The sequence below is a fragment of the Ictidomys tridecemlineatus genome, chromosome 6 (assembly GCF_052094955.1).
Source record: "Ictidomys tridecemlineatus isolate mIctTri1 chromosome 6, mIctTri1.hap1, whole genome shotgun sequence".
NCBI classification, from domain to species: Eukaryota; Metazoa; Chordata; class Mammalia; order Rodentia; family Sciuridae; genus Ictidomys; species Ictidomys tridecemlineatus.
Window position 1 is genome coordinate 65726866 of NC_135482.1, and position 139658 is coordinate 65866523.

At 43.0% G+C, this 139658-nt stretch overlaps 6 protein-coding genes and 1 non-coding gene across 24 annotated transcripts in view; 5 read left to right on the plus strand and 2 right to left on the minus strand.

The window, feature by feature from the left end:
* Window positions 1–217: 217 nt before the first annotated feature.
* Ddx23 (DEAD-box helicase 23) lies at window positions 218–15888 on the plus strand. 2 transcript variants are annotated; one of them, XM_005324892.4, is made up of 17 exons: window positions 218–373; window positions 4585–4793; window positions 5241–5351; window positions 7667–7760; window positions 7866–7931; window positions 9009–9147; window positions 9404–9537; window positions 9697–9809; window positions 10055–10198; window positions 10292–10517; window positions 10831–10976; window positions 11583–11760; window positions 12508–12750; window positions 13174–13325; window positions 13540–13648; window positions 14367–14541; window positions 14979–15888. In XM_005324892.4, the coding sequence occupies exons 2-17, from the start codon at window positions 4585–4587 to the stop codon at window positions 15200–15202; spliced, it is 2463 nt and encodes an 820-aa protein (XP_005324949.1). In that variant the 5' UTR covers window positions 218–373; the 3' UTR covers window positions 15203–15888. The 2 variants fall into 2 exon arrangements, with proteins under 2 accessions (XP_005324949.1, XP_077870890.1); XM_078014764.1 differs by lacking the exon at window positions 218–373 and adding an exon at window positions 3030–3052.
* Window positions 15889–16694: 806 nt separating this feature from the next.
* Window positions 16695–29912, minus strand: Cacnb3 (calcium voltage-gated channel auxiliary subunit beta 3). 3 transcript variants are annotated; one of them, XM_078014765.1, is made up of 14 exons: window positions 28639–28827; window positions 25700–26856; window positions 21844–21966; window positions 21461–21583; window positions 20929–21044; window positions 20613–20677; window positions 20381–20400; window positions 20131–20211; window positions 19920–19978; window positions 19635–19744; window positions 19217–19368; window positions 18985–19080; window positions 18716–18865; window positions 16695–18045 (listed from the first exon to the last, which is right to left on the minus strand). In XM_078014765.1, the coding sequence occupies exons 2-14, from the start codon at window positions 25742–25744 to the stop codon at window positions 17731–17733; spliced, it is 1455 nt and encodes a 484-aa protein (XP_077870891.1). In that variant the 5' UTR covers window positions 25745–26856; window positions 28639–28827; the 3' UTR covers window positions 16695–17730. The 3 variants fall into 3 exon arrangements, with proteins under 3 accessions (XP_077870891.1, XP_021581803.1, XP_005324945.1); XM_021726128.3 differs by lacking the exons at window positions 25700–26856; window positions 28639–28827 and adding an exon at window positions 29785–29912; XM_005324888.5 differs by lacking the exon at window positions 25700–26856.
* A 17896-nt stretch (window positions 29913–47808) lies between these two features.
* Adcy6 (adenylate cyclase 6) lies at window positions 47809–93166 on the plus strand. Of its 7 annotated transcripts, none has more exons than XR_013422936.1 (23): window positions 53708–54569; window positions 58744–58893; window positions 59271–59392; window positions 59487–59598; window positions 59768–59895; window positions 60353–60511; window positions 60588–60729; window positions 60844–60972; window positions 61232–61257; window positions 61491–61638; window positions 61878–61975; window positions 62121–62208; window positions 62366–62482; window positions 62733–62891; window positions 63204–63382; window positions 64263–64298; window positions 64382–64511; window positions 64833–65096; window positions 66032–66236; window positions 67372–67496; window positions 80594–80767; window positions 81032–81172; window positions 81378–93166. XR_013422936.1 is itself a non-coding variant. In XM_040280725.2 (22 exons), exons 2-22 carry the CDS (start codon window positions 53712–53714, stop codon window positions 67829–67831), a joined length of 3501 nt encoding a protein of 1166 aa, XP_040136659.1. In that variant the 5' UTR covers window positions 47809–47831; window position 53711; the 3' UTR covers window positions 67832–70177. The 7 variants fall into 7 exon arrangements, 4 of the variants coding, with proteins under 4 accessions (XP_040136659.1, XP_077870892.1, XP_077870893.1 ...); XR_005731852.2 differs by having other exon boundaries at window positions 90535–93166; XM_040280725.2 differs by lacking the exons at window positions 80594–80767; window positions 81032–81172; window positions 81378–93166 and adding exons at window positions 47809–47831; window positions 67706–70177 and having other exon boundaries at window positions 53711–54569.
* On the minus strand, window positions 67110–90480 carry Spmip11 (sperm microtubule inner protein 11). Its single transcript, XM_040280729.2, has 4 exons — window positions 90347–90480; window positions 74014–74136; window positions 71382–71526; window positions 67110–70758 (listed from the first exon to the last, which is right to left on the minus strand). The coding sequence occupies exons 1-4, from the start codon at window positions 90423–90425 to the stop codon at window positions 70710–70712; spliced, it is 396 nt and encodes a 131-aa protein (XP_040136663.1). The 5' UTR covers window positions 90426–90480; the 3' UTR covers window positions 67110–70709.
* Window positions 93167–94985: 1819 nt separating the features above from the next.
* On the plus strand, window positions 94986–115690 carry Ccnt1 (cyclin T1). 3 transcript variants are annotated; one of them, XM_005324884.5, is made up of 9 exons: window positions 94986–95146; window positions 96928–97009; window positions 103481–103609; window positions 106757–106817; window positions 108206–108268; window positions 110219–110264; window positions 111992–112155; window positions 112320–112390; window positions 113816–115690. In XM_005324884.5, the coding sequence occupies exons 1-9, from the start codon at window positions 94986–94988 to the stop codon at window positions 115217–115219; spliced, it is 2181 nt and encodes a 726-aa protein (XP_005324941.1). In that variant the 3' UTR covers window positions 115220–115690. The 3 variants fall into 3 exon arrangements, 2 of the variants coding, with proteins under 2 accessions (XP_005324941.1, XP_077870894.1); XM_078014768.1 differs by lacking the exon at window positions 94986–95146 and adding an exon at window positions 95156–95372; XR_013422937.1 differs by lacking the exon at window positions 111992–112155 and having other exon boundaries at window positions 113816–113954.
* Window positions 115691–124425: 8735 nt separating this feature from the next.
* Window positions 124426–139658, plus strand: part of Kansl2 (KAT8 regulatory NSL complex subunit 2) — a 20716-nt gene continuing 5483 nt past the window's right edge. Inside the window, exons 1-8 of one of the 7 annotated variants that reach the window (XM_078014772.1) lie at window positions 124426–124876; window positions 125453–125711; window positions 126923–127101; window positions 127451–127565; window positions 130904–131071; window positions 131396–131558; window positions 132632–132728; window positions 136867–137120. In XM_078014772.1, the coding sequence (XP_077870898.1) occupies window positions 124747–124876; window positions 125453–125711; window positions 126923–127101; window positions 127451–127565; window positions 130904–131071; window positions 131396–131558; window positions 132632–132728; window positions 136867–137120 (1365 nt within the window). In that variant the 5' untranslated portion in view covers window positions 124426–124746. Of the gene's footprint in view, window positions 124877–125079; window positions 125211–125452; window positions 125712–125768; window positions 126052–126922; window positions 127102–127450; window positions 127566–130903; window positions 131072–131395; window positions 131559–132631; window positions 132729–136866; window positions 137121–139658 lie in introns of those variants that run through there. The other 6 variants (XM_078014773.1, XM_078014770.1, XM_078014769.1 and 3 more) reach the window with 6 other exon arrangements.
* On the plus strand, window positions 132823–132959 carry LOC120888774 (small nucleolar RNA SNORA2/SNORA34 family). The gene has a single exon (XR_005732461.1). It is a non-coding gene; the product is annotated as a small nucleolar RNA SNORA2/SNORA34 family (small nucleolar RNA).

Consider the following 139658-nt stretch of genomic DNA (forward strand, 5'->3'; position numbering starts at 1 on the left):
GCATTAACTAAGGAAGCTCTAAATTACTTCGCTATAAGCCACCAATCAGGATAATCATTAACTGTAGAAGACCAGTGCATTCGGAAAAGACTGTGCGGCGGGCTACACGCCCAGAGAAATCTCTTCTTCCCGTAGACTCAAAGCTTTGACGGACCACATTGCCCAGCAGACCTCGCAGCCCGGCCGGCGCGCGCACCGTGCATTCTGGGATTAGTAGTTCCCGACCTCACTGCCTGCCTGAGCCGAGCAGACCCGGGGACTCGCCTTCCCAGCTTGTCGCGTGCCCGGGGTGCTCCACGGCGACCAGGAAATGGGAAAGATGGCGACGGCTCAGCGACGTTGAGGCCGCGTTAGGCGGTTCAGACACAGGGTGGTGAGTCCTGGGCGGTGGAGGCGGTCCCCACGATCTTGCAGAGAGGGCAAGAGTGGGGTCCACTACTGTAGCTCCTGCTTCCGGGACGAGGCGGGAAAGAATGCTTTAGCGAAAGGGCACGAGCCCGGGAAGCTCTGGCGGGCAGGAGTGTAGGGGCGCGGGCCCCAGGGGTAGTGTTGGTTGCTGAGGGCTCATTCCCACGTCTCTGGACGATGTTATGGACCTAGACCTTTGCCCATGGGTACAGCGCCTGTGATACCTGTTCTTGTTTCAAATAGCCTGTGCTCCTGCCAAACTGTAACTCGTTTACTCCCCAAACCAGTCCATATCTTCCCGCCTCTGCACCGGCTGAATTATTTCTTTTGAGGGGAATTGCTTCTTTTCCGCGCCCTCAATTATACATCCTCAGATTCTGCCTATACGTAAAAGCCAAAAGCCACCTACTCTGTGGGGTCTTCTAAATCCCTTTTTACAAATGAAAGGAAAAACTGCTTCTTTTGAACTCCTGTAATACTTCATCTGAGCCTTCATCTTGGTATATGTCTCATGCCCTCTGTTGTTCTAAAAGCTTCCTGTGGACAGAATTTCATTTGTAACTCACAGCGCCTTGCACTGACCCTTGCTTATGGTACACGCTAGATAAATACTTAGATGAATGAAAAAAAAATCTGCCTTTTGCTTTACAAGAACAGAGGAACTCAAAAGTGTGGAGATTTAAGAGGAAGGCTGCTGGGAAGCATAGCCAGAGGTGGCCTGGTTATCTGTAATAAAAGTTGTCTATATTTATTCTCCCTTTTCACTCGCTTCCAAATTCACTAGTCATGCTTATGCTCCCTCCTTGTCTTGAAACAGCTTTTGTCAAGGTCGCCAATAATTTCCATTTTTTCAAATGTAATGGTTGCATCTTTACTCCTCTTGAATGGTACCTGACACAGTTGACCACAACCTCCTTTGGTTTCTGTATTGCTACAGTTTCCTTTTTTTTTTTTTTTTCTTACTGGCTGCTGCTTCTTTCCTGTGTGTGTGTGTGTGTGTGTGTGTGTGTGTGTGTGTACACCTATGCGCATGTAATTTTTAAAAAATGTTTTCCATCTGTGGTTGGTGGAATCCATGGATGTAGAACCTCGGAGGGATATAGAGGGCTGACTGTACTGTAATAGCATTCTCAATGGTTTTATATGTAAAAGTTACCAAAAGTAATTCCCAGTGTAAAATTGGATCTCATCACATCCTGTTTAAAGCCATTCTAAGGTTTCCATTGCAGTTAACTTGAAATTCAAGTTTCTTTACCCTGTCCTAACTCATTTTCATGATTTACTCCTGCCTCCCTCACTGGACTCATCTCCAGTCACCCCCCCCCCCACACACACACCTCCTCAGTCCCATCAGTCACACAAATCTTTTTAAACCTGCCCCAGTGTTTAGTACTTGCTGTCTCTTCTATCTAAAAAGTTCTTTTCCCTGATCTTTGCATGGCTCTTTCTCTTCCATCATTCAGGTTTTAGCTTAAATGTCAATCAACTAAAGTTATTTTTCCCATTTGGTGCAGTGGCACACACCTGTAATCCCAGCTACTCAGGAGGCTGAGGCAGGAGGATGGCAAGTTCTAGATCAGTTTGGGGCAGCTTAACTAGACACTGTCTCAAAATAAAAAAAGACTGGGAATGTAATTCTCTTACAGAATACCTCTGGGTTCAATTTACAGTATCCAGAAAGGTGGAGGTGGGGGGGGGCTCCCCATCATATCACCCTGTATTATTGTTTTCATTAGCTCTTACTACTATTTGAAATTCTCTCTACTAGAATTTAACTTTTGTGAAGTCACAGGTTTTGTGTTGTTTACTACTCTATCTGGCACCTACTAAGAACTCAATGAATATTTGTTGAAAGAATGAATAAGGTCCAGGATACTTTCTTTTGTATTTTCTTAAGAGTTATAAGAGGAAGAAATATAAGTATTTCTATGTGATGTGTGTGATGTGCAGATATAGAACAGTATTTTTAAAGATAAAATGGGTTGCCTGCACTTTTTGAAAGTACTACTTGTTCATTTTTGTTTTCTTATTCTTACACATTTTCCTTTTTTCAGACTATGTGGCAAGGAATGGCATAGGAAAGGAGGATTGTGCACTAAAGCTTAGGGAATTGATATTCTAGCTGGACCATTTGGACGATAAGTTCTGAGAAATGTATCCCAAGTCTTAGGGATGATGATTGTATTGATGATGATGGGGTAGAAGCAGATTCAGACTCGATGTCATTTTAGCTCCTGAATGAATTGGATTTTGTAGTCAAAGAAACAGTATAGCACGGTGTTCAGTGTCCCCCAGATAGGAGGGTAACAGATCAAATTCCTGCTCAAACCTTTCATGAGACTGGATAATGTAGATAATCAAGGCTGTGAGAATCTGAGGAGAGGATGTCAGTTGGAACTTCTAGTTTTGGGTACTTTTTTTTTGTGTGGTGCTGGGGATCAAACCCAGGTCCTTGTGCACGTGAGGCAAGCTCTCTACCAACTGAGCTATGACCCCCCCCAACCCTAGTTTTTGGTACTTTTTTTTTTTTTTAAAGAGAGAGAGAATTTTTTAAATTAATATTTATTTTTTAGTTTTCGGCGGACACAACATCTTTATTTGTATGTGGTGCTAAGGACCAAACCCAGCGACACGTGCATGCCAGGCGAGTGCGCTACCACTTGAGTCTCATCCCCAGCCCCAAGTTTTTGGTACTTTTTAATGTTTAATTTTGAATTATGAATTGTAGATTCATGGGAAGTTGAGGAAAAATGTGTATGTAGGTCCTGTATACCCTATACCAAATCTCTCTAGTTAAAAGTGGTAGTACATTTCTTTAAATCTTTATACAAGTCTGATCATTCCTGCCCGACCCCTATATTTAAGTGGTACTAGGAATTGAGCCCAGGGCCACTAGCACTGAGCTAAACCCAAACCCTTTTTCTTTTTTATTTTTATTTTATTTTTTCTTAAAGAGAGAGAGAAAATTTTTTAATATTTATTTTTTTAGTTTTTGGCGGACATAACATCTTTGTTTGTATGTGATGCTGAGGATCGAACCTGGGCCACACGCATGCCAGGCGAGTGCGCTACCGCTTGAGCCACATCCCCAGCCCTTTCTTTTTTATTTTGAGACAGGATCTTAGTATGTTTCTTAGTCTGGCTTCAAACTTGTGATCCTTATGCTTCAGCCTCCTGAGTTGCTGGGATTAGAAGTATGTACTACTATATCCAGCTTTGTTTCTTCTTTATTTATTTATTTTGATACCAGGGATTGAACCAGGGGGCTTAACCACTGAGCCACATCCCCAGCATAGTTTCCCCACCCTCTTTTGCTATAGGATCTCGCTACATTGCTTAGGGACTTGCTAAATTGCTGATGCTGGCCTCAAACTTATGATCCTCCTGCCTCAGCCTCCCAAGTTGCTGGGATTACAGACATGCACCACCATGCCCAGCTGTTCTCCTTTTAGGTTTTGTTTGTGCTGTTTATAATCTAAATCTCAAAGTTGAACTTTTCTCTTTTGAGCTCAAGACAGTTTATCTCCCTTAGATATATATATTGACTAATCCTGGCAGGCTAGCATACATAATATCCTCCTAAGATAAGCAATATGGGATATTTCTAGAAGTTGTGGTACACTATTTATTCATCAACACATCTTTTTTTTTTTTTTTGAGAAAAAGGAAAAAGGTTTATTGCTTTGCTAGCAAAGGAGAAACACAGGGGATTCCTGTCCCAAAGGCTGTGAATCTCATCAACACATCTTTTAATACTCTTAAAGTCTATTGAAATATGGTATACTTATTGTACATATTTAGAAGTGAATGTATAAAAAGGAATCCCAGCTACTTGGGAAGTGAGGTGGGAAGATCTCAAGTTCAAGGCCAGCCTGACAACTTACCAAGACCCTTTCTCAAAATAAAAAATAAAAAGGACTGAGGATGTAGCTCAGCCCCCTTAGGTTCAATCCCCAGTACGCCTCAAAAACTAAAATAAAAATCCCAGAGTACAGTTTAGTGTGTAAGAATGGGCCTCTGGAGCCAAACTGTTTCTGTGTCCTTAGGCAAGTTAGTTTATATACCTGAACTTCAGTTTCTTCATCTCTAAAGTAGGCAGACTATTATATCTACCTCAGGGTTGTTTTGAGATTTGAGTGAATTATGTGTAATAACCCCTACTCTTGCCTACAACAGATGGCAGGAGAACTGGCTGATAAAAAGGACCGAGATGCATCACCTTCCAAGGAGGAAAGGAAGCGATCACGGACTCCTGACAGAGAGCGGGATAGAGACCGGGACCGGAAGTCCTCCCCATCTAAAGATAGGAAGCGACATCGTTCAAGGGATAGACGTCGAGGAGGCAGCCGCTCCCGATCTCGTTCCCGTTCTAAGTCTACAGAGAGGTGAAAGTGACTTTGCATGTCTGTTACATGAGAAGGGAGGATACATTTCAAACTTCTTTCTTGGTTCCTTCAGTGCCTCTAGTATTAGACATCTGCTTTTTCTACATTAGTGTACTGCTATCCCAGTTGGACCTGCAAGTGATTTCAATTTTGTTCAGCTCTCAGAGGTTGAAAGGGAGCTTGTAAGATGAAAGTCCACATGATCAAGGAAGATAGTTAACATGTTTGCATAGTTGTCCATGGTCTGTCATTGTCATCATTTTTACTTAGCATTGCAACTCTTATCTTCAAATTGCGTTGTTATTGCCCTGGGAAATATATTCCACAATTTGTAACAATCACTTCGGAGAGGAAGGTGCAGTTCTTGGTATAGAACCTTATCAGGGCTATAGTGAAGTAAGATATTCTGGAAATATCAAGTGATTTCTTAACTTTGCTGTATTCCAGAGAACGACGGCACAAAGAACGAGAACGAGATAAGGACCGAGATCGGAATAAAAAGGACCGCGATCGAGACAAGGATGGGCACAGACGAGACAAGGACCGTAAACGATCCAGGTACCTGAGGGAATGAGAGTGGGTTTTAGGGGGTGTGCTCATCTCTTCCTTTCTGCATCTCAGTTATCTCAGCTTCATAGGAAAATTAATTTCTCTTAGCAGATCTTGTTGGTAGTTATTGCAGAACTGTCTTTCTAAAAAGTATGTGTTTTCTTTTGAAAGTATAATGGTTAGTAAAGTCACATTTTGAGGCTCAACTTGAGCTTGGAATTTTGAAATTAGTTTGAAAAGGTTTTAGCCTACAAAACACTCCTGTAGCTCCATTATATCATTCAATTTCCTATCCAGGATATACAACTCATATTTGTTAAAATAGCTTAATGTCACTGGGCATGGTGGCACACTCCTATAATCCCAGTAAGTTGGGAACTTGAGGAGAATTGCAAGTTTGAGAACAGCCTCAGCAATTTAACAAAGCCCTCAGGAACTTAGCAAGACTCTGTCTCAAAATAAAAAATAAGGGCTGCTGGGCTGGGGTTATAGCTCAGTGGTAGAGCACTTGCCCAGCATGTGTGAGGCACTGGTTTGATTCTTAGCACCACATATAAATAAATAAAAATAAAGGCTCATCAAGAACTAAAAAAAAAGGAGGGGGTGCTGGGGATGTGGCTCAGGGATTAAGGGCCTTTCAGTTAAATCTCCAGTGGTCCCCCTCCCTGCCCCATAGCCTAATGTTATGGGGCATGGTGGCACACACCCCTAATCCCAGCTACTTGGGAGACTGAGGCACAAAGATCATAAATTTGAGGCCACTCTGGGCGTTTTAGTTAGCGTTTTGCTGCTGTAACCAAAAGATCTGACAAGAACAGTTACAGGAGGAAAAGTTTATTTGGGAGCACACAGTTTCAGAGGTCTCAGTTGATAGATGGCTGATTCTATTTCTTGGAGCTTTGACTGCAGCAGAATATGGCAGAAGTGTGTGGTAGAGGAAAGCAGCTGGGAACTTGGCTCCAGGAAGCAGAGAGAGAGCTCTGCTCAATAAGGACAAAATATATACCCCAAAGGCAGATTCCCAGGGACCCATCTCTTCCAGCCATATCCTCTCTGCCTACAGTTACCACCGGTTAGTCCCTACCAGGGGATTAGATTAAGAATTAACCTAGGGCAAGGGATGTGGCTCAAGAGGTAGCACGCTCGCCTGTCATGAGCGGGGCACTGGGTTTGATCCTCAACATCACTTAAAAATAAAAAAATAGGGGCTCCGGATGTGGCTCAAACGGTAGCATGCTCGCCTGGCATGCATGCGGCCTGGGTTCGATCCTTAGCACCACATACAAATAAAGATGTTGTGTCTGCTGAAAACTAAAAAATAAATATTAAAAAAAAATTCTCTCTCTAAAAAAAATAAAAAATAAAAAAACAAAGATATTTTGTCCACCTAAAACTAAAAAATAAATATTTTTTTAAAAAGAATTAACCTAATTAGGTTAGGTTAGGAATTTCATGACCCAGTCATTTCACCTCTAAACTTTATTGCATTGTCTTATACATGAACTCTTGGATATCAAACCCATAAAACTGGACAACTTCGCAAGACCCTGTCTCAAAATAATAAAAAGGATTATGGATGTAACTCAGTGATAAAGCACCCCTGAGTTCAATCCCTAGTACCTAAATGAATAGAATAGAATAGCTTAATGTCCCAGTGTTTTGATCTCTTTCCTTTGGAAACTTTCTGTGTAAAGTTCTTATCAGACCCTGGATAAGGCAAAGGACAGAATACTTAAAACAGAAACTCAGTGGGATTGTTTGAGATCTCTTGTAGATTAAGCATGTAGCAGGCGTGGGGAAAGGCTTGCTGGCGTAGATAGTAGGGAAAGATGCTGAGTGTTGGATATAAATGGTAGTATTTTCTTGGCTTGTAGGGGTTGCCAGGTAGGCTCAATTCATTGTGTATTATGAAATTAAGAGTGTTTTCTTTTCTTCTTTTTCCCTAAGTGCAACTGCTTTATTTTGTGGTGCTGGGGATTGAACCCAAGACCTTGTGTATGGTTTACCACTGAGCTATACCCCCAGAGCTGGAGAAAACATTTTTGACATTAATAGAGAAGGCCCACTTCCCAGAAGATATTGGTTTCAGAAAAGGAGATTCAGGTAGAATAGGGCTAAGAAAATGCCATAATTAGATTTCAGAGTAGGCAGAGGGGGACCTTGCCTGCCAAGAGAGCCTTAGGACATGATGGATAACCATGGGCTAGGCCATCTTGTTGAGTTATGAGGAAACTTCCTTCCTCCTCTTGGGGCTCAGTCTATACCTCATCCAGGAACTAGAGTAAGACAGTGATATAGACCTTTCTTGTTCTTTTTCCTTAAAGTTTATCGCCTGGCCGAGGAAAAGATTTTAAATCTCGGAAGGACAGAGACTCTAAAAAGGATGAAGATGATGAGCATGGTGATAAGAAGCCTAAGGTAAAAAAGAAATAATTTTTTCGTCTTCCTGCGAAGTGTAGCCCTGCTTTGTTGGTCCAATAGAAGAGAGCTTCTATGGAATGAAGTACTGTGTTTTGTCTTCAGGCCCAGCCACTATCTCTGGAGGAACTTTTAGCCAAGAAAAAGGCTGAGGAAGAAGCTGAGGCTAAGGTAAAAACTTTGGGGTCTCTATTAGCATACTCTGGGTGACATAACAAAATACCATAGTCTGGATAGCTTTAATAATAGACATTATTTTGAACTGGGTTAAAGCTGTGTTGGGGACCGGGGTTGTGGCTCAGTGGTAGAGCACTTGCCGAACATATGTGAGGCACTGGGTTTGATCCTAGCACCACATAAAAATAAGCAAAATAAAGATATTGTGTCCGTCTACAACTAAAATAATATTTAAAAAAAACAAAACAAAACAAAACAAAAAAAAACTGGGTTAGGTGGTTCATACCAGTAATCCCAGCCACTTAGGAGACCAAGGAAGGAAGATCACAAGTTTGGGCCTGCCTGGGCAACTTAGTGAGATACTGTCTCAAAAAATAAAAGAGCTGGAGATGTAACTCATTGGTACAGCAGTTGAGTAACATATGTGAGAACTTGGGTTTAGTCTCCAGAACTGAAAACAAGAAGACTATGATGATAAGAAGAAACCTCAAATTTCACAATTTCAAATAAAAAGATTTTAAAAAGAAGTCCAAGGTCAGGATATCAGTAGAGTTATTTCTTCTGAAGCCCCTCTTCTGGCTGTGGATTTTTTTTTTTTTCTGTATTCACATGGTCATCTCTTTGTGCACATGTGCCCCTGGTGTCTCTGTGTGTTCAAATTTCTTCTTTTTATAAGGTCCCCAGTCCTATTGGATTAGGTGGCCTAATCCTACCTTGGTGGTCTCATTTTAATTTGATTTCTTCTTTAAAGGTCCCGTCTCTAAATACAGCCAAATCCTGAGGTACTGCGGATTAGGAATTTAACATGTGAATTTGAGAATGTACATAGTTCAGCCCATAACAGGATCCTAGGCTTATTTGTTTTCCTTAATAGGCTTAATGCCTTTGCAAATATTTTGGGGGGATTCCATGCAGTCTTCCTAGCAGTAATGTGATTGTTCCCTGCTCCCAGATCACAGTTCCCTCTTTATTTTATTTTTTTGTGGTGCTGGGGACTGAAACCAGGAGCTTACATGCTATAGCCAAGTGTACTCTACCACGGAGCCATATCCCCCACTCTTTGTTTTGTAGCCTAAGTTCCTCTCCAAAGCAGAGCGGGAAGCTGAAGCTCTAAAGCGACGGCAGCAGGAAGTGGAAGAGCGGCAGAAAATGCTTGAAGAAGAAAGGAAGAAAAGGAAACAGTTCCAAGACTTGGGCAGGAAGATGTTGGGTTTGTTTTTCTACCCTGTGTGGAAAGGGTGGGATAGGATTATGGTGTCACTTAGAAAGAGAGAAACCTGTTTGCTCCAGAATTTGGAAGAGGGAAGGATGGTGGAAATTTATGAGAAAAATATCTTTTTTATTAGATCTCCCTTGTATCAAGTCTATTTCTTTTTCTTCATTTGGTATTGTCTGGATTCCCTCCATTCCCTTTCCTTTTTACTTCCACTGAATTCTTCTGCAACTTTTCTTTCTTTGGTCTCCAGAAGACCCTCAGGAAAGGGAACGCCGGGAACGAAGGGAGAGAATGGAGCGGGAGACCAATGGAAATGAGGATGAGGAAGGTCGTCAGAAGATCCGGGAAGAGAAGGATAAGAGCAAGGAACTGCATGCTATTAAGGTGCAGGCCTTGGCTTCATCTACACACACACACACACACACACACACACACACACACACACACACGCACGCACACACGAAGAACAGTTATTTGGCCATTCTGGCCTCTGTATGTGAGAGTTGAGCCTTGAAATTGACTGGTTTTGTGTTGTCCGGGCAGGAACGTTACCTGGGTGGCATCAAAAAGCGGCGTCGAACAAGGCATCTCAACGATCGCAAGTTTGTCTTTGAGTGGGATGCATCTGAGGACACATCCATCGATTACAACCCCCTGTGAGTAGCTTTGGCCTGAGTCCCTTGTCTTCGACACTAGGCAGCCCTAGAGAGAGAGAAAGCTAATGGTGACAGAGGTAGATAAAAAGTAAGATAAAACTGGGATGGGAAAATTGGTAATACTCAACCTGCTCTGGGAGAGGAAAGATGCTGATCAGGGAGAACTGATGCATATTGATAGTCTGTCTTTACCCTCTGCTGCTACAATAGCTCCTCCTTTTTTTTTCTTCCTGTCTCAATTCTAGATACAAAGAACGGCACCAGGTGCAGTTGTTGGGGCGAGGCTTCATTGCAGGCATTGACTTAAAGCAGCAGAAACGAGAGCAGTCACGCTTCTATGGAGACCTAATGGAGAAGAGGCGAACACTGGAAGAAAAGGAGCAGGAGGAGTGAGTAGTTGAGGTGGTTGGACAGAGCCCAGGTTTTCTCCAGAAAGGAGGTAGAAGTTACTGATTCCATTTAATCCTTGCATTCTGCTTCAGAGCAAGACTCCGAAAACTTCGAAAGAAAGAAGCCAAACAGCGCTGGGATGATCGTCATTGGTCCCAGAAGAAGTTAGATGAGATGACAGACAGGGACTGGCGGATCTTCCGTGAGGACTATAGCATTACCACCAAAGGTGGCAAAATCCCTAATCCCATTCGATCCTGGAAAGACTCTTCTCTGCCCCCACACATCTTGGAGGTCATTGATAAATGTGGCTATAAGGTAAGAAGGGACAATTGACCCAGGAGACCAGCCATGTTCCTACATTCTAGGGATACAATCTTAATTTGGGATTAGAGAATTTTGTTCCTTGATTATTTGGTATCTTCTCTGCCCTTGGACACCAAAATGACCCTATCTGTCACTTTCTGGTGGAAGTATTGGCCATTTAGGGATTGTGATTTTTTTTGTGCCCCCTTTCCTGTGAATTGTATTTTGTGTCCACCCAAATACATTGTGCTGGCACATTGCCTGCTGTGTTAGCAGTAGCTTGGGTAGTACCTGCACCCATTATTCTTTCTTTGGGTCACTGCAGGAACCAACACCTATCCAGCGCCAGGCAATTCCAATTGGGTTACAAAATCGTGACATCATTGGTGTGGCTGAGACTGGCAGTGGTAAAACTGCAGCCTTCCTCATCCCATTGCTGGTCTGGATCACCACACTTCCCAAAATTGACAGGTAGGTTCAGCTGGCTTCAGTTGGAGTGAGTTTGGATTGGTATGAGAAGTGAAAATTGTTATGTTTGTTGAGGTTTTTGTGGGGTTTTTTTTTGTTGTTGTTGTTGTTGTTTTATTGTGTTTTTGCAGTGCTGGGGATTGAACCCAGGGCCTTGCATGTGCTAGGCAAGTGCTCTAGTACTGAGCTCCAGTCCCTGGTATTGTCTTTCTAAGTCTATAATCAGAAGCTGCCTTCTTTATTTTGGGTTGGATATGAGTGAATAATTGGATCATGATATCAAAGAAGTATATGCTTGTTGCTGGCAAGGATCAATCCTTAGAGAAATTTGTTATTCTGGAGTCTTTAATTTTTTTTTAATCTCTTTTTTTTTTTTTTTTTTTTTTTTAATGTCAAACCCAGTGCCTCTCATGTGCTGGGCAAGCATTCTACCACTGAGCCACCACCCCAGCCCTGGAGTCTTTAATTTTTAAGTGGGATCCCTACATTCTTTTCCCACAAGCCTCCCTATTCCCATAGTTAGCCTTAAAAGTGATTTTGTCTTGCTCCTATTTGTGGTTGAATAAGAACCAAAGCTCATGAAGCTGTGGGACACCCCATTTACCACAGGATCGAAGAGTCAGACCAGGGCCCTTATGCCATCATCCTGGCTCCTACTCGTGAGTTGGCTCAGCAGATTGAGGAAGAGACCATCAAATTTGGGAAGCCGCTAGGCATCCGCACTGTAGCTGTCATTGGTGGTATCTCCAGAGAAGACCAGGGCTTCAGGCTGCGCATGGGTTGTGAGGTTTGTTTCCCTTGCCAGCAGCCACCTGCTGTTTGGGAAGGCTCTCTCTCTCGGGCATTTGTTTCTAGTTTCTGGAATAGATGTGCAGTAAAATGAAAAAAGGGACTCATTTATGTATATGTACTATTTATTCAGATCTTATGCACCATGGGTCATACTGCACATAATGCATAAATATTAGCTTATTAATTCTCACAACAAACATGGAAACAGGGAGTGGGATCACCATTTTATAAATGAAGCTGAGACTTGGGTTAATAAATTGCCTGAAGTCCCACATAGCTGGCTAGCAGCAGACAAAGCTGAGGTTCATATCCAAAGCCTGTGCTCTTACTACTTTGCCAGCCCACATCATTGACTTTGCATGTTACCTTCCTGTCAGGAAAGAGGATGTGAGCCTTTTAGAAATCTGTAGGAATTGAGTTGTGCAGACTTCTCAGTGGCATCTCTTCATGCAGCCACTTTCAAATGTTAATCTCTCTCCTATATAGAAAGTTCCTTCTGATTTTTGCCTTCTCTGTCTAATCTCTGTCTTACTTTAGAGACCCCATTTATTTATTCCTGAGGTAGCAACAAATAATTTCATATAAGTTCTTAGGAATTTTTATACTGCCAAACTCATCTAGAGTTTGGGTTCCAAGTTCCTTAGCACTGGAGGTCTGTTACTCAACTGGGTGGATAGTTCACATCAGAGAAAAAAAGGGGTTTGCCTTCTGGGGCCATATATAATTACAGAATACTCCCTAGATCGTGATCGCTACCCCGGGACGTCTGATTGATGTACTGGAGAACCGTTACCTAGTCTTGAGCCGCTGTACCTATGTGGTTCTGGATGAGGCAGATAGGATGATTGACATGGGCTTTGAGCCAGATGTCCAGAAGATCCTGGAGCACATGCCTGTCAGCAACCAGAAACCAGACACAGATGAGGCTGAGGATCCTGAGAAGATGTTGGCCAACTTTGAGTCAGGAAAACACAAGTACCGCCAAGTAAGACTGCTTCCCTGGGTTGGGAAAAGTTGGGCAAGTTCCTACACCTGCTTGTAGACTCTTTTTGCCTTATATAGGCTTAGAATACGTGTTTCTGGAATGATGAGGTGTGCCTAGGTACAATCCTCTGACAGTCTTTAAGGGTGGCTTTTTAGCTTAGTCCTGAAAAAATTATTTCAAAAAATCATGCTACTACCCAGGACAACAGGTAGCAAATGCTCTAGCCCTTCTTGTCATTGTAGGATGTAAAGTGCCTGAATGAACAGGTATTGGGGAAAAATAGAAAGCAAAGGACACTGTTCCTAAGGTGATAGCTATCAAACTTACAGTAGAACACATTTTAGATTCTTTTTAGCTTGTGGTGATAGTGGGATATGTGATTATATCTACCTGGGCCCAGGGCTGAGCCTCCTGTTTTCGTAGACAGTCATGTTCACTGCCACCATGCCCCCAGCGGTGGAGCGTCTGGCCAGGAGCTATCTTCGGCGACCTGCTGTGGTATACATTGGCTCCGCAGGCAAGCCCCATGAGCGTGTGGAACAGAAGGTCTTCCTCATGTCAGAGTCAGAAAAGAGGTATGGGGACAGCTGAGCTGGGGAAACTGGTGGAGAGGAAGTGCTTTGACAACTTCTTCCAGTGCAGTCCCGGCTGGGCAATTGTTCTGCCATGTTGAAGAGTTTGTTTTCTTTTTTAGAATGCCATTGGCTTTTAAGATCCTGAAATTGTTCACAGGTCAGGGTTGGGCGTTTCACTTAGAGTGGGAAATATGCATCTCATTTTTCTCCCCAGGAAAAAGCTGCTGGCAATATTGGAACAAGGCTTTGATCCACCCATCATCATTTTTGTCAATCAAAAGAAGGGTTGTGATGTGTTGGCCAAGTCCCTGGAGAAAATGGGGGTATGTTTGGCAAGGGAGAGCAGCAGTCTCTGTGGCTGCTTTTTGACACTGGGGTGGGGGCAGTCCCTTAGGCACCTACTTTGAGTTCTCATCCTTTAACCTTTCTAACATTCAGCCAATCAGGGCCAAAATGAAAAGAATGTTTGAGGAGAACTAAGGCAGTTGCTAGGACTTCCTGTCCATTCCAGCTGTACCAGCCAAAAGCTGCTGTGGGTCTTCATCCAAGTAGGGTGTGGGCAGAAAGAGGTTTTTGAGATACATCTTAACAGGGTCCGAGGGTGTGGAATAGAGTTGGGTTCATGCTGTTTGAATATGTTTGGGAGTGGAGATAATAGGGTCAGGAGGCAAATATTGATAATCAGTGCCCTTGACAAGGAGAGTGTATCCTTGACCTTCAGTTCTTCATCTTCCTTAAATTTCCTGATCCCTGCTTTCCACCCTAATCTCTCCTAATTCTCTGAGAACTTCTCACCTGATTCCAACCAACCAGATGCTTTGCCTTTGACCTTACTCTGTCTGCCTCTGCCACGCTCTTTTCCCTCCCATCCCTTTTTTCACTTCACCTGTTCTTTCCTCTCTTTCAATTGTATTCTTTCTCTTGCCTCCTTCCCTTTTCCTACCTGCTGTTCACCCCAACCCTTCCCCTCCATCCCCATTCTCTTTATTTTTGTGTCTTCCCATATTCCCATTATTGTCTAACCTACCATTCTTCCAACAGTACAATGCTTGTACACTGCATGGTGGAAAAGGTCAGGAGCAGCGAGAATTTGCGCTGTCCAACCTCAAGGCTGGGGCCAAGGATATTTTGGTGGCTACAGATGTGGCTGGTCGTGGTATCGACATCCAGGATGTGTCTATGGTTGTCAACTATGATATGGCCAAAAACATTGAAGGTAAGTGTACAGGAAAGCAGCTTCATTTCAGTGTAAGGTGAGACTATATGTCCTTCCACTTAGGGTCAATGCTGTTCTGAGAAGCTCCCAGCTTCCAGTCTGGGTACACCAGTCCTGATGAGAAAAGCTCTTGCCCATCAACTCGTCTGGGTTGGTTATCCTAGTACATGGAATAACACTTCTGTCTTCAGGGTTATAGAAAAGAATGGGGCTAGGTGACACTTGGTATAGTAGGATGATCACAGTCAGCAGTGGCAGTGGGGAGACAGCAGTGGAAGGCTCTGTGGGAGCATCAGATATGGGCAGGGTAAGGTGGATTCTCTGCCCATAAAGGTTCATGGGGGATAGGAGTGGGTGCCTTTAGGAATAGATGCTTCAGACAGTGCCCACCAGGGCATCTGGCCTGGTCCCAGGGTGATATTCCTCCTGCTCCCCAGATTATATCCACCGCATTGGCCGTACGGGACGAGCAGGCAAGAGTGGTGTGGCTATCACCTTCCTCACCAAAGAGGACTCAGCTGTGTTCTATGAGCTGAAGCAAGCCATCCTGGAGAGCCCAGTGTCTTCCTGTCCCCCAGAGCTAGCCAACCACCCAGATGCTCAGCACAAGCCAGGCACCATCCTCACCAAGAAGCGCCGAGAAGAGACCATCTTTGCTTGACTCAGCACTCCTCCAGTGGGTTTAAGGACATGCTGTGAAGCCGCGTGATGCCTATTCTTTAAGACCCTCACATTCCTCTTTCCAGGTTCTCAGTCTTGGGTTATGGGAGCTTGGAAACAATTAGACTCCCTGGCTTAGACCGTAAGGTCGGAGGCCTGAGTGAGACTGCAAAACCATAGGAGGATGCTGTGGGAGGCAAGGAAAGCACAGATGTTAGGCCCAGCTTTGCCCCTTTGGGGGGTTTTCACATTGTACTGGGCCATGAACTCTTCCCAGTTTATAGGGCAACCTGCTGGCACTACCCCCAAGACTGAACACATCTGGCTGCCTGCGTAGGATCTTCTTCGGCAAGGACTTGACAGTGTAACCATGTGCATTGCAGTGATGCTGTTGCCCTAGATAACCCAGGGGATCTGGCACCATGAGGATTGTGGACTGTGGACTCTGTCATTTTGACAGCTGTTTTCCCATTTGGCATATAAAACAAGAGCCTTTAGAACTGTGCACAGCCCTGTGCCAAGGGGTGCTGTGCACTCTAGGCGTCCCTCCCCCGGGGAATTTTTTTAGTAGATGTGGGGACAGGGTGAGCTGGCTGTGTTCAACTTTAAGTCACTGAGTGAAATTTCTGTTTTCTATTCTCTGAGAAGATGAGTTTGTATGTTCTGAGAATAAATAATGAATATCAAGGCTGTGTCTAGTTCTAGCCAAACTCATCTCCCTAGGTTCCCTGATAATATAGGACAGGAAGAACAACATTGGGCACAGTGGGTTGTTTGTGAAAATGAAAGTCACATCCAGCGAGAAGCCTAGGGTCTCAGCTTATACTGTTTCTAAGTTGTAGATAGCACTTGAGGGGAGACCAAAAAGCCAACACAGCAGGATCATGATGCATCTCCCCTCTCCTGCTTGAACCTCATGTAACTTGTGGCCCTAGCTTGGACACCACCTAGGGAGCTTTACATAAGGATCAAAAAGGAAAGCAACTGTGAAATTGGGCGGGTAAGGCAGTCTGAACCACTCTTAGACCCTGTCACTGTGCGCCTGACACCTTGTCTTTGCTTGTGGATTCCAGTTACTGGATATACCACTGATGGGAGGGAAGAATGAAGGAGGAGTGGTGCTGTTCCCACCCACACCCCTCTTATGCAAATGTTCTACCTCTCAGAGCTGGCAAGTGCATAGAATTCAAGGTATAGTTGCTAATAGGGCTTTTCTGACCTGAGGCAAAGACAGTGGGAACTGTAACTAGTTTTTTCCTCAACTCTATACAAGTCCCTTCTATGCTGCCAAATGTCTATAGACAGCTTGGATATGAGAGGGTGGGGGGTGCCTAGGAGCCCAAGGTCTCCTGAAGCTCCACCCTTTCCCTCTTCCCATCAATGGGTCATTGGAGAGAGAAGGGAAGACAAAATACCTTCTGGTAGATTTGGGGCAGGCACAAGATGAGGAACTTGGCCACCTGAGCCCACAGATATAGAACACACACCTGAGGGACTGTGCATGATGTTTTATTTATGACAGTGAAATGGGACAGGGTCTTGTGGAGCATGCTCTGTAGGTCACACACTAGAGCCATAAGGCAAGGGTAACCAGGTAGCCAGGGCCTCTGGGGGCTGTCCACTGTGTCCTATGTCTCCTCATCTAACCCTAACCTAACAAGCAGCAGCTATGAGTCAGGGAATATTTTGGAGCCCCCATCTTCCAGGAGGCATGAAGGGTGAGAACAGAAATGTCAGGATGCAAGGGCAGAAGGATGAGAAAGGCAAGGAGGCCCCTAAGCTGTTCCTCCCCGAAACTTCCAATCCAGGTTGGCTCCTGCTGCCTTTTGGCTTGACCATGCTCCATGTCCCTGGTCCTGTCAGATGCTAAGCTTCCTGGAGGTGTGAGGAGGGGCTTTTTCTCTAAGAGCTTTGGTGGTGAGGTCTCTCCAGCCCTGCCTCACCTGCCTGCTACCCTGGTCTTGGATGTGGATGCCCCACTCCAACTGATGGGTGGAAGTACCATCCTGTTGGGCTTTGATTGTCTTGTTCCTGATGTATGGCAGTGAGGTGAATGGAGACCCTTGGACCCAAAGCACAACTCCTCAGTCCTGTGACTATTAAGACTGTTGTTTGCTTGGGAATTTTGTTTCTTCTTGTGCCATGTTGCCCACAGCCCCCACCCTCTTGTCACTATGAGGGAGCATCCCTTCCCTGAGTCTGGTGGGAAGGTCCCTGCTAAGGGGATCCTGGCCTGAGGGCACTGCCCAGTGGGGCAGTTTCTTGTGCAGGAGGCAAGGAAGGTGCCAAGGGTGCAGAACACACAGCTAGTACCTGGAATGGGAGCCTAGGGGGTCACTGTGCCCAGGAGGTGAGGGGTTCCCCTGCGTCTTCCAGAACCTTGGGACCACAGGCAGCCCTGGGACTGGGCAGGGGGTTGTGGGAGCTGAGCCTAGTGGCAGCCTAATGCCAGTCTAACTCCAACCTGCCTGGAGTGGGCATCCCAGCCAGCTGTGCCTGTGCCTGCCAGGGTAGGCCAGCAGGAGGCCATCAGTAGCTATCCTTGGGCCAAGGCCGGTTGCGCTGCCAGTTCCGGTCATTGTGGTTGTGCTCCGAGTCCTGGGCTAGGAGCCGGTCTTGGGGGTCATGCCCATTAGCACTGGGGAGCCCCGAGGTGTGTTGGCGGTGAGGCTGATACAGGTCCTGGTAGGCATCTGAATAGTCCTCCTCCAGGTGGCGTGAGCTGCGTTGTGAAGATCCTGTCCAGGCCTGGCGGGAGCTCTCGCTGGCCTCATCTGAGGGCATCAAGCTGTCCCGCTCCAGAGGTGAGTGCTCCTCGCCTCTCTCCCCCAGCAGCTGCTGGTTCTGAGGGCCACACAATAGCTCTAAGTGAAGCAGCATGGGATCTGGCCTCTGCCTCCCTCCCACCTCTGGCAGAGTGGAAGATTCTTCCCCTCAACTCAATTTCCAGGTATAGGAGGAATTGGTGTGAGGAAGAAGCATGCTGGATTATCTTTCCTGGTCAGATAAAGAATATTGGAGCTTTTGACGTCTGCAAAATTCAGGCTCTGCCTCCAAAACTGACTGGGAGGAGGGTTTGGAGATGTTTCTTTCTTTCTTTCCTTCCTTTTTTTTTTGCTACTGGGGACTAAACCCAGAACCCAGAGCAGGGCTTTACCACTGAGCCACATCCCCAGCCCTCTGTGTTTCTATTTTGAGACAGGTTCTCGCTAAGTTGCTTAGGGCCTCGCTAAGTTGCTGAGGCTGGCCTCAAACTTGCAATCCTCCTGCCTCAGCCTCCTGAAGATAATGTTTCTCTTGACTCCCTAGAAAACAAATCTTTGATTACCCATCTTATCGATTTACTCTCAACCAGGAAATTCCTTGGTCCATGTGCACTAGCTTTGTACAAAGTGGAAGCAGAGCTGAGAGCTCAACAATCCATTGGCCTTCTGAATGATAGGGCAAGGAAAATCCTCTGGGCAGAAAGTGTATGTGGTTTGGCTGGCAATGGTAACCAATTGTAAATGGTTACCTGAAGTCCAGGGATGGCACTGGGAGGGCCCAGAAGTCCAGGGCCAGGGGCTGGGTGGTGGGTGGCCCTCCAGTAAACCTCTAGGTACTCAGCCAGGTGCTCACAGGCATCCTCCAGCTGGTTTTCATCCAGAATCACATCAAATGACTCCTGGGGAAGGAGGGTAAAGGGAGAATATTGGCTTCCTCTTGGCAGCAGTCCCTGCCCATCTCTACCACACCTGCTGCCCTGGAAGAGTGGGTATAGGAACCGCTGACCCAGGCACTCACCGGTGGGCACTGAACTAGTTTATCATATGCCATCATCTGTACTGTCAGATGCTTCATTTGTGATTTCCCACGGGAGCGAATGAGCCGCTGGAGTACCTGCAGGGGGAGAGGGTGGAACACTTACTAGTGGTGTTCAGGGGCAATCTCATACCCTAGGAAAGGGCCTAAGCAGAGGTGTGCTGCATGCTAGGGGGCAGTTCTGTGGGCCTCCCCCATGCCCCTGTTGACTTACCTTGGGTGAGGATACTTTGACAAAGACGATGATGGGGGCCAATGAGGTCTTAGCCAGCTGTGCTGGGTGATTGATGGTGTCGGCATCCAATACTACTAGCTGCAGGGATTTGGCCAGCTCAAATATACGCTCGATCTCACTCTGTACTTCAGCTAAGGAAAGGAGCACAGTGCTCTGTAAATAGCACCCACTATTTACTCCCAGGACTTTGAGGGCTCCCAAATGGCAATCTAGAAGGAACTGGAGGCCTGGATAGGCAGAAGACCAGGGAATTGAGTGAGGGGATGGGTTCTTGATTATCTTGGGGCAGGCAGAGGAGATGGGCAGAAAAACAAGGAATTGGGCAAGAAAAAAGGGAGAAGGTAGGTTCTCACTAGCTCTGGAGTGGGTAGAGAAGCAGGAGATGGGGACTCCTCACCAATGCTGGAACGGGCGGAGGAGCGCTCTATGATGGTCCTCTTGCCAGGATTGTTAAGCACAGATCTCTTTGCCAGTGAGAGGTCTGCTGTGACTCGGGTAATGGAGATCCTGGGGTAGGGGTGGGAAACCACAGCTGGCTTCAAACCTCAAACCATAAAAAGCCTCAGCCTCTCCTTACCCAGCTTTCTAGCTTTCCCTTTAGAGGAGACTTGCTCTAGGCATGGGGAAGTAGTCAATGATCTTCTCTCTGGTTCTCGGGTCAGGCCAGGCCAGGGCAGCTTACCTGCCATCAAATCTATGTTTGAGGAAGTCGAAGAGAGCCTTCTGCATCATGTCTGTAACCTGGGGGGAGGGCACAGTACTGATGCAAGCCCTCTTGGAGAGAGCAGTGTCCCCATACAAGATCCCAGAGTTTTCTCCTTCCCACTGGCCCTGGGGCTTGCATATGGCAGTCTTGCCAGGGGTGACTCTTTGGGGTTGGGATTTCCTCTCACCTCATAACCTTTCAGAGAGGGTCCCACCAGCACCACAGGCCGCATGGAGGGCACCACATCATATGGGGGAACATGTTCTGCCTGCAGAATGAACAAAATTATGGCCCTGGCACCAGCCTTATGCCTGAGTGGTGGGGATAGTCAGAAGTTCTGGGTTCCCTCCCCTCTGTTCTGCCCCTCCAACAATGACTGCCCAGAAAAGTGTCCCTGTAGCCATGAGCCCCCCACCCAACTCCCTTTCTTGACTCACCTGCTTTTGCTTCTGCTTGGCTTTTTGGAAAAGGAAATAAAAGATTAAAGTTGGTGAAGGGAAGAGGCCCTGAAAGCATGGTATTCCCTTCCCCATGAGAGACACTGGGCTTCTCCCAGTTCTTTTGATCCCTCCACCAGCCCCTTCCCACACAGTTCACTGGGAGAATCCCCTTTTCCCCTGTGTCTTAGTTACCCATCTACCCAAGGTGGGTGGGTTAAGGGGAGACTACCTAGAGATGGAGGAGGGGAACGTCGGTTGCCAATGTCACTCAGGCTAGAAGGGTTCCCGGATCTCCTGAGAAGAAAAAAAGGAAAGAGAATATAAATGTGTATGTACTATGTTATCCAATAGTTGTATAAATGCCCACCCACTTATGAAAATGGAGTACCTGTGCTAAGTATGCATCTGTGGGTGTATGTGTAGATCTGTGTGGTGTAAATAATGTACAGCTGGGTCTTTGTGTACATACGTAGTGCATTTGACATGTACTGTGGGCCAAGTGCACGTTTGGGGTGTGTGTTTATTGAGTTACAGTCTGCTCTCACCTGGCCTTCTGCTCCTGTTTGAGTCGGATGCTCTCCAGGTGCTGGGGGCTGGGGATGAAGGCGATGTCCCCACCCTCTTTCACTAGCCGCCCGATCCACCAGTCATTGCTGTACTTCTGGGGTGGAGCAAGAGGGGCAGTGAGAGGAGCCAGCCCAGGCCTCGGGCTGAGCTGGTCTGAGGAAAAGCAATGCCAAGGGCAGTGACAGGAGAAGGTGTTAGAAGGAAAAGCAGTCAGGGTCAAGCCACAGGATTTCAGAGTACAGCATCACAGTGGTCCCAGGGGACCCCAGAGGCAACTAATCTAACTGCTCACTTTACAGATATAGAAACTGAGGATCAAGCCAGGTCTCAGAATGGTGGAGACCTAGGGATCAGGTCTAGGGTGTAAAGGGTGTACAGGTGTATATAAAGGTAAGAATGGAAGAGTTTGGAGACTTCTTATTTACAGACTAAGAATTAAAGTAACAGGCATTGGGGGAGAAGCAAGAAAAGTAGATGCTAGAGGCTTTTTGGGGAAGGGGAGCTGATTACCTCTTTAATGTGCAGAAAATCTTTGGCCTCAAAGTTGACTCCAGAGCCTTGGACTGGGCACTCCTCATCCAGTACACCACAGTAGCTGACATTGGTCCTCACAGCAAATGCCACAGGTTTGTGCTGAAGAATTCAGCGGTTAGTACAAGGCACCCCTTCCAGTTTTGGCACACCATCAGGGGAAGGTGAGAGCTCCAGTAGAGGAGTTTGGTGTCAGCCTGAGCCTTTGCCCATTGCGTGTGCACACACACGTACACACACACACACACACACACACACACACACACACACACACACACACTCATGCTCAAGTTTATCCTTCCTGACTCCGCAGGACCCAGTGTAGGTTTCCCTCAGTCTGGCCTCCTACCCAAAAGGTATACCTTGGCCCTCTCGAGCTGCTGCTGAGCCTGGCTCTCCACTTCGCGCCGGGCACTCTCCCGGTCCTCTTCCAGGGAGACGTCTGAGTCCAGAGATGGGCGGCTGGTATAGGAGTCAGCTGAACCCTGGGATGGGAGAAAGGCTGTGACCCCTGGGCTCAGGTGTGAAGGATACCAGAAAGGCATCCTCTTAAATCTACACTGGTGCCTCTGTTACAGCTTCTCCATCTCCCAGGGGGTAATTGGAATCTCATGCTGCTTCTATCCACTGAGAAGGAACACAGTGCCTCTGAACCTACAGGGAAGCTGGTCTGATCCATATATGCAAAGATCAGGGCCCCTTCCTTCCCAGCCTATTAATACTGCAGCTTTGTATCACTTCTCCCTCCTTTTTTCTCTTCTCTACCAAGTCCTCTGAGACAGAGAAGGGAGATGATATGTACTGAAGATGATATGCTAGAGATAATTCTCAATCCAGGAGACCAGCCCCCCCACTTGTTCACACCAGCCTAAAATGCAGCCTGGACATCATCTCTTAAGATGTTTGAGAAGAGTACAGCCAGGAACAGTCAAGAGATGCTGGTTGCCACTTCACAGGCCTGAGTGTCTGGATGTAGCCATTTGCCCTCTTAGGGTCCACCTTCCCTACTCCAACATGGTTCTGAAGGCTCCCAAATGGTAAGCCCTTGCTCTTCTCTAGTGTGAAGACTGAGCTGTCAACTCCTGGAAGCTACCTCCCCTTTACTGTCCCTACCACCCACTTTCTTTCATTTCACACCTGCAGGGCATATGGCTAGGTGTGAGCAGCAAATCAGACAGACTAAGAGGGCAATACAAAGCTATCTCCTCGGGCACAGCAAAGGCTGGGCCACACCTACCTATATTTCCCCACCCCTTTCCTGGGCCCAGGTGGATATCAGGCCCTGGAGGAAGACTACACTGGTGCCAAGCAACCCAGCTGAGGTACAGGACCCTGGGGATGTGGGAGAGTGTCTTTGGTAATATGAAAAGAGAGTCTCAAAGATCTTCCCATAGAAAGGATCTTTGAGCAAAGAGGGTGCATTTGAAGGGTTACAGAGTCCACCTTCAAGGCCATAAGGGAGTTGTCCAAACAAATAAGAAGACCCAGAGTTAGAGTCAAGTGGTTGGAAATTAGAATATCTGAGTTTCCCCTGCAAGTCTAAGGAAAATGAAATCTTGTTTTCTACCTCAGTTTTCCTCTTTAAGGGAAAAAGTCTGAAGGGATACTTTGCTCAATTCTGAGATGCCAGTGGCAGAGAGAAGGAAGGAGCTTGGATAAAGGGTTCTTGTAGGAGTGTGTGGGAGAAGAGGTTTTAGGATCCCAGGCTGAGGAATATTCATTCTGTTAAGCCTATGGGGCATGGTCACCTACAGAAGGCAGTAAAGGCTAGATAGACTCTGAGTGGAAGAGGCAACATCAAGCACCTGCCCGTTAGTCATGCCTTCTTCCTCATCACTGCCTTGGGCAAGAGGGTTGGTCAGCTTGGTATCAGTCAGGGCCCTACAGCCTAAGCTAGAGATAACATCTATAGTAGACCCAAGGCATGGACACAGTTCAGGGGGAAAGCCTTTCAATTGAAAGGAGCAGAGTTTTCTTGCTGTTCCCTATCTCTACTGAAAACAAAATAAGGCTGGCTTAGCAGCTGGATAATGAGAGGCTGAGCCCCAGGAAAAAACCTTTGTATAGAGTGAGAGTCCTCCTTCCCAGGAGCCTTAGAACACAAGTGCTAACTTTGTGAGACATTGCGGGCTGAGTGAGTGGACAGAAGCCAAAAGGACAGGAGGCAGGAGGCAAGGCAGGATGACCATTCACTTGGCATATGTCAGAGAAAGACCTCCTAGATGCCCAGCATGGTGCTGAGAGAGGAGTTCCATCTTTATTCCCTGCTGCCCAGGCTCTCAGCCTTATTTAGGGATCTTACTATCCCTGTCTGGGGCATCTGAGTTAGTTGGCCTCTCACACTAGGAAGGGAATGTCAGAATCTCTCCCTAAATATTTAATAAGTTGTGCTCAGAATGGAACCCCTCTCCATGATTCCAAAGTCCTAAGGGCTTGCTCATCTTTCACGCTCTGATATCACTTTGGGAAAGTCAGGGCTGTCCTAAAAAGCATATGTTGGGGTCTTACTTTCCCCACTCCCTGATATGCCAAAACAGCCAGAGGCTCAGTACTTGGGAGCTGCCAGAGTTGGCACAGTGCCCTGGTGGTGCCCCCCTTGCCTGGTGAGTGTGTGGGCAGGCTGCAGCTCCTCTCTTGCCTGGCACGGGGGAAGGAGAGGAGGGAGATGAGCCTGTGGATTTATTTAGAGCCTGATCTCCCTCCTACTGCTTCAGAGGGGGCCTCAGGGAGAGCAAGGAGCCAGGCAAGGAGAAAGAAGGTGGGGGAGGATGATCCAGGAACCAGAGGGGAACAGCAATGGGTCAGCAGGCTCCTCTCCAATACCATCCACACGTCAGTCTTTTTCTTGCAATAGCCCTCGCCTTCTCACCAGGGATGGGAAGAACCTCCTAGGGCCCTGCAGCCCCATTGAGAGGTTTGTTCTCAAGCTCACCTTGGCCCCCTGGGGTACACCAGCTGTCCCTTCAACTGTCAGAAAGAGGTGTCCACCAGAACCTTGAAAATCATCTGCTCTAGCTGCAATGTAATTAGCCCCAGAGGACCCATGGAAAATTCGGCCCAGAAGGAGCTCAGTCCCAGAAAAGGACTGACAGCTGCCTGGTCTGAGCCCCAACATCATCTATACTGAACCTGGTGGTGAGCGATGGGAGAAGACTTGACTCAATGGTGCTTTCAGACCTGGGAATGCTCAACCCTTCATCCTATCAGAGGCCCCCTCCGGAGCCAGCTGTCTTTTACTAAGAAGGTCTTCTTGTGGGATATTTGAGGGAAGGCTGGCAGCTCCAAGGGACTGAGGCTGCTCCCCAATCTTATCTTTCCAGGCATACTCCCTGCTCTCTGAGCTCCTGCTCCGGGAATCACTGCCTAATGAGCTGATTTGTCTCAGTGGGTCAGGAGATAAAAGCAAAGAGAAGAATTAAATATTTATTGGTTGCCTGGTTCTCTGAGCAAAGAGCTTCCTCTCCATCCCCAGGCCCTCAGCTCCTCTGGCCTCACCTCCAGGCCCTCCATGCTGAGCAGGAGCTCAGGACACCCGCTGCTCTGAGGAAGCCTCAGGAGGGGGCTGAGTAATGGATGGGGCTCAGTCAGCTGGGCCACCCATGTGCTAGTTGTCCAGGTTTCAGCCTAGGAGAGAAACTGGGCTAGAGAAAGGGTGACTAGAAAAGGCAATTTGCAGAGATGGAGACCAGAGAGGAATGATGATGCTCCTCAAGTTTTAGGATTCCTCTGACTGAAGAAGCTGGTACCCGACTCTCTGATGTTCTCCCTAGCCCCCCAATTTGTCCTTTACCTTGAGGCACTGGTCTGGAGTGTCCCCCTGCCCAGGAGCACCAATTTCTCTCCAACAGCAGTGTTCAGACCCCATTAAGCCAGAATTTTAAACTCCAGACATTGCGTGTTCCCTCTCTAAAGCCTCAGTGTCTATAGCCTGGACCCCTTTCTCCCTCTTCCCCTTCTGCCCTGGGCTTTGGGGCCACCTGCTCAAATCTCCCCCAACTCCAGTGCCCCCTCCATACATTCCTACACCCCTTAGTCTAGGCCTGGGGCACTGGAAGCCCCTGGCCTGAAAACCCATCTCTCCACTTTCCTAGAACGCCCCCCTACGCGCCCTGCCCCGCCACTGAGGCGTTTTTCAAAGTCCTGAACTGGGGGAAGGGTTGAAGGGAAAGGAGGTGTCACCCCAACTGCCCCACCCCCACCCTCCCCGTGGGCACTCACCGCCTCCGAGTCCTCAAACCCGGGCACGTAGGAGTCGTCATACATGGGGGAGTCCGGGTGGGGGAAGCGAGCGGCGCCGGGGGCGGGAGCGGCCCGGAGGCTGGGGCGAGGACAGCGGGCCGCGCCCGAGACGCCACGGAGCCCCGCAGCCCTGCGGGCGGCGGCGGAGAGCGAGAGAGCGCGAAGGAGGGAGCGAGCCGCGAAGACCAGCTGCTCGGAGCTCAAATCACCGCTCCCCCTCCCCACCCCCCAAACCCAGCCGGTCCCACCCCAAGCGCGGCTGAGGAATCTGGCGCCGGCTCCTACAACAATAGTGCCCGCCCACCTGACCCCCTCCCGGGAAGGCGGAGGCGGCGGGGGCGCCGCGGCCTGGGAGCGGTGGGGGGACTGGGCCCGGGAGGCGGCGGGCGCGAGTTGGGGAAGGTGGGTCCCCCAGCACCTCTGGGGCAGGGGCAGCGGGGAGGAAGGGAGGAGAGGCTGCGGGCGGGGCGGATCCGGGCGGGAGGAGGCGGGGCGAGGAGAGATGCGGAGACAGAGACGCTCAGCAACCCAGGAACTACTCCGCGGGGAAACAAAGGGCTGCCGCGGGGGGAGGGGAGGGGGCGCGAGGCAGGGAGGAGGCGCGACCTGGGCCAAGACCGCAGAGACCACGGTGACGGGAAGGCAAGAGAGGACAAAAAGCAGTAATCGAGGCAGAGGAAGGAAAATGCGAAGACTGAGGGTCACTGGAGAAGCCGGGGAGGTGGAACGGGGGGTGGGGAGGAGCGACGGGCAGCAGACAGGGAGGGTCCCAGGTGAGAAGGCGGTGTGTCTGGAGTGTTATCGCTCCCTCTGAGACTCCAAATGCAAACCCCGTAGTAATACTGGGGAGGAATGGGTTTGGCGACCCCAGGCCGATGCCTTCAAAGCAGCCCCTGTCTCAACAGGTGCTTGGCCCGGTCTGTACTAGGCTGCAGCAAAAGGCGGCGTCGCCCAACCCTTGAGAAGGGGGGAATTTCCCAAGCCGGGTAGGCCCGTTACACCTGTTGCGCGGGCAGATTTCATCCTAGCCGGGCCAGGATGGAGGTTCCCTTCCTAAATTCCTTGCCAAGGATTGTGCCAGGCATTGCCAAGGCATCTGTGGGAACTGGAGCAGGAAGGGGCTGTTTTAGGTGAACCTAAAGAGAAAGGGGAAGAAACCAGAGGATGGCGGTAGGTGGGTGAGAAAAAAGGTGGGATCGTGGCACACTAGGGTTGGGAGGACAAAATTGCAAATCTCCTGCTTTGCAAAAGGTCCGAGATAGGGTGGGCACTATCCTAGTTCTAGCCACAGTTCTACTCTGCATCACTCAGTCTCCTTCAAAGGAGTACTGCGATTTGAGATAGAGCAGCAGCCCTTGTCTTCAAGAAAATTTTCCCCAAATCTACCCACTTAAGTTTCCTCCTTTTTGCATTCCCTGCGCATAATTATTCATTTGAATTCTCACCACCTACCTGAGCACCCCAAGAGGAGGATGTGATAGACCTGAATTACCTTTGGAGCATACACTTTGGTCTATGCTCTTGTCCCTAAACTCAGTCCTTTCCATTCCCAGTTTCTCATACCCAGGAGGGTGAGTTCAGGAATTTGCTCATCCCTTTTACCATTGGAGGCTAAAGGGAAATCAGAAAGCCAAAACTGTAATGGGTTTGATAAGATTCATAGCAGAAGGCACAGTGCATAGGAGAGAGAAGATCACACAAATCAACTAACTTGCCACCTGTATCACTTCTTCCTATTCCCTTGGCAAGAAAAAGTGAAGGGGACTCATCTTCAGACTGTCAAATTTGTCTGCCCACACCTTTGAGTGGGCCACTTCAGCCCTTCTTTCTCCTGGGGTTGGCAGATAACTGTTGCAGTCCCTGTGACTGAGAATGCTGGTCACAACTGAGGGAGACAGTCAGATTTCACAATTCCCTCTCATTCCTGCAGGTGTAGGGGTGATATATTGGTTTTTCTGTACTGGAAGGTCCCAGATACTGTCTTTTCACTTTTGTGTCCTCTCCCAGTTCCTCACTGTTCCTTGTATCCTCCTTTTTTCCCCCTCTCCATTCAGAGGGTAGAGAGGTGTGAAAGAGTGCCCTCCTGGGAGATGGTCCTAATGGTTCTCTCTCATCCCTGAATCTACTCTCCTGGTCTCTTCTTTTTGGACTCTCCCTATGCACATGAGGTTCTGGGACTATCTGTAACAGAAGATCTGCCATTAGCAGCACTCCTTCCTCACACACCTTGTTGCCTTCATCCCCAGCTGGGACAATGGTGTGTAAGTCTGCTCCTGAGGCATGAGTTGCCATGCCCACTACTCCCAGGAGATCGGTTCAAGTTCTTCATATCTGGGCTCATCCCCTGGGTCCCTTTGGTGCTTCAGAGCCTCCCTTCCACCTCCCCATACTCCTTTCATTTCTCACCTCACCCAAACCTGCCTACTCCAGTTCTCATACCATACTAATCATGGATGCAGGACCTAAGAGGCAAAGCTGAAATAACCAGGTTTAGGAGAGTCTCTAGAATGCATTATAGCTTCTCTAAGCTGCGCATATCCCAATCCCCAGGCATCGAGTAGAGAAACTGAGGCAGGAGCTAGGACTTCTGGACTAAATGGAGATCGGTAGCATTCTAGCTGCTAGGCTGCCCCCAGGGAACTTAGAATGGGCACCAGGGGGAACTTGGGAGAGCCTTCCTATTAATCCAGCCTATTTTCTGGCTCCCCAATCAGTCCTCCCTCCCAATCCAGTCCCAATACTAAGGAGGTCTGGCTGCCCCTTCCTCTTTTACCCAGTGGCCCTTTTATCCTTGGCCTTACCTCTGGTTTCCCCTCCCTCATCATGCTGCAGTCTCCCCCAAATGTGGGCCCTCTCCTAAGCTTGAAGCAGAGCTCTCCTCCCACCCACTGGGAAAGAGGGGGGGTGCCCGTAGTTACCTCGTTCAGCAGGAAGGTTGCACTGGAGTCAGAAAAAGACATAGACCGGGCTATTGGCTTCTCCCCCTCCCCCGGGCCAGGGGCTCCGAGGCGGGAGCAGGACCCAGCCGCTGTTCTGCACACTGGCTCCCGCCTGCACGCTTGGCCTCGCCCCACGCCTGCCCGACTCAGCCGCCTGCTCCCTTCCCTCGCTCCTGGTTCCTCCCCTTTTCCTCCTCCCTCCCTTCCCCCTCCCTTCCTCGCCGCCTCCCTTTGCCTTTCAGTCCTGCCTCTTTCCACTTCCGTCTCTCTCCACGATCCCTGTTCTCTGTTCATCTGGGTGCCTCCCTTTGTCCTTCCGACCCAATCGCTCGCTCTCCCTTCCCATCTTCCCTTCCCCCTCCGCGTCTTCCTATACCTCCTCCCGGGAAAGGGTAGGGACCCTGGAGCTCCCACCGCCGCAGGAGAGAAGGGCGGGAATAGTTCAAAGTCTGCCCTGGCACCTGATCTTTAGGAGAGGGTTCTGCCGCCCTGACCTTGCTTCCCGCGTTCTGCGCTTACACTCCTGTACCCCAGGAAGAAAGGCACCGCGATCCCAGCGGCAGCCGCGACCCCGACTTCAGCCGAGGGAAGGACCAAAAAGGAAGAATGCTAGCGTTCGGCTTGCTTGCCGAAGCTTCAGGGCGCCCCCTCAGGGCTCCAGAGAAGCCAAGTCCATCTACCCCTCCCAGGGGCCAGACCCTGGGGCTTCTGCGGGATTTATTTGGAGACAGTCCAGCCGCGACGCTCCCCGCTCCCGGGGGAATCTCTACCGTCTTCCCTCTTTCCTGAGTCCTGCACCCCGCAAAGGGCGAGGCGAAGCGAGGTGGCTCCTTCCCCATTGGTTGCAGTGCCTCCTGGGCTCGCTGGCCAGGTGTCTGCGCACGTCCTCCAGGTGGCTGCACCCACCGGGGGTCCTGTCTCTTGCCAGCAGGAGGCGCTGCCCTGACCTGGCGCAGCCCCTAAAGAGATCCCGCCGAAGCCTAGAATCCCACTCCCTCTCTCCGGGAACTACAATCCCACCTCCAGATCCCCAGGAAGGGATCCGGGAATAGGGTATACTCTGTACCCATTCCCATGGGTCTCCTTTGAGGCACCCGCGGTCCCCGGACTCTGGACCATTCCTACCTCCATCCTGGTCTAAAGGGGCGTCCGGTTAAGCCGGGCAGCGTCCCAGTCGGGACTGGGCAGCAGGAGCAGAGTCTCGGGACAGCTTCTCGGGTCAGTACCCCTTCCCGCCCCTCCGGCGGGCACGTCAAATAGGACAAGCCCAAGTTCTGGCGGGGGAGGGAGGAGCGGGGGTGTAATCCCAGTCGTCTCTCTCCCTGCACCCTTCTCAGCGGACCATCCTCTCATTGGTTCTTCCAAACCCCAAACATCCAGGCTGGACCCTTCTCCATACCCAAGACAGCGTCTGGGAGTGGGGGCGACAGACCCTCTCACGGTAGCAGGCCTGAGACTGAAAGACCTGGGTCTCCAACTTCACCTCAGCACTACTAGAACCCTCCCTTTTCCAGCTCCCCTTTAAACCCACTTCCTCTGGGGTGATCAGGACCCACGTCCCTCAACCCTCTTATTCCCTGAGGATCTCAGGAGACTTGCTCTCCCCGTCTGCTCAGCTGCCCCTCCACTTGTCCCCATTCCAGAAGGAGCTACATTGTAGGAGAGTCCATTCTCAGAGCTCTCACCACCCTCAGCTCTTCCTTGGGCTGGATTTAACCTGGAAAGTGTTTTGTGAGGACACTGACTCCCCCTCTGTCTGTGGTCTAGTTAGAGGATCCACCGATCCCCTAGGGACTGCCAACCCCCCCACCCAAGTTACTCAGCTTCAACCTTTCAGAGGAGATAAATTGTGTGTGTGTGTGTGTGTGTGTGTGTGTGTGTGTGTGTGTGTTCACAATGTGTGTGGAGGTTTTTGTTTTGTTTTTGTTTGGGGGCTCTAATAAAGGGAGCAAAAGCTTTGCCTTTCATTCGGCAATAAGACCTAGAGGGAGAGAGGCTCCCGCTCCTTACCCCGCCCCCTGCTGCTGACCACGGCTAATGGACTAGCTCCTCTGGGCCTTGGGGCAGCTTGAGTTTCCATAGGAGAAGCAATTGTCCCTGGCTCCCTCTTCCCCTTCCTTCCCTCTACTCCCTCTGCCTGAACCCATGGTTAGAAACCATCTCCCCTCTTTAAAATAGAAATATCAATTACTTCTCCTTGAGCCTATCAGAGGGAATCTGAGGTGCACGGGATCAGTTCACATATCCATCTGCTACAGAAAAGGTCGGAGCTTCAGAGCAACAACCAGGAGACCAGTCTCTAGATTCCCCAAGCTGCCCTTTTCCAAGCCCCTTTGTATGAGATGACTGGTAGGATCATTCCCTCTCTGAGACCTGTCCAGGACACACACCCCCTCTTCTTCCCTAAGGGAGGTCCCTCAGGTTTCCCTTCTCTGGCTCTGACCTCACAGTATCTGGGGAAGGCATCCTAAGAGGGGCTTCTAGCATGGAAAAAGTTAGGGGTCCCTTGCCCTAACTTGCCCATTCAGGTCCTGGACTTTAGCATACAAGCTGGAGGACTTTCCAGGCAGCCCATCCCTTCTCCCTGGATCCAACTCACCTTGTCCCCTGACCTCCCAGATTTCCAGGTTGTCAGGACTCAGGATATTTGGCAGGGCCCCTGCTGACCTTTCTGGCTAATTTCTGCACAAATGAAGCTCTGCACTAGGAGTTTGCCCTATGGCTATAGAGCTGAATTTCAACCTCTGTTTGCCTCCTCAGCATGGCATAATCTACACACCAGTGCTTAGTGGCCCTGGTATTTGAAAATCTGTGCAAGACAGGATAGAGATCACTACAGCTATTCCTTTATGTCTATTCTACCAGACCAAAAAAGATGTCTAGCCCTTCTCTTCTGGGAAAATTTGGCAGTAGTTTCCACAGGGAATCCCCGTGGCCAAATCCAGATATTACTCTGGGGAAGTTCCTCAGACATCAAACCTCAGTCTCTCCTGCTGCAAGCAGTCTTCTTTTTCTGGCCTCCTGCCTCTGGGTCCATGGTGTTATTTGATGCGAGGCACTTTCAGCCTCCATCCCCTGATGCAGCATTTGCTATAAATATATCTGAAGAGTTTCTTGCTGACAGTGCCCAGAAAGATTACACCCTCCTTCCTGCAAGCAGGCCTCGAGGGACTGGGGAGTCAGCTATGGCTTCAAGACCTAACACTTACCTACTCTGGGACAGACAGTGTGACTGCTCTGTGGATTTGGGAGTTCTGCCTTTTGAAGGGGAAGGTGAGAAAGCTGAGATGCTTGACTCTCATCCTCCTGCTGTCCAGAGTCTGGCTCATCCTGGCACACAGTAGGTGCTTGATATATGTTTGTTTTAGTCTTAGACCTCAGTTTCCCCTCTGGCTCCATTGCATGTATTATGTGATTCCAGGTCCACAGAATAGGTTGGAGTGGGAACCAGGCTGGGGAAGGAGCAGAACTCTAGGGCTGCCTCAGCATGGGGCATGGAAGGCAGGATCCCTAGGATGGTGGGGAAGGAGGCTGGCTGCACTTTAGCACCATTTCTCCTCCCTGGAGGCAAAGAACCACTCTTGCCAAACTCCCAACACTTTAGGATTCTGAATCATCTGCTCAAGGGGTGGATTCACTCCTGCAGGCGTATAAGCTTAGTAAATATCAGGCTAGCCAGGGAAGTTGGGGTGAAAAAACAATGAGGGCAGCAGTGTTTGATTCAGATAACGGAACTTTTAGAGGAGAGGTTCTTCAAGTGGGAGCAGCTGAAACATGCCAAAAACTTGGGATAAAGCGGACTTGCATCCTTTACAAGGATAGCCTGGAAAAGGCTCAGAAGCATGGGGTGTGAGGCTGAGCCCGGCATGTACAGCTGGCCTGGCCGGAGTGGGTTGAGGCTCTGTGATGATCCCCCCTCTCTGCCTCTCTGGTTCACTGCGGTGTGTGAGTTTCCTTATGTCCACGGGATGGCTCCTCTTATCCAGACCAGAGCCCCTCCCTAACAAAGAGCAGGGGAGGAGGTACCAGCATGGGTGTGGAGGTTAGGTATATTCTACTTGCTCTACCAGCCCTCTGCCCCACTTCTGACTCCCCCAATGTAAGGCTCTGAGCTGTGGTAGCCACCTCTGGCTCAGAATGAGGGCATAGTGCCTACAGCCTCCCCAGGAATGAATTATTGAAGAGGGCATAGTGCCAGCTGCTCATAGCTGTTGCCCCTTGGGCACAACATTGCCTCTTGCTCTGCTTCTCACGGCTTCAAGGGTGATGATAAGTCCTGGGGTCCTGAGAAGGGAACATTAGGGAGAGGCAGAAACTGGATAGGGATGAGGAAGCAGGACCTTAGGGTGGAGGCAAGTAGGCTGATAAAGTGTGGCTCCCCCTCATGAATGAGGAGGGTACTCTTAGAACAGAGGGAGCTGGCAGCCATCTGGAACCAGGTTGGAAATTAGAACAGAAGGACCCTTGACCCTTGTGACTGCCTAGATTTGGAAGTTTGTATTCTTGTAAAGCCTCTGGGGTACTAGAGGCAGAAGGAGTCTGGGTTCTTCCTTGAACAACCTGAGGTCAGCCCCAGTATGGTCTGTTAGCTAACCAAGAATGCTCTGTGCAGAGCTCTCATGCCTCTGCCCCAAATGAGATCCTGCATGTGTGTTGTGAGTAGAAGGCAGTTAAGTGTCAGGGACCTACACAGGCCACCTGGAACTATGGAAAGAAGGCAGGATTTGGAGTCTGAAGACAAGAATGCAAGTTCTAATCCTACCATTTACTAGTTGTGGGCAAGCCATTTATTATCTCAGAAACCACTGATGTACCAGTGAATGACTGATATGGTTCAGTGGCAGACTGCTTGCCTTAGTATGCACAAGGCCCTGGGTTCTGTCCCAGCACCACAACAAACAAACAAATACATGAAGCAAACAAGCTATCTTTATTTATTTTTAAACTTATGTATTTATTTGGTACTGGAGATTGAATTCAGGGGCACTTTACCACTGATCTATATCTGCAGAACTTTCTATTTATTTATTTATTTATTTATTTATTTTAAATTTTTATTTATTTTTTTTAGTTTTCAGCAAATACAACATCTTTGTTTGTTTGTGGTGCTGAGGATCGAACCCGGGCCACACACATGCCAGGCAAGAGCACTACTGCTTGAGCCACATTCCCAGCCCCAGAACTTTTTATTTATTTTAAAAATTTGAGACAGGGTCTCCTACATTGCTAAGACTGGCCTTGAACTTCAATTCCCTTCCTCAGCCTCCTGAGCCTCTGGGAACACAGTTGTGTACCACTGTGCTCAGCTAAAGCTATCTTTGAAAAAAATGAAATAAAAAGGGGAAAGAACAATGTTCATTTATCACAAGATTCTGGGAGTATTCAACAGGAACAGTGTGTTTCAAAAAATGTAAATTGCTATATCAAAGTTATTGGGAGTAGGAGTATCAAAAGGGAAGCAGCTGGACATGGTGGTCCACACCTATAATCTCAGCAACTAAAGAGGCTGAGGTAGGAGGATCACAAGTTTGAGGTCAGCCTCAGCAATTTAGCAAGGCTTAGTGAGACCTTGTCTCAGAATAGAACAAAAAGGGCTGGAATGTGGCTGAGTGGTTAAGTGCCCTGGGTTCAATCCTCAGAACCAAAAATAAAAATAAAAAATAAAGGCAAGGAAGTAGCACATAGTGGAAAGAACCTGCACAGGTCAGTGACTGGGGTTTTAGCTCCTGACCTGTGACTAACCCACAGAAGGAACTTTAAAGGTTCCTTCCACTTCTGAGATTAAATGACTTGCCAAAGGCCACAATTAGTCAACGGTTGGATCTGGGGTTGAATCTGGATTCAGACCCAGATCTTCAGATTCTACCTCCTGGGTTCTTTCCATTACAGTGCAAGGGCCGGATAGTCTGGTCCACTGGGACCTTCCACATGCTCTGGACTCAAGACTTGGGACTTCCCCTGAAAAGTCCCCCAGAGCCAGATGCCACAGTGAGTAGCACTTCATTCCTTTGTATTATGCGTGGCCACACCTCTCTCTCCTTCAGGAATAATGCAGTAAGTACATTTCTTGACTTTCCCCTGAGGCAACATGAATAATATTAAGGATTTGGAATGCAGTTTTTAAAATAACCTTTTATTATTACAGACTCAGGCCTTATGTATTATAAAAAAATTAGAAAAATACAGATAAGCAATAAAACAAATCAAAACATCATATTCCCATCCCCAAGAAATGACTACTATTAATAATTTTAGTGTAGATCATCTGGATCTTTTTTATTTTTCTTTTATTTAGTGATGGAACCCAGGGCCTCCTACATATTAGGCAAACATTCTACCTCTGAGCTACATCCCCAGACTCCTGGATTTTTTTTTTTTTTTTTTAAGAAAAATGTACTGGAAGCTGGGTGTGGTGGTGCATGCCTGTAATCCCAGTGGCTTGGCTTGGGAGGCTGAGGCAGGAAAATCACAAGTTCAAAGCCAGCCTCAGTAACTTAGCAAGGCCCTGAATAAAAAGAAAAAAAAATGAATAGGAACCGGGCCTACAGCTTAGTGGCAGAACACTTACCCAGTATGTGCAAAGTCTTGGGTTTGAGTCTCCGCACTGCAGGAAAAGAAAAGAAGAAGAAGAAGAAGAAGAAATGTTCAAAGTGAGATATAACTCTGTTGTTTAAAGTGTGTAAATATTAAATGTCAACTTGGGTTTTTTTTTTTGTATTTTTATCTATATATCTACATCTAGATGAAGACCTTATCTTCAACCCAGATATTTTCCTCAGACCCCTTCCCAGTTAGCCTGCAGCGTCCTATCAGATGCTTATCATCTTAGATTAGATCTGCCTTTCTTGAACTTCATATAAAAGAATGCTATAGTGTGTATTGTGCTGTTTTGAATCTGTCTTCATCCCCAGTATTGTATGTCTGAGGTTCATCCTTGTCTTTTTCACTGCTGTGTTCTCTTATTAGAATATACCGGGCTGGGGATGTGGCTCAAGCGGTAGCACGCTCGCCTGGCATGCGTGCGGCCCGGGTTCGATCCTCAGCACCACATACCACCAAAGATGTTGTGTCTGCCGAGAACTAAAAAATAAAGATTAAAAATTAAAAATAAAAAAAAAAAAAAAAAAAATAGAATATACCATAATTTAGTTACCCATTCTTCTATTGGGGAATATTTAAGGTGATTCCAATTTGATCTATGATGAATAAAATTGCTCTGAACATTCTTGAAAATATTTTTTAGTATACATATGAACTGATTTCTGTCTTGAATATATATCTAGAAATGAAACTGTGGGGTTATAGAAAAATCTCCTTTCACGAACACATGAATGTTTTGTTTTTCTAAAAAAATTTTTAATTGTTTCTGTTTTTCTAAAAAAATTTAATTGTTCTGTTGTCAATCTTTATTTATATGTGGTGCTGAGAATCCAACCCAGTGCCTCACACATATTAAGCAAGCGCTCTATCACTGAACTACAACCCCAGCCTTGTTTTCTGTTTTTACAAAATGAGATCATAATAAACATGCTGTTTTGAACTTGCTTTTGTTTTTTTTTAGTCAATGATCTTCACCTTTCCATTTCATTCATTTTTATTTTCTAGTCAATATTCGAATCCTCCCAGTTAGCCTCCTAATGTCTTTTATGGCTGGCTGATAAATCCCAATCAGTATCCAACTGAGGACCACACAGTGAACACTCATTATATCCAATAGTTGTGAGGCCTCACTCACTTAGGTCCTTGTAGGCTGTTGGCTGGATTCATCAGTTCCTTGCCATCTGGATCTCTTTGATAAGGTGATTCACAGCATGGCAGCTTATTTCTCAGAGGAGTGGAGGTAGGAATAAAAGTCTCTTTATAACCTAATTTTGAAAGTGATATCTCATCACTTTTGCTGCATTTTATTCTTAAGGGTTCAGGCCACACTCAGAGTGTTGAATAGAAGTTACACCAGGGCCTGAATGCTAGTTGGCAGGGGTCACTGGGGGTGTGTACCAATACATTATGTATACTCTTCCATATTTTTTCACTTGAGAAGAGAGAGAGAGCAATTTAAGAGGCATTTTAATGTACATATTATTTCAACTTCAAAGCAACAAATGTGAAGACAAATACCCTCACCTCCATTTTATACACAAGAAAACAGCCTTAGAACTTTCTTTTTCACCCTACCTAGAAGTAAATGCCTTTAGTTACCCTTTATCACACGTGAATTTTCTGCAGCACACTTTATAAAATATAGACTTTATCTTTTAGAATAGTTTTAAATTCCTAGCAAAATTGAGCAGAAAGTTAAGAACTCCCATTTATGCTCTGCCCCCACACATGCCCAGTCTCTCCCAATATCAGTATCCAATACCAGCATGGTAAATTTGTTAAAATCAATCTATAGCAACACATCATTATCACTCAAAATCTAAAGTTTACGCTAGGGTTCACTCTTGGTGTTGAATACTCTGTGAGTTTGGACAAATGTATAATGACATCTATCTACCAGTACAGTATAATTTCACCTTGCTAAATATCCTCTGTATTTCACCTCTTCACTCCTTCTTTTCCCTCAGCTCCTGGAGACGACTGATCTTTTTACTGTCTCCATAGTTTTGCTTTTTCCAGAATATCATATAATCGGAATCATAGAATGTAGCCAGATTCACAACACACTTTTCATGCTTTATACTTTTCTTACTCATTTGTGTATGTCTCTATTGTCTGCCTCCCTGGACTACAGTGCAAGTTGCATGAGAGCAGAAACCAGGTCAGTCTTTGCTTTCCACTGTATCCCTAGCACCTACAATTGTGCTTGCAGCCTAGCTGGCATTAGTGAATATTTGTTAAAAGGAAATATGTGTGTGTGTGTGTGTGTGTGTGTGTGTGTGTATTTATTTATTTATTTTATACTGGAGATTGAACCCAGGGACTCTTAACCTCTGAGCCATATCCCCAGCCCTTTTTAATATTTTATTTAGAGTAAGGGTCTTGATGAGTTGCTTAGGGTCTCACCAAGTTACTGAGCTGGCTTTGAACTCACCATCCTCCTGCCTCAGTCTTCCAAACCACTGAGATTACAGGCATGCATCTGGCAGGAAGAATAAGTTTTGAGGATTGTCCATGTCACATTCTAACTAGTTGAAATCCCAGTGCCCTTGACTGCAGAGCCCAGAGTGGTTTGTTCATTATACCACACTGGAAAGGATATAGGGTATGTGTCGGGAGGAGGGGGTAACCCAGAAAAGGGAAAGAGCAGGAGGAGGATGGGGGGGGAGTTAAATAGATTTTCTGTAAAACACACTTGCCCAAGGATTCTACTCTGGAAGGCTCCCTCCCCTTTAGACCTATGCCCCAAAAGACATAATCTTCTTGACTTGATTTTTTTCAACATAGCTGAGAGATTCCCAAGAAATATGTAAACAAAAAAGCTTTACTAATATTAAGGAAGAACAGAAAGAAAATAAACAATGAAAATACATGAACTATAAAACAGTCCAGAGTATTTAACCTTCAGCACCAAAAGAAACAAACCAACAAAATAAAACCTAGGTCTGGGGGTGTGGCTTAGTGGTAGAACACTTTAATTGCACGTGTGAGGCCCTGGGTTTGATCCTTAGCACCACATAAAAATAAATAAATAAAATAAAGTTATTGTGTCCATCTACAATTAAAAATAATTAAAACAACAGTAACAACAAATCCAGCTCAGGGTAGACTGAATTACAAATTTTCCATCCATACTTCCGCTAGCTTCATTTGCGGACTCCCAGACTGGGGCCCTTTGCACATCTTGCCTCCCACATAACTGCTACCAATTCTAAAGGGCTTTTTTATAAAACAGTTTTCCAGTTACCTTGTGTAGTTTCCTGGTTTTCCTGCCTTAGGAGCTAGGGCTCCTAGCCTGCTTGTCTGGGGTGGGTGTGGGGTTACATTATGACTTTCAGATGTTCTAAGCACTAAAAAGATTATGATGACCTTATTCAGTGAAAATAAATTCAACTGCAAAATTAAAAAAAAAATTTAATAAGGTCAAGCTGGGGTTGTAGCTCAGTAGTAGAATGCTTGCCTAGCACCTGTGAGACACTGGGTTCAATCCTTAGCACCACATAAAAATAAATAAATAAAACAGAGTATTATGTCCATCTTCAACTTAAAAAAAAAAAAAACACTAAGAAGGTGAACAAAATTGTTAAAATTTCCAAGACAGCGGGCTGGGCATGTTGCTCAGGGGTAAAGCAGTTGCCTGGCATATGTGAGGCCCTAGGTTTGATCCTTAGCACCTGCATATAAGTAAACAAATTAATTAAATAAAGGTCCATTGACAACTAAAAAAAAATTTTTTTAAATTTTCCAAGATAGGAGTGGGTTTGTCACTCAGTGATAGAGTGCTTGCCTAGCATGTGTGAGGCACTGGGTCCAATTCTCAGCATCGCATATAAATAAAATAAGGGTCAACTGACAACAAAAATGTTCCATGGTGTGATGGTGCATGCCTATAATCCCAGTGGCTCAGGAGGCTGAAGCAGGAGGATTGGGAGTTCAATGCCAGCCTAGTGAGGTTGTAAGCAACTCAGTGAGACCCTGACTCTAATGATTGTTTTTTTTTTTTTTAAAGATAGAGAGGGGGGGGAGAGAGAGAGAGAGAGAGAGAGAGAGAGAGAGAGAGAGAATTTTAATGTTTATTTTTCAGTTTTCGGCGGACATAACATCTCTATTTGTATGTGGTGCTGAGGCTCGAACCTGGACCACACGCATGCCAGGAGAGCGCGCTACCTCTTGAGCCACATCCCCAGCCTGACCCTGTCTCTAAATAAAATATAAGAAAGAGTTAGGGGTGTGGCTCAGTGGTTAAGTGCCCCTGGTTCAATCTCTGGTACAAAAAAAAAAAAATTCCATGACAAATTTGATGTTTTGGGGGAAATGTCAAATATCAAATTATTTCTGAATAAATATTACTCAGTAGGCCTGCCTTGCTGTACCCGGCATTCATGATGCTGATTGGGTAGAGTAGGTATTCATGGTCATACCCTCCACCCTTCCTCTGTGGGAAATTGGAAATTTAGGGGAACCACAGTACACTGTTATTTTCCTCTTTTGGAGTACTTTCCTGCTGGTATCAAAACTTAGAAGGTTTGGCATTTCCTTAACTTTCTATCTTAAAAAAATTTAAACTTACAGAAAACTGGCAAGAATAATACAGGGATTGCATATCTACCTTTCACCTAGATTCATTAGCTATTATTGTTCCTGCATTTGCTTTTTCTCTTTGGTTTTGCTAAGCCATCTGAGTTGCAGATATCAACTTCATTCCTAAACACTTCATCATACATTCCCCAGACAGGGTAATTTCTATATAACCAAGACAGTTACCATACTTGGGAAACAATACACTAATATCTAACCGAAAGTTCCCCAATTGCCCCATTAATGTCCCTATTTTTGTTTGTCTTAAATCTGGGATCTCAGCAGGGTGAGGTAATGGACACCTATAATTCCAGCCTCTCCAGAGGCTGAGGCAGGAGGATCACAAATTCCAGGGAAGTCTGGGCAAGTTAGTGAGGCACCGTCTCAAAATAAAAATACAATAAGGGCTGTGGATATAGTGCAGTGGGAGAACGCTGCTGGGTTCATTCTCCAGTCAACCCCACAAAAAATTCCAGACTGGGGGTGTGGCTCAGTGGTAGAGTACTTGTCTACTTGCCTAGCCTACACAAGGCTCTGGGCTTCAACCTCAGTAAAAAAAAAAAAAAGAGAGAGAGAGAGAGAGAGAGAGAGAGAGAGAGAGAGAGAGAGAGAGAGAGAGAAAAGGAAAATAATTCCATAATTCCATGTAATTCACAGTACATCTTTAAGTTTCCTTATTTGTCAAATGCATTTTGAATTAAGATATTTTCAATTTATGGTGGGTTTATCAGGACACAATCCCACTGTAAACTGAGGAGCACCTATATGTGTGTGTGTGTGTGTGTGTGTGTGTGTGTGTGTGTGTATAGATAGATAGATAGATAGATAGATAGATAGACAATTTTTAAAAATTTCCTCATTTGTGGCCAGGCACAGTGGCACATGTCTATAATCCCTGTGACTCAGGAAGCTAGGGCAGGAGGATCCAAAGTTGGAGGCCAGCCTCAGCAACCTAGCAAGGTCCTAAACAACTTAGTAAGACCCTGTCTCAAAATAAAAAATAAAAAGGGCTGGGGATGTACTTCAGCAGTGGTGGAGCACTCCTGGGTTCAATCCCTGGTAACTAACTAACACACACACACACACACACACACACACACACACACACACACAGAAATTTTCTCATTTGTAAAAGGGGTTAATTTTGATGGGTATGGGTTTGGGTTTGGGAGGGACTTAAAAAGTCAAGAGGAAAGTGGGATTTTGAACAAGGCCCAAAGGATGACTAATGGCCACCTCACTGTGGCAAGCCAACCAAGATGGCCACAAATGATCCTCATCTCCTGGTATTCATTCCCTCTTTAATTCCCTTCTGTTGAGTATTAATTGGCCCACTGACTTGCTTCTGATCCACAGAACACAGCAAAAGTGATTGAATGGCCCTTTGATGAAGGTGAATGAGATCAGAGCTTCTGTTTTATTAGCAGACACTCTTCTTGATGGCTTTGAGGAAGCAAGCTGCCACACTGGAGAGCCCCAGGTGGCAAGGAGCTGAGGCGTCAGTCCAACAGCCTGCCAGTAACAGAATCCTGTCAACAATCACATGAGCTTGGAACTGGATCCTTCCCCATTATAGCCACCTATGAAACTGAAGCACCAGCTAACCCCCTGCTTAGTTAAAGAAAAAATTTATTCAGTTGTGGATGAACACACAGTATACTTATGTATTTTTATGTGGTGCTGAGGATTGAACCCAGTGCCTCACACATGCAAGGCAAGCACTTTACCACTGAGTACAGCCTCAGTCCTGCTTGTAGTTTTATGTGATTATGAAACAGAGCATTATACCTGCCATGCTCAGACTCCACCGAAATAATAAACGTGTGTTGTTTTAAGCTACTAAAAAACAGCCTTGCATATGGAAGTCATTGTCATCCCCCGACCTTTTAAAATTCTGAGACAGGTTCTCACTAAGTTGTCTTGCCAATTTGTGGAGGTGGACTCAACTTGTGATCCTCCTGCCTCAGTCTCCTGAGTTTTGAGATTATAGGCGTGTGCCACTGAGCCCAATATCATCCCTTTTTACTGAAGAAACTAGGGCTCAGATAGGCTTGATCAATTGTCCAATGTACCAGTCATCTTCTTGGTTGCAAAAATAGAAACAGCCTGTAACTAATGTGAGCAGAAAAGACAATTTTTTTGGAAGGATAGTGAATGATTTGCTCATAGAAATGATGGAAAGGCCAAGGTACTCAGGCTTAAAAACCAGGCAGGAACAAAGGGAAATTGGATAGTGGGAAGGAAGAGTCTAGTTCTAGCTCCTGTCCCTGCTGCTGAGACCAGAATTAATACTAAACTGTCCTATCTTCTTCACATCATTAGCCTTAGGCTCAAAGCTGGCAGTTGGGAGTGTCCCATCATCTGAGTGTGGGTCAGCTCTGCACCTGTTGATGACTGGGGTCAGCTGACAGTAGGTGCTCAAAAATGGTTTATTCGATTCATAAACCAAAGGTTCATCTAACATTGTGTACAGAATAGATGAAGGGTTAGCTCCTGCCTTGAAGACTCAAACACTGATGTAGCCCTTTTTTCCAATGCAATGACATTCTCAGCCCTTCCCAGGCTTTCTGGAATTTCTCATACAGCCCCTGAGCCTTATAGTAGATGGAGGTAGTGAAATGCTGGGAGATGAACTAGGGGTGGTAGTGTCATAAATGTGCCATCAGAGGGCGCATGAGACTCAGAAATTTACCAAAAAGACATGGAGGAAATTGGTGTGGCAGAATAGGGTGGGGGAAAAAGGCTGAGGAAGTGTGGCTTGAGTGGGGCTCAGGCAAGCTAGGCTCTGGGCACCCAGAGAACGTGGCATGGGCCTCAAGAGGTTTCTCTGGTCCTCGAGGCCCTGGTTGCACCTTTTCCCCACTCCAGGAGCTTTGGGTTCCCCTGGTCTTTGCATTGAGATCTTGAGAGGACTTTGAACTCTTCTCTTTATGACATCAATTCTCTAACTGTAAACACTGCCCCACACCAACAATCCCAGTTCAGCACTGGGGAACTGCGTAGGGGTGGGAGTGGGGCAATGGGAGTGCCTCTGGCCTTGCAAATGGGGTAGGATCAAGGTGGTCAATAGTATTCTCACCTGAGAACTTCCTTGGCAGTAAGGCAGAAGGAGGCTAAATGTGGCTTCCCTTTTGGACTGGAATTTCCAGTGTTTAGCACAGTAGGTGCTCAAGAAATGTTTGTTCCCTGTCAAAAATTATTTGATGTGAATAAATCATGCAGAGGGAACGAAAGCAGGTCACCTGGGCACTCCAACTCCACAATATTTCTTGAGCGCTTCCACTCCTTAACTTCCCACCATTATAGTCCTTTCCCAAGCCACTGTTCTTTTCACCTGGACCACTATAATAGCTTCCTAAGTGGTTTCTCTTGCATCCCTTGATCCTGCCATTTATTCTCCACCCAGCAGCCAGCATGATCTTTTAAAACCATAAATCAGATCATGCCACTTTCGAGCTTAACACCTTCCAAAGGCTTCTCATTACACTTTGAATGAGATCCAGACTCCTTACCCTGGCCTATGAGTCTCTGCACCAGCCAGGGCATGCCTCCCTCTCTGACCTCATCTTCGACCGTTTTCAGCCTCACTAACTTTCTGTTTCTTGAGCACAGGGAGCTTGTTATTGCTGCAGGGCTTTTGCATTAGTTGTTCCCTCAGCCTGGAATGCTCTTTACCCAGATTCTTTGCATGGCTGCCTCCATGTCATTCAGGTCTCCATGTAAATGTCGTTTCCTCAGCTCTCTTGACAACCCAACCTAGGTTTCTCCCCCAGTCACTTCCAATCTATCCCTGGTTCATTGGTCACCATAGCACTGATTATCATTAACTGTCTTCTGATCTATTCATTTGTTTCTAGAAGACAAACTCCAGGAAAACAGGGTCTGCTGAGTTTAATTCCTGTATCCCCAGCATCTATTAATAAAACTGTGCCTAAGTCATAGAACACACTCAAGTGTTTGCCGAATGCACGAATATGGTGGGGACCTAAGGTGATGGGGAAGGGATGTTATCCCTCTGGAGTTGACATGGGAGTAGGTTGTGGGACTAGGATTGGCCAAGTAGTATACCAATTCTGGACCCTAGAGGAAGTTAAGAGTCTCTGAGTGGTTCTAGTAGTGACAGAAATTGTGTTAGGGGTGATGAAATGGACAGGGTATATTTGCTGGTTTAAATGAATATGGGTTGATTTTACATTTTTTTTTCCTTTGTGGTACCAGGATACAGGGACACTTAATCACCGAGCTACATCCCCCTATCCCTTTTTATATCTTGAGACAAGGTCTCACTAAGTTACCCAGGGTGACCTTACACTTGTGTTCCTTCGGCCTCTGCCTCTCATGTAGCTGGGTTTATAGGTATTATCACCACATCTGGCTTATATATTTCTCTTTTTGCAGTGCTGGGGATCGAACCCAGGGCCTAGCACATGTTAAGCAAGCACTTTACCTCTGAGCTATATACAGCCTCAGCCCTTACAAATCTTTTTTACTTTCTTTTCTTTTTTTTTTTAAAGAGAGAGTGAGAGAGGAGAGAGAGAGAGAGAGAGAGAGAGAGAGAGAGAGAGAGAGAGAGAGAGAGAGAATTTTTAATATTTATTTTTTAGTTCTCGGCGGGGACACAACATCTTTGTTGGTATGTGGTGCTGAGGATCGAACCCTGGCCACACGCATGCCAGGCGAGCGCGCTACCGCTTGAGCCACATCCCCAGCCCTCTTTTTTACTTTCTGAAAATAAAATGTGCAGAAATCTGATCTTTGAAGCAGAAAAGTTAGGGAATGGTTTTTTGCATTGTCAAAATTTAGCTGTTATTCAAACAACCCATGGAATGCTCAGGGGACTAAAGCCTATTCATGTTACATTACAGGGTGTTTTCAGTACTGCGTATTTATAGAGTGCTGTCCAGATACACTTACAGCTTTATGGAACTTGCATTTACATATAATACATGCTCCAAGTAGGAATTTCCTCTTCCTGAAAATGAGAGGTTGAGAATACATCCCTCTATGACTGTGGTCTGTATTATAAAAAACCAAAATGGCCATTGAGACCAAGCTAGTCTTGGAGAAATAAAGACAGTTTCAGCTGACTGCCTCTATTTTTCTTTCTCTTTGTCAAGGTTAAAACTTTTCAATGAATCCCTGATTTATTGTTTATTCTTTACCCTGGGAAAAGGAGGTCCTTTCTGAATATTTTACTTACTGCAACGATTTTCAAACTCAGCTCAGCAGAGTTGGGGTTTCACATGCTGGGTAAAGGGGACTGCCATGGGAAATTGAATAATAACCAACTTATTTCAGTTCAAAGAAAAAAACGGATATAATTTTCTCCATTTTAGGTCTCCATATTATTTTTTAAAACTTGTGGTGCCTGCTATTCTAGACTTTATTAGATCTGTCATAGCACAAAATTATGTACTGAATTATTGTAATACATTAATATTTCATCATATTCTGTTAAGGCTATTGTTTTTTTGAAGGGCTCAGGGTAAGGCTGAAAAGCCGCCTTAGAGATTCTATGTTTCCTATCCAGCTATTCCCCTACAAACCTTTCTAACAACCTGAATGCGTTTCAGAGACACAGGATTTGGGTGAAACATGTTCAGAATTGGCAATCCCTCTATCATGGAAGAGGACAGACAGCAAAAGACCCAGACCCTAACTTGCTGGTCTGAGGACTCTCTGGCACTTTGTAGTTGCTAATGGCAGTAGTTTTCATACTTTCTGGGTCACAGAAGCTAGAGATCAAGGGCCCACTGCCCCTAAAAGTATTCCCCATAGCCAAATGGGGACAAAGCCAGTAGAAGAATGTCTTTGCTTCCAAGGAAACAAAGGGAAGGATTGGCACAATTCATGTCTGTGATATACACAGACATAATTATGGTAAAGCAGAATAAAAAGAGCAGTGAATTTGGGCCAGTGGATATAAGTTATGGTTCAACTCAAGTCACCAACTGTCTGTGTGACTGAGTAAGTCATCTCACATCTCAAAGGGTTGATTTTTTTTTTTTTTGTAATCACTATAACAGAGTGGTTACAAATCTTTTGCCAAATTGCAAGGGATCATAATCTGAATCTATTACCATCTTATCTTGAAGAAATTGTTGAACCTCTCTATGTATTATTTGTATCATCTTCAAGCTGGAGAAGGTAATAGCATCAGAAGTGTTTTGAAGAGTAAATTGGTTATTTCTTAATTATTATTTATTTATTTTATGAATTTTGAGGCAGGGTCTTGCTAAGTTTGCCCAAACTGGCTTTGAATTTGGGATCTTCCTACCATAGCCTCCTGAATTGCTGGGTTATAGGCTTGGGCCACTGCATCTGGCTTACATGAGTTATTTAATGTTAAGGGTCTAGAAGAATACTCAGCACATAGTCAATGTTATACAAATGTTTGTTATTATAATTACTAACTACTAAAAGTATAGCAGCTGAATTAGATCATCTTTAAGACTCCTTACTGCTTAAATACCCTACAGATTGAACTCAGGGGCACTTCTGAGTTACATCCTCTTTTTTAAAAAAATTAAGACAGGGTTTCACTGGAATTTGTGACCCTCCTGCCTTAGCCTCCTGAGTAGCTGTCTTCCCCTGTCTTCCTTATTTCAACTGGCTAGTTTACAAATTTAAACATTCAATAATTAAGCATTTCCCACATGCCTAGCACTAGCTTGTGTTTCCTATCTATGGATTAAAGGACTAGAATCATTTTAAAGGTTCCAACAATCTATAGTCCTAGAAACAGATTTGATGGTTGGGATACAGGAAAGGTGCTGATAGTGGCCCTGCCCTCCAGGAACTGAAAATGGAACGCAGGGGTCCAGACTAACCTACCTGCTGTCCACTAGGGTAGAAGCATCCTTAATCTACCCAGAGAAGGACACAGAACAATATTTTTTCCAGCTTCTTTGATTGGTGTGCAATTTTTTTCATTCCAAAATAAAGGACAAAATCTTCCATTCCAAAATACAAAATTTCATTTTATACCCCCCCTTTTTTTTGACAGTACTGGGAATGGAGCCCAGGGTCTAACACATGGTAGGCAAAACACTGTATCTTTGCACTGTACCTCCAGTTCCTCCCCTATATTTCTTTACCTTAATTGTTTCTTGTATTTCCCTCTGTAGCCCATAAACACATTACAAGAAGTAAATGGTAGATATTTGATTCAAGTTGGAGAGGATTTTTTTTTTTTTTTTTTTGGTACTGGGGATTGAATTCAGGGGCACTCCACTACAGAGCCTCATCCCCAGACCATTTTTGTATTTTATTTAGAGACAGGGTCTCACTGAATTTCTTAGTGCCTCCCTATTGCTGAGGCTGGCTTTGAACTCTGGATTCTCCAGCCTCAGCTTCCACAGCCACTGGGATTACAGGCTCATGGAACTGTGCCGGCTGAGAGGAAATTTAAAAAAAAGAAAAAATTTAAGTTGTTGATAGACCTTTATTTTATTTATTTATATGCGGTGCTCAGAATCGAACCCAGTGCTTCACTCATGCCAGGCAAATGTGCTGCCGCTGAGCCCCAGCCCCAGCCCAGGAAATTTTGATAGTGGGAAGAACACTGCCTATTTGAAGGGAGAAATCAGGCAAAGAGTCCCCAAAGGTCAAATTAGAGGCCAGGCTTGCACAACTGCCAATCATATATGGTAGAATAAACTACCACTTTCTTATTTTCATTTCCCATTTTCAAATTATAACCAACATTTTGCTATCTGATCTTGAAACCCTGTGAGAAAGGGTAGATGGTTTTATCCCATTTTATAGTTGAGGCTCCAACAGAGTAAGTATTATTTATCCAAGGTATATCCTTTGCAGTGATAAATGGCTAATAAGTGATGGAAACTTCCTAACTCTTCCCCTGTCTTCCTTATTTCAAGCTCTCTTCTGGGCTTAGGAATCCTGGTGAGGATTTGGAGTGGACAAATTAGGTATAAGGAGGGCTGAGTCTGAGGAAGCAGCAGCTTGGGGTATCAGCCCGGAAGAGGACTGGGGTAAGCAGCGGGATATTGGGTGGGGAAGGGGCTGGCGGGGCTAAAATGGAAGGAGGAGCTACAGGTCTGGCTGAGGGAACTGGGGGCCCCCTGGGCTGGGACGCCGGCGGGGTAGGGGCTCGTAGGGAAGCCTGGCAGGCTGCCTTCTTCCCAGCTCTGGAGGAATGGTACTGCCTCTTAAGTCAGCCTCACCCACAGCCTTGGAATTAACCCTCCTCTATTTTCTGGTTCCACCATCGTTCTAACCCTCAAAGAGTTAAAGGAGCTTTCACATAATTTTTGCATCTCCCAGGTAACTTGGGCAGCTGCTGCAAACGGGAAATAAATAAAAGCCCCAAACAATTTCTCGGCTCTTGTACCTAGCAATGCACACCCCGCCCCCCACCCCAGCGGAGAAGCACAAACCTTTGGGTAAAAGGTGCCCGGGGAGGGACTCTCTGCAAGTTGGCAGGTGCGAGAAGGTGTGGGGAAAGGGCCACTCAGGGAGCGTAAGGCCAGAGGGCGACGTCTAAAATGCCTCTTCCCACACCCCCCTGCTGTGCCCTGGGCGCAGCAGGTTCCCGACGGGGACGATGCCCCCCTAGGGCTGCCGGGGAGAGGAAAGAAGTGGTGTGTCGGCAAGCAGGCCGCACACACCTGGCGCCTTGTGGAATGAAATTTTAATTAATTATTAAACTGAGTTCCGGCGGGAGGGAGCGAGGCCGCCACAGGGAGGGCGGGCACGGCGGGGTGGGGGCTGGGGCAGAGTGGAAAGGAGGGGTGAGGAGTGGGCTCTGGGCTCCCGCTCCACCCCTGGGGACCCCAACAGGAAGGAAGGCGACCCTCGTTGGGCGGGTGTGGCATTTTCGCAGAGTGAGGGAGGGTTTGTGGCGCGCGGACCCCTGGGCCGAGGGTGGGCTGGAATGCCGGAGGATGCTGCTCCGGGGTGAAGGGATGGGGGAGCAGTGCTTAGCTCCCTCCCCTCCCGGGTCTTGATCCCAGAACAGTAGCCGCTTGTTTTCCCAAGACTGGGGGAGGAAGAGGCCGGAGGAGAGGAAGGGGCGCGCGAAGGGAGGGGTCCCATTCTTCGGTCTTCCCCCATTTTGACGACCCGGTTCCTCGGAAGGGGAATGGGCAACTCTGCCCCCCGCTCCTGGGGAGGGGGAGGGGGTGCCCAGACAAAAGGAGCTTGTGCCTTTAAGGCGGGGAGTCCGGGAGCCGGCGGGGAGGGGACTTCTGGATCCGGGGTAGAGGGCGGCTGCGCTGGACAACAAGGGAGGGGGCGAGGGCCGCTCGGACGGCTGGACGGCGGGCGGGACGGCCGGGACGCGCGGACACGGAGCAGGACCGCGGGACGGCCGGCCGGCCGGCCGGAGCCCGCAGGGGCGGCGGGGCGGGGGCCCCGGGGAGGCGCCGACCCGAGCCGGCAGGTGAGCCCGCGGGAGCGGAGCTGGGGAAGTGGCCGCGCCGGCGCTCGGGCTGCGGGGCTGGGGCAGAGGCACCCCGGCGCGGCTCCCGACGAGTTTTTTTTTTTTTTTTTTTTTGGTGGGTGCAGCGACTCCGGAGATGGGTAGTCTGGACTATTTGGGGTGGGGGGACCCGAGGCCATGGGGCTGGTAAAGAGAAGTGCTGGAGATGGGGGATGAAGGAGTCCTCGGTCCCGGCCCGAGGGTCCCCACCCTCTCTCCCCGCCACACGCTTCCCTTCCTCCACTCGCTGGAGTTTCCAGGCTTGTCCTAAAGTGGGGGAGAAGCGTGTCCTGGGGGAGGGGCTGGCCTGTGGGGTTTGGCAGCAGAGCCGAGGGGTGAGTCTCTAAGTTTAGGGTAGAGTGTGATTGTGTTTAGGGGAGAGGGAGGCTCTCTGTGGTAGGCTCCCACCCTGCCCTCACCCCAAGCCCTTGGAATGAAAGGGGTGGTGTCATTCTCCTCTTTCTCCCAAGGCCTGCTGCAGGGAAGGTAAACTGTATTCAGAGCAAACTTAGAGGTGTGGGGGCGACCTAAAAGCCAGAGGTGGAATTAGGTGGTGAGAGACCCTTTCCTAAGACCTTCCTCTTCCTTGCCAGAGTCCCACTGTGAGCTGGAAGACCCTGGTGGGTTGTATGGTTGGGGCTGGATGTAGGAACCCTTTGCAGTCCTTAGGGAGAGCTGGAAAGGGAGGAAAAGGCAGTGCTGAACCTACAGATACAGGCCTTGGGGAGGCTTCTCTACATCTGGAAAGGCCTGGAATTGAGGCCCACGTCTCAGCATGGTGGGTGGTGCTGGCACTGTTGGGCCCCGCCTGGGTGCTTTTTTTGCCATGAACTTTCTGAAATTGTTTTAAAACCCCTGGAGCCTTCTTTTGCCAAGGAGGGCAGGGGCAGATGGCCCCTGGGGATGGGACGGATGAGAGGTGGCCAGGAAGAGGATTGAGCCAAGCAGTGGGCAGAGCCATCCTTGGGGCTGGGCCTTGGCTTTCTTCAGACTCTGGTCTCATGGAAGCATCAGGATTTGGGAGGGACTTGAGGTCTGGGAGGCACTGGGCCTGGGACTGAGGGCTGAGTGGGACATAGCTCCACTTGTAGGTGCTAGTGATGCCAGGAGCAGCAGATCTGTGGGAGAAAAGGGTCCAAGACTCAGAAAGGAGGTCAGAGATGCAAGGGTCAAGCTCTGATTGCTGGTAAGGGAGGTGGTCTGTGTTCCAGGTATTCATAGTGATGGGTTCTTGGACAGGGAGGGTTGAGGGACCGTATAGAGAAGTTTTGTGGCTTGGAACAGTGACCTCCTGTATTTCCTGCCATACTAAGCTTGGCATTGGGTGCCAGGAGTGCTGGGAGTCCAGCAAGTTCTCCAGGATGGGCAGTGCCTGCAGTGGAGCCCAGGGTAGGATTGTTGCAGTTGGTTGGACAGTTACAGATCTCTGAAGCTATTCCCTTGTGGGGTCACACAGTGTTCTTGGAAGGGTGATATGTTCCCCTGGACAGTGTCTGCCCCTTCCTCTGTGGGTATGAGCCAGATGCTAAAATGTGCTTCCAGGGGGCTGGGAACATGGCCAGAAACAGGTCCTTTGGGAACAGAGGTCTGGGTCAGTGGTGGTTGGAGATAAGAACAGGGCAGGGGACTGGTGAATGGAAAGAGGCTGAAACAAAATGTCGTGGGGGTGGGGTGGGAAACCTGCTCAGCCTGGGTTCTATCCCCAGCAGCTCTGGGGACTGACAACTAAGGACACAGGGACTGATAGAACCAAGCATCTGACTGGCTGAAAGGATATACTCATGACTTTAGTCTTTCCATCTCTTGGACATTGGCAGAGGTTTGGGTTCAAAGTGTTGTGGGGTGGGGAGAAGAACTAATATTTACCAAGTGTGAACTATATGACAGGTATTATTAGGTTCTTTCCCCAGGACCATTATTATTCCCATTTTATAGTTGAAGAAACTGATGCAGGGAGGTTAAGTAACTTGTCCCAGGTGGAGTAGCTAGCAAATAATCACACTAAGGTTTGAAACCTGGTCTCACACCAAAGGTGCTTCTAATGAAATATTGTCAAACGCCAGGCTTCCTTTGGTGACCTTTTCCAAATGCCACCTGGCAAAAAAGTCTTGTAGTCTCGATCTGTCCTTCCAGATGACACTGTTGGTGATTCGAGTTTGAAGGGCATGCTGCTGTATGGAATATAGGAGAAGGGATGCCGACAGAACTTGGCTGAGGAGATGGAGGTTTTGGGGTGTGCAGAGAAGTCCCAGCCTGCCTTCTGCTTTTTGGGCAATTGGGTGTCCGGAGTGCTGCTCATCTGGCATGAGTGTCTGGTTCTGTGGCCACCTGGGGCAAGCACTGGGTACGCTTCCTTCCAGTTCCCTAGTGAGTACAAATGTCAGTGCTGCTTGCTCAGCAGGCTTAAGTACAAGGGGCCCCTCAGGGTGCCCTGTGGACATGGAGTTATGTGGCCCTGGTGGGAATATGGGCATCCACAGGTGACAGTTCTTTCATGTTCATCTACTCCTGACCTGGGCTCAGTCAGGAGACATGTTAGAGCTATTGTCATGGAGTCTTCCCACCCCAGTCCAAAGCTCGTCCCTCCGGGAAACCTGGGATCTCTGTAGCTTGGGCCAGACATAAAACTGGCATGGACTTCGGCTTTTATTTTTTCCTGTTGAATTTGTCTTATGCCCCAGGTGGCCACTTCACAGTGTTTTAATGGAAATCAAGTGGAATTAAGCATTTGAAAAGGCAGAGAAAGTTTATGGGGGGTATAATTCATCCATCCACTTAATATTTATTTACATCCTACTAAGTGTGGAGGATACCCTGAGCAAAACAGGCCCAAATTCTTGCCTTCATGAAGTTGACATTCCAGTTAGGAGAGACAATGAACAAATAAGAAAAATACATAGAATGGCAGTTGCTGATAAGAGCTGAGGAGTAAGAGAAAGTATAAAGCTGGGAAGAGAGATAGGGAGCCCCAGGAAAGGGAGTTGCTATTATAATATGGTGGTTAGAGAGGGCCTCACTGATAAGGGGGACATTTGAGCTCTGACCTAGAGGAGCTCTTGTTCCAGGTGGGGGGGGACACGAGTTCCAGCAAAGAAGCTAAAGTGACTAGATGGAGTGAGGAAGACAGAGTCAGGACTATCATTATTAGCTGCTTCATTTCCAAGCCCTTCAGCTTGTTTGCTTTCTATCTTTTCAATATGTATTTATTGAGTCCCTACTATAAGATGGTCCACTACATGGCTCTGGTGATAAAAGTGATGAATAAAATTGAGATAATCTCTGCCCTCACAAAGCTTGTAGGTAGAGGGGCATGCAGAGAAGTCCCAGTCTGCCTTCTGCTTTGTGGGCATTACACAAGGAATTATTTAATTATAATTGCAATAATTATTATGGAGGAAATGTACAGAGGTAAGGGACCAAACTTAGTTTGGGTGGAAGAGCTGGGAATTCTTCCCTGAGGAAGTTTTACTTAAGCTGTGACCTGACTGGAAAGTTGAATTTAGCTTGATGAAATGTGCCGTGGGTATCTGAATGATGAGGAAGGATGTGGAAAGAGATTCCCTTTAGTACAGAGGTCACTGATGGGCAGCTCGCAGGCAGAACTCATTCCAGAGACATGATTTATTTGGCTTGCAGTGTTGAAAATGTGGATTAGTGGGGCTGGGGATGTGGCTCAAGCGGTAGCGCGCTCGCCTGGCATGCGTGTGGCCCGGGTTCGATCCTCAGCACCACATACCAACAAAGATGTTGTGTCTGCCGAGAATTGAAAAATAAATATTAAAATTCTCTCTCTCTCTCTCTCTCTCTCTCTCTCTCTCTCTCTCTCTCTCTCTCTCCTCCCTCCCTCCCTCCCTCCCTCCCTCCCTCCCTCCCCTCTCTCACTCTCTCTTAAAAAAAAAAAGAAAATGTGGATTAGTTGCCAGTGTTAAAAAATCAACAGATGTTGCATTTAAATATAGTTTTTGTTGAAAAGTCAGAAGCTTTGGCCCCACTGGGACACCAGTGGCAGTAATCTAGTGGTGCCAGGTGGTGATTGCCTTCCATGCTCAGGGTATGGACTATTCCTTGCAGTTCTCCTGAACTATGGGTTGCTTCACCCCTTGACATGTGCTCTTGTGTTTGTGACCACCAGGAAATCAGTGCCTTTAGGGGAGAGGTGAATTGTTAAGCATGCTGGCTTTGGCTTAGAATCTTGGTTTTCGCACTTTTGTGGCTGCTGGATCTTGGGGAAGTTTCTTCATCTCCTGGTGTCATGGTTTCTCACCTGTTGAATGGGGATGCCACTGCCTACTTCAAAGTAATTTTATGAGAATGATGTATATGAAGTGCTTAGCTGGGCTGTGGGAAGTGGTCAGGTGATGCACTATTACAAGTGGCAGAAGCCCCCCTGATGGTGTTGTTAAGACCATCTTATGCCTTTCTTTCCAGCAGCATGTCATGGTTTAGTGGTCTCCTGGTCCCCAAAGTGGATGAACGGAAAACAGCCTGGGGTGAACGCAATGGGCAGAAGCGCCCACGCCGTGGGACTCGGTCCAGTGGCTTCTGTACACCCCACTATATGAGCTGCCTCCAGGATGCAGAGCCACCCAGCCCCACCCCTGCAGCTCCTGCTCGGTGCCCCTGGCAGGATGAGGCCTTCATCCGGAGGGCAGGCCCAGGCAAAGGCGTGGAGCTGGGGTTGCGGGCAGTGGCCCTGGGCTTTGAGGACACTGAGGTGACAGCAGCAGTTGGAACAGCTGAGGTGGCACCTGATGTGGCACCCAGGAGCAGGAGATCCTGCTGGCGCCGTCTGGTGCAGGTGTTCCAGTCAAAGCAGTTCCGCTCAGCTAAGCTGGAGCGCCTGTACCAGCGCTACTTCTTCCAGATGAACCAGAGTAGCCTGACGCTGCTGATGGCGGTGCTTGTGCTGCTCATGGTGGTGCTGCTCATTTTCCACGCAGCACCCACACGCCCTCAGCCTGCCTACGTGGCCCTGCTGGCCTGTGCTGCCACCCTCTTTGTGGTACTCATGGTGGTATGTAACCGACACAGTTTCCGCCAGGACTCCATGTGGGTGGTGAGTTACGTGGTGCTGGGCATCCTGGCGGCTGTGCAGGTCGGGGGTGCCCTGGCAGCCAACCCGCACAGCCCCTCGGCAGGCCTCTGGTGCCCCGTGTTTTTCGTCTACATCACCTACACACTCCTACCCATCCGCATGCGGGCTGCTGTGCTCAGTGGACTGGGCCTCTCCACGCTGCATTTGATCTTGGCCTGGCAACTCAACCGTGGTGACACCTTCCTCTGGAAGCAGGTGGGTGTGGAGAGCACTTGGATAGGAATGGCAAGGAGACTTGGTAATGAAGGGTAGGGAAGTCATGGGTGGATCCCGAGTGTGGGGATTTCTAGCTGGGAGGCCAGGTTTGAGGAATGCCACTCCAGTTGGAATCTGTGGCAGGGGATACTGCTGAGAGGAGTATGGATTCCAGAACCCAGGCCTATAGTCTGTCACTATAGATCACAGTCTCCAGCTCTTTGGCCTGAGCCTGCTGAAATAATGTAGCCTGTAGAGAGACACAATGTGGGGCTTGAGGTGGGGATGTGATGTTTAGACCCTGGGCTACGGTGGAACTGAGAAGGTTGTGCAGGTTGTATCCTCTGTCCCCAAGTTGACCCTTGAGACTCAGGCCCTGGTACCATCCCTAAAGAGCAGTTCTAGGTGATGATCTGAAGGGAAGAACAGGTTTTGGATAGAATTGGTAAAGAAGGAGTCACCTCTCTCCTAGACTAAGGCTGTTTCTGAGACAACAGGGAAGGTAGAGAGCTTGGGTTTCTCCTGGGCTGGGGGTGATTTGAATGGAATTATACTAGAGAAGAGAGGAACACCAGAGTCTAATGTCCACACATCTTGGTCCACAATCTTGCTCTGAGGTTCTCTGTATGGGCTGGATACTGTCTTGGGGTGCTGAGTGTGGGTAAGTGGGGCTCAGTATCACCACATGGAAGTGAGAATAAGGGTGTGGTTGCAGGTAGACTGGTTGTCCAGTGTGTTGCATTCTGCTCTGTGGGATCTTAGACAACTAACTTGCCTCTCCAGGCTTCGTTTCCCAGTCTGTAAAACCAGGGTAAAAATAGCTTATATCTCATGGTATTGCTGTGAGGACTTTACCCTTCTCTGAGTGGAGTAGGATCTGACAGGTCAGGGTTCCCACTTGTGGCAGTGAGCTGTGGGGAGTGCTATAAGGATTTTTGGGAAGCTCCTTTCAGAGAGACATGTTAGTGGGTTCTCATGTTATCCCCTGCTGTGGTGCAAAGGCCAGGCTGCTGTTGGTACACTCCCCTAGTCAGCACTCTGTATGGGCAATCATTGGCACCAATCTTGAGTGCTGTCCTCTACTTCTCTCAGTGTGTGAGGGACTAGCCCCTGCCTTGCCCAGGGCTTGTGGTCTGTGGCCCACCCTGGTCTCACCATGGAGAGGAAGTTGCCTGGGGCTCCCAGGGTGAGGAGCTAGGTGCTCTGGCATGATGCCCTTCCCCGCCCAGCCTGTGCTCCAGAACACAACGTACCTTTTTAAAAGTAACTTTATAGCCCGTTTGTTTGTGGAACACGTGCCCACAGGGCACTATTGGACCTCTTAAAGGGCTAGGTCCTTCTACCCTTGCTGGTCCCCCAGCTTTTCTTTCAGTCTATTAAGGTGGGCTTTGGGGCTGGACTGCCATCTTGGAGGAGAGGGACCTTAGAGGTGGTGCCTTCCTTCCCCGTTCCTCTCTGAATGGCCAGAGGTGGGTGGGTCTCTTCTCTGCTCTCTGCTGGCATGATGCCCAGAGCCAGGCCTGGTGCTTGATTGGGGAGGTTCAGCTTCAGGAAGGTCAGAACTGCCAGCGTCCCACTTCTGTAAGGGTACCTGGCCTAATCCTGTGGGTCTTGGCGAATACATTTTTGGAGTGATGAAGAAAGTTGTGCTGCCCTTATGCCTGTCTGTAAGGCCAGGGCTGCTCATATAGCCTCCTATGAGCTGAGAACAATTCCCTGTGCCCATTTGGGCTGTGTGTTTTTGGAGGGGGTGGGGTTTTGTGACCTCCTTTGAGCTTCCTTTGGTCAGCCCCTTCCCAGATCCAGCCCCAGTCATGTTAGTGAGAAGGACCTTCCTCCCCAGCCCACTCATTCAGACACACTGAGCAGTATCACCTGGTGACTCCAGCCCAGGCTGGCATCTCCTCCAGTGTCCTGGCATCCATTTTTTCTCACAGTCGGACAGGGATGTGTATGAACAGTTATTTCAGTCTCATCCCCCTTCCCCTTCCCTCCACCGTGACTCACATTTTCCTTTTGGGCTCCTGGGGCCAGGAAGGGAAGTTGCCTGATTTGCCCCCCTTTTCCTTCTCCCTCACTGGGGGCTATTCTTAGAAGCCCCATGGGGAGAGAGTGTGCCCCCTCTTCACCCCTGCTGCTGGGAGGGGGACCTCGGTCTATTTGGCCTGGGGCCTTGTGCACTGGACTGGGAGGAAAGCTGAGAGGCCAGTCTTGGGGGGGTCATAGCTGAAAATGACTAGGAGTTAGCCAAAACTACTTCTCAAATTTACATAGAAGAAACTGAGGTCCCCTAAATTAAATGACCTTTTGAAGTCTGTAGGACTAGTTCTGGTTCAGATCAGTTGGTAAGCTTTCCCTCCCTTCTCCTGGACCAGAGCCCTGCCCCATCCAGCTCTGGGGTGGAGCTGTAAGTGCCAGGTTAACCCCCTAGTTTCCAAAAGCACTGAGGCCAGCTTTTCTTGGATTTGCTCTCCAGCCAGCCAGGGATAATGATGAGGGCTGACCATGCCTAAGGTGGGGGCCTTGGTGTGGGACCTGGCAGGGCCCAGCAGGACCTAGTGTGTTGGGCGGGGAGTTATACCTTGAGGGTAGCCAGACATGGAGGTACCTCATCCCCAGTTATAGAGGGTTCTTTGTATAGTGGAATTGATGACTCCCAAGCCTGGGTTCTGAGCTTTGGCCTTGAGATTGAGTGGAACAAGGAGAACTCTTGGAAACCTGGAATGCACTAGGTTGGAACACAGGCTTTGGAGACTAACTGTCCTGGGCTCAAGTCCCATACCAGCCACACCAACTGTGTGATCTTGGGCAGGTTACCAAACTTCTCTGTACTCTGAGATCCTCACCTTTAAAATGGGATGCTGTTACTGTGGTGGTGTACCCCTGTAATCCCAGCAACTCGGTAGGCTGAGTCAGGAATATTACAAGTTCAAGGCAAATCTCAGCAATTTAATGAGACATTCACAACCTAGGCAGACCCTGTCTCAAAATTTAAAATAATTAAGTAAGTAAGTAAGTAAATAAATAAATAAATAGGAATGTAGCTTAGTGGTAAAGTGTCCTGGGATTCAATCCCCAGTACCCAAAACAAATAAATAAAATGGGATATTGTCAATTCATAGAGTTGTAAGAAATGCATAAATTAATGTATACGAAGTGTCCATAGAATCCTGGCATGTTGCAGATGGCCAACAAACCAGCTATGGTGTTGGTAATAATAATAATAATAATTAATAATAATAATAATGGTAATAATGGTCATTGTTATTCAGTCTGCAGGGCAGGGAGAGACTTTAGAAAATTTTTTTTATTAACAAAGGGATCTTTATGCTGTATTGAACTTTATAATAGACTACATTACCAAAATAATATACCAGACTAAATTATTTTCTACACAAGATCAAAATTCAAAATCAGTTAGGCATTAAACAATAGTTGTGTTATTATTTTAATGGCAAGAGAAACTACACAGCCTCTTTTAAACAAATTTATCATTAAGTGGGAGCCAGAGTTCTAGAGATCTTCTTATTCTTCCCTGTTTGAGTTATAGATGAGTAAACAGAGGCCCAGAGACAGGTGACTTGTCCTGGGCCACTCAGAGGAGGATGGAGAGAGCTCAGGCCTCCTGGGTGCTATTCTTTTTTTTTTTTTTTTTTTAGTTGTAGATGGATAGAATGCCTTTATTTTATTTGTTTATTTTTATGTGGTATTAAGGATTGAACCCAGTGCCTCACACATGCTACTAGGCAAGCTCTGTCACTGAGCTACAGCCCCAGCCCTCGTGGGTGCTATTCTTCTGTAAGGAGAATCACATGTAGGGGGAGCAGCCTTTGTCTTTCTTTTGGGTGTTTGTGAAGCAGGGGATCATAGGGAGCTGAGGTGGGCACCATGACCTACCTGGTCCTAGTTGGTGCTCCTGTTCCCAGATGCTATGATAATATTACTTTTCTAGTCATGGAGTGACCCAGGCAGAGGGCCAGGATGTGAAGTCCTTGAGGAATGGGAGAGATATGTTTGAGGGATGGGGACAGAGAGGGTGCAGAACTATGGTTTCTCTCTCAAAGGGATACATTTAGAGAAAGCCTAGCAAGTTGTGTGTGTGTGTGTGTGTGTGTGTGTGTGTGTGTGTGTTGGTGTGGGTGCTCACCCATCTGCCTCTGCCACCATCCTGCAGCTTGGTGCTAATGTGGTGCTGTTCCTCTGCACCAACGTCATTGGCATCTGCACACACTACCCAGCTGAGGTGTCTCAGCGCCAGGCCTTTCAGGAGACCCGCGGTTATATCCAGGCTCGTCTGCACCTGCAGCATGAGAATCGGCAGCAGGTGGGAGCTGTTTCCCCTGACCAGTGTTCCCCTCCTAATTCCCCAATAGCTTACAGATTGGATCTGCTGCTTGTTCAAGTCTGTGGAACTCTGTGAATAGTTCCTCCTGGACAGAGGAACTATAATAGTTCCTCCATCACAGAGGCTCTGTGACACTGGGATTCTGTCTTGTCCAGGGGTGGGAGTAGATAGGAGTGCATTTGGGAGATTGAGTGAGGGTTGATTAGAGAGGGCTGGGATGGAAGACTGCTGAGGACTCTGGTGGACAGTGTTGGGTCACAGTCCAGAAGGGAAGTTCAGGTCCCCAGAGATAATGTGGAAGGATTAGGAAGAATTGTAAAGAGGATAGCAGTGCCCTGTTGGAACCACTGGTCTAGGAGCGGCTGCTGCTCTCGGTGTTGCCCCAGCATGTTGCCATGGAGATGAAAGAAGACATCAACACAAAAAAAGAAGACATGATGTTCCACAAGATCTACATCCAAAAGCATGACAATGTCAGGTAGGGCAGGGATAGGAGGATACCAGGAGGGGTGGGAGGTTCTGGGAGACTTTGAGGGCTGCATGGCCCACCTATCCTTTGCTGTTGTCCACAGCATCCTGTTTGCGGACATTGAGGGCTTCACCAGCCTGGCCTCTCAGTGCACTGCTCAGGAGCTGGTCATGACCTTGAATGAGCTCTTTGCCCGGTTTGACAAGCTGGCCGCGGTGAGGGTGCTGGGGCTTGGGGTGGTGCCAGTTGTGGTGAAAGCCCAGCTTTACCTGTGGCAGTTAGGGGTGTGGGTGGCAGATAGGGTACAGTGAGGGCGGTGAGCCCCGGTAGGCTGAGTGGGTAGGAGAGTAAAGGTGACCCTTTCCTTTACCTCTTCCCCTTCAGGAAAATCATTGCCTCAGGATCAAAATCTTAGGGGATTGTTACTACTGTGTGTCAGGGCTGCCGGAGGCCCGAGCAGATCATGCCCATTGCTGTGTGGAGATGGGGGTGGACATGATCGAGGCCATCTCGTAAGCAGTGCTCCCTTCCCAGGATTCCTGGAATTGTGGGTGTCCCATACTATTCCTACTCTTTAATGTGTCTTCAGGAATTTTCCTCAGCCTTGGCTCTTTCTCCAGCCTGTGTGAAGACCCATGTGGCACCTCTAGACTCCAACCAGCCTGGAGGGTGCAGGGAGCTGGGTGGTGGGGAATGGGGCTGCAGAAAATGCCAGCTGAGCAGGCTGAGGGTGAGAGATGTGATTCTTCCTCTGCCAGCTCAGTTTCACAAAATGCTACAGGCCCTGCTAACACAGCTCTCAAACCTTTGTCCTTGAGCCCCGTGCAGCCTTCTGCCAATGTCCAGCCAAGGCTATGCTTCTGTCCCCTGCAACTGTGTAATCTGTACTTGTCCCCTGGGCTGCCTGTGTTATGGACTGGGGGAGGGGAAGACTGTACCAAGAGCTGATCCCAAGCTGCATCTTCCCAGATTGGTGCGTGAGGTGACAGGCGTGAATGTGAACATGCGTGTGGGCATCCACAGTGGGCGTGTACACTGTGGTGTCCTTGGCCTGAGGAAATGGCAGTTTGATGTGTGGTCCAACGATGTAACCCTGGCCAACCACATGGAGGCAGGGGGCCGGGCTGGGTGAGTAGAAGAGCCAGGTGGTAGGGGATGGGAAGGAGGTGGGAGATTCAGGGACTCACCTCCTGGTCCCATACAGACGCATCCACATCACTCGGGCCACGCTGCAGTACCTGAATGGGGACTATGAGGTGGAGCCAGGCCATGGTGGTGAGCGCAACGCATACCTCAAGGAGCAGCGTATTGAGACTTTCCTCATCCTGGGTGCCAGCCAGAAAAGGGTCAGGGCCAAGGCAGGGCTGGGGGGGAAGGGCAAGCAGGGACAAATAGAGATGAGTCGGCAAAGACCTTCTTGGGGACCTTCTTCTAAACCTATATCCGCACTGCCCTCACAGAAAGAGGAGAAGGCCATGCTGGCCAAGCTGCAGCGGACACGGGCCAACTCCATGGAAGGGCTAATGCCACGCTGGGTGCCTGATCGTGCTTTCTCCCGGACCAAGGACTCCAAAGCTTTTCGCCAGATGGTGAGGGACCCTCGAGACCAGGACATGGGGCCTCACTTTTTTTGTTTCCTTCAACACTGCAACCCCCTCCTTCCTACAGCTGCCAACTTCATGTGTGCTTTCTAGTATTGGGGTCAGGAGAATGGTTCATCTCTGGGGTCCCATGTACCCGAAAGCATATGTGGGGACACCCTCTACTCAGTGTTGGGAATGGGAGAAGGGACTGCAGAGGTGAGGGTGGTGGCCCCTCCCCTCATTCATACTCTGTTCCCTTCTCCAGGGCATTGATGATTCCAGCAAAGACAAGTAAGTCAGGTTGTTGAGGAGGGGGGATGAGGAGGGAGAAGGTACTTACACCTGGACTGGAGCTGCAGGACCTGAGATCCCTTCTTTCCTGGGCTTTTGATATGTGTGTGGGAGCAGGAGCCACATACGTGGCTCACATGCACTGGCTTGGTTGCTGCCTATGCCCTCCTCCTCTCACTATTTATCACATGCTATTGCTCATGCACTTGGTGAAGCATGTCCCCTGCCCTCAGCCGGGGTGCCCAAGATGCCCTGAACCCTGAGGATGAGGTGGATGAGTTCCTGGGTCGTGCCATCGATGCCCGCAGCATTGATCAGCTGCGTAAGGACCATGTGCGCCGGTTCCTGCTCACCTTCCAAAGAGAGGATCTTGAGAAGAAGGTTTGGGGGATACAAAAGGATGAGGGCTGGGGGAAGGGCAGATTCAGGCAGGAAAGGTTGAACACAGGTGAGGGATCAGGATAGGGTTTTGAGGAATGGGGAGGGAGCACAGTAGGGTGGAGATTCATATCAATTGGTCAAACTGTTTCTCCTCCCCTTGAGGAGTACCCTGCCTTTGCTGTCCCTGCCTGCCCCAGGGCAGCAGCACCCAGTGCTCAGCTCAGCCCCCTCTCCCTCAGTACTCACGGAAGGTGGATCCCCGCTTCGGAGCCTATGTCGCCTGTGCCTTGCTGGTCTTCTGCTTCATCTGCTTCATCCAGCTCCTCATCTTCCCACAGTGAGAGCCTTGCCCCTCATTACCCTCCCTGGAATAGTCATAAACACCCATACAAGCCCCCAGTTCCTGGAGCCTGCATCCCTGCTTGTTCTGGGGTTGGGACAAAGTGTCCACATCTTCCTGAGCAACATTTTCCCTGCCTCAGCTCCACCCTGATGCTTGGGATCTATGCCAGTATCTTCCTGCTGTTGCTGGTTACTGTGCTGATCTGTGCTGTATACTCCTGTGGTTCCGTATGTAGGGGGACTTCCTCAGGGATCTTGGGTGGTAGGGAGGGGGACCCATGGGGAGAGAGAGGAAAGGTCATTCCTCTCCTTCTGTGTCCCATCCATGGGTGGCCTTCCTTCTTGGCTGATGTGGCTTCTAACTTTTGGTCTTTTGCTACTACAGCTGTTCCCCAAGGCCCTGCAGCGTTTGTCCCGTAGCATTGTCCGTTCACGGGCACATAGCACCACAGTCGGCATCTTTTCAGTCCTCCTTGTGTTCATTTCTGCTATTGCTAACATGGTAAGAGTCCAGTGGGAGTTCTTCCACCTCTGCGTTGTGCCGAGCACTACTCTGGCACTGGGAATGCTTCTTGCCCTCAGGGAGCCTGCTGTCATGGATGAGGGGAATGGTTAATGCCAATTCTCCTTCTTCATTTCCTCCACCTCTTGTCATCCCCTGAGAGCTTTGGCCCTTGGAATATAAGGCACCTGGGCATGGCCTTTGTAACCCTTCCCCTCCTGGTACCCTGATATGTACCTGACTTTTGCAGTTCACCTGTGACCACACCCCCATACGGACTTGTGCAGCCCAGATGCTGAATTTAACACCTGCTGACATCACTGCCTGTCATCTACAACAGCTCAATTACTCTCTTGGCCTGGATGCTCCCCTGTGTGAGGGCACCGCACCCACCTGCAGCTTCCCTGAGGTGTCCAAGCAGTGTTCAGGCAGAGGGGGGTATCCTGGCACACTTTTTGGTCCTCCTGTGCCAGGCTGATGATTGGCACTGGGCACCCAGGAACTCACCAGACTCCCCAAGTGTGGCTTAGAACCCACACTTCTAAGTAATCAGGGGCCCTAGTGTGGTGTAGGCCAGGCATGGAGGGTGAGGGATATTGGGGTTTGAGGGTTGTGGAAGGGGAGGATAGGTCAGGCAGGGGAGTGCAGGGCTCTTCCTGCCCTGGGTGCCAGTACCTCTGCTGTCACCCAACGCTTCCTCTGCCATCGCCCCCTCCCCCAGTACTTCGTTGGGAACATGCTCCTGAGTCTTTTGGCCAGCTCTGTCTTCCTGCACATAAGCAGCATCGGCAAGTTGGCCATGATCTTTGTCTTGGGGCTCATCTATTTGATGCTGCTTCTGCTGGGTCCCCCAGCCACCATCTTCGACAACTATGACCTACTGCTTGGTGTCCATGGCTTGTAAGTTTATTCTCAGCCCCCTTAATACTCCAGAAGTCTTCCTGACTCTTCTGGGTCACTGAGTCTCTCTCTTGTGCCCAGGCCCTTATACCCTTGGAATGCTATTATGTACCCGTGGGAGAAAGGGAGGAAATGGAGGAACTCCTGGCATGTGACCCCAAGTAGTTATCCCAGGGAAACACCCCAGTTCTCAAAAAATCCCTGTCTCTAACAAAAATTCCCTCTGACATTTGCCTGGTGCTTTCCTACCCAATGTCTTAACACCTGTGAGTCACGAGCTGCTTGGTGGCAGAGCCTGGGCTTAGAACCCACATTTCTAACTCCTGCTTAAGGACACCACACTGACTTTTCTTATGCAAAATCCTACCCCTTGTGATATGTAGCCATAGCTTGTTGAGGTAGAGAGCCTCTGGAGACTGCTGGGTTTGAATCCCTGCTCTACCATTTATTAGCTATGTCACCTTGGACAGGTGAGTTAACTTCTCTGAACCTCAGTTTTCTCACCTGTAAAATGGCAATGCCACCTATATCATAGGGTAATTATAAAGATAATAGTAATTAACATTTATGAAGGTTTACTGTATGCCAGGTATGGGCTAAGCCTTCCATATGCATTATTTAGATCTGATTCTTGTTTTGCTTATGAGGAAACTGAACTTAGTTTTAAGTAATTTGTCCTATATTAGTAAGTAGAGGAGCCACTAGGAGTAGAAGTTTTCTTAAGGCCTCTGCTCTTAATGAGTTAATATATAGAAAAGCTCTGGCCCAATGCCTGACTGGTCGCATAGTAAGTAATGCAGTCTCTGTCCCTTCTCCACGGCCTGCCAAGCAACCCAGAAAGCACTGAAGATGCTTCCTGTCTTTTGTATTTTCATGCCAGGGTTCCATCCAATGAGACCTTTGATGGGCTGGACTGGTAAGTGAGGGCTCCAGGGAAGCAAAGGGTGGGGCCATCAGCTGCCTCCTGCGGATACCAAGCATGTCTCTGCTTATCCTTAGCCCAGCTGCAGGGAGGGTGGCACTCAAATACATGACCCCTGTGATCCTATTGGTGTTTGCACTGGCGCTGTATCTGCATGCCCAGCAGGTGGAGTCAACTGCCCGCCTGGACTTCCTCTGGAAACTGCAGGTGACTTGGATGGGCCTTTGGCAGAGGTGGAGGAACTTGGGGCCAGAGCCTGGGCAAAGCCAAAAATGCATTTCTTGCTAGCTGGCTAAGGCTCAGGCTGCCCTAAGCCCAACTAGTCCCATGCCTTCTCTGTGCTCATGCCCTTCCCTCTGTCTCCTATACTTGCCCCCTTCACCTCTTTGCCTGATCTTTAGGCCTCATCTATCTATCAGTGTCTTTCTTCCTCTACATGATTCCCTCTGATGCTCAACTCCAGGCCTTGGCCACTATACCCACCCCTTGTGAATGTTGGGTAATGGGCGATGGATGTGGTATCCACAGGCAACAGGGGAGAAGGAGGAGATGGAGGAGCTCCAAGCATACAACCGGCGGTTGCTGCATAACATTCTACCCAAGGATGTGGCTGCCCACTTCCTGGCCCGTGAGCGCCGGAATGATGAACTCTACTATCAGTCGTGTGAGTGTGTGGCTGTTATGTTTGCCTCCATTGCCAACTTCTCCGAGTTCTATGTGGAGCTGGAGGCAAATAATGAGGGTGTCGAGTGCCTGCGGCTGCTCAACGAGATCATCGCTGACTTTGATGAGGTATTTGTCCAGTTGACCAGTGCTGGCAGAGAGTAGAGGAACTTGGGGACCAGAGGAGTGATGTGAACTTTGGATGAGAAGGCCACAATTAGAGGGGGTGGGTGGTAATGGAGGAGAAAGGGAGATTTAATGGGAACCAGTGATGTCATGGATAGGGGTAAGAGTAGGTACAGTGGAGGTGAGGAAAAGAACCCATGAAGGTCAGAGGTGGCAAGCGGGGTCAGCCCCAGTGGGGACAGGACATCCTTATTGGGGAACAAAGGAGGTCATAATGATTAGTAAGGGATAGGAAAGGTACTAGAGGTGGATGTCATGAAAAGGAAAGCAGTAGTCTGACCTCATGGGACCAAGCAAATAAGACCATTCCCTGAATAGAGAAAATGGAAGCAAAATATGAGGAAGTGTTCTGAACATTCAGGTCAGGAATGGGAAGTCCCTTCCTCATTTTGGGACTCAGTTCCCCCCAGAGATGAGCGTTGGAGTAGTTAATGCTCAATGACCTCTGTGTTCTCTGAGTGGGTCATCACAGCATCACAGTTGATCGTCCCAAGTGCTATTCTCAAGGCCTTGCCTAGGTCCCTAGACTGCCTGTTTTCCTGGCTGCTCAGTTCTGTAGTGAGAGCAGCATCTGGAAGGGAGCTCATCCATTAAAAAGTGGTGATGGTGGGGCTGGGGATGTGGCTCAAGAGGTAGCTTGCTCGCCTGGCATGCGTGTGGCCCGGGTTCGATCCTCAGCACCACATACAAACAAAGATGTCGTGTCTGCCGAGAACTGAAAAATAAATATTAAAAAGAAAAAGTGGTAATGGTGGTGTGTGTGTGGGGGGGTACTTTCAAGATAGAAATGAGGGAAAGCAGCCAAGGTATGGAGAGGAATGAGCCTTGGAGCAGAGCTGGGTTTTGCCTTGACAACTAGATTCCCCTGTATTGTCCAGATCATCAGCGAGGAACGGTTCAAGCAACTGGAAAAGATCAAGACAATTGGTAGCACCTACATGGCTGCCTCTGGGCTGAATGCCAGCACCTATGATCAGGTGGGACGATCCCACATCACTGCCCTTGCAGACTATGCAATGCGGCTCATGGAGCAGATGAAGCACATCAATGAGCACTCCTTCAACAATTTCCAGATGAAGATTGGTGAGAAGGCCTGGTTCCTTGGCAGGTGTTTCCAGGACTGTTTCTGGGTGAAGTTGAGGGTACAGGCTGGGGGTCACAGATCATCAGGGCTCCTGTGGGGTTTTTTCCCCTTCTACCTTCTATATCTATATTGATATTAAGAACAGAGACCAGCCAGGTGTGGTGGGTACACCCATATTCTCAGCAACTTGAGAGGTGGAGGTAGGAGGATCTTAAATTTGAGACCAGCCTGGGAAACTTAGGGAGACTCTGTCTTAAAATTAAAAAAAAAAAAAAAGAGACTGAGCATGTAGCTCAGTGGTAAAGCACACCTCAGCTCAATCCTCAGTATCACAAGGGAGAAAAAAAGAAGAGAGGTAATTTATTATGGTACTTCTATGTTCTAGACTCTGTCCTAGATATTTTGAGTACATTTTAATCCTCACATTACTATTCCCTTTCTAAAGATAAGAGAGACTCTCAGACATCAATAACTAGTAGGTGGCTAAACTGGGATTTGAAACCAGGCTTACCTAATCTAAACTCCAATGCCTGTGTCCTTATCTGTGGCCAGTTCAATAGAGGTACTTCCTCTTGAATGAGCTGATAGAAGACTGTGGTTAATAGGATGGGTTCTGGACTCATGGCTGTTCCATTTATGGTTTGTTCTGGCTGCTTCATCTACTGGTTATTTAATAAGTCACCCCAAAAATCTTGTCTGTAAAATGGAGATAAAATACCTACCTTTGAGGGGCTGGGACTGTGGCTCAAAAAGGCGCAATTGCCTGGCATGTGTGAGGCACTGGGTTTGATTCTCAGCACCGCATATAAACAAAAATAAAGATCTATCAACAACTAAAAAAATTTTTAAAAAATACCTACCTTTGAAAGGTGTTGAGAGGATGCAACAATGTAAAATGTTTATTTCAGTAGTTGGCATGAGCAAGCATTCAGAAGATTAGATACTGTTACTACCCTGTTGCTTGGACCCAGCCCATAGCCCATGTGCCCAGACTTTCCACTCTACCACCAGGAGATTTGTTCCTTTTCCATTTTTCCTCTGAGCCCTTCTCAAGGTACCAAGAGATGAGACGACTCCTTGGACTGACTATGGAGCATTCACTAGTCTCAATCCCTTGCTGTTTTCCCCACTCAGGGCTGAACATGGGCCCAGTTGTGGCAGGTGTCATTGGGGCTCGGAAACCACAGTATGACATCTGGGGGAACACAGTGAATGTCTCTAGTCGTATGGACAGCACAGGGGTCCCTGACCGAATACAGGTGAGAGGGTTGTGAGCCAAGGCTGGGAGGGGTATGGGTCCAGAGGGCTTGCACAGGTCTCTGCAGGACAGGGGCAGGGTGGCAGTCTTCTGTGGCTGGTGGGATGGAGGTTGGGGGAGGGGAGCTAACCTGACTGGGGAAAACCTGAGCTTCTGCAAATGCAGCAAGAAGGATTTCAGGCTAAGCGGGCTCCCCTCCCACTCCCCTAGGTGACCACGGACCTGTACCAGGTTCTAGCTGCCAAGGGCTACCAACTGGAGTGTCGAGGGGTGGTCAAGGTGAAGGGCAAGGGGGAGATGACCACCTACTTCCTCAATGGGGGCCCCAGCAGTTAGCAGGACCCAGCTACAGATTCCACTGAAGGGACCAAGGTGGGCATTGAGTGGATTCTGTGCTTGCTGGGTGGAGTTGTGGCAGGGGGCACTGAGCCTCCAAACCTTGCTGAAGGCAGAAGGGAACACACCCAACATGCTGTACTTGGACCGTGCTCATCTGCCCTCAGACTGGTGATCAAGGGGATACCAAGAGGATTATGCAAGTGATTTTCTTATTCAGTTGATGTTGGGCTGTTGCCTTTCCTTTCTTCCAACTTGTGGGAGCAGGGGAAGGGGCAGCGATGGCAGGGGAGCTCTTCTGCCTGAGAGATTAAAGTGGCAACTTGCCTTGCCTGCCCCTTTCTCTATTTGGGTAACAGGCTCAGGGATGGGTCCTTCCTTACCCTCCTTCCCCTGGGAATATTTTGTACAAAGACTGGAGCCAGGCATGAGGAGTGCCTATTCCATGCTTGCCTTTGCTATGCCTGCATCCCCAGCACTGGTCCTGGGTACCCCAGCCCTGGCCAGGTCTCCCTCTTAAGCATAGAGCAGGAGGGAGATACCCTGGGGATCCAGCTCTGTCTACATTTCAGGGGAATGTTTCCATTTGCCAAATCCTAGTCCCATGATCTGTCCCCAAAGGGGAACAAAGGGACCTCTGACAGCTCAGATTTAGCCCCAGTTCCTGCACACTCCAGGGAAAGGGGTGTTTGGCCTCATTGGTACTGTGAAAATGCCCAGCCAGAGAGCAAGCCTGTGTATGGGGATGTTAAATCAGGAGCTGGACATTCACCTGCAGGTGCCAAAGAGTGCAGGCGGCCAGGGAGGGGGGTGGTGCCAGACTGATCTAAGGCCCTGAAGTGGCCAGGATCAGGTTCCTTGGCCCCAGCGCTCGCTTGCTCTCTGCTGGCAAGGGGGCAGGGAGCATCTCTACCCCTTCTATTGCCAAATAAAAAAGGGTCAGGGCACAGAGGAAGATGACCCTGATCCCAAACCTGGTCTCCCAGGTCTCTGACACTGGGGAGAGCCTGTGTGTTTGTATAACTGTGTGTGCATGTTGCTCTTTGTGTGTATGTATTTTCCAGGTCTGTGTGTGTCCTTGTACTTTTGCTCCTCAGCTCTCCACCCAGGGTTGCCTCTCTCCCATAGGCCTCTGTCTTCAGAGAATAAGGCAGGGTTTCCTATTTCAAGGGATGTAGAGAGATGCCCAGGTTGCACAGGTATGGGATGGGGTGTGGTAGCAAAATGAGGGTGGCCTGGGAAGGGGAATCCTTTTTGTGCCAAATCCCTAAGTGCCGTTTGGGGGCCATATGTGCAGTATGACTGTCTCCCTGCCTAGGGCAGGAACCCAAGCACTTGCTTGAGCCCCAGTGCTCCATGCACTTAAACTGTTTGGGGTTTGTTGAGTAGAGACTCAGGAATTTCCTGGGTTCCTCAGCCTGTGTCCTGGGATGTGGTATGCTTTGGGACTTGGGTAGCATGGGATCCCTCTGAGAACCCAGATACTGGTACTAAGGAACGGGACAGGGGAACCTTAAACTTGGCTTTTCCAAGTCATTAGCCTGAGTCTAGTGTGTTCCTGGCTCCCAATCCCCATGAAGCCTGCAAGGGCTGGTGGAAGAATTAGGAGGCTAGACTCACATTTCCTTCCTGTCTTTTCCTTCCTTTTACCCCTTTGCCTGCAACCTCTTCAACTTTGGCCTGAATTAGTTGGTGCCTTGGTTTTTCTCTCTGTACCTATTTGAGCCAGAGGCATTAGCCTGAATTTTGCTTGAAGATCACTTTTGTCTTGGAAGTCAGAGGAGAATGGGGTTTGGGGGTGGAAGAGGAAGGTAGTGTTCTAGATCTTCCTCATATTCCTTCAGCACCAGCTCCTTGCAGAGATCTGGTTTCTGGCTCGGTACTGCTTACCTTGGGGAATCTATCTCCATGCATCAACCAAATGGGCCACCAGGCACATCATTAGCCAAGGCAGAGGGAGGGAAAAGACTAGCTGTTCCAGACAGAAAATTGACTCCTCTTTGATATCTCTGAATAGGAAGAGACTACTTGGTGCCAGGGAGTAGGAGTGAGGGTGTAAGCCAGAGTGGGAAGACCTCAGCCTTGAATGACTTGTCTCTGCTTCTTGCCAGGTGGGAGGGGCCTGTCCATATCCTTGCTCCCTGTACCACAGTGCCAGCCATGCCCTTCCCCTGGTTACCATTGCCTCTTTCCTCACCAGGTGGTGGAGGAGTCAGGGGATGGGAAGCCATGGACTTTGGTTTTATAATGTAACCACTGTGGGAGTGGGGGAGGGTGATTGTACTATGTATTTCAGTGAAATATTTAATATATTTAAATATCAATAAAATCAAACTCTTTGTAAAATTCCCTGTTCTCTGCAGCTGTTCTGGGCCCTGGGTTGGATCAGAAGTGGCAAAGCCTGGTTGTTGGAGGCAACCTTTTGGTCTGTGGTCTGAGGGCTTTCTGTGGCTTTCTCCCTGCCAAGGTGAAGCTACAGAGTCTTCAGAGAGTATGACTACTCTAGGCCCTTCATCAACATGAGGACCAGCTGTGTCTTCCAAGATTTGTTACTTTGACTCCTGCTATGCCTTAGGTCTGGACCCCTGTGGTTGTCTTTCCAGTGCCTTGACTCCTTCACAACCCTCATACCATGATCTAGTCTCTTCAGGAATCTCTCACACACCTCCTTTCACAATAATTAGGGCTTTGGAATGACTTCCCTATTCAAACCCTAGTGCACACAAAGGACTTCTAGTCCAATCTGTTTACTCTGCTTTCTTGATTCCCCTCTTCCCATTAGTCAAAGTCATCAGAACTGGGATACTTCTCCCTCTTTCCCACTCCTTGTACTTCTTTCACAATCCATCTTGTTTGTCCTTATACAATCATTTCCTCCTCAATATAGACTGAAGTTTCTGTCGTTAAGAATGGAGTGATCCATAAACCTGGAAAGGAGAGAAATCATCTGAGATTCAGCCATGCTAGGCTGGAGGCTTGGGGAAAATCCTTACAAATAGTCCCAAGACCACCTCAGAATGTGCAGGGGTAGTGATGAAAAAGTAGGGGAGCAACAAAGGTAGTGGAAACATCCTCGGGCTCCCACAGGAATGGCACAGACATGTCTTGTGCTCCTCAGAAATCATATATACAATGTGAAAACACAAACCTGGCTAGGCACTGTGGCTCATTCCTGTAATCCCAACGATTTGGGAGGCTGAGGTGGAGGATTACAAATTCAAGACCAGCCTCAGCAATTTAGGGAGACCCTTAATAACTTAGTGAGTTCCTGTCTCAAATTTTAAAAACAATAAAAAGGGCTGGGGATGTAGTTCAGTGGTAAAGTGCTCCTGGGTGCAATCCCCAGTACAAAACAAAAAAGAAGAAGAAAGAAATCCTTAACTCCATTGAATACCACTACTGCCCAGGTTCTGTGACCAGTCTTTCCTAATAAGACCCAAACCTCTCCTAATTCTCCAATGTTGAGCAGAGATAAAACAGCCTAATGATTTCAGTAAGAGGAGGGAATACTTCCCTTGGTTTTCCCACCCTGACCCCTCCCTAACCTAACCTGGTCATTGGGCTTTTAATGAGACAGTGGCGTGGGCTCCAGATCCATGGCATGGTTTTCTCTGGACGTACTCCTGGATCATGAGACCGCCAGAAGCTGAAGTTCTGAGCATCAGTCAGAGGGACTCTGAAGACCTGATTGGGGACTGAATGGATTGGGTGGTGGGGAGGGCAGGTTACTGAATTCCTTCAAGTTTACCACTTATTTTTCTCCCTCCCCAAAAGCCCAGCCAAGCAACTGGGCCTGACCAGATGCTCAGAGGTCCTGGGAATGTGGTTACCACACCCTGCTTTACTTCCGGATTCCAGCATCTTACACCTTTCATGGTCAGATGAATTAGTCTTGGTTCTTCCTGTTGCTAGTAAGCCATCTCCAAGAAAGCTTCCCCAAGAGCTAAGATGGTGGAAGAACAAGTGGTCAACCCACTTGGGAAGTGTATCAGATGGTGTCCACTGATTTCATTATTTTCTTTTTTTCTGGGCTTAATCATCCTTACTTCTTTCCCTCCTCTCTGAAATAATGCCTTCTTTTTCCTCACTCCAGGTAATTCTCTGAAACTTAACAATGATACCACCTCACTTTTAGATACAGATATCAAGTGCTATCATGTTCTAGAGGTATTAGGTGTTTTTAAAAACTTACCTAGATACTTTTAAAAATACATATATTTTCACCAGGCATGGTGGTGCATGCTTGTAATCCCAGAGATTTGGGAGGCAGAGGCAGGAAGGTCACAAGTTCAAGGCTGGCTTCAGCAATTTAGTGAGGTCCTAAGCAATTTAGTGAGACCTTGTCTCAAAATAAAAAATAAAGGGGCTGGGAATGTGGCTTAGTTGTTAAAAAAAAAAAAAAGTATTCTCACTGTTTGGATAAATCTAATTCTACTTGTGTACAAAATTTAGGTATTTTTTTACTTAGATTTATGGCCTAATATTTTGGTTTGCTCTGTGGTTTTTATAATCATGATTTTTAAAAAATCTAATAATTCACTGAGTAAATATATTTACTTGTTTTCCTATTAATTAATAATAAGCTAAAAGTATTTAGCTTTATAAATTAAACTTTAATTTTGAGATAGGTAGATTCAATAATAATACCTGGAGATCCCCTCAATGGTATTATGTTGCAAAACTATAGTACACTACTAGAACCAAGATGTTAATATATTAATACAGAACTGTTCCATTGCTGTTGATCCTGTGCTGCCATTTTGTAACATTATTAACCTGCTTCCTTGTTCATTTTGAGAGAGAGAGAAAGAGAACGCCTGCTTTACTGGTCTACCAGTCTTATAGAATTGATATGAAGATCACACCAGAGCTGAAATAATTTAGGAAGGTACTTTGTATATTATCACACAGTACCCCATGTTGAGTAGTAGGGCAAAGCACCAGCTTTAAATTTAACTAAACTGAGCTTAAATTCCAGATATATTGTGTGATTTTGGACAAGTTAACTTCTCTGTTCTTCATTTCTATAAGTTTGTAAATTTATGAATGCTATATAAATGGCATACCAATTGTAACCTTTTGGGATTGCCTTTTTTGTTTTGTGGTGCTGGGGACTGAACCCAGGGCCTTGTGCATGTGAGGCAAGCACTCTACCAACTGAGCTATATCCCCAGTCCTGGATTGCCTTTATTTTTTGTTTGTTTGTTTTTAGTTGAAGATGGGCACAATACTTTCGTTTTATTTATTTATGTGGTGCTGAGGATTGAACCCAATGACCCATACATGTGAGATGAGCGCTCCATCACTGAGCCACAACCCCAGTCCTGGATTGCCTTTCTTTACAGAGCATAATTTTCTCAAAAGATTTCTACAATGTATCAGATGCATCAAAAATTTGTCCTATATGCTTTTTCACAACAGTGCTAGAGTTTTTATTTTTTAATTTAATTAATTTATTTTGGGGGGGGGTTACTGGGGATTGGAGTACTGGGGACTGAACTTGGGTACTTGACCACTGAGCCACATCCCCAGCCCTATTTTGTATTTTTATTTACAGACAGGGTCTCACTGAGTTGCTTAGCACCTCACTTTTGCTGAGGCTGAATTTGAACTCGCGATCCTCCTGCCTCAGCCTCCAGAGCTGCTAGGATTACAGGTGTGTGCCACCATATACAGCTTTATTCCCATTTTTAGATGGTTCAGAGAAGTTAACTTGCCCAAAATTACACAATTTGTCTCGACTTTAAGCTCAGTTTAGTTAAATTTAAAGCTTGGTGCTTTGCCCTACTACTCACCATGGGGTACTGTGTGATAATATACAAAGTACCTTCCTAAATTATTTCAGCTCTGGCGTGATCTTCATATCAATTCTGTAAGACTGGTAGACCAGTAAAGCAGGCGTTCTCTTTATCTCTCCTCAAAATGAACAAGGAAGCAGGTTAATAAAGTGTAAGTGACCCATAGAAAGTCAGATGTCTAAAATGAGGCAGAAATAGGATTTAAACCTGTATATTGTGCTTTCACGTCTGATTCAATTTATATTTCATCAGGCTCATCTACCATTCCAGTCTACTTTCCCCAACCTCTTCTCAGTCTCTCTCCCTGGCTCTTTCTCTCTTCCTGCTGTATAATCATGCCTCAATGATATAATCCTAGCATGGTGCCCACTCCAAGATACTTACATGTTTTTAGCAACACCTTCTGTACAGCTTCATTGTATCTCATGTGACTATTCTGGTGCAGGAAATAATTCCCATCTTCTGAGATAATGGGGGGAAGCCTAGTGGACACTGATTCCCTCTGGTCTGAAACAAGAACAAATTCATTTAATGAGTACCTGGCAAATGTGGCTATTTGGTTCTGTCATTCTGTAGTCTCCATATCAACTAGGTACATGGCAGGGATCTCTCCTAACCCCTCACACCAAATTCTCTTTTTTTTAATATTTATTTTTTTTCTTATAGGTGGACACATATCTTTATTTATTTTTTTTTTTAAAGAGAGAGTGAGAGAGGGGAGAGAGAGAGAGAGAGAGAATTTTTTTTAATATTTATTTTTAGTTCTCGGCAGACACAACATCTTTGTTGGTATGTGGTGCTGAGGATCGAACCTGGGCCACACGCATGCCAGGCGAGCGCGCTACCGCTTGAGCCACATCTCCAGCCCCACATATCTTTATTTTATTTTTATGTGGTGCTGAGGATCAAACCCAGGGCCTAATGCATGCTAGGTGAGCGCTCTACCTCTGAGCCACAATCCTAGCCCCTCACACCAAATTCTCAAGATCTCAGGAGTCAAATCACCATGACTGCGACAGAGGGGAAGAGTGATCATAAGAACTCCCTCACTGCTGTCTTGCTTCTCTGAACTCAGAATATTGGATAAATATTTAGGGTTAATATGGGGAAGATGGATCCTTATCTGGATAGATACTCCTTTCCTGGGATTGACATGTTTTTAGAATTTCAAATGGCCTAAAATGGGAAGTTATGTTTGATCTAAGTCTTAGTCCATAAGTAGGAGTCCCTGAGCCACAGTAGAACCAGAAAGAGCATTTTAGGGAGCAGGATGGCAAATGCATTAGAAGCTTTAGAGAGGCAGCAGAGAACTTTTGTTGGTTTGGTTCCTGGATTGCTGGGTGAAGTGGAAAGGGACAAGGGATGGGACTCGTAAGGTAGTGTAGTGATTACCTAACATTGATTATGCTTGGGAAGCATCTCTTATGAAACAAAACCTGTATCTCACTTTAGAGGCTGAGAAAACCAGATCTTCCTCACTCAGGCTCTTTCACAGCAAGGACATAGACAAAAACTTTTGGCTAGTCTAATTAAATACATCTGATCCAGATTTTGAATCAAACATGAGGTTGGAGGGGAGATGTGGCTAGATAAAGTTTATTATTATTTTTCCTAGTTATGGGCATTGGGAGAAGTGTCACTGAATCTTGCTTCTCAACAGCAGTATAGCAGTATCCAGGACTCTGTGTCCTTGGTGTCAGCAGTGCCCACTGAATGTAGGTAATATCTCTGCCAAACTACGTCTGTGGCATGATTCTGAGCATTGTTACTGATTATTCCACATGAAGCTTGGTTCTCCATTCCCCCTGCAGCTTATATGCTTCCCAGTGTTCTTTTTTTAAAAAAAAAAATATCGTGTCCATCTACAATTAAAAAAATAAATATTAAAATAAATAAAGATATTGTATCCATATACAATGTTTTTAAAGAGAGAGTGAGAGAGAGAGAGAGAGAGAGAATTTTTAATATTTATTTTTCAGTTCTCGGCGGACACAACATCTTTGTTGGTATGTGGTGCTGAGGATCGAACCCGGGTCGCACGCATACCAGGCGAGCGTGCTACTGCTTGAGCCACATCCCCAGCCCCTCCATATACAATTAAAAAATAAATATCTTTGATTTATTTTTATGTGGTGCTGAGGTTCGAACCTTGGACATGCTAGGCAAGCACTCCACCCCTGAGCCACAACCCTAGCACCCCCCAAGTGTTCTTTTATAATGCATTCATGGGCTGGGGTTGTCACTAAGTGGTACAGCATTTGCTTTGCACATGTGAGGTACTGGGTTTGATCCTCAGGACCACATAAAAAATAGATGAATAAAGTTATAATGTCCATCTATAACTAAAATATTTTAAAAATAGAGTACATTCATGTTCTACTTAAATAGGCTAGATTTGGCTTGCATTTCAGAATCTTGAACAAGAATGGATGGATTTGAGAAAACTTAAGATGCAGAAGAGTATGACTTAGGGAGTGAGAAAAAGGGAAGTATTCAGGGTAGCTTCCTCCAAGATTTCTGTCTCCTGGCCATTACATCCATTCTGTCATCCAAGGGGAAAAAGGTGCTAGGCCCCTTGATGTCTTTCCTCCAGCTAGTCTCTGATGTAGAGTCGAATCCAGCTCTATATCTGATGTTTTCAATACCTTGTTCTGTTGGCATCAAGTAGTGGCTTTGTCCCACCCTCTCAGATTTTTATATTTCTTGTTTTTTGATGCTTGTCAGGAACTAGATGTGGTCCAGTATTTGCCATTCTCTCTGAAAATGGTTGAGGATTGCTGACTCATCTCTGGTGAAGTGTAGGGATGCTACTTTTGTAGGGATGCTCCTGATTTTTTCTTAGCTTGGCCCCACTCATTCATCATCTCTGATCCTCCTCTCTCCCTTTTTCCCCTCAAATCAAAATCTCCTCTAACATTATGTATCTGAAATAATTATAATAGAGTGGGATACAGTTTGAGCCTCCTCCCTGTACATCTGAGGACCTAAAAGACGTGGCAGTATTAAAGCCTTGTTTAGAGTATAGAGTTTTGGAAGCTTAGACTGAACCAGAGGGCTGATTTGTATTTCATCACAGGTTATTGCAATGAGGGACCATTTCCTGGAAGCAGTGACATTTGAGTTTGTCATTTGAATTTAGGATCCCAGAAGTGTGACTTCTAGATTAAGGCTTGGGACACAGTGGTGATAATATCCAACACACATTAATTGCTATTGTCTAGGAGTTGGATTGCTGTACGCAGAGTAATACCACACTGACTAGAAACTCATGCAAGGTTAGCTTGAGAGAAAATGTTAATGATATTGTACATAAAAATGACTCTTCTCTAGGAAGTCATATCAAATATTGGACATTAATCCCTTGAAGTTGGCTGGAACATTAAGATGTACTGAAATCAGCTGAAGTGTGTTTGGAGGGCTATCTTGCACTTACTGTCTTCCCTGATGCAAGGAAATTATCAATGTTTTAGGATGAATTGAAGAGGAGCCCAGGAAAGCATATATCCAGGGAACAAGACCAATCCCCAGAGCATGTTTTCCATATGGGGGCAGTTCTTTTGCCTCCACATTCAAAAATACCTTTCTCACAGTGGTGTACTTGTTCAGAATTCTAAACACAGGGGAAGTAGATGGGCCATGAGACAGCAATGGAACTTAGTGCTGGTTGCAGACTGCTGACTAAAGTGGATTGCATGGATTTTCTAGAGATAATAACAATAAAAGTAGCCAATACTTGATAAACGTGTTTAACACAACTCTGTAAGGTCAGACCTACTATTATTTTATAGAGGGGAGACAGAGGCACAGAGAATTTTAGAAATTTTCCCAAGGTCATAAAACTAGCTTGTTGTAGAGACACAAGTTAACCCAAGAAGCTTGACTCTGGAGCCCACGCTCTTACTCCTAGACTACACTGCCCCTTAAAGTAACCTCATCAGGACTTTCAGGAAGGACCAAGGAGGACTTACGATTAATAGAAGCAGCCCTGTGATGAGCTCCTTTCACACAGCTCATTAGGGACCCTGTGAAGGGTGTCTGTTCATCTGGAGTAGCCTTGAGTTGAGTAGGAGACATGATACAATTGCCTTGATATGGAGGCAGAACCCTGCCTCTCTGAATTCTACCAAATGTGGAACTTCATTTCCTATGGCCAGTCTCAGGATAGCAGAGTACTGGATCTTGGTGAATCACTCTACCAGTACATTGGACCAGTCCTAGTGGGGAAGACTGATGGGGAAAGGCTGAGCTCCTGTGGAAAAAGTGTCCTGTCTGCTGCTTACAGACACGGTCGCCTGCTTGGAGCCTACTCCGTAGGCTTCAGCAGAGTGTGGCTATGACTAGCAGGAGTGCCTCCTTCGTTTCATGTGGATAGGGTATGGTGGTCTGTAGCAGTTATGAGACAATGTGGGTTATTTCCAAGATACATTTCTATAACTTTGATAGCAGAGGGGCTCAGGCTGTGACCTGGGTGAATATTGTGCTATTCATGCTCCTGTTTGAAAAGCCAGACCTACAGTGCCCTCTGCTGGAATATAAGAGTAGCACTTCCAGTCATCTCTTGACCTGTAGGTCACCAAGCAAGGAGCTCAAAGAGGCCAGGAGGCCTAGGAGATTGAGCAGAAGACATTCCAACCAGGATTGGGAAAGCAACTGTTGCATCCTATGACAGGATTCAGAAAATAAGAACATAAGAGAGTTAGTTGTATTCAGCTTTTTACCAGTCTTGAGATTAACCTTTCATTGAAGAAATTAATTTGAAACTAGAAGTGAGAGCAACTCTGAAGACTTGTTAGTAAATTCCTCTGGGAAGGGGAATAAGGACAAGCAATGGAAGAAACTGGATTGAGGCCCTTTGGATGTGCAGAGCTTGGAGGTCTGTGTGTCTGTGGTTAGAAGCCAGTCACTAGAGTCTGTCAGGAGAGGTAATTTGTTTCAAGAAAGAACAAGCATAATTTCTCTCTACCATCCACCCCCATCCATTGGCCTCTGAGAACTCCATTCAGTGGGCAATGTCCTGACTTCCTGTACTTGTGAGATCCAACTTGACCTAGGGTCTTCAGATAATAAGGCAAGGAAGTCATCCCAGCAAAGGGCCAGATTAGAGGCAGTTTATTTGAAAATTGGTCTTGACCAAGACACTTTTGGACCAAGAGGAGTGTGTAGGTATGAAGCTAAGAGTGATAGGAGAACAGGGCTCAAAGCAGGAGGTGAAACAGATTTAGCAAAGGAAGGGGCATAAATATAAAGACTTGCTCACCCAGGCAAACTTACATACTCAAGAGACCAGGGCATAAGATTCTGAATGAATTCTGGAAGCTAAGCTGAGCCTGCAGAACAACTCTGATTATGATTAGGAAGGGTGAGTCTGGGAGGGACAGGAATGGTGGTGGATGAGAGTTCTAGTCATTGGTCAGGGGTGCTCTTCTGTGGGTAGTTGTAGTTGATCAGGCTCTTTCAGGGACTAGATGAAATATCCTTTGAAACTAGTAGTTTTTGCTCCTCAATAAATAAATACATTAAACAAAGGTCCATCAACAACTAAAAAGAGTATTTAAAAAGCCCTAAAATACAGTTTAGTAACAGTTAACAGTGTTTCCTGTTTTCCAGCTGGGAACAGGGTGCACATAGGTAATTCTGGCAACTCGGGAGGCTGAGGCAGGATTGCAAGTTTGAGGCCAGCCTCAGCAACTTAGTGAGGCTGTAAGCAACTCAGTGAGGCCTTGCCTCAAAAAAAAAATGGCTGGGGATGTAGCTCAGTGGTAAAGAACCTCTGGGTTCAATCCCCAGTACTAAAATAATGACAACAACAACAACAAAGAAAAAAACAACCCAAAATCTGTTTTCCAGGCATCCAGTCTTGGCAGTAGACCAAGATATTCAAGTCATAGGAAAGGAACATATTCCATATATAAATAGTTAACTTTAATATGATTTATGACTTTTCCTCCAATCATCTGTTATACACCTTTATGTGCTAGGTATTAGGTATATTGCATACATTATTTAATCTCCATAATACAAGGTAGACATTATGACCTCTACTTACAAGTAAGGAAACAGGCACTGGGAATTTGCTTAGCTCTCTCAAACTGAATAATTTTGGGTACCTGATAAAACTGTGTTTCTGAAGTTGAGGAAAGACTAAAACATGCTCTTCATACAATATTTTCCTCTTTGGTTTTTCAATTTTGATTATCAGGAAGAAAAGAAAGAAATGAGGTGGGACTAGCAGGATTTTTATTACATGTGTTGACTCACCTCTGTGATTTTGCATTATGACTATAATAAGGGAAGCCTGAGTGGGCCCTTTTGAGTTGAATGTTAATACACTTACACCTACTAGAAGAAAGAACAACCTATCTTTCAAAGAAAAATTGTGAATGACCTAAAAGTGTATCATGATAGTTAGTGTTAGGAATGCAAAGAGTGAATAATAATAGGTTTTTTTAATAGTTACAGTAAAAGGCCTAGCTGAGGAGCCAGGTAAGAATGTGGCTGATTTGAGCATAGAGAACAGATGGAAGTGCTAGAGCAGGTAGACAAAAGTTGCTTGAAAGAATGTACACTAATCCCCCTTATCTGAGGGACACATGTTCCAAGACTCCCAGTGGGTTCCTGAAACAATGGATATTACCCAAACCTGGATATCTTATGTTTTTTCCTGTACATACGTACCTATGATAAAGTTTTCATTTATAAATTAGGCACGGATGGTCAGGCGTGGTAGTGCACATCTGTAATTTCAGCTTGGGAGGCGAGTTTAAAGCCAACCTCAGCAATTTAGCAAAGCGCTAAGCAACTCAGTGAGACCCTATCTCTAATAAAATTCAAAATAGGGCTGAGGATGTGGGTTGGTAGTTGAGTGCCCCACAGTTATAGATTAACAATACTTAAGTAAAATAAGACAATTATACGCTAATAAAATTTATGTGGATGTGTTCTGTCTCTCAAAATCTTATTACAGTACTTACCCTTCTGTGATGATGTGAGAAAATATAGTGCCTACACCATGAGATGAAGTTAGGTGAATGATGTAAGCATTGGGATGAAATCTTGGGCTACTACATTAAGAGTTACTTGAACACCAGCAATGTGATAGTGGTTTTGAAAACCAAGATGACCAATGAGTGACTAACGGGTAAGTAGCATATACAGCACAGATACACTGGACGAAGGGACAATTTATGTACCATGCAGGACAGTGCAAGATTTTATCATTATACTCAAAATCACAATTGGGGTTTGGGATATAGCTCAGTTGGTAGAGTGATTGCCTTACATGCCCAAGGCCCTGGGTTCAACCCCCAGCACCCCCCCACACACAAAAGTGCATAATTTAAAACAGGAATTGTTTGTTTCTGGAATTTTTCATTTAATATTTTTGGACTGTGATTGATGACAGGTATCTGAAACAGCAGAAAGTCAAACTATGGATAAAGGGGGAAATTAAGAAGATGAGTTTGGCTAGAAAATAACTGAAGATTAAGGAATCATTCTGGAGACAAGGGTGGCTTAAAAATGGTTTGGCTTGTGGAAACTAAGGGTAAGTAGTCAAGGCACTATGGGTTCCCTGAATTAATGCATATATAAATTGGAATGAGAAAAAGTGGGGTAAACAAAATGTATATAGGCTTGTTAGAAATAAAAAAGAATGCTATATTTTATTTATAATCTCCCTGCTCCCCTTGTGAATTTCCCAAACTAGTTCTGAGGCACTAGTAAGGTATGATGCACTTCCCCTACTACAGGTTCACCGGCTTAAACCCCTCTCAGCTGACAATTTATTTCAAGCAACTTCAGCAGCACCAGGATTCAGAACCATCTGAGTTCTGTTGTACATTTCTGCTGTTATGATAAATAAGATGAGAAATAAAATTTTATATGTTAGCAATACATTTAAGTTACGGATGACTGGATACTGGCAGTTTTAATGGAGTGATGGGGGCAAGAACCTGGCTGGAATAAGCTCAAGAGAGAATGGCAGAACAAAGTACAACAAGAACAGACAACTCCTTTGGAGAATTTTCTCTATGGAGATGGGAGTCAGGGAAGCAGGAAAGATGGTGCTTGAAGAGGGAAAAAAGAAATTATAGCATGTGTGTGTACAGACAGAAATGATCAGAGGTGGTAAAATTAATGTGAGATTGTGTCCTTGAGTAGTCAAAAAGAGATGGAGGGGCTGGGGCTCACATATGAGGAACTGGGTTTAATCCTCAGCACCAAGTAAAAATAAATACATACATAAATATATAGTGTCCATCTACAACTAAATAAAGTATATTAAAAAAAGAGATGGAATCTGGTGCACAAGTGAAGGGTTTGTCTTAATAGGTGTGTGGACCATTCATTATAATAGAAAAGATACGGGCACATATGTGGGTAGACAGACAGATGTGGTTTGTGAGAGCTTTTAGAAATTATCTTCCAATAGCTTTTATTTTCCCTGTGAAATAGAAAGTAAGTCATGGACTGGGGATGTGACTCAGTGGTAAAGTGTTTGTCTAGCATGTGTGAAGCCATAGGTTCAATCCCCAGCACAGAAAATAAAAAAGGAAATGTAGTGTGACTTCTGGGCAGCCATGAAGGCCTATTCGACTTTATGATCATAATCAGATCAAAACTGGAAAGATAATCAGCACAGGTGTTTTTCTCTAGGCTGTTAGTATAAAATTATCATTCCAGTTTTGTTATAATTGTGGATAGGAGTGGGGAGAGGAAGGTGGTGAAAGAAATGAGTGCAACAGATTGAAGGGACTGTATGGTCAAGGGAGGTCCCCCTAATTCACAGGGGAAGTCTAGACTTGTGCCTTACTTAGGAGTTTCTTATATATTCTGAATATTATTGAATACATGAATTATACATGTGAATATGTAGGATATGTGTTTGGTACTACATTGAATAAAAGTAGGGAAAGTGGGCATCCTCATTCCCCAATTCAATATGATGTTGAATAATTATATATGGCTTTTGTTATGTTGAAGCACATTCTTTCCATATATAATTTGTTCAGTATTTTTATTATGAAGTGATGTTGAATTTGATCGAATGACTGTGGAGACCAACCTCGCACTTGACTGACTTAACTCCCCTGCAGGGCAATGTGACATCAGGCACCCATGCTGTTAGACTGCCACGCTCTTCTAGGGTTTGAGCGACTGTGTCTTCTCATGTGTCTTCCTATAGCCCCATGGGTGGAGCTATGCTCACCTGTTCCTTTGTAATATAACCCCTTACCCTGTTTAGGATAGAATCTTCCATGGAAGTGCCTTGTGTGTGTCCCCTTCTCTTACTGTGCTTTTGGGTGTGGCCTACAGTGGACATCATGAAGACACTCAGCCCCCTGAAACCTGGCCCCTTGCCTCCTTTGAATAGCTTCTCCTCAATAAAAGGGGTCAGCGAGTGTCTTGATCTCTCTCTTCCTCCGGACCCTTAAAGTCAGAGGAGTGATCATAGCAATCCCAAAGAAAAAGGTATTTGTGTCTCTTGTGTGTTTTTTTTACGCAGCCCAGTTAGCCCTGTTTACCTTGAGTGGGTCACCCCTGAGCCTTTTAGTTGAGAACAGAAAATCCGGCAAATGACTTTTCTATATCTTTTGAGATAATCATATGGTGTTTGTCCTTTACTCTGTTGATGTAAATATGTTAAATTTGTTGATTGATATATGTTGAAACATCCTTGTACCTCCTGTATGAGATAATGGTGTATAATCTTCTTGATTTGCTTTGCTAGTGTTCTGTTGAGAATTTTTTGCATCTGTGTTCATCAGACACATTGGTCATCCTTTCTTTCTTTCTTTGGTACCAGGGATTGAACTCAGGGGCACTGGCCTACTGAGCCACATCCCTGGCCCTATTTTGTATTTTATTTAGAGACAGGGTCTCACTGAGTTACTTAGCACCTCACTTTTTGCTGAAGCTAGCTTTGAACTTGCAATCCTCCTGTCCTAGCCTCCAGAGCCGCTGGGATTACAGGCATGCACCATCATACCAGCCATTATCCTTTCTTTTTAATTTTAGATAGGGTCTTGCTATGTTGCCCTCAAACTCCAGGGCCCCTTTTGCCTTAGTTTCCTGAGCCAGCCACCAGGCCCAGCTTTGGTCATGCTTTTATTCTTTTTTTTTCTCTCTCTCTCTTTTTTTTTTTGGTGGTATTAAGGATTGAACCCAGGGACACTTTACCACTGAGCTACATCCCCAGCCCTTTTGATTTTTTATTTTGAGATAACATGTCTCTAAGTTCCCCATGCTGGTCTGGAACTTGTAATCCTCTTTCCTCAACCTCCTCAGTACCTTGGAGGCACTTTAATTCTTAATTTACAAAGTGTTTTTTTTTAAAATATCAATTGTCTTTTCAGTTTTCATGGGCGTGTGTGTATTTAATTTGACATATAGGTGTAATGTATTATATAGTAATATATTATCTAATATTAAATCATGACTGAATTCCTGAAATAAGTCTGACTTGATTTTAAATGTTATTTTTAAAATATTCTTGAGTTTTATCTGCTAGTGTGATTTGTTAATTTATATTTACTTTGGTCTATGGCTTCTTTTGTACTATATTCTTATTATATTTATTATTTTATCAGTTTTGTTTTGATATGGTAAAATTAATAAATTATTCACACTGTTTTCTGTGCCTCTTAAAATGGAATTATCTGTTTTTAAAAATTTTTTTCATAAAAATTACCTGGGTCCAGAGTCTTTTTTCATGTTTTTTTGTTTAACGAGTTTAATTTTCTTTCATTATTACTACTATTATTATTATTTTGGTCCTAGGGATTGAACTCAGGGGCACTCGACCACAGAGCCATATCTTCAGCCCAATTTTGTATTTTATTTAGAGATACGACCTCACTGAGTTGCTCAGAGCCTCATTAAATTGCTAAGGCTGGCTTTGAACTTGCAATCCTCCTGCCTCTGCCTCCTGAGCCGCTGGGATTACAGGTGTGTGCCACCACGCCTGGCTCATTAAACCTGGCTCAAAGGTTTAAACTTCTTTATTTTAAATCTTTCTTATAATACAAACATATAAATTTTTAAACTTTATTTTATTTTTTTATTTTTATTTTTTAAAATTTTTATTTATTTTTTTTAGTCATACATGACTAAACTTTATTTTATTAATTTATTTTTATGTGGTGCTAAGGATCAAACCCAGTGCCTCATACATGCTAGGCAAGCGCTCCACCACTGAGCCACAAACCCAACCCTAAATTTTTTTTTTTTTTTGATACTGAGGATGGAATCCAGGGGTTCTCTACCACTGAGCCACATCCCCATCCCTTTTTATTTTTATTTTGAGACACCAAAGCTGGCCTGCAACTGATCTCCTGTCTTAGCCTCCTGAGTTTCTGGGATTACAGGTTTGAACCTCTGCACCTGGCAAGTATTTTGTTTTGAGGAAATCCAATTTATCTATTTTTCCTTCTATCACTTGTGTTTTTAGTGTCATTTCTAAAAAACCATTGCCTAAAGTTTCAAAATTTACTTCTATATTTTATTCTTAGAGTTTTAAAGTTTCTGTTTTACATTTATATCTAATATCCATTTTGAGTTAATTTTAGTACATAGTGTGATGCGGAGGTATAATTTCACTCTTTTGCATGGTAATATTCAGTTTTTTTCAGAACCATTTGTTGAAAAGACTATTCATCACTGAAGTGTTGGCATGCTCATTGAAAGTCAATTGACCATAAAGTGTAGGGTTTACTTCCGGATTCTAAATTCTATTCTATTGATCTATGTTAATCCTTATGACAGTTCCCTACTGTCTTGATTACTTTAGCTTTGTAGAATATTTTAAATTAAGAAGTGTCTTTGTTCAAGATTGCCTTGTCTATTCTGGGTCCATCTGAATTTTGGGACAGCTTGTCAATATTTGTCATTATATTTGGGTGATATTTTACCACAAGGAATTCTGAAAGTCTGAACTGTCTGGAAAGGGAATTTGACATTATTTCCTCTCCTGTCCCTCATATTGGATTTAGTAGCCTCCAACCTGGTTAAGGGCAAGGTCATTTAAGTTTTTATTAGTCATTAATAAAGATGTCTCCAGTTTTTTTTTTTTTTTTTGGGTACTGGGGATTCAATTTACCTCTGAGCTACACCCACAGCCCTTTATTTTTTATTTTGAGACAGGGTTTTGCTAAGTTACCTAAGGCCTATTTAAGTAGCTAAGGCTGGCCTTGAACTTCAATCTTTCTGCCTCAGCCTTTAGAGTCACTGGGGTTGCAAGCATGCACCACCACACTTGGCAAGAAATCCTAGTTTCTTGAGGTATTTCAGAACATTAAATATGAATAGCTCAAAATTATATGCAGTATAAATTCTCCTAAGAATGCTTCATTTATTAGGATTGCCAGATTAATTTATGGTCTCCATTTCCTCTGAAAACATTTTAAAGATACCTGTAACACTCCCAATGTAGCTGAGAGCTATTTCTAGAATACCTGCATTCTTCTGCTCCCACAGTTGAACTTCAAGCTTACCAAGAGTCTGTTGTGACCCCCTTCCAAAAAACCCCAATTTACTCAGGTTAGCTTTATGATTGTCATTTTAAATTTAGTGAAATATTATTTAAACTAATAAAAAGTGTTAAAAAAAAAAGAGCAGGTGTTTCTACAAAAACCAAATTGAATGTTCTAGAAAAGTTCAATGAAGGGGCTGGGGTTGTGGCTCAGTGGTAGAGCGCTTGCCTAGCATATGCGAGACCCTGGGTTCGATCCTCAGCACCACATAAAAATAAAATAAAGGTATTGTGTCCAACTACAACTAAAACATAAATATATTTAAAAAATTCAATTAAGGTAGGTCACTTAAAACATTGCTGTAGCCAGGAACGGTGACAATGCCTGTAATACTAGTGACTTGGGAGGTTGAGACAGGAGGATTCAAGTTCAAGGCCAGCCTTGGCAACATAGTGAGACCCTGTCTCAAAATAAAAAATAAAAAGAAGTGGTAGAGTGCCATTGGGTTCTATCCTCCCAACCCCTCCCACACAGCCCCAAACACACAAACACAACACAACACAACACAACAAAACAAAACCACATTCCTGTAAATTTTGAGTTAAAGTCTACTACAGGGGCTGGGGATATGGCTCAAGCGGTAGTGCGCTTGCCTGGCATGCATGTGGCCCGGGTTTGATCCTCAGCACCACATACAAACAAAGATGTTGTGTCCGCCGAAAACTAAAAAAAAAAAAAATACATAAATAATATTAAAATTCTCTCTCTCTTAAAAAAAAAGTCTACTACAATTAGAAAAATCACCATTTTACCACTATCATAGAAATAATTAATTCACACAGAACCATTAATGGATACTAAAACTAGTGGGTGGGGCTGGGGATGTGGTTCAAGTGGTAGCGCGCTCTTCTGGCATGCGTGCGGCCCGGGTTCGATCCTCAGCACCACATACCAACAAAGATGTTGTGTCCACCGAGAACTAAAAAATAAATATTAAAAAAAAAATTCTCTCTCTTTCTCTCTCTCCCCCTATCTCTCTCTCTCTTAAAAAAAACATGTTTATTAAAAAAAAAATAAAAAATAAAACTAGTGGGTGAAAGTATGATGAATAATAGGATATTTACATTTTTTCAAAGTATCAGAAATTATTAATTACAAAAGGAAAATGGTAGCTCAACAGTGGAGAAAACTGGCAAATCACTTTAAATGGTCAAAGTTAACATCATCAGTAATGGGCTAAAAATAACACAATAAGCCCTTATATGGTGTACTGAGCACACAATGTCACTTATTCCTGCAAAAATGCTTAAACCAGATCTAATCATGCGAAACATCAGACAAACCAAAATTAAGGAATATTCCACAAAATGTCTCATCTGTGCTATTACAAAAATGTCAGTATTATGAAACAACAAGAAACTGTTCCAGATTAAAGGAGACTGAAGAGACAAGCTCACTAAATTCAACAATTAATCAACACATGAACCTTTCCTACATCATGGAAGGAAAAATGTGCTCTAAATGATATTAACAGAACAATTGGCAAAAAATTGGAATATGGACTATCTAGTTAGATAATATTGTATCTATGTTAAGATTTGCTGAATTGAAACCTGTACTGTGTATAAGTTGTTGTTGTTCTTAAGAAATCAAACAGAAATATTTAGTAGTAAAGAGTTATGAGCAACTCATTCTCAATTAGCTGAGAAAGATATTAGATAAATAGATAAGAGACAAGACAAAGTGGCTTGTGTGTGTGTGTGTGTGTGTGTGTGTGTGTGTACGTGTGCATGTGTATGTGGTGCTGGGGATTGAACTTGGGTCATGCATGTGCTAGACAAGTGTTCCAACACTGAACTACATCCCAGACTCAAAGAGTGGAAAAATATTACTAATTCGTTAATTTGGGTAAAAGGTATAGGGAATCTCCTTATATTAGCCTTACATCATAACTTTTCTATAATTTTGACATTATATCATTAAAAAAATTCTGAAAAATGGTGGACTGACCATATGAGATTTTTCTTTTCCATTTCAAATTTACTAAAATGACATCATATCCTCCTCCTCCTCCTCCTCCTGATGGCATTAACCTTCAGGGATGATATAATAAGATCCTGTCACAAAATAAAAAATAAAAAGGCTAGGGATGCAGCTTAGTGGAAAAGCACCCTGGGTTCAATTCCAAGTTTAAATTAAAAAAAGATAAAAAATAAATCTAAACCATTCAGGACTCATAAATATGCCTCTTACATACGTAGTAAATAGTTGTTTATCATTAAATACTTGAATCAAAAGTATTGATAATTAGAAATTATCAAGTGAAAATCTTCTGTCCTTTTATTTTTTTCAGTACTAGAGATTGAACTCATGGGTACTCTACCCTGAGCTACATCTCCAGACCTTTTTATTTTTTAATTTTGAGAGAGGGTTTTGCTGAGGTTGGCCTTGAACTTGTGATCATTCTGCATCAGCCTCCTGTGTAGCTGGGATTACAGCTGTGTGCCACCGTGCCTAACCCTCTGGAAGGGAAATAAACAGGGAGTAGGAATAGCAAATTTGTTGTACTGTCCCTTTAACTTCACATTCTATGTAGGCCACCAATTTGACCAAGGCTCCTGTCTCTGATGCTCCAACAACAGAATGAAAAAACTTGAGTAAGCAGGTGATATCAGGATACTTCCCTATCATCTCATAGAGGACTTTATATAAAGTGAAGTCTTCCTCTCTGCCTCACCTACAAAGAAATTAATTCAAAGGCTCAGACCTTTGGATGCTAGGGATTGAACCCAGGGCCTTGCACATGCTAGGCAAGTATTGTTCTACCAAGCTACACCCTCAGCCCTTACCAGTGTTTAAGTGATTTACAGGGTAGGAAAATCCCAGTTTGTTTATGGTGATGCAGGCCCATCTAGTAAAAGTAGTAGGATTACAGCAGCCAGGAGAGGGTGGAGCAAGGGAAATTGGTCTGTTTCCCAAAGGGGAGTGTTTTTCTGAGAGAGGTCCAGAAGAGCACCTCTTTATTTGAAAACAGCCCCATGGTGTAATGCTGGGACCCAGAAGGAATGGGGGCAAGAAGAGTGGAAAGGGTTGGAATAGGGTTATTAAGGGATTTCTAGGGTCCATCACTGGGATCTTTGTATAAATCTTACCTGGAAGGTGAATAGTAGAATAGAACTTTGGTGGAATTAGAGGTCAGAGAGTGCCTATTGGAGGACTGTTTAATATATAGATTGTCCTTTATAATCTTTGCGCTTTTATACTTTCCTGATCACCTCTTCTCCTACCCAATACAGCTTTTGCTTAGCATCCATCTACACTTATGAACACCATGTTCATTTACATGGTCCCATTCTACCTGAAAGATCCTTTCCCTCAATTTCTGTGCTTTTGGACAATTCATCATTTAAGACCTAAATAAATTCTCATATCTCCTGCAAAGTCTCCCCTAGCTTCCTATTTTTATAGTCATTCAAAATCATTTATTCATTCACCCCATAAATATTTATTAAACCTCTATTATGTATGAGGAACAGCTAGGCATCGTGAGTACAATACAGATCTAATATTTACTAAGTTCAACATTCCCCTATAAAGTTAAAATGCTTAGCATGGTTAACAGCATCTTCAATTATCTGTCTTGTAACTAGTTTTCAAGGTCTGCCTCCTAGCACCTCTCCATTTTACCCTTCATCTGTACCTAAGTGCTTGGAATTCACTTAATATGTTTCTCAAGGTCTCTGTTCTGTCTGTATTCTCTTCTTGTTTACTTGATGAACTTTAGTCATCCTTTTAACACTCAGTTTAGAAGCATTTCCTCTGTGACATCTTCTTTAAAGGATCCCCATATTCTTATTCCAAACCCAATAGTATACATAAGTCCATATTTAATCATATATTATTTTTTGTTTGCATACTTATCTTCCTAATTAGATAGTAGAAGCCTTCTTTATTCATCTTTTAACCCTGGTCAGCAATATAAAGCCTGGCACACAACTGTGTGCTTAATATATGTTGGCTAAATGAGCAAATGAATGAATAAGAATACATTTATTTGATATTAAATGACAGAAAAATGAAGGGAATGGATGTCCTTGCTCCAAAATTTTAATTAGGGTAAATGTTGACCTTGTTGATAGGATAAATCTCTAACCAAAGGTAGGAAAGGAAGTAGCTACAAACTGATCAGTGGAAATGTCTAGGAAAACAAGTGGCCATTCTAACCCTCTATTCTACATTACCCTTACTTGTTTCTTCAGTTATGTCCCTTTTTTTGTTCCGAAAGGGATGTTGATATCCCAATAGATATAAGTTGAAGAAGGCCATCTTGGTTCCTCCTTGTCCTCTTCTGGAATGTCCAGCCTGGAGCACTGTTTGGTAACCATAGTAATGTCCTGAAGAATCATTGTGATTGACACTTCCTTTGTCTAATCAGGCACAGAATTCCTGGGTTCACAGTAGAGTTGGAAGAAAATGGAAGAACCAAGAGTCAATATCCTTTTCTTTGTCCTAGTCTCATACTGTAAGCCTCAGAAAGCAGTGAATAGAAAGAACAATAACTTGGGTTCAAACGTTAGTTTTGTTATACTTTAAGTGTCTGCCTTTGTATAGATTAATCAAGCCTCAGTTTTTAATTTTAATTTTAAAAAATGGCAATGATGATATCAGTTATAAAAATGAAATAATATATACAAACTCCTTACCACAAGGTTCAGCATGTAATAGAAACTTAACAGAGAGTATTTAAATCTAAATATGATATTTCCAATGAATCTTTATTTTATCAGTGGTGTGTCAGCTGATGCTGACTTTCAAGAGCTTGTCAAATTTTCATTAATTTTGCAAGCTTTTTAAAAATGTTATTATTAAAAATTGAATGATATAAACTTAAAAAATTGAATGTTATATTAAAAATTAAAGGTAGCAAATATTAAAAACTTATCATTTTCTAATTGTTTTACTATTATCTATAATCATAAGTTTATTTACTTTTATTGTATCTGTATATTCTGCTTTTTTTTTTCATACTTTATTCTCTTTGTTTTTCAGCTTAGGAAGTTTCTATTGACATATTTTCAAGCCAACTGATTCTTTCTGTGTCATCTCCAGTCTATTGATGAATCCACCAAAGACATTGTTTTCTGTTGATTTCTAGCCTTTTCTTTTCTTTCTTTATCCTTTTCCTTTTATTTTATTTTTTATATTTTTTTGCAGTACTGGGAATTGAACCTATGACTGTTCTATATCCTGAGCCCTTTTGTTTTATTTTTGAGACAGGGTTTTGCTAAATTGCCCTGGTTGGTTTTGAACTTGCTATCCTCATGCATGTCTTCTAACAACTGGTATTACAGGTGTGTGTCACCATGCCCAGCTTGATTCTTAGTTTTCATGTCTCTGCTAACATTACCCACCTGTTCTTGTGTGTTGTCCACTTTTTCCATTAGGGTCTTTAACATATTAATCATAGTTATTTTAAATTCTCAGTCGGATAATTCCAAAATTTCTGCCGTATGTGTGTCTAGTTGTAAGAAAAATATGAAGTGAAAAAGGAAGGTTATAGGAGACTGCAGTTGGGTAATTCCTTCTTCCCACATTAGATAGGATCTGGTAAAAACCCAAGTTTCTGTTAAAATTTTTTTCTTGAGAAGCATATCTTTGTTAAGAACAGGATGCCATACTGCAAAATGACTACTTTCCCCTCTCCCTACTGGAAGCATGAAAGGATTTTTTCTTCAGTCTTCAGTGAGACTCCAGGTAAAATGTATAAAAACATGAGTGACCACTTAAGGATGGGCCCCCAAGAGTTATTTATTTATTTATTTTAAAAAATATTTATTGTTCAGTTTTCGGCAGATGCAACATCTTTATTTTTATTTTATGTGGTGCTGAGGATCGAACCCAGCGCCCTGCGTATGCCAGGCAAGTGCGTTACCGCTTGAGCCACATCCCCAGCCCCAAGAGTTTTTTTTTTTTTTTTTTAAATCTCTCAAGCTAGTCTGTGTTTAGTTGTCAGCAATTAGTCAATTATGCTATTAAGTATTCCTATGAGTTACTGGTTCCCATAGTAATTTTTGCTCTTAGTAGTCATGACTTTCTGTTCTTTTTTTCTGATTTCATCTGTTTTTCCATCTTGGGGGATAAGGTGGTTTGTACTATAAAACCTTAATTCTCTAATGAGTCAAGAAGGATTGTTAAATTTGTCTTTTTTCTTGTAAGGATGGACCCGATCACTTTTAATTTTTTTTTTTCAGTTACTAGGGATTGAACCCAGGGCGCAATATATGTCAGGCAAGTGCTCTAACACTGAGCTCCATCCCCAGTCTGGGAGTGATGATTTCTAAGCTCTTTCCATATCAAGACAAGAAACTAGAAAACCTAAACTATTGAATTGGTCTTGAGGAAATACTGTGTGATGATGCATACACCTCTCTTCAGTTTCATTTTCAGGGATGCTGCATACTGATAGATTGAAATCAGCCATGGTGGGAGAATGTACACCACAGAAATTGACAATGTTAGATAAGGCTGGACTTACTCATTCTGTTGACAGTCTAGACTTAAGAAACCTGAGAAAGGGCTGGGGTTGTGGCTCAGCAGTAGAGCATTCGCCTAGCACGCGTGAGACCCTGGGTTCGATCCTCAGCACCACATAAAAACAAACAAATAAATAAAACAAAGGTATTGTGTCCAACTACAACTAACTAAATGTTTTTAAAAAGAAAGTTGAGAAAATGTTAATAATGTATATTAAAAGTGTATCATATCTATAGCTATTACACTGTCCAATAGCAACATTGAAACTCTTCCAGTGTTCAAAAATTATACAATTCAGCAAAGATGTTCCTCAAGTCGCTGGCAAATTAATGAAGTTCCTATACAAGTCTCATTTTCATTTCCATCTTATTCACGCAAATGAAAATATCAGTGAATAGTCCAAAACTATACTCACTTGTTAAATGCAACTGTAGGTTGACTTGTGATTCAAGAGCTTGGCAAAACTGAAAGCATTTTGTGAGATTCAGTTGGTTATAGGAAATTTAAAATAAAGATTATACATTTTATGTTAAGTTGCATACTATGTATCCTTTGTATTAAAAAAATTTTTTTTTGGGTGGGGGATACTGGGGATTGAACTCAGGGGTACTCAACTACTAACCCACTTCTCCAGCCCTATTTTGTATTTTAGTTAGAGACAGGGTCTCACTGAGTTGCTTAGCACCTCGCTTTTGCTGAGGGCGGCTTTGAACTCGAGATCCTCCAGTCTTAGTGTCCCAAGCCTCTGGGATTACAGGTGTGTGCCACTGCTCCCGGCATATATTAGTAAATTTTTAAAAGAAGAAAAGAGAAATTCCTCTGGTTTAAGATTTTTATCAATTGTCCTTTAAGAGCAATGTATGGAATCCTCAGTACCACCATTAGCTAACATTATTTAGACAATCAATATGCACTAAACACCTCCTATATGCCTGGCCCACATCCTGTTGGTGTTTTTTGAAGAAACCGAGGTGATATTCCAGATCACGAGCTAGGTGAAAGAATAGCTGGGATTTTTTAAGATATTACACTAAGTAAAAAAAGCCAGTCATAAAAAAGACAAATCTGTATGATTCCACTTATATGAAGCATCCAAGTAGTTAGAGTCAAAAAGAATGAAGAATGCTAGTTGCCAGAGGCTTATAGGAAAGCAATGGGGAGCTGTTCAAGGGAGTCTGTTTTTTTTTTTTTTTTTTGGTATTGGGGATTAAACCCAGGGGTGCTTAACCCCTGAGCCACAATCCCAGCACTTTTTTAAAAAAATATATTTTCATTAGAGATAGGGTCTCGCTGAGTTGCTAAGTGCCTCGCTAAATTGTTGAGACTGGCTTTGAACTCCTGATCCTCCTGTCTAAGCCTCCTGAGCTGCTTGGCAATTTGTTTTGCAAGATGAAAAAGTAGTTCTAGAGAGCTGTTGCATGACAGTGTGAATACAAATGAAGCTACTAAACTATACATTTACAAATAGTTGTACGAAAGATGGTAGGGATGGAGGAAAAGCTGGGATTGAATCCAAGTTTATAAAAAACTCATTCTTTTGGTAGTTATCACTACTTTTTCTTTTTCTTTCTTTCTTTCTTTTTTTTTTTTTTTTTGTCGTACTGAGGATTCCATTCAGGGACTCGAGGATGTTAGCAAAAGTGTTCTAACGCTGACATACACCCTCAGCCCTTTTTGAGGCAGAGTTTCACTCAATTGCCCGTGCTGGCCTCCAACTTGCCATTCTGCCTTAGCTTCCAGAGTAGCTAGAATTACAGGACTGTGCCACCGTGCCCAGAGTGTTTGCTATATGGTTTCATCTTATTGGTTCGAGATACTATAGGGCTACTATTACTTTTTTCATTTTTCTGACCTATTTTCTCTACCAAGCTCTCCATCTGCCATATTTCATATCGTCACGTTCGCCCAGAGGGAAGTTCTGGGCGTGGGGAGAGCGGCAGCAATGCTGCGCGAGAGCCTATGCCTCTCGGCGCCGAACTGTTGCCTGGCAGCTCAGCCCAGGCCGCTAAGACTCAACCACGTTCTCGCGGGGAAAGACGTGGTTTTGACACGAGAATTTATAATTCCACCCTACCTCCGTAGCGTCACGTGATTCGCGCCTGCGTCTTCGCCTTAAGGTCTCTCCTGGTATCCGACTGGCTGTTAACTTGGCTATAGTGTGTCGCGAGGTCCATTCCGGAAGTAGACGCTTTGACTTTCGCTTCCTTAGCGGAAGCTTGTCCGACCTGGCGGTCGATTCGTAGCGGAAGTTCGTCACGTCGCAGTTGTCTCCGCACAGCGGATGTGTGTCGCCCCTGAGGTGACGCTGGGAAGTGCTTGCAGCCTCCGCCGCTGCCTTCTAGTTGAAGCGCTATGGAGGGAGAGAGGAAGAACAACAACAAACGGTGGTATTTTACTCGAGAACAGCTGGAAAATAGCCCATCCCGTCGTTTTGGCCTGGACCCAGATAAAGAACTTTCTTATCGCCAGCAGGCGGCCAATCTTCTTCAGGACATGGGACAACGTCTTAACGTGTATCCTTGTGGCCTAGGCCTTCGGCCTTGGAGTCGGTTCTGCACTGCCCCGGCATTCAGGCCTCAGGCTCTGGCGGGGAAGGAAGGGGGTAAGAAGGTCGGCAGAAGCTGGATGTCTAGTGGGGAGAGCCCACGATGGGGCAGACCGAAGCTGTTCATGCGAGGGAAGCGAGGCGGAGTCAATTTCCCGCTCGCTCACCCGTGCCACCAACCTTGCCGGGAATTCGTATCTTTTCCTGGCTTTGTGTTTTAGCCAATCCTTCTTAGGCCTTCTTCACTGTGTTCTGACCTGGTTTCGTGACTTTGAGATTCTCCTTTCTTCTGTGTCTTAGGAGTCTGGTAGAAGTTTCACTGTTGACGTCTGCCCCCCAAACTTAGTGTGTAAAAAATAGTTTCGGGACAAAGCTGAACTAGGCAGGGTCTCATCGTTGGTTCAAAATCCGTTCCTCCTACTTCATAGCTATGCAGATAACCTGTTAAGTTCTTGGCTGTCTTGTCTGTAAAATGGACACCTCTTGCATTTGATTCTGTGCCCCTCAAAATGCTTAGCATTCAGACGTTCAAATAGTAGTTGTTTGCTAGAGTGTTATAGAATTTCAAAGTTAGAAAAGTCAATTTAGGTTTGGAGGGATTTAGACCTATGGATCTAATGTTTAGCTTACCAAATGTTGTGCCCTTAAGTTACTCAGGGTACTGGCGAGTATTCGTTTTCGTCATGTTTCAAAGATTAGGCAATTTATTTTTATTTGTCAGAAAATTTACTTATTTTGTGGCCGAGAAAACTAATATAAAGTTATTTTCACTCTGCTTTATTTTTTTTTTCTTGGTGAAGCTTCTGTTTATGCAGCTTTCACTTAAATTCGTTGCAGACTGTGTTGCTTGTGCCTTAAGGATGTGTTTGCTTCAAAATAGGTGTCCTCTTTAATGCCAGTTTGTTTCCTAAGCATCCAGTCTGTGGAATTAAACCCCCAACCCCCTAGTTCTATTTCAGTGTATCCTTAAAATTCCTTTTGTAGTATTTAGGTTGTTGCCATTATGGGACTGTGTCATCTTTTTACTGCACACTGAGCACATTGTCTGCTGAGGTCTTTATTTTTTTGTGCTGCTAGAGATCAAATCTAGGGCTTCACCCAAGCTAGTAGGCAAGTGCTCTACCGATGTGCTCCATTCCCAGACCTGCTGACATCTTTAGAAGTAAAGCACTTAAAAATTTTTCTATATAGCTCAGAGGGAGAGTGCAGGCAAGTGCAGTGTTTGAAAAATGTTTTATTTTTAGTAAATGAATATCAATTCATTTCACAGTGTTTCTAACCATCAGGATCACCAGGTGAAAATGCAGGGAGAAGTGGAATTGAAAGTGAGAGATAGTGGAAATATGCCCAGGGGCCAAATTAGGGAAGACCTAGTAAAACTTGTTAAAGAGATGACCTGAGGTATCGGATCGTCATTACAGGATTTATAGAAGGTAAATGACCGAAAGTTCTAAAAATTAGTTTTGTTATAAATCTTGATTCTCATCCTGAGAAGTTTATTTTGTTGTTGTTTGTTCATTCAGTAAATTTATATTAAATACCCCTTATGTAGAAGGAATTATGCTGTCAATAGGCAGTTAGTAATTTTGGCAAAAGAAAACAACACCTCCTTTTTATTTGGAAAGGTAAGTATGATTTTCAGTTAGGACTGTGCTTGGCCATCTGGTCTTTTTGTCGAGGGAGACAGATTATGTTTTGGGAATTATGCTGCCTATTTACTTGATTTGGACCTTAACTTGAGTACTTCAGCTCACAATTGACTATCAACACAGCTATAGTATACATGCATCGATTCTACATGATTCAGTCTTTTACACAGTTTCATCGAAATGTAAGTATAATTTCTTGTATGGTGTAATAATTTGTGATTGATTTCAGCTCCCTGTTTTTGATAGGTCTTTGCTACTGAATTGGCAGTTGAATTTTAGTATGTAGCATTGATCACTTTCATTATGTGTCAAACTACTGTTCCGAATTCAGCCTTGCAATTTGCTGTGAAGTGTCTAGTTTTCTGGTAGGGTAAGTATATCCATAGAGTAAGTGGATTCTCTCATTAAGAAATAGATAATTGAACACTTAGTAAATTAATGTTTTGAGTTAGAGGAGTAGCATTAAAGGGAAAATCATGCTTAAATTAAGTAAAATGTTTAAAGAGGTAAATATGAATATGGTCAGAAAGGCAAATGAATATAAGTTATTTAAATTCTTTCAGACGTCTTTGATAAAATTTTGATGAATGATCTTTGGAGGCGAAGGTACATTATGTGATAATCACTGGGGAAATGACTCAAGAACAAGAGAAAGAAAATAATAGTAATGAAAGAACTTTTTTCTTGGACAGAATTCTAAATACAGTAGTGCTATTTTCAATTTTGCTACCTGAAATGGTATTATATAACATTATTATAAATGACTTGGAAGTGAATACATAGTGATATCCCTGTTGCAGGTAAGACTATATTTCTTTAATGAACTCCCTAGATAATAGGAATAATCTTGATCAGCACTTTGTGTGGATTTGTGAGTCAAATATTTTATTATTGAACTCAGTGCCTCACACGTACTGGGCAAGTGCTCTAACACTGAGCCAGAATCCTAGACCCCCCTTTTTTCCTTTTCTTTTTACATTGTTCTGGGGATTAAACCCAGGGATGCTTTACCCCCACCCTATATCCTCAGCCCTTTTTATATTTTGCTTTGAGACAAAGTCTCACTAAATTACCAGTGCTGACCTTAAACTCCTGCTTTATCCTTCCAAGTAGCAAGTAACTAGGATTATAGATGTATGCTACTGTACCTGGCTCATTAGTTTCGCATCTTTTTAAATGGCTATGTAATGTTTGCTTACCATCATTTATTCAACTAGCTTAGCTCCTAATCGGTGGACATTCAGGTTGTTTCTCATTTATTATTGCTTAGCTCCTTACTGGTGGACATTCAGGTTGTCTCTCATTTATTATAAATGTTACATGAGATGGTCTTACAATTATAAAGTACACTTATGTGAGATTTTAATGTAAATTCCAATAGGTAGAATTTCTAGGCCCAAAGGTATACATATGTACGAGTTTTGAAAGATAGGACTGTTCAGGAAAGGGCCTTTTTTCTACATTCAAACTAACCACAAGTATTCATTACTTCTTAAAAAATATTTGATTTTTTCGGGCTGGGGATGTGGCTCAAGCGGTAGTGCGCTCACCTGGCATGTGTGCGACCCAGGTTCGATCCTCAGCACCACATACAAACAAAGGTGTTGTGTCCGCTGAAAACTAAAAAATAAATATTAAAAAAGATTCTCTAAAAAAAATATTTGATTTTTAGTTATAGGTGGACACAGTGTCTTTATTTTATATTTATATGGTGCTGAGGTTTGAACCCAGTGCTTCACATATGCTAGGTGAGCTCTCTACCTCTAAGCCACAACCCCAGCCCCAAATATTCATTAATTTAAGAAATTTTTATTGAGTTCTAATTGCTTGTCAAGTTCAAGGGATACATTGGTGAATGAGAGAGATAGGGTCTGAAATTATTATTATTTAAAAAAAATTTTTCTGGTTGTAGGTAGACACAATACCTTTATTTTTATGTGGTACTGAGGATCCAACCCCCTGCCTCACCCATGTTAGATGAGCTCTGTACCACCTAGCAACAACCCCAGCCCCTGAAATTATTTTCTTAATTTACTTTTCTTCAATTAATAAAGTTGAGCTTCTTTTGCCTTTGGTTCTGGTTCTCATGATATTGAAATAAATGAATGCAGGCTGGGGATGTGGCTCAAGTGGTAGCGCGCCCGCCTGGCATGCGTGGGGCCCGGGTTTGATCCTCAGCACCACATACAAACAAAGATGTTGTGTCCGCCAAATACTAAAAAATAAATATTAAAACTCTCTCACTCTCTTCCTCTCCCTCTCTCTCCCTCTCTCTTTAAAAAAGAAAGAAAGAAAGAAATGAATGGAAAACTGTTGATACCCTTTGCCCCTTTTTTAGTGTTCTGGTGTGTGTTATCTCTCTTTTTTTGGTGGTACCTGGGATTTAATCCAGGGGCTCTCTCCCACTGAGCTACACTCTGAGCTCTGAGGCTGTCCTTGAACTTGCCATCCTCCTGCGTCAGCCTCCCCTGCTCCATCATATCCAACTTGTTCTTACTTTATATGAGCTCTTTATGTATTAGAGCTATTGTCAGATGATGTGAATATTTTTTTCTCATTTTGTTGTATTTCTTTTATAGTGTTTTGGATCCTAGTGTCCATGACTTTCTTTTGTTTTTGTTCTTTTTTGATTTGCTGCCTGGAATTGAACGTGGGGTGCTTAACCACTGAGCCACATCCCTGACCCCTGCTTTTTAAAAATTTTTTATTTTGGGGGCTGGGGATGTGGCTCAAGTGGTAGCGCGCTCACCTGGCATGCCTGCGGCCCAGTTTGATCCTCAGCACTACAGACAGACAAAGATGTTGTGTCCGCCGAAAACTAAAAAATAAATATTAAAATTCTCCCTCCCTCCTTCTCCTCTCTCTTAAAAAATAAAATTTATTTTGAGACAGGATCTTGTTAAGTTGCTTAGGGCCTGCTAAATTGTTGAGGCTGGCTTTGAACTTGTAATCCTTCTGTCTCAGCCTCCTTAGGCACTGGGATTATAGGGGCACCACTGAACCGGGCTATTTTGTTTTTGAAGATTTTTTATTGCATGCGGTTTACATACAATAAAGCACAAAAATCTAAAGCATACAAATTGACTAATTCTTGATTTATATAAATTTTGTAATTAACACATTGGTAGAGATGTGTTAGTGCTTTTCAATTGAAATAGATTTTATTTATTTAGTAGAGGTGGTTAAATCACTTTTCTTCACTTAAATTCAGGAACTCTATTTACTGTCTATGAGAGAAGAAATTTAACCTTATTAATTGAATTTCTATATTATTTTAAATGCTTTTGTGAAAAGTGGTGAAATATAAAAGTAATAGGTGGATTTTGTGTGTTTATGTTATATTTTATATATTTCAGGGCATGCTAGAGACTCAAACAGCAGTGATATCAACAACAAAAAGTTGGCTGTGGGGGGCGGCTGGGGTTATGGCTTAGTGGTACAGCACTTGCTTAGGACAGGTGTGGTCCTGTGGTCGATTCTCAGCATCACATAGAAACAAACAAATAAATAAAATTAAATTAAAAAAAAGAAAAGTTGGTTGGAGTTATGGCTCAGTGGTAGAACACTTGTCTAGCTTGTGAGGCCCTGGTTCAATCCCTGTTCAGTCTTTATTATGGCCAAAAACAAAACAAAAAAACCCTGTATTTTTAATGTATAAAAAGTTTGATTATGTGTATTTTACTCTTATTTTGACTCTTTAAGAGATAAAGCTTAATGGTGGAACCTTTGGGAAAGTGACCATAGGCCTCAGAATTCTCCTGTTTATAGTCATTGATAGTATCTATTTCATAGAATAGTTGATAAGGTTTAATTAAATTAATTGTTTAAAGTACCTGCTCAAAGTAGACAGACAAATAACTTTTTAAAATATATATATATTTTTAGTTGTCAGTGGATCTTTATTTTGTTTATTTATTTGTATGTGGTGCTGAGCTTTGAACCCAGTGCCTCACATACTCTAGGCAAGTGCTGTACTGCCAAGCTACAACCCCAGTTCCAATAACTATTTATTTATTTAGTTCTAGGTGGACCCACAATATATTTATTTCATTTTTATATGGTGCTGAGGATCGAACCCAGTGCCTCACACGTGATAAGCAAGCACTCTACCATGCCACAAACCCAGCCCCCAATAACTAACTTTTTAATGGAAAAAAATTTTTACTCTTAAATTGGTATAAGAATCTCTTAGAGAAACTTTGCCTTTGATGGGAAAATTATTGATAAACAAACTTGAAAATGATCCCATGAGATGTGTATTCCATTAGATTTTTTTTCTCAGCATAAATATTTTTAGTGCTGCCCTATTTTTCCAGAGTGATGCCTGTTTCTTTTTTATTTCTACTGTTTTTGCCTGTTCTAAACTTTATTTTCCAATGCCTGAGTTACTATATTCTTCTTTCTTAAAAATTAACTTTTTTTTTTTTTTTAGATTTTTTTTTTTAGAGAGAATTTTTAATATTTATTTTTTAGTTCTTGGTGGACACATCATCTTTGTTGGTATGTGGTGCTGAGGATCGAACCCGGGCCGCACGCATGCCAGGCGAGCCACATCCCCAGCCCAAAAATTAACTTTTAATGTTTCTCATCTTTTCATCTTTCTAATCCTATCTGCTAATTTTCCTAAATATTTCTTATATTTCACATTTTTTCTAAAATTTTTTGTGTCATTCTTGTTAAAGATCTTTAATATCTATTTCATTTAGCTATTCAGTTTATTGTTCAAATGTTCTTCATGGGCTGGAATTGTAGCTCACATGTAGAGGGCTTGCCTAGTACACGTGAAGCACTGGGTTCGATCCTCAGCACCACATAAAAATAAGTAAAATAAAAGTATTGTATCTATCTGCAACTAAAATATGTGTGTGTGTGTGTGTGTGTGTGTGTGTGTGTGTGTGTGTATTTTGGGGGGGGCTACCAGGGATTGAACTTAGGGACACTGGACACTGGACCACTGAGCCACATCTCCAGCCCTATTTTGTATTGTATTTAGAGACAGGGTCTCACTGAGTTGCTTAGTGCCTTACTTTTGCTAAAGCTGGCTTTGAACTCATGATCCTCCTGCCTCAGCCTCCTATGCCACTGAGATTACAGGTGTGCGCCACTGTGCTCGGCTACAACTAAAAATATTTTTAAAAAAATATTCTTCATATTCTGAGACTTCATATCTCTAGCCCCCTCATACTCATATTTTCTTTCATGCCCATTTTCTTCAAATTCTTTATTACTAAGGACTGAGGAATGGGCTGGGGATATGGCTCAAGCGGTAGCGCGCTTGCCTGGCATGTGTGCGGCCCGGGTTCAATCCTCAGCACCACACAAAAACAAAGATGTGTCCGCCAAAAATTAAAATATAAATATTAAAATTCTCTCTCTCAAAAAAAAAAACCTTAAAAAAAGGACTGAGGAATACATATGTAGCAAGTTCAATATACAAATGAAACAAATGAGAAGGAAAAGAATTGTTACTATGAATTGAGAATGTGGAATAAATTTTATTTAGAAAAATATAACAGGAAACAGTGGGGATACAAATAAGTATTAGAATGTTTCAGTTCTAGTTAGTAAAGTGAAATGTTTTAAATTCCATAAAATTACATTTCTTTGACTCCTGGTAAATTTTAGCTCTTACCATTGCAATCTTTGATTCATTGATATATTTTAAAATTAATTAATTTTCTTTGCAGCCCTCAAAAATGCTAGACAAGGACTTAGCCACTGAACTATACACCCCTATATTCTTTTTATATTATTTAGTGTCTGAGTTTGTTGTCTCCTTGTTTATTGGCTTGAGTTTTTTTCCTTCCTAGATGCTTTCTTGTATAATTTTGTGAATATAATACTGGGCTTTGTATTTTTTTAGATTTGATATTTATATTTGTAAATGATGTGATTTACATACAGTAAAATTCATTGTTTTAAAGTATACAGTTCACTAATGTTTAATATACTCATAAAGTTGTATAACCCTCATCATTATGTAATTTCAAAACATTTACATCACCCCAGAAATATCTCATCTGTTAGTAGTCATTCCTACTCTCTTTGTAACCCCTGGCATCCATTAACATTTGTTTCTATAGATTTGCCTCTTCTGGATATTTCAATTTACTGTTTAAAAAACATAGAGTGCCAGGTATGATGTTGCATATCTGTAATCCCAGCAGCTTGGGAGGCTGAGGCAGGAGGATAGTGAGTTCAAAGCTAGCTTCAGCAATTTAGCCAGGCTCTAAGCAATTTAGCAAAACCCTGTCTCTAAATAAATAAATAAATAAATAAATAAATAAAAAGGGATGAGGATGTGGTTCAGTGGTTAAGTGCCCCTGGGTTTAGTCCCTGGTACAAAAAAAGCCCAAAAAACCCAAAACAATGATTTGATACAAATTAAAGAATGTCACTTTTAATTAGGAAGCTGTTTATGAATAGTTGCTTTACCCAGCAATAACTTTTAACCATAGTTTGAAGGATTGATGTTTGAAAATTGACATGGATTAATGGATAGGAGAGAGAAAGATGTTACACTTAAGGGGAAAAGTGTAAATGAAACAACGAAGTTGGGAGAAGCAAAGAACTTGATTTGAGACTTAACTTGACTTTTCATCAACCTTGATCTAGAAATAAATAAGTATGATTTATTTATTGTTTTTATCTAGTCTGTGGCTCCTGCAGCTTTGTTTCTGGCGGCTAAAGTGGAGGAACAGCCAAAAAAATTGGAACATGTCATCAAGGTAGCACATGCTTGTCTCCATCCACAGGAATCACTTCCTGATACTAGGAGTGAGGTAGGAAAGTGATTACTTTTTTTTTTTTTTTTTTTATTGCAACAGTGTTATAACTTTAATTTGGTAAAGTTTGAATGTGGATTTATGTGTTTTTTTTTTTTTTACTTACTATATCCAAAATATTTTCCCATTTTAATTAATTTTCTACCTTTTTATTTATTTGGTGGTGTTGGAAATTGAACTCTGTGCCTAATGCATTTTACCACTGGGATACATATCCAGCCCTGAAGGCATTCTTATAGATAGATTTTTGTTGTGGATACATTGAAGAAATAAGTTCTGGGGACTGCGGTTGTAGCTCAGTGCTGGAGCACTTGCCTAGCACTGGGTTTGATCCTCAGCACCACATAAAAATAAATAAATAAATAAAATAAAGGTATTGTGTCCTCTATAACCAAAAAATAAAAAAATAAAAATAAATGAGATCTGTTGCTAGTTTTTTCAGATTAACTAAAATCTTAGTGTGAAATGAACTAAATCTCTGGGTCATTTGAAAGAAATTGTAGGGGCTGGGGTTGTGGCTCAGCAGTAGAGTGCTTGCCTAGCATGTGTGAGGCCCTGGGTTCGATCCTCAACATCACATAAAAATAAATATATAAAATAAAGATATTGTGTCCAACTACAACTAAAAAATAAAATATTTAAAAAAAAAAGGGAATTGTAAAAATCACATAGAAAATTCAGACACTCAAGAAACAGTTTAGCTGGGCTCAGTAGTGCACGACTGTAACCCACAGTGGCTTGGGAGGCTGAGGCAGGAGGATTTCGATTTCATAGCCAGCCTCAGCAACTTAGTGAGGCCCTAAGCAACATGGTGAGACCCTGTCTCTAAATAAAATATAAAAAAGGGCTGGGGGATGTGGCTTAGTGGTTAAGTGCCCCGGTTTAGTTTGTTCACAAGAAAATCCATTTATTTCATAGAGGACCCATGCATTCATTTTAAGAGATTTAAATAATTTCACATCAAAAATCCATAATTTTTCTCCAGTCTGCTATGAATGTCAGCCCTCTAAGTACTCCCCAGTTTGTTGACTTCTAAAACCAAGAGTTTCCCTTTTTTAAGAAAGGCAAGCTGGGCACAGTGGCACACACCTGTAATCCCAGAGGCTGGGGAGGCTGAGGCAGGAGGATCACAAGTTCAAAGCCAACCTCAGCAACATCGAGGTGCTAAATAAGCAAGTCAATGAGACCCTGTCTCTAAATAAAATATAAAATAGGGCTGGGGATGTGGCTCAGTGGTCAAGTGCCCCTGAGTTCAATCACCAGGACCAAAAAAAGAAAGGTCAGGGTGGAAGAAAACAAAAAGCTATATATACAAACATAGTATAAAGTTCTGAAGAGTATATATGGAACTGTAATTAGCAGCAGCATCCTAGGAGACGAGAAGATGAATTTTAACTTGTATTTGAAATGTTATTTTTTTCTTTTTTCTTTTGAACTTGTGATCCTCCTCCTCAGGTTCCCAAGTTGCTGGGATTATAGGCGTGCAGCACCTGGCCTAGTTATGTGCTTTTTTAAAATTTTTTGTGGTGCTGGGGATTGAACCCAGGACCTTATGCATTCCAGGCAAGCACTCTGCCAAATGAGCAATATCCCCAGCCCCCTAATTGTTTTGCATGTAAGTGTCTAGCCTTCATTTTTCTCTTTGGGTCACACTGGTACCTCTTGTTAAAGAGTGATTGCTATAGATTTTTTTAGGTTTGAAGACTAGTAAATGCTACTGATTCATGTAATTGAGTTAACAAAATAAAACACAAACAAATTCCCATAATTTCTTACCTGAGCCTCCAGCCCTTATGAAAGAGTTAGGGAAAAATATTTTCTCTACTATATGGAAAGGAGAACTAGCAAAGTTTCAGTCCTTATTAGATTTATTCAAATCATAGAACTAAGTGGGAAGTTAACTACAGAACTCCTGACCCAGATCTCATTTTCCTAGAGACTATTGCTTTCCAGTAGAAATAAAATGAAAGCCACATTTGTGAAAATTGAAACATTTTAAGTTTTCATTAAATTTTATTAAAAATCCTCATTTTGGAGGCTGGGTTTGTGAGCTCAGTGGTAGAGTGCTTGCCTAGCATCTATAAGGCCTTGGATTCTATTCTTAGCACTATAAAAAAAAAATCCTCACTAAAAAATAATTTTAATATAATATATTTTATATAACTTAAGGTATCTAAAGTATTTTCATTTAAGCATATATTATTTAAAAGTTACTAAATTTTACATTCTCTTTTAAAGATTAAGTGTTTAAAATCCATTGTTTATTTTATAGCAATGTGGCACATTTCAATTTAGTCTACCTTTGTTTCAAGTTTTCTATAGTCACATGTGGCTAGTGGCTATTGTTTTATCTGGCACAAATCTGAAATTTTTTTGTTCATTTTTCCTTTGAACTCGTATTAGTTTTTAGAAATCTAGTATTATCCCAAAGAGATGCTTACAATACTGTAGAAAGGATTCTGCAAATATATTTTGATGGTGTTGGAAAAAGGTGGTGTTATTAATTTTTTGTGTCTAAATCATTTTAATTTTAAAACTTAAAATGTCAGGCAACTTAGAGAGAGGCCCTGTTTTTTTAAATAAAAAATAAAAAGGACTGGGGTGTGGCTCAGTGGGTAAGTGCCCTGGATTCAATCTCTGGATTTACAAAAAAAAATCAGTCTAAAAATGAACTGTATCTGGTGCTTTCTCTGTTTTCTGTAGCCATATGTAAAATATTACTACTTGTATCTGGTTTACTATTTTTGGGTGGGCAGTGGACTGGGGATTGAACTCTGAGGGGTACTCAGCCACTTAGACACATCCCCAGCCCTAGTTTATGTTTTATTTAGAGGCAGGGTCTCACTGAATTGCTTAGTACCTTGCTTTTGCTGAGACTGGCTTTGAATTTGAAATTCTGCATCAGTCTCCCAAGCTGCTGGGATTGCAGGTGTGCATCACCACATCTGGCTATTTTTTTTTTTTTAAATAAAGGAAAATCTGTGCCAATTAGATATAGGGATAAGGATTGTATTTCAATTCCTATTCTACCTCCTAACTCCTCTGCCTTTCATTGTTTTTTTTTCTGGAAGGAATTGATAGAGTTGTTTATACTTGATATATTATGCCTTTTTAGGAAATAATTTTTTGACTTCTCATCTATAGGCTTACCTGCAACAAGTTCAAGATCTGGTGATTTTAGAAAGCATAATTTTGCAAACTTTAGGTAAGTTTATTTTCCTTTAAAAATCAAAAATCATTTGTGTAAATAATGATTTGATATTAAAAATTACAAAATAGCAAACAGTAAGAAAATCCCTTGGGAAGATTTTTGCAAAGTATTGCATATGTTTCTGGATTATAGAGGTTGTAGAATTTAGAGTTGAACCTTACCTGTACCAACAGGGAATTTAGGTATAGTTGACTTTTGAAATAGCAGTAAGGTTTTTTTTTTTTTTTTTTTTCTTTCCTTTTTCCCCTACTCTAGGGTTTTTAATTTACCTTTTTTAGGGTTTGGCAGTTTTTAACCTGATAAATAATGGCAAAACTATCTAAAGAAAAATTTTCCTTCTGTCGATTATTCTCTTCATTTAGTCATTGTATTTAAATACTGCATTTGTTTGTAAAATTGGTAACTAGTGTTCAGCTTAGCACAGTGGAAGTGGAGGAATTCAAGCCATAATGGTTGTGTGGGCAATTCTGATGATACATAGCAAATATGAAAATAAGGATTTTGTTTTTCTTGTTCTTTAGGGCTGACATTTTTCTTATGTTTAGGTAGGATAGGATTTCATGAGTGGCATTTGAATGTTATTGGTACAACTTTTTTTTTTTCACATGTATTTATGCATTTTGAGTTCTTTCAGCTATTCAGGTGGTTGAAGTGGAAAGGTTGCAAATTTGAATCTAGTCTTAGGGAGACCCCATCTCAAAAATGAAATGAAAAGGGCCAGTGAGGTTCAATTTCCAGTATTAACACTCCCCCATTTTTTTCTTTTAAATGTAGAAACAAGTAAGATCTAATTCACAAAAATAAGTTATCCTTTCAGAATAATTTACATCATGTCAATTTCTCAGTATTTATTGTATCTAGAAAATTTTAGTTATATACTTAAGAAAGTAAACTTAATTCAAAAGTAATTTTTATAGGCACACTGATCCTGCTTAAGTAATTTTTGTAAAGACCATTTGAAATTGGATAAAATGATCAGTATCTATTGTAACATGATGAGATGGAATAAAACCAAGATGAGAGGTATAGTTTTAAAAATATTTTTTCAAGAATAAGCTTTAGAAGGTAGTTCGAGTGACTGCTTCTTCTAGATTATATTATATTCTGTTGTCCCTAAAATGTTTTGTGTTTAGAGGTTTTTAGTTCTTCAGTGATTTTGAGATCTTATTGGTACTCTCTAGCTAGAGTGTAACAGCTGTGGAGATAATATATTTAGAGAAGAATATACTGTGTACTGCGTACTTTGACTTAGTCTCTGAACAGTAATGTTTGGAGAGAGAAATGAGGGCGACCTTTAATGATGACTCAGATAAAAGAAATCTCAAATGTGTTGAGTATCTTTAGCTTTTTAACCAGTTTTTTTTTTTTTTTTTTTCTTGAAGGCTTTGAATTAACAATTGATCACCCACATACACATGTGGTAAAGTGCACTCAGCTTGTTCGAGGTAAGTAATACACCTGCTTTGGCCAGAAGCTGAATTGAAAGTAATTGACTTCAATCAAAATTATTGGTCCTGGCTTGGAGTTTTCCTTTTGGGGTTCTTATTATTGCTTTTAGATGATTTACAGTTAAGAGAGAGTTAACACATTGAGGGTATTTGTCAAAGATTGGGGGGAGATTTTGAAAAATCATCAAGTGCTAAGTATCTAATGGTAATTTTAAGGAAGTCTTGGGAGTGGGTGATCTTATTTTAATTGTAGGGCTGATTAAAGACCATCCAGATGATTGAGTAGAATTTATTTGAATTTATTTCCATGCATGACAATCCCTTGGTAGGACTTTTCTTCTTATTCTAGTTTAATGATAGTAGTTCTAATTGAATGAAACCTAGTTCTTTATTTTATTAATTTGATTATTTTTTTTTGCAGAGGAAATCAAACCCAAGGCCTCATACATGCTATGCAAACAATATACCACTGAGCTATACCCCCACTCCTCAGTTTCTTTTATTTCATTTACATAGTAGTATCAAGAATATCAAGTAGCTCAGTGTAGAGCACTTGCCTAATACATGTGTGGTCCTGGATTTGATCCCTACCATCCATTGGCAAAAAAAATCTGGACACCTTTGTATATTTAATGCCTTTTAGAGATTTGTAGACCAAACTGATAATTGGCCTTATTTTACATTTTAATAATGTAATTATTAAATTAAAAATTCCCAAAGATTTCCAGATTACATTGTATTTGAAGCATTAAAATTACACATGAGCAAAGATAGGGTTAAACAGAGCCAGATTTAATATTAAAAAGACTTAATTCTAAAGAAGATAAAAGAATGTATGTAATCTCAGCTACTGTGGAGGCTGAGCAGGATGATTACAAGACCAGCATTGGCAATTCAGCCAGAGCCTGTCTCAAAATTAATAAGTAAAAGGAGTTGGGGACATAGCTGTTGTAAAGCACCCCCGGATTCAATCTCTAGTACTGTCAAAAGAAGAAAAAAGATCAAAATTTGCTTTGTCCTCAGGACAGATTTTTTATAGGAGGGGGAACGTGGTGTTTTTCATTTCATTTATGTTGAACAATTGAAGCTATTTGAGGTCTAGGGATTAAATTATAGTCTACTCAATTAAAATTTTTTTTTTCCCCCTAAGCAAAAGTCACTTTTCCCAAATTCATCAAGGTCTTCTAGATTCTTATCTTGCTGCCAAATCATATTAGTTCATCCCCTGGCTTAATGTTTCTCAGTGATCCCTTGGATCAGAATGTCTGTGTTACTTATTAAAAATTGCTTGTCTCCTTCTTCCAACATATTGAATCACACTCTAGGGAGCAAGTTCATTAATTACATTTTTAAAAATATTTTTTTAGTTGTCAATGAACCTTTATTTGACTTGTTTATACGCAGTGCTGAGAATTGAACCCAGTGCTTCACATATGCTAGGCAAGCGCTCTACCACTGAGCTACAAGCCCAGCCCCTCATTTATTACATTTTTAAACAAATACCCTCAATATCTAATATGCAGAATAAAGCTTGAGTCTCTAGGTCTGGAATCAGCATAATTATTAACATTAAAATAATTAAAATAAAAAAATCATTGTGGTGGCACACAGCCTTGCTCAGGCTGTAAGCAACCTGATGAGACTTGTCTCAAAATCAAAAAGAAAAAGATCTGGGGATATGACTCAGTAGTTAGGCGACCTTAGGTTCAATCAACCTGGTTGAGCCAGATGTTTAGCATATATTAGCACCTGGGCTTAATCCCCAATGCCTCCCCCCCCCAAAAAAAATTTGTTATTTCCTTTAGTAGAATATAAAAATCAGGCGATGAGATATTTCTGCCTCATTTACTACTCTATTTCACACAGTAACTTGTAAATATAAATACTTACTAAATATTTGTTGATTATAAATGGCAGTAATAATTTTTCTCTTTTTTTTTTTTTTAGCAAGCAAGGACTTAGCTCAGACATCGTACTTCATGGCAACCAACAGGTTTTTATATTTCAATTTTTTCCCTTCTGCTTTTGATACAATGTGTTATAGATAATTCTCTGGTGAATGTAGTTTTTTTTTTTCCTGCAGTTTTCATGTTGTATCTTAGATTTCATGGTGCTTTTTAATTTGCTAAGGTGATATGATTATTTAGTAGTGATTCTTTGATTGCCTGCCTGTTCTACATGTGTTACTTTGCTTTAAAATAACTAAGAGCATAGTTCTGAAAGTTCATGTGAGTTTAGAACTCATTAGTAGTGAGTAAATATCTAATTTGGAGGATTTTGCAATGATGTTTCCTTTGCCCAAATGGACATGTGTATGTATAGAGTTGGCAATATTTTTTTTTCTTTCTTTTTTTAAAAATTATTTGTATATAACTTTACTACCAAATGACTTTCTTGCTTTCATCTCTGATCCTCCAGTAATGTTTGTTCATAGAAATTGAGAATACCCTTAATAAGTTCAGTTTTATGACATAAGTGTGAATTTATTGAAATAAACCATCAATCAAGCAAGTTCACATTTTTTTAAAAAATATTTATTCTTAAGTTTTAGGTGGACACAAAATCTTTATATTTATGTGGTGCTGAGTATCGAACCCAGTGCTTCATGTATGCTAGATGAGCACAATACCACTGAGCCACAACCCCAGCCCGCAAGTTCACATTTGAGAATGTTTTTTTTTTTTTTTTTTTTAGTACTGGGGATTGAACCCGAGTGCTTTACCACTGGGCCACATCTCCCATCCATTTATTTATTTATTTATATTAGTTATATTTTTTAATATTTATTTTTTAGTTATAGGTGAACACAATGTCTATTTTACCTTATATGGTGCTGAGGATTGAACCCAGTGCCTCTCACATGCTAGGCGAGCCCTCTACCTCTGAGCCATAACCCCAGCCCACCATAGTGGTTTTTGTCTCCGAGACAGAGTCTTGGTAAGTTGTTTAGCACCTTCGCTGAGTTGCTGAGGCTGACCTTAAACTTGTAATTGTCCTGCCTCAGCCTTCCAAGTTGCTGGGATTATAGGCATGCACCACCATGCCTGGCTTGTGGTCTGTTCCTTATTTTTATTTTTTAAATTTTTTGTAGCTGTAGATGGACAGCATACCTTTATTTTATTTCTTCATTTATTTATTTACTTATTTTATGTAGTGCTGAGGATTGAATCTGGTGGCTCACACATGCTAAGCAAGTGCTCTGCCACTGAGCTACAGCTCATCCCCTGTCTGTTCATTATTTTAAATAGTCCAGAACTATGATTGACAAAGAGAAGATGATTTTTAGGGTATTTCCTTAGTATTTGATTAGGGATTAAATACAAAAACCCTAAAATTTTCCTTAAGTACTGAGCTTATTCTCCAGATAATAGGTAATAAAGATTTATTTCTGAGCTTGGATACTGGTCCAGAAGTTAATATTTTTAAAAAACATGGATATGTAACTTTTTTTTTTTTTTTTTTTTTTTTTTTTAGTCCCTAGTCAGGGTATGGATTGAATTATAAGTGGAAAAGAAATTTAGAAATGTTGTTAGCCTGCACAGTGGGTTAACAGAAAATCATTATATTGAGTGCTGAATCAGAGCATAGGATAGTTCTTGCCCTCTCTCCTGTGTATTTTTAGATTTTTTTTTTTTTCTTCTTCTAATAATGGAGAGTTTTAGCTTTGGGTTGAGGATTGAGAGCTCATGACACTCTCTGTTTCCTTCCCTCTGATGTCAGCCTGCATTTGACCACATTTAGCCTGCAGTACACACCTCCTGTGGTGGCCTGTGTCTGCATCCATCTGGCTTGCAAGTGGTCCAACTGGGAGATCCCAGTCTCAACTGACGGGAAGCACTGGTGGGAATATGTTGACGCCACTGTGACCTTGGAACTTTTAGATGGTAAGTTTTAGAGTAAGGGACCTTGAAAAGCACTTGCTCTTGATTTGCCACATATCTGGCCAAAGGTGACTTTATTCAGATGAAAATAGTGAGTTAAGTTGGTTGAGGTTATTCTTGTTTTATTATCTCTGTCTCTCAGTCTTTTTTGAATGTTTTATTTGTAGAATTGACACATGAATTTCTACAGATTCTGGAGAAAACTCCCAGCAGGCTCAAACGCATTCGGAATTGGAGGGTAAGAATCATTGCTTTCAATTGTTCCTTTTTTTTTTGGACTATATCAGGGAATATACCAGAATTGGATTTGTGTCCTGGTTTGGAATTTTCCTTTTCATAGTTGTGCAGTAATTATGATTTTATAGCTTGGATACTGGCCAGAAGTCTGTAGTTATAGGTGATAGCAGGTTTTGCTTTGTGTATGTAATACTTCTGATAATGATTATTCAGTAAGCTACATTGGTTAAATATTTTCTATGTGGAGACTGTTAGGGAAGAAAAGATGGCTTCTCTGAGAGTATTGGCTCCTAGTAGAGGTAAGATGTAGAGTTAAAAAGGTAGAGCTGATAAGCTGGATGTGGCACATGCCTATAATTCCAGCAGTTCAGGGGACTGAGGCAGGCTCAGCAATTTAGTGAGGCCCCATCTCAAAATAAAAAGTGCTGGGGATTTGGCTCAAGATTAAGCACCCCTGTGTTCAATCCCTTGATATTAAACAACAATGAAAGGTTAGAAATGGTGTCATAATTTTATCCTTGAATCTTTGTTGAAACTTTCATATTAACTACTTTTAAAATGGGTTTTAGAATTTTTCACATAGATTGCAGCCTAAAGTTACATTTTAGATATTTTTCAAAGTCTTACTTAGGAATAATGGAATCATTCCTCCCCCGTCCCTCCCACCCCCGTACAGTGTGTTTGAAAACATTTTCCTTTGGGCTAGGGACTTAGCTTGGCGGTAGAGCACATGCTTGTCATTGTCATGTATCAGGCCCTGGGTTTGATCCTCAATACCAGAAAGTTTCCCTCATTTCTCATAAATCCATACTGATAAGTATAAATACATTCTCCTAAGTTGAGTGAGTTGCAGAGAATGTTTGCCTCCTAGAAGCTTAGGGTTAAAAGTAGGGTTGAGAGCTGGACACAGTGGTGCATACCTGTAATCCCTGATTGGGGAGGCTGAGGCATGAGGATTGCAACTTGAAGCCTACCTCAACAACTTAACGAGGTCCTAAGCAAGATTATCTGAAAATACAAAGGACTGGAGACTTAGCTCAGTGGTAAGATACTCTTGGGTTCAATTCCTGGTAAACCACCCCCACCCAAAGGAAAAAAAAAAAAGCAGAAGTAGGCTTCAGAGCATATAGTTCATCTTTCACTTTAATTTCTAGAATTTAAGGACTAACTATAGTCACAAGCAAACATACTTAATGTTTATAAGTGATTTTTAGTTTAGCACAGTTTTTTGTTGCTGTTGCCTTGTAAAATTAGTATGACTTGATTGACAGTTTTAAATTCCTTTATGAGGATTATATATTTATTTGCTCTCATGTTAGGGCAGCTTCCTGCTTGTTTTGACTTATTCTGAGCAAGTACAATCTACTCATCTTACTGGATTTTAATTTAATAAATTACATGAGGTGATGTTATTTGCTTCATTTAGGCATGTCAGGCTGCCAGAAAATCAAAAGCAGATGACCGAGGAGCAGATGAAAACACTTCAGAGCAGACAATTCTCAATATGATTTCCCAGAGCTCTTCCGATACAACTATTGCGGGTTTAATGAGCATGTCAACTTCATCTACTACGAGTGCAGTGCCTTCTCTTCCAGTCTCTGAAGAGTCATCAAGCAACTTAACCAATGTGGAGATGTTGCAGGGTGAACGTTGGATATCCTCCCAACCTCCTTTTAAACTAGAACCTGCTCAGGGTCATCGGACTAATGAGAATTTAGCACTTATAGGAGTCGATCATTCCTTGCAGCAGGATGGTTCAAATGCATTTATTTCCCAGAAGCAGAGTACTAAGAGTGTGCCATCAACTAAAGTCTCCCTGAAAGAATATCGTGCAAAGCATGCAGAAGAATTGGCTGCCCAGAAGAGGCAACTAGAGAACACAGAGGCCAATGTGAAGTCACAGTATGCATATGCTGCCCAGAATCTCCTGTCTCACCATGATAGCCATTCTTCAGTCATTCTAAAGATGCCCTTAGAGGGCTCAGAAAACCCTGAGCGGCCTTTTCTAGATAAGGCTGACAAAACATCTCTCAAAATGAGACTTCCAGTGACTGGTGGCGATAAAGCTATCTCTTCAAAACCAGAAGAGATAAAAATGCGCATTAAAGTCCATGCAGCTGACAAGCATAATTCTGTAGAGGACAGTATCACAAAGAGCCGGGAACACAAAGACAAGCACAAGACTCACCCATCTAATCACCATCATCATCATAATCACCACTCACACAAGCACTCTTACTCACAGCTTCCAGCTGCTACTGGTAACAAACGTCCAGGTGATCCAAAACATAGCAGCCAGGCAAGCACGTTAGCACACAAAACCTATAGCTTGTCTAGTTCTTTCTCATCTTCGAGTTCCACTCGTAAAAGAGGTCCCCCTGAAGAGACTGGAGGGGCAGTATTTGATCATCCAGCCAAGATTGCCAAGAGTACTAAATCCTCTTCCTTAAATTTCTCCTTCCCTCCTCTTCCTACGATGGCCCAGTTGCCTGGGCATAGCTCAGACACAAGTGGCCTTCCCTTTTCACAGCCTAGCTGTAAAACTCGAGTTCCTCATATGAAACTGGATAAAGGTCCCACTGGGGCTAATGGTCACAACACAACCCAGTCAATAGACTATCAAGATACTGTGAATATGCTTCACTCCCTGCTCAGTGCCCAAGGTGTTCAACCCACTCAGCCCCCTGCATTTGAATTTGTTCATTCTTATGGTGAATATCTCAATCCACGGGCTAGTGGAATGTCCTCCAGATCTGGCAATGCAGACAAACCCCGACCACCGCCTCTACCATCAGAACCTCCTCCACCACTTCCACCCCTTCCTAAGTAAAAAAAAAAAAAAAAAAAGGAGGAGAAAAAAAACTTCTAAAAACATGCGCTTTTTTTTTTTTTTGACTACTGATATTGGACTGAGAAAAATGATTCCCTTATGAAATATGTCCCTCTTCTTGGACTAGGGAATAAGTTGATGTTGAGACAAAGGTGGGAGGGTGGTGGAGGGCCTTGGTTATTATATCTGCTGCCTCATACATTTAACTATTTTATAGTTTTTACTGGTATTAGAGAGGTGGGAATGTGTTGAAGCTGTGAAAGATTAAGAACACTTTCTCTAGGCCTCTCCACTTCCTAATTAGGTTGATTGGGGTAGTTATCTTCCCTCTTCTTGCCAGAACTGAACCATGGAGGGTTTGTTTTATCAAGTAATTGTGGGTTCTTTTGATGTTTAATATATCAGAAGAGAGGAAGTATTTAAACGTCAAAATCTTTTAAGAGACTTTAAAAAATAATTTAAAGAAAGTAAGTTATCTGTTTAGTTTTTTTATATAATTGGGAAGGGGATAAGAATTTTGCTGTGTGTATGAGGTACATAGCAATGACTGGGGGTGGGTGGGATTGGAGGGTGGGAATGTGTGCAGGGTGGGTGGGAGGGTAGGCTCTTGGCCAAGAGTTCTGAAATAGGCTCAGGCCACTTGAAGTGTTGAGACCTTTAAGTGTGTATGTAAGCGTGGGTGTGTGGGTGTTTTTTAAGTGTGTGTGTTTAAAAAAAATCATGTTTTATCTTTCCCTCGCTGTCCTTTATCATTTTCACTTCCCAATAGTCTACTAGAGAGAACATGGTTGGCCTTGAGAACATGAAGGAAGAGGCATGTATTTCCTCCTTTATGTTGTGATTGAGGAGTAGCACTGTAATTTCTAGTTTGGGCAAGCGCAGCCAATGACCTGATTCTCAACTCCATTATCAACTTCCTTTTTACAGCTTTGTTCTTTTTAATGCAGAACAGAGGTGGGGTTGAGGAAGAAGGGTTAGAGAGCAAGGCCAGCTTCTGTACTACAGAATTGGGTATGTCTTTTTTTCAATTAGGCTTTGGGAAAGTGTTCAGATCAGAGTGTTCTCAGGGTCTCTGAAGGGAGGGAGATGTGCTATATATATCCTGCTTATGAAAGCCCAGACTTATGTGACAATAGTTTTCGTAGAAGACTTGGAGCTAAAGGATACTAAAAACAATGAAATTGTGATTTGAAATTCTTAGGACATTGTATTTTAAATTACATTATGAATGTGAGACTTGCTTTTTATCTGTATATCTGAAGGGAAACAGCTGCATCCTTGTGTTTGCAGTCTATATGACTTCAGATTGGAGCTTGTGAATTTAACAGTACTGGTGCCTCGAGAGTGAGCAGTACTTGCCAGCAAATACTGTTATGTATAGAATGTCCATTTTTAGATTCTAGATGGAGATTCCTAAGGAGATTTCTAAGAGTCCCCCCCCCAAAAAAAAATCAGGATTCCTGTCATGGGTGCTTGATTATCTCATATATTAGAATTGAACATTTTGATGTGGAAGGACTGAAAATGCCACATAATTCAGATCGTTTGGTGTGTCATTTGGTCTTGTGGCATTTTTGTTATGGGAAGGATGGTGCAGTTTGAATTTATCTTTTTTAATGCAACTTCCATCATGCCAAATAGTATTTAGGGGAGAAGTCTCATTCTTTCATTGCAAGTCATAGGGAGACGGGAGTTATATATGTGCTGTTGTATGCCATGAATGGATTGGGGGGGAAACTGGGGCAGTTAGCATTGATGGTGTACTGGCCTGATATAGAAAGGACTATGTAGGAAAGCATAAACCTGAACTGAAGGTGAATGAAACAGAGTCCCGTATCAATGCATATTTGGATTATCTAGAGTGCCTGCCTGTGCTGTGTAAAATAAGGAGCTCTTTGTTGACCTGTAAACCAGTAATACTTCTTGGAATGTCACTTAACTTTTCTAGATGACAATTTCCTCTTTCTTGGTATTTTGTGTTGTGCTAGATAATTGGTAGATTCATGGTTGTGTTTAGATTTTGTGTTTGTTTAGATTTTGTTTGGTGGAGTCTGCTTCTATCCAGACCTCTCCAAAAGGGAATATGCCATTTAGTTTGTATCTGTATCTTTGTGGAATTGATGATCACTGATTTGATTGTGAAAGTGTCTCTCTAGCTTTTAATTACTCTTAATTAATGTCACATTTTCTAATCACATGCAGTCCCTTACCAGAAGCACATATCCACTTGATGTCATAACAGTTCTCCATGGCAGTACTGTAGTTAAGTTCCTTAGAACTTGCTAGGAATGAACCACCTAAAGAGTTGCTTTATGCTGTGGAGTCTGGCCTTTGCACTAGTAGATCTTTGCTGATATAAGTCAGGTTAGAGACCTCTCTATATTTATGCCTCCTGGTACTGTCTTAAGATACCTACAGTGTCTGTTTTTAGATCTATGCATATATTCTGAACCGTCTTATGGACTCTGCATGAAGCTGATGCATTATCTTTGGGTTAACAGATGTGCCTGTCAGCTAATATGCATATTGTCCAAATTCTACAAACTTTAAGTTTTCTAAGGGTTGTGTGATTTCTAAGCTGTGTGTCTTCTCTACCCTCACGCCTTCAAAGGGTGAGAAATGGGGTTTGTATATCCAAAGTTAGTCTAGTAAACATGACTTTTTGTTTCTTTTAACCTAGACTGTCAAGGATAGGTCATGGTGGTCAGCAGGCCTGGAGCTTCAAGTTCTGTAAAAGTAATTCCCAAAACTTTGCATAAACAAAATACCTGTGGATTAGGGCTTTTAATCCAATACCTGTGTTGCTCTTGGCTAAACTCTAGTGAAGTATTAATCTAAAGTCAACATGGTCTTCAGAGGCATCAGTTATGCTTTTTGGGTTAAGAAAATACTTAGTCTAGTCTTCCCACTCATTAATCAATGTTTCCATATTTGAGACTCTTAGCTTCCTTTTTCTTTTAAATCAATTTAGTATTTTGATTTAGTGTATCCTATGTAATTTTGTATTATGGACTTCAGTGTTGATAGGACAACTTAAAATATCCAGTTGCATACAGCAGTGGATTCAGATATTGAAATAAAATCATGGTATCATCACTGCCAGGTTTTTTTAAGCCTATGGAAACCTAATTACTCGTACTGATAATGCATACCCCTCATAACTTGCTTTTTGGAAAAGGCAATTTGAGGGTCCCTAACTATCCTGGTATGATTGGATTTTAAACACCTGTTTTCCTTTATTTTTTGGAACTGATTAATTTAAAATTTTTTTGATTAGTTATTTTGATGCTAGTGCTAGGAAAAGAGAGAAGCTAGAACATCTTGAAGTTGGAATGCAAATTTTCTTCTCTTGAGTTTGGGATAATTTAAGCAGTCTATGCAACCCATCTGAATTGTGAGAAATGGTCCTCTGTCATCCCACTGTGCTTTCAGTGACTAATACCTCCCCAAATGTTTCATGTTCTTGCTTGTTATCATCCAACTTTTAACTGAGTTTTGGCTCCTGATGAATTAGGAAATGTTCTTTTTGCACCACACTGTTAAGTTTTGTTTTCTATACCTCTCTGGATGTAAGTTTGAAGCAAGCATGGTACTGTAATCTTACCTGATAGTCTGGAATCATAATTAACTTTTAAGTGGGAGAGCTCTCCATTTTAATGTTTCTAAAGTTTTTGTATGAACGTGGTGTTGGAAAGGGGAGGAAAAGAAAAAGAATGTTTACTAAAAAGCAGTGTCTCCTTTCCCTTGATGAGTGTGTATTTGTGGTTGAATGAAAATAAACTTGGGTTTTGTGTTGCCATGTTAAGCATGGAGAGGGATGCTTGACAGCATGCTAATTGAAGCCAGAGTGAGTATTATCTCCATCAGGTAATCGGGAACTCTTCAGTGCAACTGAGGACCTGATTAGTTGTTGATCATAATGGAATTGGTTACAAAGTGAAAGTGCTGTATGGCTTAAGCACCCAAAGAATGCAGCAGCCTAACTTAGACTTAACCTGTTTTTGAGCTTGAAGTTGACCTTTTCCCACCCTACTTTACACACTTAAAACTGTCCGTTTTCTTACGAGACCAAAGAGCAAAAGGAAAAAGAAAACAAAAAACACTTTACCAATTTATGTCACTCAGGTACAATTTTGTGGTGAGAATTTTCTCTCTTTCTTTGTATTGCTCTTAAGAGTCCTTTCTCAGCATATTATTCTGCTGTTGCCTCTGTCCTCCTTAGGGGACCTCAGTTTTGGATGCTACCCTTGGGATCTCTACTGCTGTTATGTGAATGATAGGATGTAAGTGACCATTATCATAAGGGCTCTTTGTAAAAAATTCAGAAAATTTAAAAAAAATTAAAGAAGGATGTTGTATACATTTTATAGTCTGGCTATCAGTTTGATAACTTGCTGTCAAGTATGTTTCTCAATCTGTATTTATCCATCCCATCAATAAATGTTAATGATAAAACGTTCATCTGATTGTTGTTTATATGTACCATGTCGGCAAATTAGTCCTTAGTCTTTAACTGTCATTTTATTGATATCATTACCATTTTATTTCAGTGTTAATGGCATTATGTTCTTACTGTAAAAGATCCCATAGGGATTCGAGTCCATTGGAAAGACCTAAGCTTTGGCCATTACAGTGAACCTGGTAGAATAAAGGATGTTGTAGTTAGGAGGAAAAAAACCTCATTCTGTATTCTTGAATGAATACTTGGAAGAACAACTTCTAAACAAACAAAAAAGTATAGCTCTAACAGATGATAGCAACATTAAGCCACTTAGCAAGCAATATCAACATGATTCATAAGTATATACATACATATATACATACATTTTATATATATATATATATATATATATATATAAAATTTTTTTTTTTTTTTGCACAGTGGAGTGAATCCAGGGCCACTTAAGCACTGAGCCACTTCCCCAGCCCTATTTTTTGTATTTTATTTAGAGACAGGTTCTCACCAAGTTACTTAGGGCCTTGTTAAGTTCCTGAGGCTGGCTTTGAACTTGGGATTCTCCTGCCTTATTCTCTCAAGCTTCTAGGATTACAGGCGTGCACCAGCATGCCTGGCCATAATTTTATTTTTTTCCATTTTATTTATTTTTAAATATTACATATATATAAATGTATATATATAAATGTGTATATATATATATTATAAATGTATATATTTCCATTTTATTTTATTTTTGGACCATGGATTGAACTCAGTGGCACTGGACCACTGAACTACATCTCAGAATCTCACTGAGTTTAGTGCCTCACTTTTTGTTGAGGCTGGCTTTGGACTTTCGATCCTCCTGCCTCAGCCTTCAGAGCTGTTGGGATTACAGGCGTGTGCCACCTCGCCCGGCCATAATTATGTCTTGTATCCTAAAATAAGGTAACTTGAAATTTTTGTTTGCTAGGCAAGCCTGAGGTGGGGACGGGTTGGGAGGGAGTGTGTGTGTGTGTGTGTGTGTGTGTGTGTGTGTGTGTATGTAATGCTGGAAATTTGTGTGTGTGTGTGTGTGTGTGAGAGAGAGAGAGAGAGAGAGAGAAAGAGAGAGAGCTGAAAATTTAAGAGAGAGAGATATCTGAAAATTTAATCCAGGACCTTGTTCTTGCTAGGCAAGTGCTCTACCACTGAGCTACACCCCCAACCCCCCAATTTTTATTTTCTACTTTGGAATTTTTGTGGAACTTTCTATTCCTGTCTTCTTTGTTATCCTTGGGAATAGATGAGGTATAAATTTTTAAAGTTTGAATACAGCTGCAATCCCAATTATAGGGCTTATTTAATGAATTGATACATAGGACCATGCCTCATTTTATGACCAATACCTATATCATCATATCCTTATCTCCTATGCATTTTTGGGGTGGGGACACTAGGGATTGAACTCAGGGGCACTTCCACTGACCCACATCCCCAGCCCTATTTTGTATTTCATTTAGAGACAGGACTCATTGAGTTGCTTAGTACCTCCTGTTTGCTGAGGCTGGATTTGAGCTTGTCATCCTGCTGCCTCAGCCTCCCCAGCGGCCGGGATTACAGGCTTGCGCTACCATGCCCAGCTTCCTGTATACTTTTGACAGGGAAAAAAATTGATTGCTACGATTCAATGTTCAGTCGAAAGCTGAATCCCTTTCTAAGACATGTGGCAACTGGGTGCAATGGTGTGTCTGTGATCCTAGCTACTCAGGTTAAAGGCAAAGAGTCTCATCACAATTTAGTAAAAGGGTGGCTTAGGTTGCAAATGCTGAAGGTAATGACAACTGTACCATATATATTGACAATGACATCAATGGGATTTGTAAAGTCAAAGAAGAGTCCCTGTGTTTGGCTTGACCAACTAGAAGAATGGACAATACTGAGATGGGGATGATAATAGGAGGAACAGGAGGTTGGCTATAACATTAAATTTGGAACTGCAGTTAGGTGTCCAATGGAGATGTCTACTGTACAGATGTATATAGACTTAAGTTCAAAGAAGGGGTCCAGGCTGGAAATAGATGTTTAGGAATCATCAACTGATGAATGGAGTGAGATAATTGAGGGAATGCCTTTAGAAAAGAGAAATGTCCAGTGCTCAGACCCTGGGGGAAAAGAGAAGGGACAAGAGACAAAAAGAGACTGAGAATGTGTTTGAAGCAGGAGGAAAAACTATTAAGAGTATGGAGAGATAGAAGTGTTTTAAGGAGGACAGAATGGCCAAGTGTGTCAGATTTTACTAAATGGTGTAATGAGATGAAGTCTCAGAGAAAGGAACCTGCAAGGTGAAAGTCATATATCAACTTGACTATCAATCTGATGTTGGGAAAATCCTAACTGGGGAGGGTTTGAGAGAATGAGAAGTTGGAGACAGCATGTCATGACAACTTTAAACTTTTCTAAAAAGAGGAATAGAGGAATGGGGCAGTAGCTGGAGAATGAGGTAAAAATCAAGAGTTTTGCTATTTTTAAAATGGGAGAAATTGTAGTATTTACATATGCTGATAGGAAAGATCCAGTAGATGAAAGAGACCTGTGGAGTCCCTTGAGAGGTGGAGATGTCCTTCAGTAGATACAATGGGATGCTCCTATAGGTGCATGGCCAGCAAAGTCACAATAACTGGAAGGAAAACAATACTGATTGAACCACAGGCTTTAGGTTGATATGGTGAGAGCTTGTGAAAGTTTTCTTTTGACTGAATTTAATTTTGAGATGTGTGCCACTGCACTCCACCATTCTTTAAAAACAAAAATTCAAAAAACTAATCCAGCTGCTAGCTAATATAGCACAAGTTTACACTGTTAGCTCCTCTTTTTCTGTTCTTTATGATTAACCCCCAAACTCCAAATTCTCAAGCATTCTTTTTCCTTCAAGAATTCCTCTTTCCCAACACTTATTTACAAACTATCAAGCTTTTCAACAGCTAGGAAAGTATTTAGTAAATTACAGCCAGCCATCTACTTTGTTAGACATAAAAGAATTTGTTGATATCTTTTTTTTTTTTTTAAAGAAATTTTCTGGGCACACTGGCCCACACCTATAATTCCAGCTATGTGGGAGGCTGAGGCAGGAGGATTGCAAGTTCAAAGCCAACCTTAGCAATTTAGCAAGTCCCTAAGCAACTTAGACCCATCTGAAAATAAAAAATAAAAAGGGCTGGGCATGTGGCACAGTGATTAAGCACCCCTGGGTTTAACCCAGGGTACTAAAAGAAATTTACCATTATTTTGATCACTTAGTAATATCTGTTCACCCCTCTATTCCCACATTTGGGAATAATTCCAAATAGTAATTTTTGTCTGCCTTGGCCTTAGCAGAAGGATTTTTCCTCTGGTTAGAAGAAAGTCTTTATTGCATCTCTATCTATTCCTGTCTCTCTTCATCTACTATAGTAGTTTTAATATTCCTTTTGTTATTTCCACATTTGGTTGCAGATTTTTTTTTTTTTTTTTTTTTTTTTAGAGTGAGAGAGAGGAGAGAGAGAGAATTTTTAATATTTATTTTTTAGTTCTCGGTGGACACAACATCTTTGTTGGTATGTGGTGCTGAGGATCGAACCCGGGCCACACGCATGCCAGGCGAGCGCGCTACCGCTTGAGCCACATCCCCAGCCCCTGGTTGCAGATTTTGATTCCCAAATTTTCTATAATATTACTGCCTCCAGTTAGTTTTTTAAAAAATATTATTATTATTATTTTTTAGGTGGGGTTCTTCTTCTTTTTTTTTGTCTTTTCTTTTTTGGAACTGGGGATGGAACACAGGGCTTTGCGAATACAAGGCAAATGCTTTGCCACTGAGCTATGTCCAGCCCTCCAGCTAGTTTTTTTAATAGGGTGTTTATAACACCTATACCTTCTTTTGAGGGTTGAAATATTTGCTACGTGTTTTTATTGCTATTAATATTATGCTTGTTTTGCATCCACAATCTCACATTATTCTAGAATGTTTACTCCAAGAAATGAGGGTTATTTTTCTTGTTGTCTCCTGTATCCCCAGGGCCTGGCACTGAGATGCTTAATAAATATTTCATGAATGAATGAATTTCAGGAGAGGGTCTTCTACTAAGGGCTGCATTAGTCTCTGGAAACAGTACCCTTTCACACACTTCGTTTTAGTTATTTCCACCCCCTAAACACGCTGCTTTTCTTGAGGTATGTAGATTCTTCGTGCTGACTTCCATTAAAATCATGCTCACCTGCTCATTGATGATCATGGATACACGTCTTACTCTTATGTACCATGAAACCAACAGTGAGCTGGGAGGTTAGGATGCAAAAACCAAAACAATAAACATAACTCTACAAAGTGTTGGCTCATTTCTATGAGTAGTGGTGATAATAGAAGAATGCTTTCAACTAAAACCCCTTAAAAGATGATAAAATTGATATTTTCTGTCATTTCTATAATATGTGCATCATTTTGCATGAAGTTGTAGAGAATTTTTAGAGAATCGGGGCGTACAGTTTTTAAGAAGAAAGGCCTAAATCATAATTTATATTTCCTTATTTTCATTCAGTCCAATGCCCTTTTACTATGAGAGGCAATATAGAGTGAAGACTTTTCAAAATCGCCTCTTAGTAGCTACGTAAAATAGAGTTAATAATAGCCTCTACCTCAGGGTTGCTCTGAAAACTTAACTGAATCGATACATGTTATTTCCCACATTTGTGGAAAACGCCCCCCCCCCAACTGTTTCTTAGAGTGCTCAACGCGAAATTACCATTCAATGTAGTGAACTGCTTCGCAAACTAAACCTTTTCATGTATAAACAATGAAATGTACAGTGATTTTCCAGCCTCTGTCCAATCTTCTACCTGCTGTGTAGGGGTGGTGAGAAAGCAGTTGCCTAGGATCACAGGCCAAAAGTTGGATGAAAGTGAGCCACATAGAGAGGGGGGAAAAACATCCTGGGCCCGAGACTCGCGCGGTAGCCCGCCTTCTCACTGAGGTCGGAGGGAGTTGCTGACCCACGTTCGTCCCAGTCGCTCCAGCAGCGCATTTTCTCAGCGTTCAGCTCCCTACAGACGTGTTAGTGGCGGGCCTCGACCAATGGTGACACAGCGCCGTGAGAGCAGCAGCCAATCAGCAGCTAGGAGCCCGGAAAAGAGCAGGGCCGAGATAGCAGCTGCTGGCGCTTGCCAGAGAAGGGCGAGCGGCGCGGTGGAGCGCTGCGGAAGAGGTAAGATGGCGGCCCTGCGTGCTCTTCGCCTTTGTAGTTAGGCTGTTTTTTCGCCCTTTCTGTTGTCTCAGAGCGGCTGCCCCTCCTCAGGCAGCTTCGGAGTCGCTCTTCTACTATAGACTCCTGGGAGCCAGATTCTTCGGTGCGCGGAGCCTTAGGACAAAATGGCGCTTGCACTGCGCCCGAGGCCAGCCTGGGCCCAGCTGTGAGCTCTGAGGCGGGCTGGGACAAAGGCGGCGTGCAGGGCAGCGGGGGCGGGGCGCGGCGTTGCGGCGGGGCCACGTGGGGCTGGCGCCACTCTTCCCCTCGTGCTGCAGCCATGAGAGTCCTGGAGGTACCGTCAGCGTGGCTGGGTGTCGGGGTAGGGCCCGGCGTGGAGGGAGAAGTTAAAGGGGAGGCAAAGTCTCCAGTGCTAGGGAGACTTGGGAAGGCGGTGGGGGAGTTATGGAGCGTACCCGCGAGGCCGCCTGCTGCCTGTCCTTTAGAAACTTACCTACCCGAGGTCTATCCGGACATTGTGGAGTAGGAATTTTCGGGAAGGGTAAGGGCATTTTGATCTTCCTTGTGACCCTACAGGTTTTGGTATGAACAGGATTCGGATTCACGTCTTGCCAACCAATCGGGGGAGGATCACCCCAGTGCCCAGGTCTCAGGAGCTCCTGTCTTGTTCGTTTACTCATCGCCCGTGCTCGCAACCTCGCCTGGAGGGCCAGGAGTTTTGCATTAAGCATATCCTTGAAGACAAGAATGCACCCTTCAAGCAGTGTAGTTATATATCAACAAAGAATGGAAAGAGATGTCCCAGTGCTGCCCCAAAACCCGAGAAGAAAGACGGGTATATATGTATAGATACATACGTTGTTTGTGCCGTTAGTCTCTCTTATTTTTGTTTCTTCTAGTGCTGAGGATTGAACCTAGGGAATCGTGCATGCTGAGCGCCCACTCAACCACTGAGCTCCATCCTCAAACCTCCCCACCTTTATTTTTGTGATAAGGGGGATAAATGATATGATCTCTGGGCTTAGGCATAACTGCTGAATTTTAGATTATATGCTTTTAAAGTTGGACTTATGAATATATCCTTGGAAAAATAAAAACCAAAATACAATGGTGATTAATTGGAAGGACACTTGATTTGGATCACTTAGTTCATCTCTGGATCTTTTTCCTTGTCTGTAAGTTGAAGGGATATTCTAAATTCTTAATGCTGGGGTGCTGACTCTTTTGGCTTGTACCTTGTTAAATAATAGGCAAAGTCGTGTATATGTGTATTTTTTTGGAAGAGACTTCATAGCTTTATAAACAAAAGTATCCATGTAGAAACATACCTCTTCTAGATAATTTTGTGTAAAACTTCGAGTTTTAAAATTGTCCCACAGGCTGCGGGGTGAAGGTAGATGCCTGTAATTGCAGAAGCTGGGGAGGCTGAGCTGGAAGCTGAGGCAAGAGGATCCCATGTTTGAAGTCAAATTTAGCAATTTAATGGGACCCTCAGCAACTTATAGAGATCTTGTCTGTCCCAAAATCAAAAATAGGATGGAATAGGGGCTTAGGTTATAGCTCAGTTGGTAGAGTGCCTGCCTCACATGCACAAGGCCCTGGGTTCAATCCCCAGTACCACAGGGGTAAAAAAATGGATGGAATGTAACTCAGTGGGTTTAATCACCAGTACCAAAGGAAAAAAGTGTCCTACATCTTATTACTTACAGTGGATTGATATGAAAATGACCCTTCTAGAATTAATTGTGAAAAATTAATCTCTTTGTTATTTGTTATGAGATCATGTCAACATTGTTATAGTCGGAATGTTTTGTTTAATGGCTAGTGCACTGGATAAGCTACCTGCTTTTCCCTTTAATAACAAATGTGGGCGGGGGTGTAGCTCAGTGGTAGAGGCTAGTTAAATTCATCTGATTCATTGGCCATTTGAGGAGTGAATGTAATATTATTTCAGTTTCCTGAAAATGCTCTAAAGATAAGTGACTATGAAAATTGTTGAACCCTTTCAAGAGAACCTATAAAATATTAATATTTATATCTTCTTAGGGTGTCCTTCTGTGCTGAACATGCCCGTAGGAATGCCTTAGCACTTCATGCTCAAATGAAGAAGACCAACCCAGGGCCTATGAGTGAAACACTCTTGTGCCAGCTGAGCGCATATGCTAAGACAGAATTGGGCTCTCAGACTCCAGAAAGTAGCCGCAGTGAAGCCAGCCGAATACTGGGTAAGGATATTTTCTCCTAGAATAAAAAAGGTGGGAGTAAAAAAGGTGGGAGAAGGTTAAGAATGAATTTATTTTGGTTTGAAGTATCTTGAACATATTTGGCAATATTATTCATTGGGAATTTGGTGAGGGTGATGAACTTCCAGGGTTGCTATGTTCTTCACCAGTTCTTTGCATTTGAAGGAGAGTTTGCTTAGGTTTATTCTTCTGAGCTGGTGACTTTTTTTTCCTTATATAAATGGTGTTTTTAATTTTAAGGTCTGGGTTGATTTGCTAAGTAATCTAGTTTTGTGTGGTGGAGTTACAGAGGTGGGAAGTCTTAATGACTGCTCTCCCTTCCTTGCCTCAGATGAAGACAGCTGGAGTGATGGGGACCAGGAACCCATTACTGTGGATCAGACATGGAGAGGTGACCCTGACAGTGAAGCTGATAGCATAGACAGTGATCAAGAAGATCCCCTAAAGTAAGTTGTAACTCCACATAAGGGTTTTTGAATATTTTCTGTAGTTAGCATGTGGATTGTAGTGTGACATGCTGCTTATAGATTAATAACCAAAGAGGAAATACATCTTAGATATTTGTGAGCAGTAACAGCTTCTGTATTTTAAAGTGTCAGCACCATCTTGCTTCAAGGCAAAATTTGATTGTTTTGTTTTTATGGTACTGGGGATTAATCCAGGTTCTTGTGCTTGCTACGCCACCACTCTGCCACTGAGATACATTCTCAACCCAAGATTCGATTCTTTTGTTGAAGATTTGTAATCTAGGAAGATTTTTGAATACTAAATTCTGTACATGAGAAAGTGTAGGGGAAAGATTAGGTTTTTTTGTACATGGAAATGAGAAATGCTTAGACCAGTTAGAGAAGAGACAATGGATGTGAACAGGTGGTTGTTCTAAATCTCAGGAGAGAGGTGATTCAGTAACTACATATTTTGCAAAATTTCATGTTTATGGATTTCCTTTTTAAAAAGGAAAATAACAGTTTGCTTTGGTTTCATGCCAAAGAAGCGGAAACTGATTTAGAAACACAGAAGTGAGTAATCATCCTAATTATATCTTACTAAGGTTTTACTTTTCACTTAACCCATGAAATCCATGATCCTTTAGTAGGTGTAATATATCAAAACTTGTCTCATATTCTAGAGTTTTATAATTATATTTCTCATGATTTGAGTTTAGGATAGTTTCCTTTTTCTTTTCTTTTTTTTTTTTTTAACCAGGAATTGAACCCAGGGCACTCTATCACTGAGCCATATTCCTAGCCCTTAATGATTTTTTTTTTTTTTGTAGAGGGACACAGCCCTATTTTGTGTTGCTTAGCACCTCACTTTTGCTGAGGGTGGCTTTGAACTTGAGATCCTCCTGCCTCAGCCTCCTGAGCCACTGGGATTATAGAATACCTTTATTTCTTTTTATGTGGTGCTGAGGATGGAACCTAATCCCTCACACCTGCTAGGCAAGTGCTCTACTGCTGAGCTACAACTCAGCCCTTTTTCATTTTTTAAATTTGAGACAGAATCTCACTAAGTTGCTTAGGGCCTTACTAAGTTGTTTCTGAGGCTATCTTTGAACTTGGATTTCTCCTGCCTCAGCCTCCTGAGCCTTTATGAAATTACATGTTTCGCCACTGTACCTGGCCTCACTTTTTTTTTTCTTCAGTGGTGGGAATTAAACTTACCTAGAGCCTACCATTGAGCTATTCCTCCCAGCTCTAGTTTTTCTTTTCCTGACGTCTGCCTCTTAACAGTTATATGACCCAGGAAAAAGTACTGTAGACAGTGGGAGAGATAATGTATTTTGATTGTTGGGCTTTCATTCTTGAAGTAGCATTTTTTCCCCCATTACTTGGGATTCTGTGGTATATTGAAGTTATTGAGGATTGTATTTTCTGAGTAGAATAATTTTGTCCAGTTCTATTGAGCATTCTCAGTCAGCTTTTTAGGAACAATTAGCGTAGCAGTTTGAAAGAGAATGCTTTCTAGCAGGATTCTCTTAACTATGGTAACTTATTACTAAACATTTATTTATTTTTTGGGTACTGGGGATTGAACTCAGGGGTGCTCAGTCAGTGACCCACATCCCCACGCCTATTTTTTTATTTCATTTAGAGACAGGGTCTCCCTGAGTTGCTTAGCACCTTACTGTTACTGAGGCTGGCTTTGAACCTACAATCCTCCTGCCTCAGCTTCCCAAGCTGCTGGGATTATAGGCGTGCACTACCATGCCTGGCTATTCTTTTTTTTTGCCCCACTGTGCTTTCTAAATTCTAGATGGCTAACTTGCTGCTTTGATATATAACTCTGTAGGGTCACAAAGTGTCCTTTAAACACTAAGCTTTTTTTTTTTTTCCCCTTCTTCCCTGTTCTGAGCTTGAACTCGGGTTCTCTGTCACCGAGCTATATACCAGTCCTTTTTATTATAGATTTTGAAAGTCTCACTAAGTTGCAGAAGCTGGCCTTAAATTTGTGATCCTCCTGCCTTAGCCTCCTGAGTTGTACCGCTGTACCCAGCAACATTAAAGTTTGAAGGCCCAGAAACATGATTTTGTTAATAGTAGTCTAGATCAGATTCTAAAGGACAAATTCATGTCAGTTTTACTCATAAGATACCGTATATCAAAATATCAGTTAATTTTCTTTAAGACAGAAATGTTAAAGGTATTAGGTAGTTGTCAGTCTCTCCTAGTAGAAACATACTAAAGGATAAATAAAGCTCTGAGCATTCTCAACTATTAGATAACTAAATATAAGGCTTTCTTTAATTTTCCCAGAGATATTATTAAAATAAAAATGTTTGTGAGGCACTGGGTTGGATCCTAAGCACCACATTAAAAAAAAAAAAGTAAAATAAAGTTAAAAAATGTCGTCTTAATAAATATATGCATTTTTAGGGCTATAGTTGTTAAATATGTATAATGTTAGTTGTTAAATATCTCCTTATGTTTAATTAGTGTGATTATGTGACTATCTAGTTTTTTATTTTCTTAATTTGTATTGAGGATTGATCCCAGAGCCCTGTATATGCTAGGCAGGCACTCTACCACTGAGCTACATCCCAGCCCTTTTTAGTTTTTATTTTGAGACAGTGTCTTACTAAGTTGCTCAGGGTTGCCTCAGACCTGTGGTCCTCTTGGTCAGCTCCCAGAGAGCTGGAATTACAGGTGTGCTGCCATGCCTGGCTCACCTAAGTCTGGTGGCACGGGGCCTATAGTCCCAGCGATTTGGGAGACTGAGGGAGGATCTTAAGTTCCAGCGTGGCTTTAGGAACTGTGTGAGATCCTGTCTCAAAATCATAAATAATAAGGGCTGGGGTTGAATTTCCAGTACCACAAACCAAGAGCAACAACAAAAACTCAACAGGGAAAAACAAGGAAATATCTCTCCCCATTTTGTGAGATCTTTGAGATTTTTCTTGCTTTCTTTTTGGTGGTGCTGATGATTAAACTCAGGTCTTGAAGATGTCAGGCAAGCCTTCCACCACTGAGGTACAACTCCAGTGCCTCTTTTTTTTTTTGGTGAGGATTGAGAATTGAACCCAGGGACTCTATACCACTTAAATACATCCTTGGCCTTTTTTGAGGTGAGGTATCGCCAAGTAAAGCTGGCCTTGAACTTTCAGTCCTCTTACCTTAGCCTTCTGGGTCGCTGGGATTACAGGTGTGTACCACTATGCCCAGCTTTGTTGTCTTTTGATAACAACTCGAATGTTAAAATATTTTGTGAAAATATTCCTGTTTACTATCTTACTTTTAAGCTTGGGTTTTATTACTGTGTTTTCTTATTCTTTGTTTTATTCCAGACATGCTGGTGTCTACACGGCTGAAGAAGTGGCCCTGATTATGCGGGAGAAGCTGATTCGTTTGCAGTCTTTGTACATTGATCAGTTTAAACGGCTTCAGCATTTGCTGAAGGAGAAGAAGCGTCGATACTTACATAATCGAAAAGTGGAACATGAAGCTTTAGGCAAGTTTTATGCAGTTGAAACTGCTTATCTTGAGTTGAAGTTTCCTCTGTTTTTGTTACTTTGCTGAAGCATTCTTTTTTTTGCGGGGGGGGGGGGGTGCTACCACTCAGCCACATCCCCAACCCTATTTTTCTATTTAGAGACAGGGTCTCACTGAGTTGCTTAGTGCCTCGCTTTGGCTGAGGCTGCCTTTGAACTCACAGTCCTCCTGCCTCAGCCTTCCAAGCCACTGGGATTACAGGTGTGTGCCACAGTGCCCAGCTGTAGAAGAATTCTTGATAGGTTACTCTGTGAATTACATTTTTACTTTTGTAATTCTTTAGGTAGTAGTCTCCTTACTGGCCCAGAGGGACTTTTGGCCAAAGAACGAGAGAATTTAAAGCGATTAAAATGTCTTCGACGGTATCGCCAACGCTATGGAGTAGAAGCCTTGCTACACAGGCAGCTAAAGGAACGCAGAATGCTGGCCACAGATGGTGCTGCCCAACAGGTAATTTGTTTATATATCTCTCAGATACCTCTAATATACTACTCACTTTGTAGAGTTGGAGTAATTAGCAAAACACTATATCTAGTCCTGGCTCTGAAATCTGACTTACTGGATTAGTAGTGAAAGTACTTATTGAGGGCCAGGAAGCATGGACTCTAGTCTTGGTCTTCTACTGTCTAGCCCTGTGCCTGCACAGACAGCTTAATTTCTGGGCCTCAGTATTCAAATTGAGGTGTTGGGATAGATTTCAAAATTCTTTGGTCCAGAGAGTCTTCAGAAATAGGCACAAATTTAAGCCTAAGTTGCTTAAGAGTCTTATTTTTAAATTTTAATTTTGAGAATTTGTTTATAAAAGTGGGAAGAAAGGTGGAAGAGTAGGAGCAAATGCATGTCAGGAAGTGTAGTTGATAAGAAGAGTTAAGCAATCACTCTTATCTATGATTTGTTGAGACTACCAATAAGGTTACAGTTTTAAAAAGGATTCTGCTGCTAAAGGACAAATTAGATTGAAAGCTATACACTACTGCTTTCATATGTGAAGGGATATGTTTTAAGACCTGGAGGCCTGAAACCAAAGATACTATTGAACCTATATGTTATGTTTTTTCCTATATATATATATATACTTATGATAATGTTTAATTTGTAAATTCTGTTCAGTAAGAGATTAACAATAATACCACAATAAAATAGGACAATAGTAACAATATAAGTGTAAAAATTATTCTAAATTCTTAAATTGTTTATTCCTGTAGTTTTCCATGTGGTATTTTCAGATTGAGGTTAACATCCTGAACCTCCTAGCTCTGGAAGCAGACTTTCATATGTGCCTCTCTAGACGATAAAACTACTATTTTATGCTTGTATAATCTGGAAAGGGGTATTTGGGATTAATGTTGACTCATTTTTTTGTATGTAAGGTTTTAAATTTTGTTTTATTGCATAATATTTATTAAATATTGAATTTTCTGGCCTTGAGGATGTACTTTTATTATATAACTAAGTATTCTTATGATAATTGGTTGTATATTCTTTTGTGGGTTTGTCTTTTTTATCTTTTTTCTTCATTTTAGGCCCATACCACTCGTTCTAGTCAGAGATGCTTGGCCTTTGTGGATGATGTTCGTTGTTCCAATCAGTCTCTCCCAATGACCAGACACTGCCTTACCCGTATCTTTTTAAAACTGCCTGTTGGGGTTCTGATTTTGTAGTTGAGGGCTAGTGAGAATCGTGGTGATTTGCTTAATTGAAGGCCTTTGAACCTTTGGCCCTGAATCAAGGCCAGCAGTTTGTTGAAGCTGTTGGTTTCAAGCAGGAGCCTAAAGAAACGTCTTTCTATGGTCTGTTGGCCATTTCAGAACTTTGGAAATGTAATGGTCAATTCATTAGAAAGAAACATTTGAATCATTAGTGATAGATATGGGCTAATTTTTCAATTAATCTCATCATGTCTCTTGATTCTGCTGTAGGACTACATATACCATTTGACTAACTTTATTATTAGATTTTGAAATTGCATCTTGGTTATAGGTATTGATTGAAAAAATTACTTTTTGTCATAAAAATACTTATTAAATATGCCTTTTAAATGAAAAACATGAATTTTGGTGGATTTCATTTGCCTTGTAAGACATACCAAATATTTGGAAATTGGTATGTATTTTCTTAGCCAGCATTTATGGCACCTGCCTATATCCTAGCTACTATTGTTATTAAGTATTTTACCAGTTTATAATTATTGCAGTAAATGTCTGATAAAGGATTACTGTCATTAATGTATAAAATGCTGTGCTAAGTAATTAGAAAGTAAAGATAAATGCTTAAAACATAATTGGACAGAGGTTGTCTGTAGACGGTTAATAGAAATGGCCTGTAGTTAGTGTTTATTTCACTCTAAACGGAAGAGATAAGTAAAACAAGGAAAATTTAAAACCTAATTTTGATATTTGTACATACATTTTAAAATAAATGTAAATTTTAGGGCTGGGGTTGTAGTGTGCTTGCTGCACACACGTGAGGCACTGGGTTTGATCCTCAGCACCACATAAAAATAAAAAATATTGTGTCCATCTACAACTAAAAAAATTTTTTAAATGTAAGTTTTTTTTTTAATTAGTGGATGAATTTCAAAAGTAGTTGAGCTTCTTCTAAATTTATATTTCAGTTGGAATATAAATTGATAAAAGGTTTTTGTGAAGCAGTTCGAAAATAATTCTTCCTTTGATAAGGCAGTTTTTGCCCCTGGAAATTTAAGAAGATAATCAAATGCAGTCAGATACTTAAACAAAAAACATTCTAAGCCAGGCACAGGGGCACACGCCTGTAATCCCAGCAGTTTTTGGAGCTGAGGCAGGAGGATTGCAAGTTCAAAGCCAGCCTCAGCAAAAGAGGGGTGCTGTGCAACTCTGTCTCTAAATAAAATACAAAATAGGGCTGAGGATGTGGCTCATCCTCAGTGGTTGAGGGCCCCTGAGTTCAGCCCCTAGTCTCCCTACCCACCCCAAAGTCTAATTGGAGATAGCCTTGTTTAGAGATGAGGAATAGGGAAATAAATTATGGCACAACAGATTTTTTGCACTAAACATTTAACAATTTATGAGTGAAGAGAAAAATTATAGTGAGAAAAATAGGATATAGATTTCTGTAGATTATGTTTTAACTGCATGGTACTAAACACTGAGAAGGAATGTAATATAATCATTTTTGCATGGTATGAATATCCTTTTTTCTGTTTCTGTATAATTTTTTAAAAGGAAACTTGAATTTAGTAGAGAAAACCCAGTTTATAGATATTAAAGACTATTTTTGACATTTCTTATAATGCTGTACTCAAATAGTATATTAGGATATAAATATTTTAAAAAGCAAAGTTGAAGAGGAACTGTATTTAACAAAGGAAGTATTTTTCCTTATATGCTCTTTTCCTTTCCATAGTTCCTAAGTTACTTACCCTTCCTTAAGTCCTCATCCCAGAGAAAGATGCGACTGCCTTTGGTGACCTGTTAACTCTTTACTCTGGTCTAATGGAGACAGCACTGGACTGAGTGAAGGACCCAGACTCTAGTTGTAGGTCAATTATTCCCTTTTTATCTCTCTCATCCTTTTCTGAAAGGAAATCGGGTGGAGGAGAATGGGGGTGGTTTCTAGGCTATTGTGGAATTAAATAGATAAGAGACTTTTGTGAAAGTCCATTGAAGTCAAATGGGAAAAATTCTAGTTGAAATATTTAGCAAATTAAGATTTTTAAATATTAATAATTTAAATAAAATTGAATTTCTTTAGCCCATTAGACATATTGCTTAGGTTTTCTAAAGCTCATAAGCGTGCAAATAAAGGTTCTTAGGTTTATTCAATAAGTATTATATTTACTTTGTACTATCTACTGTCCTTTTGAGTAGTGTTTCTCAACAGGGGGCTGTTTTGTTCTCCATTTGGCAATGTGTGGAGAAAATTTTGGTTGGGCCAGAGGTGGAAATGCTACTGATAGCTAGTGGATGATATTACTAAACATTCTACATCTACATCTTACCAGCCCATAGTGCCAGTACTGTCACAAGTGTGAAACTACTGGCATAGAATTAAACGATTTCCAAGTATGGCTGGAAAGAAAAGTTGTTTTTTTTTTTGTTACTGTTGGTACTGGGATATTGAAGCCAGGGATACATTGCCATTGAGCTATATTCCCAGCCTTTTTTATTTTATATTTTGGGTCAGGATCTAAGTTAATAAGGCTGACCTTGAATTTGAGATTCTCCTGCCTCCTGTAATCCTGAGTTGCTGGGATTACTGGTGTGTGCCACCATGCCCAAAGAGAAGTGGCTTTATTCCCAGAAGGTGTATTTGGTTTAAAAAATCATCATGTACATTAGTTTTCTTTCTTTTTTTTTTTTTTTTTTGGTACTTTGGATTGAACTCAGAGGCACTTAACCACTAAGCACATCCCCAGCCCTTTTTATATTTTGTTTAGAGACAGGGTCTCACCAAATTGGTGAGGCTGGCTTTGAACTTGTGATCATCCTATCTAAGCCTCCCAATAGATGTTTTTAATTTTTAAGATTATCTTAGAATATTTGAGATGAAAATTATCCATGATTTAATAATCCTGGTATAATCAGTTTAAAGAAAATTGTATTTTCTAGTTAAAAATATTCAGGTTTAAAACCATGTTTGTTTATTAATTTAGGGGAAATGACCACATTTTAAGATTTTAAGAAATGGTAACACTTGCATGAAATGTATTTTATAGAGTAACTGAACTTGAAATTTATTATCTAATTATGATCCCCCCCCACATTGGTATTGGGGATTGAATCCAGGGGTGCTTACTGAGCTACATTTCTAGTCCTTTTTGGTTTTTGCTTTGGGATAGGGTCTCAATAAATTTCTGAGATTGGTCTTGAACTTTTCATCATCCTCTTGCCTCAGCCTCTTGCTGGGATTACAGATGTGCACCACCATGACTAGCTTATGATTTAAATTTTGATTCTTTGCCAACTTGGAAATATAGCCCTTCCTGCTTTACCCTTAACAAAGTTATTGTAGAGCTCTTGGAGTGTTGTTCCTGGAGTACTTTTCCATGGTCCCTCATAAGCAGTATTGTCTTACTCCTTTTAAGATCATGAGAGGATTTCTCATGTACTATCATCCTCTTAAAAAAAAAAAATGGAAATTTATTATTTCCTCTCCATGTGTTAATTAGTAAATATTAATAGTAGAATTTCTGTTTTCCCTAATACAGTGCTATTTTAAAAGAATTTCTCATATTAAAAACAAGGTGCAATTTCTTTTTTTTTTTTTTTGCAAACTTAGCCACTTTTTTTGTGTGTGTGTGGTGCTGAGGATTGAACCCAGGGCCTTGTGCATATGAGGCAGGCACTCTACCAACTGAGCTGTATCCCTAGACCCAAGCTACTCTTCTTAACAGCAGAAACCACACTGTATATCTTGATTATTGTAGGGGTTGATAGGGGCTTTTGCAAACTATTTGCTTTTGCTATCCCTTGTTTCTTCTGAGTAGGTTTATGTTCCTAGGAGTGTTATTACTACTTGCTTAGCATTGTCATGGGGAGAACAGGATTAGTATGTTTAGTTTAAGTGACCAGGATCCTGGAAAGGAGGTTGGGGACTTGTTGCTTTTAAATTACTCGTAGAGCTAGAATTAAATGTTAGGAAATGCCACTCACTTTGAGAAGTAACTTTAAAAATTACTAACTGCATTTGGTTTTCTGCATGAAATGTATTGTCAACTCTACTATATTTTGTACCTCCGATAGTTGTTGTTATATTTCCCTTGACCATTTTTCTACAGATATTTGTCAGGATACGAATCAGGTTCTCTTCAAATGCTGCCAGGGATCTGAAGAGGTACCTTGCAACAAACCAGTTCCTGTAAGCCTCTCTGAGGATCCCTGCTGTCCACTGCACTTCCAGTTGCCTCCTCAGATGTATAAGCCCGAGCAGGTACTGTCTGTGCCAGACGATCTGGAAGCCGGCCCCATGGATCTGTACTTGAGTGCTGCTGAGCTTCAGCCCACTGAGAGTTTACCACTGGAGTTCAGTGATGTAAGTTAGAGAAGCTCTGCTCTGATTGGCCCTTGAGACAAGGCCGTATTTATTAATGGTGAGAATAGTTAGTCTGTTGTGGTCAGGAGAACTGTTAAAAAAAAAAAGTTTTTGAAGTGATAAATGTATGGTTGTATTTGTGTGTTAACATATTCATTAAGAGACTTTCTACCTTTTTTTTTTTTCCAGCCTGCTTTTTCTGTATTTTTTTGGAGATAAAATTCATACATTATAAGTGTTCCCTTTCAAAATATTTGATAATAGGATTTTCCCCACTTTGGTATATCCACATGTAGCCAATTGTCACTACCTAATTTCAGAATATTTTTATCATCCCAGAAAGAAAGCTAACTCTTCATTCTGCCCTCCCCAATCCTTAACTTTTGTGCCAGGCTTTTTTCATTTAGCATAATTTTTTTAAGCATATAATGTTTTTTTTTTTTAAAAGGGGTAACATAGACTTCTGGGAGGAAGAAGGGGGCCAAAGCTTGTATCCTGGTATCCCCTAACATAATGTTTTTAAGGTTCACTTATGTTGTAGTGTGTATATTAATAGTTCATTTATTTCTTTTATACTGGGAATTGAACCTAGGGCCTCATGCATACTAGGGCAAGCATTATACTACTGAGCTACAACTAAGCAACTCAGTGAAGACCCTGTCTCAAAAAATAAAGGGGGCTGTGGCTCAGTGGTAGTGTACTTGCCTGGCATGTGTGAAACACTAGGTTCGAACCTCAGCACCACATAAATTTGTCTACCTGTAACTAAAATAATAATAATAATAATAATAATAATAATAATAATAATAATAATAGTAAAATAAAAAGGGCTGGGAACGTGGTTCAGTAGTAAACACTCTAGTATGTTTAAGGATGACTCTTGTTTCTTTTTTAGTGAATATTTAAACAAATTAATGATTGTGAGATGTTATTATAGGCTATTTTCTGGGTTCAATACTCAATACAAAAAACGATAACAACAACAAAACCCCAAATAAAACAAAAACTAAACCACTTGGTAGTTTTTTTTTTGAGTCTGTAGTCTGTACCCCAGACTTGTCTTAGGAACTCTTGGGCTCAAGAGATCCTCTTGCCTCGCCCTCCTGAATTCTGAGACTACTGGTATGTGCTAGTGCATGGGTTTATAATTGCCTTTTAAAAATGTTTGTTTCATACAATATGAGGCTAGGAAGAGACTTCAGAGATTGTATTCCACTGCTTCTCAAAATGCCAATGAGATTATTATTACTATTATTATTATTATTATTATTATTTTTAAATATTTATTGTACACAATACCTTTATTTATTTATTTATTTATATGTGGTGCTGAAGATCGAACCCAGGACCTTGTACACGCTAGGCAAACACTCTACTGCTGAGCTACAACCACAGCCCCAAGATTATTTTGAAGAGATTAAATGATAGCCTCAGGTTGATAAGGACACAGTTTTGCTCACTTCATTTTGTAATATGAACAGCTTTGTAAGGTTTAATCACCTAATAAAAAGCACTGTATAACCAAAATCTCTTATGTACACAAGTAGAAATTAGTACATGTGTTTTGTAGAATACTTATGTACTAGGTTGTTAATTTTTATTTTGGTAATAATTTCTATAATCATTTCTGTTTTGACCTTTTTGTTTTTCCCCTTTAACCTCTTTTTGGTTTTTCTTTTACTTTTTGCAGTACTGGGGATTGAACCCAGGGTCTTGCATATGCTAGGCAAGCACTCAATCACTGAGTCAAAAAACCACTGTTTTTGACCACCTAGTGCATACATATGTATATGTGTGTTTGTGTATTATATGGTATTATATATAGACGTGTGCGCGCGTGCGTGCGCACACACACACACACACACACACACACACACATAAATATTTTGTACTTCTGGACTGGGATATGGCTCAGTGGTACAGTACATATCTAGAATGCTGAAAGCCCTGTGTTTAATCTCTAGCATTACAAAAACAAAACAAAACAAAAAACAAAATGTTTTATACTTTTCCCACACTTCTTTATTTTTTTGTTGTTTTTGGTACCAGGGATTGAATCCAGAGGTCTTAACCACTGAGCCACAGCCCCAGGCTCTTTTCTTTCTTTCTTTTTATTTTTTTGTCGCTGTAGATGGATATTTGCTTATTTTAGTGAATATTTAAACAAATTAATAATGATTGTGAGATATTATAGGCTATTTCCTGACAATTAAGAAATTTTTTTAAAAAATTTTTTAAATATTTATTTTTTAGTTTTTGGTGGACCCAACATCTTTATTTTATTTTTATGTGGTGCTGAGGATTGAACCCAGTGCCCCGCACATGCCAGGCGAGCACGTTACCGCTTGAGCCACATCCCAAGCCCCAGAAATCTTAATTTTAAAATATTTAAAAATATATCATCAAGGCCGGGTGTGATGGGTGCACCTGCTTGTAATCCCAGCAGTTTGGGAGGCTGAAACGGAGGATTGCTAGTTCAAAGCCAGCCTCAGCAACAATGAGGTACTAAGCAACTCTGTGAGACCCTGTTTCTAAATA

Excerpts from the sequence above, each read along its gene's own strand:
- Ddx23 (XM_005324892.4), top strand. The coding sequence starts at position 4,585 with ATGGCAGGAGAACTGGCTGATAAAAAGGACCGAGATGCATCACCTTCC. Across the intron at positions 7,761-7,865 it reads ATGGTGATAAGAAGCCTAAG|GCCCAGCCACTATCTCTGGA; the intron begins GTAAAAAAGAAA and ends TTTTGTCTTCAG. Across the intron at positions 14,542-14,978 it reads TATGGCCAAAAACATTGAAG|ATTATATCCACCGCATTGGC; the intron begins GTAAGTGTACAG and ends CCTGCTCCCCAG.
- Cacnb3 (XM_078014765.1), bottom strand. The coding sequence starts at position 25,744 with ATGTATGACGACTCCTACGTGCCCGGGTTTGAGGACTCGGAGGCG. Across the intron at positions 19,369-19,634 it reads CTCCGCCCGTTCCAGCATTG|CTGAAGTACAGAGTGAGATC; the intron begins GTGAGGAGTCCC and ends TCCTTTCCTTAG. Across the intron at positions 18,866-18,984 it reads AACTAGTTCAGTGCCCACCG|GAGTCATTTGATGTGATTCT; the intron begins GTGAGTGCCTGG and ends CTCCTTCCCCAG.
- Adcy6 (XM_040280725.2), top strand. The coding sequence starts at position 53,712 with ATGTCATGGTTTAGTGGTCTCCTGGTCCCCAAAGTGGATGAACGGAAA. Across the intron at positions 61,258-61,490 it reads GATGATTCCAGCAAAGACAA|CCGGGGTGCCCAAGATGCCC; the intron begins GTAAGTCAGGTT and ends CCCTGCCCTCAG. Across the intron at positions 64,512-64,832 it reads ACTTCCTCTGGAAACTGCAG|GCAACAGGGGAGAAGGAGGA; the intron begins GTGACTTGGATG and ends TGGTATCCACAG.
- Spmip11 (XM_040280729.2), bottom strand. The coding sequence starts at position 90,425 with ATGGCCTTCTTCAACTTATATCTATTGGGATATCAACATCCCTTTCGG. Across the intron at positions 74,137-90,346 it reads GGACATAACTGAAGAAACAA|ACCAGAGGGAATCAGTGTCC; the intron begins GTAAGGGTAATG and ends TTCTTGTTTCAG. Across the intron at positions 70,759-71,381 it reads ATTAAAAGCCCAATGACCAG|GTTTATGGATCACTCCATTC; the intron begins GTTAGGTTAGGG and ends TCTCCTTTCCAG.
- Ccnt1 (XM_005324884.5), top strand. The coding sequence starts at position 94,986 with ATGGAGGGAGAGAGGAAGAACAACAACAAACGGTGGTATTTTACTCGA. Across the intron at positions 95,147-96,927 it reads ATGGGACAACGTCTTAACGT|CTCACAATTGACTATCAACA; the intron begins GTATCCTTGTGG and ends TGAGTACTTCAG. Across the intron at positions 112,156-112,319 it reads GACCTTGGAACTTTTAGATG|AATTGACACATGAATTTCTA; the intron begins GTAAGTTTTAGA and ends TTTTATTTGTAG.